This window comes from Sebastes umbrosus, chromosome 24 (assembly GCF_015220745.1).
Source record: "Sebastes umbrosus isolate fSebUmb1 chromosome 24, fSebUmb1.pri, whole genome shotgun sequence".
Lineage (NCBI taxonomy): Eukaryota > Metazoa > Chordata > Actinopteri > Perciformes > Sebastidae > Sebastes > Sebastes umbrosus.
In genome coordinates, this window is record NC_051292.1 from 12,888,793 (window position 1) to 13,032,971 (window position 144,179).

The 144,179-nt window shown below is 41.6% G+C and overlaps 4 protein-coding genes and 1 long non-coding RNA gene across 8 annotated transcripts in view; 2 read left to right on the forward strand and 3 right to left on the reverse strand.

Moving 5' to 3' along the window:
• Window positions 1–33,166: 33,166 nt before the first annotated feature.
• Window positions 33,167–36,912, reverse strand: LOC119483874. The gene is made up of 3 exons (XR_005205832.1): window positions 36,773–36,912; window positions 35,499–35,540; window positions 33,167–33,984 (listed from the first exon to the last, which is right to left on the reverse strand). It is a non-coding gene; the product is annotated as an uncharacterized LOC119483874 (long non-coding RNA).
• Window positions 35,838–67,153, forward strand: LOC119483823 (pseudouridine 5'-phosphatase). 2 transcript variants are annotated; one of them, XM_037762319.1, is made up of 5 exons: window positions 35,838–35,951; window positions 36,923–37,141; window positions 39,591–39,820; window positions 66,057–66,280; window positions 66,490–67,153. In XM_037762319.1, the coding sequence occupies exons 1-4, from the start codon at window positions 35,885–35,887 to the stop codon at window positions 66,231–66,233; spliced, it is 693 nt and encodes a 230-aa protein (XP_037618247.1). In that variant the 5' UTR covers window positions 35,838–35,884; the 3' UTR covers window positions 66,234–66,280; window positions 66,490–67,153. The 2 variants fall into 2 exon arrangements, with proteins under 2 accessions (XP_037618247.1, XP_037618246.1); XM_037762318.1 differs by having other exon boundaries at window positions 66,057–67,153.
• A 31,692-nt stretch (window positions 67,154–98,845) lies between these two features.
• Window positions 98,846–104,119, forward strand: pnpla4 (patatin-like phospholipase domain containing 4). 3 transcript variants are annotated; one of them, XM_037762320.1, is made up of 7 exons: window positions 98,846–99,000; window positions 99,844–100,033; window positions 101,286–101,380; window positions 102,134–102,269; window positions 102,396–102,461; window positions 103,055–103,207; window positions 103,884–104,119. In XM_037762320.1, the coding sequence occupies exons 2-7, from the start codon at window positions 99,854–99,856 to the stop codon at window positions 104,013–104,015; spliced, it is 762 nt and encodes a 253-aa protein (XP_037618248.1). In that variant the 5' UTR covers window positions 98,846–99,000; window positions 99,844–99,853; the 3' UTR covers window positions 104,016–104,119. The 3 variants fall into 3 exon arrangements, with proteins under 3 accessions (XP_037618248.1, XP_037618250.1, XP_037618249.1); XM_037762322.1 differs by having other exon boundaries at window positions 103,864–104,100; XM_037762321.1 differs by lacking the exon at window positions 98,846–99,000 and adding an exon at window positions 99,072–99,209.
• Window positions 104,120–108,792: 4,673 nt separating this feature from the next.
• Window positions 108,793–117,435, reverse strand: sts (steroid sulfatase (microsomal), isozyme S). The gene is made up of 11 exons (XM_037762273.1): window positions 117,345–117,435; window positions 115,876–116,048; window positions 115,341–115,462; window positions 115,083–115,205; window positions 113,853–114,264; window positions 112,619–112,755; window positions 111,317–111,454; window positions 110,530–110,689; window positions 110,295–110,416; window positions 109,207–109,570; window positions 108,793–109,176 (listed from the first exon to the last, which is right to left on the reverse strand). Exons 2-10 carry the CDS (start codon window positions 116,028–116,030, stop codon window positions 109,209–109,211), a joined length of 1,731 nt encoding a protein of 576 aa, XP_037618201.1. The 5' UTR covers window positions 116,031–116,048; window positions 117,345–117,435; the 3' UTR covers window positions 108,793–109,176; window positions 109,207–109,208.
• Window positions 117,436–136,826: 19,391 nt separating this feature from the next.
• anos1a (anosmin 1a) overlaps window positions 136,827–144,179 on the reverse strand; it is a 115,573-nt gene continuing 108,220 nt past the window's right edge. Inside the window, exons 9-14 of the mRNA XM_037762257.1 lie at window positions 143,808–143,918; window positions 142,224–142,312; window positions 141,900–142,074; window positions 139,906–140,132; window positions 138,985–139,126; window positions 136,827–138,386 (exon numbers count right to left, since the gene is read on the reverse strand). Coding sequence (XP_037618185.1) covers window positions 138,331–138,386; window positions 138,985–139,126; window positions 139,906–140,132; window positions 141,900–142,074; window positions 142,224–142,312; window positions 143,808–143,918 — 800 coding nt within the window. The 3' untranslated portion in view covers window positions 136,827–138,330. The remainder of the gene's footprint in view (window positions 138,387–138,984; window positions 139,127–139,905; window positions 140,133–141,899; window positions 142,075–142,223; window positions 142,313–143,807; window positions 143,919–144,179) is intronic.

The window sequence follows — 144,179 nt, forward strand, 5'->3', positions numbered from 1 at the left end:
CATTAACCTCATTCAATTAACTTCACACGCTGTGTGACCGGTCAGCGAGGTCACAGTCAGCAGCGTACGGTTCAACTGTGTGCTCTGTGATCACGGCTCTAATCAGCCGGGAGGGGGGGACGATCATATACGATTATGTACGAACAGATCTGGAGCTTTTAATTGCGCCGCCTAACACTCTCATTAGCTGAGAGAGCTTCACATGATCTGTATGCACACAGTCACGCTATTGAGTCGGAGGAAAAAAAGGTGACACTAGCATGCTAATTAAAGAGGGGAATGTGCTCTTTAAACTATTATTGATGTTTTAGTAATCATTACCGCGCTTTGATTTTGTCAAAAAAAAACGCTGCCGAGGAAGTTTTTCCTCCCCTCCCATTAAACACGAACAAATCCCGGTGAGCGATGATCGCTAATTTATGCAAACTGCGCGGAACGGCCTCCCTTAATTACCCCCAATGTAAACAGTCAGCGGACTCCTGTTTGCCATTTCTTGCTCATTGTTACGCTAACATGTCTGTGTACATAGAGAGACGTGTTATTCCTGTAGCAGAAGACAAGTGTGAGGGCTCATGTCCCCGGCGTATCATGCAAATAGCAAACATAAAGAAAAGAGTGACAGTGAGGAATCACAGGGCGGCGTGAACAGAGGGCCTGCGGGGCCTCCTGCGTATCGATAATGAGGGATGAGCTTCAGCTCTCACATGTTTGGGCTCCATCTCGGAGGGATTGGTTCAGGGCTTGATGCCGGTGCAAAGCCTCGGGTTTCATGTGGGATGCCAGTGCCTACAATCCATATGTTTCTCTCTCCAAACACAAACGCTGACATACTGTACACACTGATGAAATAAAAATATGTATTTATTTATATATAGGCCAAGGATTTTCTGTTGACACTGAGTACATAATAACCCTTAAAGGTACTATATGTGACTTTCAGAGAATCCCTGTTATTAATAACACCAGTGGCTATAAATATGTGAAAAGTAAACAAAAAAAAACGTGTATTTGTAAAGAGGCTAAAAGCATGAAAAAAACCTTCAGAAATATTAGTAAAAAAAAAAAATAGTAAAATGTGTGGGAAAATATCCATAAATTATTAGTAAAATATGTCAAAAAATATTGAAAGATTTCCCAAAAATGGCTGAAAGATATTATTAAAATATGTGAAAACTAAAAAAAAATAACATCTATTCGTCAAGAGCTTAAAATTATTAGTGAAAAATATTTTTTAAAAAATGATGGAAAATTATTAGTAAAATATGTGAAAAAAAGTATAAATAAATATTTGAAAAACATGTGAAAATTGGCAGAAAAACATGTGAAAAATGTCTGAAAAAATCCACAAAATTGCAGTAAAATATGTGAAAACTAAACTAAAAAAACATCTATTTGTAAAGAGGCTAAAAGCATGTAAAAACTTTCAGAAATATGTGAAAAATATCCCAAAAATGTATCTGAAAATTATTAGTAAAATGTGTGGGGAATATCCATATATTATTAGTAAAATATGCTGAGGCTGGCTCCTCCCACGGCAGCAGATGAGGCACACCTGCTTCCACTCGGCTCATCAACCTGACTATAAAAGCCTCGGTCTTCACTCCACTACTCTGCCACATAATTCTGTCTCGTTGGGTCGTGCTCGGTGTAATTTTATTTCAGTGTTTTTAAAGTTTCTTCGCAGTGTTTAGCTGCCAGTTTGCAGTTTTCTCGTGTTGCTCGTGTTTTTTTTTGTACTTAATTACAGTGTCTTCAGTTACTGAGTTTTTCCATGTGTCATCTCTGGGAATCCATTCTCTCCTCGCCGGTGATTATTCTACCTACGAGCCAGCCAGCTCCCTGCCTCCACTGCTTGCTCTTTTGTTTAATAAACTCTTTTATTTTTTACCTACCTGCGTCAGTATCTGCTTTGGGGTCCAAACAAACAAAACCTAACAATTTGCGCACTATTTGGTTTCATTGGTTATTTAAATTCCTTTGAAATGTGCTAAAACATTTCCATCAGAAGGTGAATACAGGTATATTCAGGCAGACAGTATGAAGAAAATAAAAGGATTTTTTGAACATTAAAGTGAGGGATGCACTGATACCACTTTTTTTCAGACCGAGTACAAGTACTTACATTTGGATACTCGCCTATACGAGAACTTCTCTGTGCCAAAAGACCCTTGTTAACAGCCAGCTGGAGGGTGTGAGCGACACACGGCAGGCTGGGGAGTAATTAAAGCATGTAAACATGCTCTAGTAGAAACACAAAATACAAGTATGAACCTGAAAATGAGCATGATAAGAGACCTTTAATGACCACTTAGATTAATTAATAATCATATTATAATTCATTATAAAAGGATTATAATGTATTACAACAATGGGAATTATAATACACCACGATCCTTCCACAACAAAAATAATGTAGATGGATACACAAATCATATCCATCATCTTTTATGCAGTAAATGGCTGTGGATTGGCTTTATTTTTCCCCCACCTAGAACACATCCTGTCTCCTCCTCGACGGGAACTTCTGCAACCACTGGCACTTTCCCCCCCTTTCGTTGTCATCGTATATCGACACTGAAAGCCAGACCTGACATGTGACACGCCGTGCTGAAATGGAAACACAGCGATTGTTTTGTGTAAATATGATGGCATCGGTGTCGGGAGGGGGGCCTTGGTAGACAGGAATGCCTGTTTATTTCTGCAGTAAACAAGGTGAAACAGAGTGAAGCAGTCACGGGGATCAGATGCTATACAGGGCTGGCAGCTACAGGACCCACACACATGATGAACACACTGCTGACTCCATCACTTCTGTCTCGCCAGAGCCCTATTCAAGGTCCACGGTTCAGCCGTGTTGCATTATACGATGCAGGTTTGCACGATGAAATACAGGTTGTAGCCTCCTCCACAATACACACACGGAACGTGCATAAACAATCCATGGATGGATGGATGGATGGATGACGGTCTCAAATAACAGACGGGACAAAACATGGCAGCAAATCCCCAGACAGCAGTGAGGATAATACAGACTGGCAGATACATTTAGAATACAGTAAAGTGAGCAGTATCTGCTGTTTGTTAAGGTTCACGACACAGATTCACCTCAGTCACTAGCTGTGACTAATGTTTCCTCGAGTTTAGAAAATAATACCTCCACAGAGGATATATATATGTAAAAGTGATATGCCTTCAAATGAAACCTGATAGGCTTGGCACTCAAGTGGTTAAGTGCTGAGAACATCGCTGCTAGGCAACAGCATCAGCGTCTAGAACAGTTTACAACGTATCCTCACACAACAGTTCGTGTGATATCTTACAAAAATTGAATTTGTTTTCCTACGAATGTCAGGCAAAACGTGTCAATTTCCGCTCGTTACATGCAGACAGTCTTTTCAACAATAAACGTCCGTCTTCACAGGTAACAACTTGGTTAGGTTTAGGCAACAATAGGGGCTGTCCCGAATATTTTTGGGCTTTGAAAGTTTCACTGAGAAATATTCGAAGCTTTGCGATTTCGGATTATTCCTTATTTCATGGGCTATTTTGGGATTTATATATTATTATTACATACTTATAAAAAATAAAAAAGATTAAAAAGTTGGTTGAAGCTTATGGGTCAGCCCTAGGCAACAAAACTACTTAGTTAGGTCTAGGAAAAGATAGCGGTTTGGGTTAAATTAACTTACTTAAGTCCGCAAGTTACATGACAAATAAATCAACATTGACTTCTGGTTTCACACGGGACACAAACGCCGATCTCCTGGGCGAAAGTCTGGTATTTTTCGCACCAGTTTGTGCAGCTTCTCAACCCTCAAACCTCAATTAGTTTTCATAAAAACTACCAAATTTCAAAATCCACACCGTTGATTTCCCCACTAAAATGTTCAGAAGAAGTGAATTTCTTTTTTTTTTATTTGGAAAAGGCATTATCATCAGCGTATACAAAACTTTACAGATAGTTATACTTAACTCTTTTCCCGTTTTAATATACATGTACAGTTTATGTGCATATACAGGAGTGAATTTAATGATGAAAAAACGTGCAAAATGTGTCAACAGACAGACGGACACAAACACTTCTTAAAGTACTCCGACCTCTTCTGTGGTACTTCCTGCTACAGTAGGTGTAGTCACCATGATGACGCACACGGTGAAGACAATACCAGCCACATGCTGTCGCGGCTGGTAACCAAACAGTCCAACCAGACCAGTTTTTATAACTCAAGACGTGGTCTCTCTGCTGGCACTGATCTCCAATGAAATGTCTCTGAAAGGCTTTTTAAAGGCTCTGCTGGGACACGGCACAAAAGAACACGTCAGACACAGTCAAAAGCCTCGGAACATAAGTAGATATTAAAGGGAGAAAAAAAAAATCCACCTTCAGACACTTCCTCGCTGTTACATAAAAAACAATTTATGATGTTCGGTGCATTCAAGGGTTTGCGATGATGTGAAGTCATTACCCACTGCCAACCTGCTTCCTTCTGCTGCTGTCGTCTTTCAGAACGCTTCCTGGCACCTCTAAACTCCAAACTGCACGGCGTTGCCTGTTGATTGAGGTCACTGCTTTGTGTCTAATGGATTTCTCTCCATATGATTACTAATGTTTGCTGTAAACTGGTAGCATAAGAAAGCGGACTGATTGTAGGCTTGATGCTTTACAGAGGGGCTCGTACGGTGACAGTTTAAGCACCCGCTGGTGGTTGGCATAGTAACTCCTGAACGTATGAATATCACACTGAGAGTACACTGTGCTCACATGTGCTACACGAGTTTTAATTCTACTAGATATTTCTTTCATCTAGTACCGTTCTGTGTGGAGTTTGTATGTTCTCCCCGTGATAGCGTGGGTTTACTCCAGGTGCTCAGGTTTCCTCCTTTGGTGCCCCTATATGGTCAAAGATAACACATGGTGCAGTGCCATAAAGGCTGCCTTAGATGTTAGAAAACGTTCTGTGTGCTGTTGTCCCACCACGTACAGCTGGTGCCCCTTTTTATTTGTTTCGCCCCTCAGACAGCCTCAGTCCGCCACTGAGCACACGCAACAGCAAGTGACTGCATCACCGCTCATGATGCTGTGCTGTTACAGATTCTATTAGCTATTCTATTAGTCCAGCAGTGAGTTCAGTCTGTTGCTGGTTGGAATTGTTTAATTCCGTGTAAAACTCTACAGGCCTCTACAATTCATCAGGTTAATAGCTCAGCAGATCTTTCTGTCGTTTTTTCCTTGGTCTTTTACTGGACTTTTAACCAGAAAGTAACATCATGTATGCACATGATCTGAAGACCCAATCTACTACCAGGGTCGATCGAAATCCTTAAGGAGGATCATCAAATTATCGACATCGTAGCATTGTCATTGAATTTTCAAAAGGTGTTGCAGAATTGTCCAATATTCTCAACGTATTATCCTACAACGGTTCGTATGAATATCCTACAAAAAGTCATTCTGCATTTTTTTTTTTGTGTTTTCCTACGAATGTCCAGTGTCAATTTACGCTATCAAAATAAACTTCTGTCTGCACAGGAAAAACAACTTGGTTAGGTTTAGGAAAAGGTTGTGATTTGGCTTAAAATAATACCGGAAGTGGCGTAACTTATGTACGGAAGTTATGTGACAAATTGGCGTTGGGCAATGAAAGTGTTTCCTGTTGTTGAGAATGGGTTTAAATTATAGGCTCGTTAATGGGCGTTTCATACCGGCGCTAAAGGGTGTCTTTGCGGCGTTACCAAACTCCGACAAAGCCTCGGTATTTAACGCCCTGGGAATGAGAACGGGCTGGAAAGTTTGGTGTTTTTGGACGCACCGATCTGCTCCAACCTCCTCCGTACTCAACGTTCACCGCTCTTTAGACTGATAATATTGAATTATTGCTAGTTCCATATTCACCAACTCTTTAAAGAGCAAAGACAAAACAGTCTGACAGTAGGGTACGATACATTCACTTGTTCAAACTGCAGTTTCCCTTCCCTCAAGATTTGTCCATGTTCTCTTGAATATCTCATGACCACATTTTGCAAGCAAACTTTTAGGCACATATCTGCCTTCAATAACCCGATTAGTGAAGGCAGAAGCCCCCCTGATAGATCCAGACCTAATTCAGCATGCACTTTCAATATATTCTATGTGTGTGTGTGTGTGTGTGTGGTATCCTTTGTTTCCTGGAAAGTGGAAGCAGTTGTTGAATTTATTGAGTAAATTTTTCCATGCACATGAGAATTCACAATACCAAAAAATATGTACATAAGGAGGAGTTGAGCTGCTGGAGGGAGCTGAGACTTTCACTGTAAAATCCATGTTTGGTTTGTATCCGACTGCTTTAGTTGCCACCGGTGTATATTGTTAGGATTTTATGGATTTGCAGATGCTTCTTTTTTTCCTCATAGACAGCCTCAAAATAGAGATAATCAATAATAATACTTTATAAAAAAAGTCAAATCTGACAATAGAGTGAGATAAATTAGTTCACTCCAGTGACGTTTTCTTTCTTTTGAATCTCTCATGTCTATATTTTTCAGCACAAATCACAGAAAATTGACACAGAAGGGCGTATGTGACGGAAATGGATAAAATTTTTTTCCCGATATCCGACCCAGTGATTATGTCCAGTCTCGGACCGAGCATCCCTACTGGTGATTGCAGAAAATGTCTATTTCTTGTACCAATGTGTTTCAGAAAACGCAGAGTAATTAATGCTCTAAAGGTTTTAGCTGACCTCGTCCTCCCTCCGATCACAATATTTACTACATCCTCTGACTCCTGGACGTATCACTAACCGTGTTTTGTTCCAGTCATGTGTGGAGGGAAGATGAAATCAATATCCTCTCCCAGGAGTCCTCCATGACTGACTTGACTCCTTTTTCTCTCTCCGCGGCCGTCCGGGCATTCAATCTGTCTTCCACTTTAGTGAAAGAGCCCTCATGCGCTCCTGGCCCTTGGAAGTGCTGAATGTCACGACCCTTTATTACCCCGGACCAGGGGGAGATCTCGGCTTCACCGGCTTCTCCTCCTGCTAACTTGTAAGTGGGCACGCGCAAGCGTGTGCTTGTCTGCCGAGAGAGGAGGAGGCAATTCTGCAATGTGCTGCGTCGACCTTAACTTTAAACTGGCCCACTTAAACTTGACACCGGGTTCTCGTTTCATTTGAGGGGGCCCCGGGTCTGTTTCGAAAGCGCCTCTCCCTCCACTGAACCACTTTGAATGATAAAAAGTGGTGGAATGACCTGTCTCTCTCTACCAGCAATCTCTACTGGAAATTAGCCGCTGCGGCTGTGTGATGTTTAACACTGACCAAACTATTCCAGGGCAGCTGTGAACAATGTGAACACCAGAGGTAGAGTGGTCCTTCACTGGTGGAACAGTAGGGAACATGTCGGCCCCGCAGAGCCTCACTCGATACAGAAATGTGCTCCACTGACCAAAAGCAATTGTTAGTTGTGTAGCACCGTCTAGTTTTGTTATTGTGAGTGTCACTGGAGGGCTAGGATGAACAGACTGACCGGCAGGTGTACATACATGTTTATTTTACAACCAATAATCCCTCTAATGAAATAAAGTTGCCGTATGGACCGGTACGTCTGTTTGAACAGCGAGCCTCTTTGTGTGCACAGCTCTCTCTCGTCTATCTCTGCCAGCTCGCGTGTCAGTCGTGTGTTGAAACCAGCATCATTGTGGTATTTCAGCACGTTATTAGCAGCCCGCATGGCAGATCAACAACCAGTGCCAAATACTCACAGGTGCATGGACCTTCCTGCGAGTGGCGGTACCCTCCTTCCATGCCCAACCACACCTACACTGCCAAGCTTAGACCAGGGCAACATCCACCCCTCAACCCAACCACCAACCATTGCCATTGGAGCGGTCCGCCCACTTGTTGGCTCAGCACTCTTTCTCCACCGTGCTGTACCTCTCTCTCTTTCTGCCAGCTTCCGGCTGAGGTACAACACTGGCCGGTCAACTCCCCCCACCACCTCCTGGGACCTCCCATCCCTCTATTTTGGGCATCACCCTTCTCAAGTGACGACATTGTCAAATCAAAATCCAGTTTTCTTATCTACCCTTAGCTCAGATCTCTGGCACCACACTGAAGTACCTGGCAAAGGCAGAGGATGTAGCAGGCAGCGGTTCAGGGATCATTTCCTTGATCTCTTCCAAATAGTACCAAACCTTGTCACCGGAGAATTCCATGGCAGGGGAAGTACAATCAGCTCACAGTGTTCACTTCATACTGACAATCTGGATTAATGGGCAACGAAATAAAAGAAGCTTAATGGTGAGTGATTATTTTTTAATGGTGCAGTGTGGCCATCATTATTATCCCTGGCAAATGTACCAATTTATGCGTGAAAAATATAAAATAAAACATTTTACTGGGTCCTGGAACTGGGTCCTTATAGAACCGGGTCTCGATCCCCATCCCTATGTGTCAGTGGTGCATTGGACCCAGTTTAACTTGAGTATTTCAGCACGTTGTTGCAGCCCGCACGGCAGATCAACAATCAAGCCAAATACTCACAGAGCTGCTGATGATGATGCCCGACCACACCTACACTGTCACAGTTATCTAGATGTATGCTGCCTAATGTAGCCTAAAGCAGAGATGAGGAGCAGGTAAACTCACGTCTTTCTATCTCCCACAGATTCTTTTCACTTTCAAAATTGTAGTCACTTTCTCAGACTCCACACAGCTCCCTCTGGAGACACTTCATACAACCGTTCTCACACATGCAGCAGTATTCCCAGGGGCTGGCCATCGGGATGCTCGGGAATTCCCGGTGGGCCGGTCTTTCTTTTTCTCTTTTTTTTTGTACAACCCCAGCATGGGCCAGCGCCTGTCAAACCGCACTGTTAGACTTATCCTTATTTTTGTTGAAATCTGATTGGCTCAGCACCGGTAAATATTTGTGTTTAGTCAGGGTTAATCCGTTCCTCACACAATCAAACACCAGTTACTAAAAAAAAAAAAAAAAAAAACGCCTCTATCCATCTTCTGTATTTCCACCAGTGGAAGTTGTCAACACACATTTAGTAGAAAACAAAGTCATAAGACTAGTAAGTTTCCGACTTATCGCACATTTTTATCTGTTCAAAATGTACCTTAAAGGGAGATTTGTCACGTATTTAATACTCTTATCAACATGGGAGTGGGCACATATGCTTGCTTTATGTATATATTTAAAATTAGAAATCAATTAACAACACAAAACAATGACAAATATTGTCCAGAAACCCTCACAGGTACTGCATTTAGCATAAAACAATATGCTCAAATCATAACATGGCAAACTCAACAGCCGTCAGTGTGTCAGTGTGCTGACTTGACTATGATTTGCCCAAAACTGCATGTGATTATCATAAAGTGGGCATGTCTATAAAGGGGAGACTCGTGGGTACCCATAGAACCCATTTACATTCACATATCTGGAGGTCAGAGGTCAAGGGACCCCTTTGAAAATGGACACAACATTTTTTTTCGCCAAGATTTAGCGCAAGTTTGGAGCGTTATTTAACCTTCTTCCTGACAATTTGCATTAACGCGTTATTATCAAGTTAACTTATATATATACTGTATATACCGGAGCAGCTCAGTGAGTTTGCTCAAATATTGATAGGGACATGTTCCCACCATCCATATCCAAACCTTCACCCTTTATACTACAAAAACTGTATTAGTGTTAAAATGACTGCCAGTGCCATTACGCTGCTGTGGCCGTTGACTTTGATTTTGGAGAATCTAGGACAAAGCCCTCCTCAGAAAAACACACTGCAGCTCCGCGGAGACGGCAGCGCCGGAGTAAAAGAGGCCGGAGGAAGTCATTACACACGTTGTAATTAACAGCTGGAGCTGAATTATGGATCCCATATCTCCAGAATTCTCATTTTCACGGAGCGTTTAGATACAGAAAAGCGGAAGAAAATATAGTCCACATAATCTGTGCCGGGGACCACAGGAAGTCTCTTTATTAATGTGTTATAGGAAACACAGTAAAATATGGGGCTCTTTAACGGAACGTGTCTAAATGAGTTTCGCCACCGCCACCGTTTGTTGTGGTGTTTTAAAAATAAATACTTTCGCTTACTTAAGGTCCAATTCAGCAGTTAAACAAAGGCAGTTAAAACATGGCCTACAATTTACATATATTACATAAAGGAAAGTGGATTTGTGATAAAAAAAAATAAAAAAAACACACACAGCGAGAGACGGTGGAGAAAGCAGAGCTCTCTGGAGAGCCTGCAGGAATATTCAGAGAGAGGCTGCGATAAGGACTGACTGGCTGGCAGGAAGGAGATTCTGCCCTCATTTTCCACTTTCCAACATTTAACCCTGAGCTGCCAGTCTGTCTGTCTGTCTCACGGGGGAGCGGGACAGCCGTCCTCAAAGACTCTGTCTAATAACAGTGAGTCACAGCTCTCTCGTTGCGGTGGGCTGCCATAATGTTCATCAATGTTGTTTACTGAACTCATGCATATCATTATCACACAGCCTTATGACAATAACAGATATTAGTACGTTCATGATATTAGTGCATGTGTGTTCACGTAGGTGCATGCACACCAGTGGCGGCTGGCGAATCCAAAAGTTGTTGAGGACAGGAGGAAAACCAACCCATGGCATCATGTTATTTTACACTAGTTGTCTACTTTATTTATTTATTAAACATAATTCCAATCAGTATAACAATAACAAAAGAGCCAGAGGTATATCACACTAAACAAAAATATTAAAACCTACATATGCGGAGCGTCTTAATAGCCTTTTTCTTTGTCAAATTAGAAGGCGGTTTCAAGAAAACAACAAAATACGGTATTTATTGTTAGATTTAGATTTATGAATAAAAAATTAAAGGTCCCATATCGTGCTCATTTTCAGGTTCATACTTGTATTTTGTGTTTCTACTAGAACATGTTTACATGCTGTAATGTTAAAAAAAAAACATTATTTTCCTCATACTGTCTGCCTGAATATGCCTGTATTCACCCTCTGTCTTAAACGCTCTGTTTTAGCGCATTTCGACGGAATTGCGACAAAATTGCAACAGATTTGCGTTGCTAGGCAACAGCTTGGGTCCATGTGTACTTCCTGTCAGCTGATGTCATTCACATACACTGCAACAGGAATAAACTGGGACCCATTTAGAATGTTTACTTTTAAAACTGGGTAAAGGGTCTAAATGTTGTACATTTGTGACATCACAAATGGACAGAAAATCCTGACAGCTTGTTTCAAATGCAGAGTTTCTGAATACGGGCTGTGTGTATTTCCCTGTGGATTGAGCGTTTCGATACTTTCACAGTATTTATATAGGACTTAAGCCTGCTTTATAATAAAAAAATTAAAAAAAACTTGAAAATCTCACTTTTTTATAATATGGGACCTTTAAAAGAAAACGTATCAAATTTATTATGAGAAAATATTGTTTGGGGTTTTTAATGAAGATACCAAACACCACATTTTCCAATAATAATGTCTTTAAAGATATGATCAATGATAAATCTGCAAAGGTCTTTTTTTCTCATATTGTGTCCATCACGTTTACACAGACTTTGAAACTTTTTACGAATACTTTAGTATTGTGGTATTTATTGCAAATTATCACCGTATGAATTTTGTGAGAGATGCCTGTAAGACAACTACTGAATGGAGGTTGTTCAGCTGCTCTTCCCAAGGTCAATAATGAATCTGGTTTAGATCACACCATACATAATAATGTAGTTATGATAAAAGCTCCAGGAACAGCTACTAAAATGATGAATTATGAACTGCTTTAAAGTGATAAAATGTTACCTTCAAGGGTAAATTCAAGAGAAAGAATCACTCAATTGTGCAGACAAATTATTAATTCAAGGGCAACGACTAATTTGTGAGTATGAGTTATTATTTCATGGGCACAAATTATTTTTTCAAATGAAGGACTTGATTATTACCAGAATATCTGGGGGTGTTAGCTTTAGGGAAGCTTACATTGACTACAATTAAAAACTAGCTGGTTATATCGGCTCTTTTAGGCTCAACATACACACTTGTCAACGCTCTCCCGGTTTCCCTCCTGGGGGGTCACACTTCTTCTGTTTTTCCTCCCGATTTTCACACCTTTTTTTTCTTTTTTCTCATTACATCATGACGGCAATTAATAAATTAAATGCTCTGACAAAAAAAGAAAAAGAAATCTGTTATCTGTGGCTGTCACAGGATACTGCCTCTCTACCTGCATGCATTCATTGTGCATCACCAGAATGAGCCACCAGTAAAGCAAATAAATTGTCCAGAAGTACTACAAGAGAGTGATGTTGATTAACTGTCAGTGTTGATTTTGACCAGTGAAAATAGGTTGGAGGTGTGCAAAACATCCCATAAATAGAGTCAGGGCGCGGAGCGTGTTAGGACATCTTCATCGGGAAAAACTGAAACAATCAGACATCGGTTCGCTCGTTCGCATCGCATCCAGTTAGGAAGAGGTGTTCCACTGGTGGACCTCTGCTATAGGTGCAGCTGCAGGAAGTGCAGAGAGGTTAATGAGTGCTGGTGGTCTACATCTGGATGTGATTATTTTTTATCTTTGACAGCAGATTGGTTTTAAATATTGCAATAGGGGAAGAAAGTCGCCTTCTCCACTTGTGTTAACCTTCCGACATGTCATTAAGATCGACAAAGAGAAACGCCAAGAAAGACATCCAGTGTCCGATAGGATGGGTACTATCCATCCATCCATTATCTGTATCCTATTCAGGGTCGCAGGGTGGTGGGAGGGGTGGAGGGGCTGGAGCCGATCCCAGCTGACATTAGGTCTCCAGGCTATCACAGGGCTGACACATAGAGACAGAAAACCATTCACAACTACGGGACATTTAAGAGTCAACAATGAACCTGCATGTCTTTGGACTGTGGGGGAAACCTGAGCACCCGGAGTAAACCCACGCTAACACGGGGAGAACATGCAAACTCCACACAGAAGGGTACTAGATGAAAGAAATATCTAGTCTAACAGGTGCTACTTTGTGTGCCGATCTACCTGTTTTTAATTCAATAAGTTCAGCAAAGCCTTTCCATACTTTAACGCCCCGCCAGAATCTCAGGTTACGATGCCGTTTTTTCTCGTGACATTGCTTTCAGCCTGATTTAAATGGGCCCGTTATTTACCCACAGGACTGGTCTGCAAGCACCGCTCCCCATAGAGCGCCCTGGTCTTCTGAGCGCTGATGGATCGTGTATAAGGGACCGTGCAGCTTGTTGAAAATATGATTTATCAGAAAGTAAACGCGGCACAGAAAAGCTTGTATTGTGCTGAATTATCCCTGAAGGGATACGCACTGTAATCACAGTGCGTGTGGTACTCGCTTGAGTGGCCAGCGCTCCGAGCACTTCGCGCATTCCAATTTCTCCAGAATACATTAATATTGTCCTCTAGTCGTCCCTCGGTGACAGTGGAAATTATACATTTTTATGAGGAGATCACAGGAGAAGCGGAGCATGGAACACGCAGCATTACAGTCTCACACCACTCCAGATTAAAAGTTAATGGGAAGAGCTGAAGACGGGATGTTTGCCTGCAGTCCTCTCCCTCCACTGAGGCTGTTCTGACGTTACCCCTTCAGTTCTGTGATTCACAGATTACGGCTGCTCCCTCCACAACTTCTTTGATCATCCAGCAACAGAACCAGGAGTTCCCTTAGCCCTGCCACTCCTCTCTCTCTTTTCATCCTCCTCCTCCTCACTGACAGATGTTGTACTCTGTATAGGAGGGGCCTCACCAAATGAAGTTACTGCTCTCCAATAGACAAAAAAAAAACACAATTATCTATCCCATAAATTTGATGTACCTATGGCTGACATTACAATAAGGTCAGAACCTTAACAGCCCGGACACACAGGGAAGAACAAGACAGCGTGGTGGCTGCGTGATACACGCGTTGGGCGTTCACACCAGCTGCATTTCAGCTGCGTCTCTACTGCTGCTGTCAGCCCTTTCTTTCTGCATAGAGTTTGCCTTTTAATGGCCATTTCATTTCATTATAAATATTATTAAAGGTTAAGAAACGTGTGGTAATTTGTAAATAATAGTAATAATCCTCCATTAAAACTCCGTACTATATTCATTCAAGTCACTGCATGTTCTAGAACACTCTCCGGCACATTTTCAGAATAAAAGCCTTGTGTTAGCAAATGAAGGAATTCTGTCCGCAGAAAAAAACGCTTGAGGGCTTTTATTTCGAATTGAAAGTAGGAAGTGTTGATTTAAAAATTGCTTTGAAAAGCGCGGCACGCGTCAAAAATAGGCGAGACCTCTATTCTCTAAAAGAGACGCGCATGAGACGCGGTGTGGCTGCTCTAACCTGTTAACAGGGACGCCGAAATAAAAAACAACAGGTAACGCAGCCGCCACGCGCTCCTGACGTTCCCAGTGTGGATGAGGCTTAAGGGTTCTATGGGTACCCACGAGTCTCCCCTTCAAAGACATGCCCACTTTATGATGGTCAAGGGACTCCTTTGAAAATCAGCATGACCTGGTTGGTACCGATGCATTGCCTGAAGTGGAAAAAAAACAATTGCCAGTATCGGTATCAGCGATCTCTTGCAACTTATTCCTAATTATTCATTATTTCTTTCATGGCATGGTCGGTATCTTATGCTTTCTAGGTTCATATGACACCAGTATCTTCACTCACCGGCAGGTCGTCAGAGTGTTAAAGGGTTATTAGCTGACTTGTTTTGCCTAAATCGGTCACATTTACAGATATATTAACTCTAAAGAATATCAGAATCAGCCTTCAAAAGTTTCCATGTTGGAAGTTATTTCATCAAAACAAATTCCCAGAATTGTCACAGAGGACCTCAGTGTGTTCACAATATACAGACCTGTTCAGAGTCACTTTAAAAGGTCTTATCGATAACGTTTTTATGTAGATGAATATTTCTTTAAAAGTAATAGGACATCCACAGAGCCTTTAGAAAGGTGCCAAATAAATGTATGGCTTTTCTTGAAAAAAAAATATGAATGAAAAAAAATGTTGGCGGGTACAAAATGAATGTTTTTTTTATCTCTGTGGAAGATATCAGACATTTGGTTTCCAGTTCAGCCAATGGATAAATGGCTGAGATTAACGGTCAGTGCTACAACTTGTTGTGAAGTTAATGAAATGGAACGAGGGAGGACATCTAATGGCTGAATGTTATCAGCATTATCAATCGCACCTTTAATCTTGCGATTTCAATCTCAGAGCTCCTTCTCGAGGTCCTCCTCTTCTTCCTGGCACCGTCTCGCATTTGATTCACAAACTCATAACCCTTTTTAATCACACTTTTCATCTTTAAAATGTGAGCAGGATTACTTGTAGTTCTGGCATTCACAGACTTGAGACAGTAGCGGTGGCAGAAAGCATGGAGGAAATGGAGGAATAAAGCCTTTTTTAATGGCCCCTAACAGTAACAAGGTGCGCGCAGCTTTATTTATAGCTGACCGGCTGCAATCAGCTGCCTCCTCTGGGCCTACAGTGGCTTTTACCTCAGCCACAGGCTGTTAGACAGCTCATCAACATGGCTGACAGCTGTTGAGGCTGGAGCCAGACCAACTGAGGGGGAGGAGGGGCGGGACAAACAATGCACCGCTTCAAGGCCACGAGCTGCACATTTACAGCTTCAAATGGTTCTCCTCTTAAATCCTGATGGAAAAGACCAAAGGATAACTTAACATTAACATTTGATTGATTTGTTAGTGAAAAGGAACACTTTTAATTCATAGTGAGGGCACCGTGGTTTAAAGGATCTGACAGACAATCATACAATACAATATGTACTTGTACTATATGTGATGTACTAGAGGTTTGATTGAGTACATATTAGGATCAATACTGAAAGCAGTTTGAAGGCTCTTTGGGTCCTCATAGTAAACACTCAAAGACAAGGCCAAACTCTTGTGGCCGAACATGCCCTTATTGTAGACAGAAAACTGTACACTATTAGAAATAAGGGGTTCTTCCTGAAAGGCTGGGTTCTACCCAGAACCATTTTCTTCTGAGGAACCTTTTTTCGATGAAAGGCTTCTTCAAGGGTTCTTTGTAGGACTAACGCCGGGTACACACTACACGAGTATCGAGGCGATTTTGGGCCCCGATTCCTCCAGACAATTGTCAGCAAAGCCCTGATTGTTTTCCTGTGGTGTGAGGTATGTTAAGAGTGTTTTTTACATCCTTCGATTGGCTCAGAAGTCCTGGACGCACAAATTGTAAATATTAAACATGTTCAATATTTACGATGGGATATCCTGTTGTGTGCGGGGAACCCCCGAAGACAGCCGACGATGCTGTCACGTGGGAAAGAACAATAGCCAATTGGGAACCAAGCTGACTGAAGAAGGAGGTACAACCACCGCCGTCGTGGCGGCCGCGGCTAATGCATGAGCTTATGCATTAGCCAATGAATGAGCCAATGCATGAGCCAATGCATGAGCCAATGCATGAGCCAATGCATGGGCCTATGCATGAGCCAATGCATGAACTAAAGCATGAGCCAATGCATGAGCCAATGCATGAACTAAAGCATGAGCCAATGCATGAGCTAATGCATGAGCTAATACATGAGCCAATGCATGAGCCAATGCATGAACCAATACATGAGCCCAAGCATGAGCCCATGCATGAGCTCATGCATGAGCCCATGCATGAGCTTATGCATGGGCCCATGCATGAGCCAACGCATGAGCTAATGCATGAGCCAATGCTTCAGCCAATGCACGAGCTAATGCACAAGCCAATGCACAAGCTAATGCATGAGCCAATGCATGAGCCAATGCATGGGCTATTGCATGAGCTAATGCAAAACGCGACGCAGAAAGTAGTAGTAAGATGGAGCTCAGAAATGGAGGACCAATCGCCGTCGTTCGCCATGTTTGTTTACACTAAAGTCACGTTTGATCGTGAGATATTTTGCGAGATTTCTCTTTTTTTTTTAGCGGGGACTCTTGTTGTTGATGAATGAATCTGTAAGTGTGTGGTGTTGCTGTTTTGGCCAAATTGTTGCTCTCCACACACTACAGGAACAAAACTGTTAAATTTAACATAACATGGCATTAAGAGTTGAAAAATGTTTTAGCGTGGGCCAACATTAAGAGTTCCAATAAGTACCGTTTTCATCCAAAGAACCTTTTTGGAAAGAAAGACCTTCAATCACTTTCAGTATTTTTCAATACTTTCCAACACTTGGATTTCTTAGGACTTTTGATATATTATAAATGACATTTATGAGACTAGAACAGTTGAGTTTCTTGCCCGTACTTACGTAGGCTATGCTTCATGGTTGAATCGTGTAGTAAGGTCACTCCCCCCACCATTTGGAATAAAGGATGCTGCGTCTGAAAACGACTCGCTTCTTTTCATTCTTAGCACGGATACCTCTGTCATTCCGTATGAACCACCTGCAGAGCTGCTAGCATGGCTGTGGACTCTTACGCCTCTAATTTAAGCGATCCAGCCGTCTACACAGGGATTTTGATGGGATTTTGGCTACCTTTGTTAGTTGGTCCTTGTTTGCAATCTTTACTGTTGACTTATGGTGGTTTAATCAAACACACAGTAATACCAAAAGTAATTCTTAGTTATAATATATATAAATTATGTTCAAACAGAAAACATGATGAGGTTGGCAGCTGCACTAATAATCTATTATTATATCTCCGTGTTAATCCTTTGTGCTCTGACAACTCATCAACACATCCACCACAGAGCACTTTGTACCTGCTGTACAGTCAACAGTGTATAATTAAGGCAGCACTAATGCTTTACATTTAATGACCTAATATTATACCTGGCCGCCCAGGGTCACATTTAGAGCAAAGCATTAAGGGTCTATTATACAATCATTTTATATTGTATACATGAGGGTGTTGCAAAGGAACAAAGAGCTACTTTAAGTCCGTACAGTTTATATGCTTTTACAGCATATTATCTCCATGCCCTGTAGAAAAGAAGAAAAGCTTCAAGAGTTGGAAAACTTAAATTATTCAAGTGTGGTTTTATGCTAAATTGTGTTAAATTAAAAACATTTACTCTCAGTAACATGCAGGACTACACACTGGAGCACCGTGTAGCCTAGCTGCCCATTGTCCTACAAACAGTTGTGATATGTCCAGACTCCAGAGTGTATGTACAATGGTGACGCAAAAGAAGAAAGATCCGTGCAATGATGCGGCATGGAACAAGACATACATAAAATAATACTTACATTTGAATTTCACTCACCGATAAATCTGGAGCACAGACTTCTTCAACCAATCAATCAGTTTATTGGCCAAATCGTACAAGGTCAATCCCATGAATGTTAACACTATTCACAACTCTGTTCTGTCAGATCGGTAGATAAAAAAAAAAAGTGAATGGCGCTGTCTGGTATTCCAGGATTTAGCCATTTTCACGGACATTATAGTTCCCGTTATCCTGTTGGAAACTGATGCGGGCACGGAGGTCCTCCTTCATCCAACACCTGCTCAATTGGCCGTTTGATGAAGTGCAGTTTTTGGCACCTCCGAATTGGCTTCAGTACTCATCCCCGGTTGTTGCCGCTTGGTTAGAGTCCGTGGAAGTGATAAAAGTTTGGGGTGCCCAAAGCTAACACGGACACCTGTGTGCAGGAGTTCTTCTTCTTCTTCTGGTGTTTTTGTCAGTTACCAGACCACCTGGTATCAACATGTGATGTATATTTGCATCTTTTATCTGGGGAATGACTTCTAGGCCTTTGCATTTACAGCTGGTTTTAACACACACTCTCCATTCTGATTTTGATATGCAAGTCAACAAACGTGCCACGTCCTCCGGTCAAGAGCAACAATGCCATGGACAGGTGGCATTAGTTTTTTTTATGAAGCATGCAAGGTTGTTTTCAGTATCCAGATACAGGTTGCATGTTAATGCCAGTGTAAATGGGGTCATAGTGTATGCAAAAGAGTACAGTTAAATATATAAATGTATTCTTGTGGCTATGACTTATGTGCCCCGTTTCAAAATGATCATTTTGATTTTGAATGATGGAAATTCTCCGCAAGTCAAATGACTACAACGGTGTAATTGAAATGCTATTTTTTTTTTACCGCTTGTATTTCCCATCCTCACGGCCCCTACCCATTTAGCCAATAATATTATGCGCTTGTGACAAGACAATTAATCTCACTGATAAAAGATGCAGTGATGAGGATCTCACTTTGTAATTTCTAATTACTGGAGTGTAAATATGTGAAGTAATGTTACAAGACTGATCCATTTCTCCCTGGGAAGCCTAATGAGGCAGATGTACATCAGGCTGACTTTGACTGTTAATCACTCTACAGTCGCGGTAAGCTGTGGGAATCAAAGACAATGACATCAGCCCCTCATCAACATGCCCGCAGATAAACACTATCCCTTTTATGATCGGGAAACTGGCAGCCAGAGAATAGTCAGCCCAAAATGTTCTTCTTTGTCTGGCAACGTGTGAATAGATTGCTTTACATAACACTCTGTTATCATTAAAATGGAATTCAGGAAAATGTAATTTGCGGATATCAACAAGTCTCCTCTAAGGCAAAAAAAATAAATAAGAGAGCCAAGACTGAGCTCTGCCACCAAGCAACACTTTCTGGAGCTGTTCCACTGCCAATGAATGAGCTGGCACTCACAGTATCCAAGGTGATTTCGTGGGATATGTGCACATTTTCTGCTTCACAACTACCAACGACAATGAAATGAAGCTCATTTTGGATGTGATCACTCAGACTTCACACACTCTGAGTTTACAGAAGAAGTCGCCCATTGGCTTCAGTGGAGCCGCTCCAGACAGGAAGTCTTGGTAGCGACATGGATTAAAGGAATAGCTCGTTCGCTTTATGTCCCAGAGTGAAATGTTAGATGGATATCAATATCATTGTCTGTGTGTTAAGTTTGGAGTCAGGACATGGTTAGCCTAGCTCAGCATTGAGACTGGAAGCAGAGGAAAATAGCTTGTGGTACTCTGTCCAAACCTCTAAAGCTCACAACCTGCTCTCCACGCCAGATACAGTAGATAGAGCCAAAGGAACTCGACCTCCTCTCCACGCCAGATAGATAGAGCCAGAGCAACACGACCTCCTCTCCACGCCAGATAGATAGAGCCAGAGCAACACGACCTCCTCTCCACGCCAGATAGATATAGCCAGAGCAACACGACCTCCTCTCCACGCCAGATAGATAGAGCCAGAGCAACACGACCTCCTCTCCACGCCAGATAGATATAGCCAGAGAAACGCGACCTCCTTTCCATGCCAGATAGATAGAGCCAGAGGAACACGACCTCCTCTCCACGCCAGACAGATAGAGCCAGAGCAACAGGACCTCCTCTCCACGTCAGATAGATAGAGCCAGAGCAACATGACCGCCTTTCCACACCAGATAGATAGAGCCAGAGCATCACAACCGCCTCTCCACGCCAGATTGATAGAGCCAGAGCAACACGACCTCCTCTCCACGCCAGATAGACAGAGCCAGAGCAACACAACCTCCTCTCCACGCCAGATATATAGAGCCAGAGCAACACAACCTCCTCTCCACGCCAGATCGACAGAGCCAGAGCAACACAACCTCCTCTCCACGCCAGATAGACATAGCCAGAGCAACACAACCTCCTCTCCACGCCAGATGGATAGAGCCAGAGCAACAAAACTTCCTTTCCATGCCAGATAGATAGAGCCAGAGCAACACGACCTCCTCTCCACACCAGATATATAGAGGGAACGTTACAGAAGCACTTGCCTTTTTTTCCACAGGGTCTTTTCAATATACTTCTGGGGAGTTCTGTCAGCTCTGCCATTCATGCAGGGTGCTCAAGTCTAGTCTGACATGCCGATGAGTCTCTCCCACATCACCAGAAGGCCAACCAAAAACCCAGCAAGCTTTCGAGTGGGTTTTGGGTGCAATATATTGTACACGTGCAGCTGTGTGCACCCTCTACCCAAGCTCTCACTAATGGGAATCAAAAGTCCACCCCATTATCATCCAGGTAACCAGTGGAGCAAATTGCCTGGTGACACGTGTAGGCAAATTATCCAGGGTCTACCCGTGAGTCTTTCATCCTGGCCAACTCAACTGTCATACTGTCAACTGTCTATCGGGGATGGAGAGCGGGCCGGTCAGGTGGAACAGTGCAGTACAGCCCCTCAGAAAGTTACATTATTTATAGCACGCTGTGTGTTACACAACATGGATGTGGCGTTGACAGACGGAGGCAACATTACAGACGGAGACAGGTCTTGTGAGACGGATGCTGGTGAAGGGTGGCAGCTATTTATCAAATAATGATGTAACAATATAAAAATGTCTGAAACGCAAAAATAAACAAAACAAAAAAGGAAGAAATGACCGTCCACCTCATCTGCCTTTTTCTTCTGCTATGATAATTTCATGTGACATCTGCTCTGTTTTGGGGTGGTGCAGGTGAGGCTGGCATCTGGACACCGCTGCTGTTGGTCCGCTCTACTGCGTCTGCCAGTTTCTTACATTTTCCAGTGATGGTGACCAGCCCTGAGTGCATCACTCGTTCCATCCTAACGAGGCGGATATTTAACACGTGTCTAATGGAGGTAAATCCCTCTTCTGTCATATTAAACCCGCCTCGCTGGAGGCTGAGGAAGCACTGGTTACCGTCATCACTCCTCTGTCTCATTTTTCAATAAAATGTTATCTGTGTTATTTTTTCTTTATAGTTTCAAAACTCTATTTACAAGCGTTTATAATTTGGTTTTGTTGATGCAGTTTTAAATACACAGTGTGCAGTTCTTTACTAGAAATGCCAACCAACTGTCCCTCCAATGAGATGCCTCCATCCACTGCTTCAAGGGCTTGCTGATTGGACCACGGTTCTAGTTGGTCCAGAAGACTTATTAACCAAATTAGTAATCTCCTCCCAAGCCAATTTGACCACATCTGGCCATGTAGTCGGTCTTGGCGATTCTCCACTTTCTGCACTGGGACACCACTTTCTTCTGGGGAGAATTTCTTTAGATTTGTGCCAGCTAGGGGCGTGGCTTGGATGAGTGTGACGACACAGAGAGGCGACCGTTGATTCTGTCAGATACTATGTTATATACGGTAGTTGAATTCGCTTGCGCATGTACTGTTGGGGTTTGCGGAAGCAACTGAAACGATCCACTTGTAACTCAACGGCTGTCTGACGGTGTTCATTAAAAGTCAGGAAAGTTAAATAAAGCCTACATCGCAATTATTTATACGGTGTCCGAAGTGAACAGCGAGAGGAGTCGTGGCTAAATTCAATCCCGAAACAACAATGGCGGCTCCTGAAGAGGTTAGATCAGGGGTCAGCAACCTTTACTAAAAGAGCCATTTTAGGCAAAGAAAAGAAAAACAATCCATCTGGAGCTGCAAAACATTTGAGCAATGTGATGAAGGTAACACAGTTTAAAGTCTAAGTATATAGTATATAAGTGCAAATGTACTACGGAGTATTAGGGCCACATTAAGGGGGGGGGAAATTAGGAGATTTCCAGTACAAAGTCATAATATTACGAGAAAAACATAGTAACATTACGAAAATAAAGTCATAACTTTATGAGAAAAAAAGCCGTAATATTAAGAGGAATAAGGTCATAACTTTGCGAGAAAAAAAGTTGCAATATTACAAGAATAAAGTCATAACTTTGCGAGAATAAAAGTTGTAATATTACGAGAATAATGCTGACCCCTGGGTTACATGCTGCAGTAGCATCAGTTCTATCCGAACGGGAGAAGATTTCTTCATCAAAAGAAGAGCAAAGAATGACACGGAAAGATTTTCTTGGTGGAGAACATGTTTTCGTTCTTCTCCCGACTGGCTGCGGCAAGAGTTTGATTGACAGACGGTTCATCCAATCACCTGCCAAGTAATTTTTTTTTAAAGTGCCTGCCATTTCCCAAACAGTTTCCAATGATAACTACTCAGATCACCCATCCCAGGTTAATCTCTTTAGATTTAGGCAACAGAACTACTTGGTTACCTATCCCAGGTCACCTTAGAACCAACAGAAAGCATCCTTAATAATGGAAGAAGGAGCATGAACACACCTACTTCCTCTAGTTCCTTGATGGACCTCCTTGACTCATGAAAAGGTTCCTCGAAGGTTCTTGCTGTAAACACAATGCACAGGCCTGGTTAGTCACACCCAATTAGGCATGCATTATTTCGTGCTTTACACAAATGAGTATCCTAAACCCTGAGGCGCTTTACAGAACAGCGCTTATATTTACTTATGGAGAACGCCGGTGTTTTCTGTAAATAGCAGGGAGGATGTGGAGGGCTGCGGCTTTGTCCCGCTCTGATATGAATATTTTATTGGACTGCTCAGGGGTCAGTGCACGTCAGCCACGACAGCCACATAAATCAAGGGGCCGTATCAAACAGGAAGATGTTGCCGAGGCGCAGCAGACTGTTAATGCGGGGCAACTGTAACCCAAACACACAACAGGAATACAGATAATGAGCCTCATTTATCAACACATTAGTGTGGTTATATCTGCACAAAACAAATGAACTAAAACACCCGACACATCTCCGTCTGGGAGCCACCACGCGAGACTTGAACCATGTAGAGACGTTGAATTGTTAAACAGCATTGACAACCATTAAATACATTTTCTTTGAAAGCAAAATTAGTTTGTTCATAAGCTTTCATAATTGTGAACACAATTCCTTTCAGTCCTGGTTGTCCTCAGCAGGTTAAAGGTAGAGGACGCAGGGACACTGCTTGTCATAAATTCACATCAAGACCCAGTAGGGCGACCATAAGACCGTTTAGACATATTATTAATACATCAACCACTCATTTAAAAGTGTGGTTGATATATGTTCCTGCTTCCACTTAGAACTAAAGTATTTATTTTATTTTGTTTTATTTTATTTTATTTATTTTATTTATTTTATTTATTTTATTTATTTTATTTATTTTATTTATTATAAATCCTATCGCCCATATAATCTGTTGTAAAACTGTGTCCCCAGATGACAGATTAGTATATCAGGTCAGTATTGGTATAATATAGGTCTAAGTGTTATAACCCTAGTTCTATAGGCACAGGCGGAGCCCTCTATAGGGGGCCTGTCGCTCCCGTGCTGCTTGTTGAAGAGGGTGTGTGATGACAGACAGCGCTGTGTGCTGCCTTTTTTATACGTATGTATTCGGTAGGCACGTCCCGATATTACCCATAAAGGGCTCCGCCTGTGCTTATAGAACTAGGGTTACAATCTTGTAACCTTTTGTTAGTGGACAAGTTTCATCACCGTCTTCTATAAATCTGATTCGATGAGAACGGTTGTTGCCCTCCGGCTGACTGCTCCCTCCGGCTGGCACACTCTGAACTACCATTTTATTCCATTCATATATTTTATTAATTCCTCCATCTTTCAAATGGGTGCCGCAAAATTGTGCCTCCGTGTATGACAGAATGTACAACCAACTGAACAGCTAAGGACTAAAATATGAAAAAAGTAAATCTGAGTTCATTCATACTTTATGTAATAAGTATACTAATATCAATGTACTAGTAGTATACTTGTAAGTGTACTACTTCAATAATTCTTGGGACCAAATTGGCCCACTTTTTAGTTTATAAAAGTATACTTTAAATGTAAAAGAAGTAAACTTTGAGTACACGACTAGTTTACATCCAAGTTGTATTTTGAACTGCAACTATAATATGAACTATTCTACAAGTGAATTGATGCTGTTAGTTTACTAGTTATATACTTGTAGCCCATTTTTTTGTTTATGAAGGTACACTTTAACGTATACTTTCAGTAAACCACAGTTTAATAGTTTTTACTGCAAGTATACTTGTAAGTTTTCTTAAGTAACTTATATGATAATATACTTTTCTGTATACTTTTCAGTATAAGCCAAGTATACTTGGACTTCTTTGTATACTTGCCAAGTACATTAGAATTTTATGTATACTTGTTGGTATAAGCAAAGACTATTTAGACGTTTCTGTATACTGTTGGTATAAGCTAAGTATACTTAGATTTTTCTGTATACTTGCCAAGTACAATTAAACTTTTCTGTATACTTGTTGGTATAAGCCAGGTATACTTGGACTTCTTTGTATACTTGCCAAGTATACTTAGACCTTTCTGTATACTTGTTGGTGTAAGCCAAGTATACTTGGACTTTTCTGTATGCTTGCCAAGTACAGTTAGACTTTTCTGTATACTTGTTGGTAAAAGCCAAGTATACTTGGACTTTTCTGTATACTTGTTGGTATAAGCCAAGTATACTTGGACTTTTCTGTATACTTGTCGGTATAAGCCAAGTATACTTAAGTATAATTTTGTTAGGTTTATCTCTGATAAATACACAAAAAGCAATCTGAAAGCCTACTCTCGTATTTTAAGTTTCAAAAAAGTATACTAATAGCATACTTGCATAAACTTCTTTTTTTGAGTGTGCATAGTATTGTGGAAGCACCTTTAGCATGGACAGCTAAAATCAATTGATTTTTGAGTGTGCTGTTGATGGACACTGTTGTCCTACAATGCAATACAAACACACTTGTGGCTTCCAACACCATGACACTGTGACAATCAGCATTGATAACTACGAACATGTGACACCCTCACTGCAAATGATATGATACAAACAAAACATCCCAATAACTTTGAAAATGAGGGTTTAAGTATGAACAGAGTCGCAGAGAGAGAGAGAGAGAGAGAGACTTGGTAATGCAGAATGAACTGTGTGTTTATTGGTATTTTATGCAGAATTTAAAGCATGAATATTGCAGCTTTAAAGCAGGGCAGCAACAATAAAAAAGACACAAGTCATGTTGTAGGGAGATGAAGTGAGGCAACAGCACTGATATATTTCTCCTTTTAACTGCTCAACGGTGGAACAACAGACGTGTTCAGGCTCAGCTTCAAAGCGCCCTCAGTAAACACACCGAGCCTTTGTGCATATTGTATGTCTCTAAATGGATCTCTGCATCCAAACTTGAGGCTGCTCGAAACTGGGTCATCTCAGGTTACATTTGTTTAGCACTTGAGCAGAATCACAATATAATTTCATTCAACTTAAGAGACAATTTCACTACAGCAGGTGAGGAGAAGCCGCTGCTGCTGCCGATGCTCATACGAAGTTGAGAGCAACACGGATAATGAAGATGGAGCGCTAAAAATGATCTAGATACTGAGGATCCACTGCAGTAATTGATATGTCTGTGCAGTTTAGTGTCTGGATTTCACAGCGTCTTTCACGGCATACTTGGCATTCTCGAGGCAGAAATGAATCAATGTTTCAATTAAAGAGCCAACAATGAAAGAATGAAACGAAAGAAAGCCACTGCAACGGCTAATTGTGCAACAGAAAGCATACCCTTATCTCTTTGCATGAGTTTATAGAAAATGTGAAGATTGTGATAAATACTTGTTTACTAGTGTTACATACATACAATTGGAATTTACATAGTTATATCCTTCATTTCCATTTCTCATATCTTCTATTTGAAATGCCACCACCCTTAGTGGTTTATCCCTTTCGACGCATGGACCACACGCCCTTTGCTCTAGCACCGCCCTCAGAACAAACTTAAAGGTCCCATATTGTAAAAAGTTGGATGTTTTTTATATTATAAAGCAGGTTTAAGTGATATATAAATACTTTGAAAGTATCAAAACACTCAATCAATAGAGAAATACACATAGCCCGTATTCAGAAAACTGTGCGTTTGAAACAAGCCGTTAGGATTTCTGTCCATTTGTGATGTCACAAATCTACAATATTTAGACCATTTCGCAGTTTTAAACGTAAACATACTAAATGTGTCCCAGTTTATTTCCTGGTTGCAGTGTATGTGAATGACATCAGCTGACAGGAAGTAAACATGGACCCAAACTGTTGCCTAGCAACGCAATTCCGTTGCCAATCCGTTGAAATGTACTAAAACGGAGCGTTTCAGACAGAGCGTGAATACAGGTATATTCAGGCAGACAGTATGAGAAAAAGAATGTGTATTTTGAACATTTAAGCATGTAAACATGTTCTAGTAGAAACCCAAAATACAAACATGAACCTGAAAATGAGCACGATATGTCCCCTTTAAGGTTTTAGCATGCAACCTATGTGGTAGTCTCATACTCTCGTCATTGTGGTGCGTTCAAGTGCAACTTTTTGGCCAAAACAAAAGCGTCGTGAGGCGACTCAAACGTCAGCCTTTGTTGGCGCTACTTCTTTTGATGTCGGGTTGGTGCGTCTTGATCTTTAGGAGTGCTCGATGTCGGCTTTCAGCACGTTCTGTAGGGCTCAGGGGGTTCAGCTAAGTTTTGAATGAACTGGGCACACCGAGCTGGGCTCAGAGTCAATGAGAGACGAAAAAAGAAGAAGGCAAAAGAAAGATCTTTAGGGCTGTCCTGTTCTTAAAGTCTCTGTTAATGAGGTGGTGTCTGCTGCCAATGGTGCAAAACTTTACACCTCCCACCACTGAATCTCTGTTGTCTCTTTCTTTTTCATTTCTACATTTTCTTTCTAAAGGAATAATCATGTTAACCACACACGTCTAATTATCTCATGTTGGCACCCGCCGGTGACCTTCTCAGCCAACAAGACCATACTTGTGCACATCTCACAGTGCACAGAGCTGTCCCCAACAAGTCCTGAACTAGAAGGAGCTAAATATGTATTTAACAACTGTGAGAATATGTCTTCCGCTTATTACTCTGTGGCGGCTGAGACTCAAGAGGAGAATCAGGGTGCTGTAAGAGTTCACATCAACAGTGAGAATAATACAGTGGACTCTGGAGTCAATGAGATGGGATCTGTCCTCACGTCCTGTCCTCTCTGATCCCATTCACATGGGGCTCGTACTGTGATCAGGATGACTCAACTAATCATGATGGTTAATGTGGTTAAATCACCATTTACTGCTGGCAGGAAACAACAAACAACGGTCTCCATTGTTGAAGGCTTCCTCCACCTTTCGCTTCTGGGACTCATTATTCACAAGGTCACCAGAGGTCGCGTGTCACAGAAATGTTGTTGAACAAAGAGATGATCCTTTTTTCTGGTCAGGACACTGTGATTTGGAATAAAAACAAATATATGAAAAAGACAAATATAGACTCACAGTCTCACAGTTTTCATCTTACCGTGACCCGGCTAGACTTTACCCCGGTGATCTCCCAGTAGCAGAACTCTGCTGTAGATTTTAATGGATAGCCATAGCATGGAAAATAAAGTGAAATACTCATATATGTTACCAGTAACCTGAGGATGACTGAGAACAATAAGTCAAGAGACAAGAAGTTGCACAGCAACGTGTTACCTGTTCTGTTCAACTAACATTTCAATGTTCTAGTAGGTTCAGTTTTAGGGCTAGAGTGAAGACACAAATATCATATGAAACTAGAAATCCTAAAGAAACTAGGGAGGCACCGATACCACTTTTTTTCAGACCGAGTACAAGAACAAGTACTTAAATTTGGGTACTTGCCGATACCGAGTACCGATACGAGTAAAGATGGTGACGAGAGGTTAACGTCGCGCTGCCGTAAAGTGGTATCGGTGCCATTGTATCGGAGCCGTATTGCGAGTACGAGTACATGAGCAAAGTATTGGACCCAATACCCAATACTGGTATCGGTATCGGTGCATCCCTAAAGGAATCCATTGATACCAACCCTAACCCATGTTGTCGGGAAGATCACTAAATAATGCTCCAAAGTTGGGCTAAATTTTGTCGAGGAAAAACTGTAATGTCTATTTTCAAAGGGGTCCCTTGACTTCTGACCTCAAGATATGTGAATGAAAATGGGTTCTATGGGTACCCACGAGTCTCCCCTTCACAGACATGCCCACTTCATGATAATCACATGTTTAGTTTTCAAGCTTTTTTAGCCGTTTTCTACCGTAATAATGGTCCAAAATGATATAAAATTGCATGAAATTTCATGAAAGTTCTGTACCTGTGATGTCTGCAGGTTTTGAATTGAAAAGACTGATCTCTTCATGTTGCACACAGGCCTACGTGGCTCAATAACCTGGCTTTGTCTTGACATATAGTTGACACGTTGTCTTATATTGATGACTTTCATATTCTGTTTACGGATCAGGGGGGGCTGTCCGTCGACGGTTGGGGTTCTGAATTAAAGTTGCCATGGTATATTGTGAAGGGAGTGAAGCGCCTTCAAAACGTCCGTAGCCCCGGGGCGTCAAGTAATAATAAGGCACCCTGGGCCGGGGGTGACTAAAAGGTTAATGAGAAAAAAGAGACTGCTATGAGACGGGATAATTCAGTGCATTTGGTGCACATGGAATTGGCAAAATAAACTAAAACATAAATGTGTCTTTTTAAAATATTTATAAAAATCTGATACAATTTTCTAGTCGTGTGATACTGCTTCACATAAACTCCCTCTTCCTGTAATCAACCTTCTAATTGAAAATGGAGATGCCTCCAAATAAGCGCCATAATTACCATTATCATTAGTGAGGGGAAGCCACTTCACAAACACTTCAAGCCTCAAGTGCTTACAGCCTCTCTCTCGGAGTAATTTGGTCCAACGCAGTAAAATAAGGGTGGTGGTGGTGGTGGTGGTAAATATCACTTTATTCAGGCTTACTTAGTAGGCGGTCTCTGGTCTTTAGTTAGCATGGGTTTTCTCCGGTTGCTCAGGTTTCCTCCCATAGTCCAAAGACATGCAGGTTTGGTTAATAGGTGACTCTGAATGTCCCATTGGTGTGAATGTGAGCGTGAATGATTGTCCGTCTCTACATGTCAGCCCTGTGATTGACCTGTCCAGGGTGTACCCCGCCTCTCGAACCAACGTCAGCTGGGATCAGCTCCGGTTCATTAGCCACCCCTAATAGCTAAAAAAACGAAGTTGTTCATTCCCCGTTGCACGTTTCTTTCCTGAGTATGAGGGTGAGCGACCCTTAGAGGACCGTTCACACTAAACTGGGACACGTTTAGAATGTTTACGTTTAAATCTTCGTAAAGGGTCTAAATGATGTTATGAGTAACCGCATAGAGATCTACATCCGACTGGTTTTCTTTTCCCCGTGGCAGCTCTTTCTCCAAGATCCGGGTGGCTCACAGACATCCTGACATCCTGTATTCCCATAGCACCCTCCACACACCCCGAGAGACACGATCTGAGCCTTCTTCAAGTCACAAAACAACATGTAGACTGGACTCCTAACCCCCAGTCCACTGGGGGCCTGACTGCATCCATTAAAGGTCCCATATTATGCTCATTTTCAGGTTCATACTTGTATTTTGTGTTTCTACTAGAACATGTTTCCCTCTCCTAATGTTAAAAAAAAACCTTTATTTTCCTCATACTGTCTGTCTGAATATACCTGTATTCACCCTCTGTCGGAAACGCTCCGTTTTAGCGCATTTTGACGGAATTGCAACAGGATTGCGTTTCTAGGCAACAGCTTGGGTCCATTTGTACTTCCTGTCAGCTGATGACATTCACATACACTGCAACCAGGAATAAACTGGGACACATTTAGAATGTTTAAAACTGCGTAAAGGGTCTAAATATTGTATATTTGTGACATCACAAATGGACAGAAATCCTGACGGCTTGTTTCAAATGCAGAGTTTCTGAATATGGGCTGTGTGTATTTCCCTGTGGATTGAGCGTTTTGATACTTTCACAGTATTTATATAGGACTTAAAACTGCTTTATAATATAAAAGACATGAAAATGTTACTTTTTATAATATGGGACCTTTAAGGCCACATTGAGGAGTTAATTTCCTCCATCAGGTCCGTGTGGTTCTTTCTTCAGAATAAACTCAGTTTCTTTCACAATCTTCTCAAGGTCCTGATACTGATGATAACGTGCTGCTGATGAGCCAAAAGATGAAGTATTTGGTTATTTGTGAAACATAAACTAAAGTAGAATATCACAAGATGCTCCACATTCCTCACTTTCACACCATTTCACCCTCTAAAATAACACGTGCAATTATAATATTATGACTTTATTCTCATAATACTACAACTTTTTTTCTCAGTCAATACAGAGAAATGGGAGAAAAATGTATTATTGCTACGACTACTTACGGCTTAATGTACTTTCACATACTTCCACGCTGATTTACTGAATCAGTGTTTAAGGTCTCTGAGATGCAGCTTTAAAGGAAGCTGCCACACATAATGGTAGTTTGTCTGTTTTGTTGAGAAATGTCACGTCTTTCACCGAGAGCTCAAGGACACCACCGCCAGGTACTCTGCTTGACTTTATTCCCCTGGGTGAACAGTATTGATCCTAGCTGCCGAATTAGCATTTTCATATCACCTTTCCTCATTTAAAATGGTGATTGCCGATATCTCACCCAGGACAAATGGTCGTCTGGGGGAATCGCAGCTGAGGGGTGATAGCGATCAGCCGCACAGAGTTAACGAGCTTATCATCACAATGTAAATAGCAGTGTGTGTGTGTGTGTGTTGATTGCTTTAGGGCCCGTCCCTCCTGTGGAAGTGTCACGGTTAGTAATCAAAGGGATGAACTGGAGGAGAATTACAAATGACTGTATCATCTGTGGATGTCACGGTGTCGACGGTAAAGGATGAGCAGCCTTGGCTGTTTGTCACACTGTAAGAAGACGGGATTTATCAGCTGCTGGTGTAGTAATAACTCAGAATGCAGTTATTGATCCCGGTCTACCGAAATCAAAGTGAATTCATTTACCGAGCAGGTCGATGAGTCCATCTCCATTCTAACTGAGGACCTTCCTAAATGGATATAATTAGTAATATTTGAGCAATAAACGTTTTTGAGGGGTTGAAACCAATACCGTTGATAGCTAATATTCTGTGCTGACACAGAGGGCAGGACAGAACCATACCAGTCCAACTGTATAGGGGATATATTATATTAAAGTGAGATTTTCATGTTTTTTATATTATAAAGCAGGCTCAAGTCCTATATAAATACTGTGAAAGTATCGAAACGCTCAATCCACAGGGAAATACACACAGCCCGTATTCAGAAACTCTGCATTTGAAACAAGCCGTCAGGATTTCTGTCCATTTGTGATGTCACAAATCTACAATATTTAGACCCTTTACGCCGTTTTAAACAATCTAAATGTGTCCCAGTTTATTCCTGGTTGCAGTGTATGTGAATGTCATCAGCTCACAGGAAGTACACATAGACCCAAGCTGTTGCCTAGCAACGCAATCCTGTCGAAATTCCGTCGCAATTCCGTCAAAATGCGCTAAAAACGGAGCGTTTCCGACAGAGGGTGAATACAGGCCTATTCAGGCCGACAGTATGAGGAAAATAAAGTTTTTTTTAACATTACAGCATGTAAACATGTTCTATTAGAAACACAAAATACAAGTATGAACCTGAAAATGAGCATGATATGGGACCTTTAATGGATGCAGTCAGGCCCCCAGTGGACTGGGAGTTAGGAGTCCAGTCTACATGTTGTTTTGTCACTTGAGGAAGGCTCAGATCGTGTCCCTCGGGGTGTGTGGAGGGTGCTATGGGAATACAGGATGTCAGGATGTATCTGAGCCACCCGGACCTTGAAGAAAGAGCTGCCACGGTGAAAAGAAAACCAGTCGGATGTAGATCTCTACGCAGTTACTCATAATGGCCACTTTGAGTCAGACTCGGAGACGAGTTTTTGACATGACTAAACGTTGTTTTACGTGAGTCCTCGTTTCCCTGAATCCCTACAGCAGCGCTGGAGACAATGGCTCCTTAATGCACGGGACCCTGAGTACCAGGAGGGCTTCACGAGACACCAGCTTTAAAGGTCCCATATTGCAAAAAGTGAGATTTTCTATGTCTTTATATTATAAAGCAGCTTTAAGTGCTATAAAAAATACTGTTAAACTATCAAAACGATCAATATTTGGAGAAATACACACAGCCCGTATTCAGAAATTGTGCGTTTGAAACAAGCCATTTGTGATGTCACAAATATACAATTACATTTAGACCATTACATGGTTTTAAATATAAAGATTCTAAATGTGTCCCAGTTTATTTCCTGTTGCAGTGTATGTGAATAACAGCAGACAGGAAGTAAACATGGACCCAAGCTGTTCCCAGGCCACGCAATTCCGTTGTATTTCTGTTGCAATTCCGTTGAAATGTGCTAAAATGGAGCATTTCAGAGGGTAAATACAGGTATATTCAAGCAGACAGTAAGAGGAAAATAAAGTTTTTTGAACATTACAGCATGTAAACATGTTCTAGAAGAAACACATAAAAAAAAAGTATGCACCTGAAAATGAGCATGATATGGGACCTTTAAACCAGAATCATCCCTCATGGGTTCTGCTTTATTATACGATATTGTATCCCCATCTTGACGAGGGGCTTTGTGTTAAAAATATCACCTTCATTATTTCAACTGATCTAGGTACAGGTAGTATTTTAACACAGACAAAAACTGTCACAGAGTGGAGGAACAAAGGGTTAGCAGACAATCATTTTTGCAGAACTTTGTACAAAATGCATATAGCATGGATGATATTGTGGACAAAGCGAGGGAAATATAAAAAGGGGGATTTATGGCTGAGTTGAGCCAATCAGTGTCTTGATCATTTCTACATTAAAATGTGTGTTATCATCACATCAAAGACGGGCTACACTGGTTGGCGTCTGAACTGTAATGAAAAAGCCGGCGCGGTGTTTATATATGGATCTCGGTGTAATAATTAGGCAGGCAGACATAAAGCTGTGACTAGCAGCATCTCCCAGTCTAATTGTAACAGTGTCTCTCCGCAGCACTCCAGAGGGAGATGTGAAAACTAACTAACTGTGTTTCCTGGCTGTGATTTTTACCACTCCACTATTTATATCTACAGACACACGGGTGTTTCAGCGAGACAGCAAAGAGTCGCTCCGGGCTAGCTTCATAGCAATCTCCTGCTACTTCTCCCAGACTGTCATCTTTTTGTAGTTGTGTTGATTTGTGGGATTGGAGGCATCATCAGGCTCTACTGCTGTTTCCTCTGCAACCACCATCCTGCTGGAACAAAAATACTTTTTGTCAGAGTTTTTTACACCAAACAATAGTACTTTTCCTTAGTAAGACACATGGTTCCTGCACCTACTTAGTGTTCCAAGCTGAGTCTGAGCAATTCCCTAAACTACGCAATTTGGCACAAAGCACACTCGACGGAACCGGAGCCTCCATCTCACTCTCACCGTCCCCCAATTAGACCTGAAATCCATAAACTCATTAGATTGTCCAGGTTACAGGGTTCTCTCATTCCCCTGACATTTTCACACTAACAAGACAAACTCTGTTAACACGGAGCTTCCAATTATTCAGAAAAAATGTGACAGCGCCGCTAACAATGCAGTGAACAGCCTTTTTGTCAGTAATTTGCCGCGGCCCGTCTCGGTGACACACTCTGGAGGACGGAGATGTAGATGTACGCGGAATTTTAACTTCATAAAAAACATTTGTTATTCAGCGTGTAGGAGAGGGGCGTCTGAGAAGTTGTGTGTCTTATTTAAAAGTTGTGGATATTCACATAAAAGTCAGTTTACTTAGTGTAACTCAGCCTGCGAAAACACTTCTGTGGCCGTGGAGGACCTTTGTCAAGTCTGGGAAAAGAACCCTGATGATGTCATAGTGATGTCATCATAGCTGGGGCTTGTAGACTACGAATGTATTATAGAAAGGTATGGAGTTTGAAAAGATATGGGCTTTTACAAGGAGGGGAGTCTAATGACAATATGCAATTGAGTTGCATCATGGGAAATGTAGGATCCAATGTTTTTGCAACTTCTAAAAGTCAGAATATCGGGATCTCTATTGTTTAATTTCATACCAGTCTTTATGGTCATGTGGCTAATAAATGTCTATTAAAGGATTTCATATTTTTATGAGCCATTAGAGTCGACAAAAAGGGTAGAAAGAGATGACTGATGGCATGCAGCAAAGTTCCCATTCAGCCCTGAATCAGTCGCAGCGCCTTTATATATATATATATAAATATATATATTCAGTTTTGCATTTATTTTTTATTTATTTAGTATTTTTGCATTTATTTTATATTTATTTTTAATGTATGTATTTATTTCTGTATTTTTGCATTTATCTATTTATTTCTGTATTCTTTTCTTTATACATTTCTGCCTTATTATCCAAATGTGGGGGCTGTCACTCAACATTTATCATGAATAAATGCATCAATAAATGAATAATTACACACCTTTAAAAATGAATTAAAAATAAATGAATGCAAAAATAAATAAATGAATACACAATAAAAGCCACAATAAGTACATTTCAAAATTAATAAAGATATATACATAAATAAAAGGGATAATTAAACAGAAGAGTAAATAAATAAGAGAATTAATAAAAAAATAAATATAAAAGAAGCAAATTAAAATAGAAATATCACTTTATGACACATTTTATCAAGTAATTAATGGCTACATTTATTTTTAACATTATTTTTGCTGCATTTAATGACATATTTATTTATCTTAACTGTGTTGTGAATAAACTGAGTAGTGAGTACTTACGAAGTGGAAATTGCACATTAAGGTGACGACTTCAGGATGTTTCTGGACACAAACAAACAAACAAACAAACAAACAAACAAAGACAAAACAACACAAAAAGTTTCAAAATAGAAATGAAGCAGGAATTCAGTGTGGACTTACTTTGGGGGGACGACTAAAAAGCATCCCTGAGCAGGCTGAAGCTCGATTTCACACTAAAATATGTCATTCGTGGTTATTTTTTGGACCAGTTCAGTTAAGAACGTGTATAAACCATCTTTGAGTCTGTTGTAGAACTATTACAAGCATTAGCAGCCTTTTTTATGATAGAACATATACACCGGGTTACTTTTTTGTCTGCCCCTCTCCCTTCATTATTCCACCCGGAAGTAAGTCCACAGTCAAGCATGTCTGCGCCGAGTACCTACCAACCCGTGAGCCATGTCATTTTCGACATGGATGGATTATTATTAGGTCCTGAAACGTCCTTATTTGTGTCATATCTTGTAGTTGTGTGTAGGTTGCACCTACGTTAAAGCTGCGTTGATAGAGAAACTCATTCATTCACTTTTGAGCTCGTAATCGTGAGTGGTGCAGAGTTGTCACGCCGAACTCCATAGAGAAAAGTTGAAATTCATGATTTCTTTGCACAGGGTCAAAATAACGTGTCACACCGAGCAATATGACTTAATGGGTGTTTTATTAATAACCTACGGGTGAATTCGGCATACATTTAAAATACCTATATGTACTGCAAACCTTAGATATTTACTGTTGTTTAACCTGGTTACCATGTTACCCTCATAAGAGGCTACAGGAAACCAACATGTGAAAGTTGATGTTTTACAGACTTTAGGTTTAAAGTTCATTAATCAGACATGTGCCGAATTAAATATGTGTATCTACTGACCAGTTTAAACATGGATCAAGTCAAAAATGACCTCATATTTTAAATGATGTGAAGCTTTTAACCTTGATCATGTATTTGTTTTGCTATTGTCTGGTCAGAAATAGCCTAATCAGAATCAGAATGGTGTTTATTGCCAGGTGTAAGAGGTAGATGACTAGGAATTTGCTTTGGTTTTCTTGGTCCAAGATAACAGTATAATAACAAAAGAATAGATAAAAACGTTAGAATAAAATAAGAATAAAAAAAATGAATTTCTAACAATATACAATATACAAAGTAAGCTATAAACATGATATAAACAAATAGTGCAAATATTGCCTAATGTTGAATTCTGCACTTTTTTATTAGTGCATAATAACGTTTTTAGTAGTATATAATAACTTACATTTTCTTTTGACTGAAGCTACAGTTTCACATCCAGCTGTTATTGTCATTTTCTGAAATAAGCTAAAATAGATTTGTGCCCCAAAGGTTCCATTCATATGCAATCTTAAAGGTCTGAAAGGTATTAATTTTGTATTTTCTCATTTTTTAGACACAGAGCGGCTGTACACTGTGTCCTTCCAGGAAGTGTGCGACCGCTTTGGGAAGCGGTACACTTGGGACGTGAAGGCGTCGGTGATGGGTAAAAACGCTCTGACTGCTGCCCAGACGATCCGGGACGCTCTGGAGCTTCCGATGACGGCCGAGGAGCTCCTCGCTGAAACCAGACAAATACAAGAACGGATCTTTGCCTCTGCCGAACTCATGCCAGGTATGCTTGAGTTACCTCGCCATATTTGACACCTGAGAACAGAACTGTTAATGGCATTTCCCTTTAAACGCATGATGGACAACTGGCAACCAGTTCATAACAATATACCTTTCTACAATGGCCCATTATTACCAGTATATACACAGTGAGGCTGTAAAGGAGGACGAGTTGGCGTGATGACGTCAACAGTCTTGCTCACAGGACCTGTAGTTAAGCAGCAAGTATGAGTGCTCTTCCCAGGACAAACAGTGGAGTTATTGCCAGGCTTCCATTATTTACACCTTTGTATTGGTCTAGTTTAATAAAACATTTACCTGCCGTGGACTTTATATGATTCAGAATTAGGATGCAGCTGTGATATGTGGTGAAGCATGGAGCGGCAGCGTTTACAGGGTATGTAAGTGTTCAGTGTCCATGTTCTCTTCACCTAACCGGAACGTGTTCCTTGAGGGAGTTTTTATTACATCTTTATAGACCGTCATCCTTGAAGCTGTAGATTAAAATCCTCCCACAACTCCGCTCGGCTCTCGGCTCACCATTGAACCATTGATAAGAAAAACATATTCAGTAGCTGTGGGGCCATTCCATACCGACTCACCGTGAGCTCCCAGATCATGTCGTGGATTTTCATGTGAAAAGAATCATGTCTTAAATTCATGGGACCTTGTAAAATCCTATAGCTCTACTCCAGATACTTTTTAAGATTTGGAAGTTGAAATTTGTACGGAACATCCCGGAAAAAAATGTTTTTTACTCAAATGAAGAATCTTTAATCTCCACTAGTTTTCACTTTCTTTTTCATTTGTTCCTGCATTAAAAAAATGGTGCCACATATCTTGCTAAATATTTATTTTTTAAAGGTCCCATATCATGCTCATTGTCAGGTTCATACTTATACTTATACGTATTTAGTGTTTCTACTAGAACATGTTTACATGCTGTAAGGTTAAAAAAAAAACTTTATTTTCCTCATACTATCTGCCTGAATACGCCTGTATTTATCCTCTGTCCGAAACGCTCCGTTTTAGCTCATTTCAACGGAATTGCAACGGAATTGCGTTGCTAGGCAACAGCTTGGGTCCATGTTTACTTCCTGTCAGCTGATGTCATTCACATACACTGCAACCAGAATTAAACTGGGGCACATTTAGAATGTTTACATTTAAAACTGTGAAATGGTCTAAATATTGTAGATTTGTGACATCACAAATGTACAGAAATCCTGACGGTTTGTTTCAAACGCACAGTTTCTGAGTACGGGCTGTGTGTGTTTCTCCGTATATTGAGCGTTTTGATACTTTCACAGTATTTATATAGCACTTAGACCTGTTTTATAATATAACAGACATGACAATCTCACTTTTTACAATATGGGACCTTTAAGATATTTTGACTGTATACTTCCCAAGAAGGATTATCTTAATTTCCTTGAAACTTTTTGAAGGGAACATGTTAATATTTATGGCAGATATATACAAAAAAATATAAAATATGTTGTATTACTCCAACATTTAATCTTTTTTTTTATTTTGTTGTACTTTTCACATGGCTGTAATATTACATTCAGTTGTTTTATTTCAAATGTACATATTTGCACTACTGAGGACCCTGTTTTTCATTGGTTCAGGAAATGTGCAAGTTCCAGCTTGTAATGGCATGGTGTGTTGCATACTATGATCACTACTATGATCAAAATATTCGGTTCCTTAGCTCAGTGCACATACTATTTTGCAATTTCCCACTTTTCTGAGCTAATTTCAGACCTCGTCAACTCGTAACATCTGGCTAATCCCACCTGAAACGGGTTTTGGGAGGATTATTCCAAAATGCATTGCAACACACCCAGAAGTATATAAAAGAGTTCAATCATAATTATCTTCACCATTAAGCAGTTTGATGTGATAGTGAGATTTAATATTTAATAGTTCATGTTTCTATGGCTTTTACAAGTGTAAGAAATGCTTGTTTATTTCTTATTTTATTGTTGGTCATTGGTGCTTTTTATATATATTTGTATAATATTTATTCATCCACCTTTTGTCTATTCCTCACCTTTATTTGCCCAGCTTTGTTGTCCTTGTCCCTATAGCTGTTATTTCTATTTCTGTGTAAGTAGAGAGATGCATAAAAGCTGCAGTCAAATCCCTTGTGTGTGTGTACTTGGCAAATAAAACCGATTCTGGTTTGCAGAAACTTAAATTACTCCCATAAAAGTAAAGCTTTCAAAATATCTCTATCTCTATCTCTATCTATCTATATATCTATAGTAAAGTATTTGGAGTTTTTCAAATGAATGTTTTCAAGAAAAATCCATGACCTGAACCGGGAGCTCGTGGTGAGTTGGTATGGAATTGCCCTGTGGAGCTCCGTATAAACAGGGATTTCTAGCCTTCTACAGTCATATATTAGTCTAACCCTGAGTCTCATTTCGCAACATGTGTCCCTCTAGGTGTGGAGAAACTGGTGCAGCATCTACAGAAGCACAACATCCCCATCGCCGTGGCCACCAGCTCAGCCGGCGTGACGTTCAAGCTGAAGACGAGCCGACACGGAGACTTCTTCGGTCGGTTCGACCACATCGTTCTGGGCGACGATCCCGACGTGAAGAACAGCAAACCTCAACCGGACTCCTTCCTGGTCTGCGCCGGCAGATTCAACCCTCCAGCTTCTCCAGAGAAGGTAAGGACAACCGGTTACACATGTACCAGTACCTGCTTGTTCATCTAAATGTAGGCTCTGCTAGTTCAAGTGTTGTTTGAAGCGTAGTGATATTTAAATGCTGTAAAATGCATTTAGAGTCAGTGGAAAAGCTGTGTGTGGAGGGAGCTAGATGCACTTTAGGAAAACACAATTGCGTTTTTCACCTTTGATTAATCTTAGTGTATGTGAACGTAAGCCCAGGAGCCTCACGCTCTCTCCAGCAGAGCTACAAATGATCGGTGTACATAATAAAATGTGACTGCAGAATATAAGAACGGAGTTCTGGACCAACTTTGCCACCCACACAGTATTGACTGTAAGAGTGAAGTACAAGTTTGCTTCCCACAGAGCAGTGAGGGAGTGTTGGACTTTCACTTCATAGTCGCGACAGGGAGGAATGTATTGAAATCTGATCGATCCAGCGGTTCCTTTTGCTCACAGACTGTATTCTCAAATAAAACATGGTATTCAAATAATGGCATCGTCCCAAAGAATAGCCAAATGAAAGTTGGTTGCCACTACAACATTTATTACTTTCCAACTGCTTTTCTTTCCTTTTTTTGTCATTGCTGTCGAGCTCTAGTCAATGAAACTCAACATTTCACATCACAGAACAGTATTTATTAAAATACTGCAACATTTAAGAATACAACAAAACTGAAAACACACATTTCACATAATACAGTATTTCACGTAATGCAACATTTCACGTAATGCAACATTTCACATGTCACGACATTTCACGTAACACACATTTAAAAAACACAACATTTCATGTAACACGTAACGCAACATTTCACATAACACACAGTTCAAGTATCACGTAACACAACATTTCACGTAACACAACATTTCATGTAACACGTTACACAACATTTCACGTAACACAACATTTCACATAACACATTACGCAACATTTCACTTAACACATTTCACGTAACACAACATCACATAACACGTTACACAACATTTCCCTTAACACAACATTTCACGTGACGCAATATTTCACGTAACACGTAACACAACATTTCACGTAACACGCTACACAACATTTCACGTAACACAACATTTCACGTAACATAACATCACGTAACACGTTACACAACATTTCACGTAACACAACATCACGTAACATGTTACACAACATTTCCCGTAACACAACATTTCACGTAACGCAATTTTTCACATTTCACCTAACACGTAACAACATTTCACGTAACGCAACATTTCACATTTCACGTAACGCAACATGTCACGTAACGGTGTCACACTAACGTTAACAACACTAACGTAATGTTAGTGGAATGGCAATAATAGTGGAATATTTATTTTTTTATTAGTCATTTAAACAGCTTAGTAGGAATATTGTCTTTTTCGGAATAAGGGCAAAAAAACGATTTTTTTGTGTATGTCAGCGTCGCCAATGATAGCTGAACATAATTATTAAAGGCAGAATTTATGTCTGAGCTGCTGTATTGGATTGCATTATATTTCACAGATGTACCTGATAAAGTGGCCACTCAGTATCTGCATTGTTTTTAATTGACTTCTGTAATTTATGTGTTTCCTCTATGTGGCTCTGATAACACGGGTATGTAGCACACTGGATACACATCCTGGATTGATGATCTGATGCAGCAGTACATAGAGGAGACGTAGAACTACATGTCAACAGCATGTTGAACATTACGTCCTATATCTAGTTGCATTTAGCTGCCTGCACGTCAGCCGACGGCTTCTTACTCGCAGGTAATGTGTTCCATTTGCAGTAATGCAGGCAGGGCGTGATGTCAGCCGCTCTCCGCGCTGACAGACGCACACTTCGACTGTGGCACTTTGATCAAAAGTGGTGAGCTCTCAGGGTTCACGGGCTGTTTAAGATATATTTTCAGACACTCTGGAAGCCTTTCGCAGTGTTGAGTAAGTCTAAAATAGCTGCCAAACATCTCACTAAGAGACACCAAATAACAGTGTGAGACCTGACCTACTTTCATGAAAAGTAGATCACATGTAAAAAAAAAAAAAAAAGGGAATGCTAATTTGAACAAATCTACTGTTGATCATTGTTCAGCGCACGACTTGCTAATGAATATGTAATTGAATGATATGCTCGGCTTCGTTAATACGATTCCATTGTGTTTGAAGCTCTTAATTGTTACTGTTCAGAACTTGAGTTTGGATTTGAAAGTTAGTTTCAGACGAGTTCTGTGGCCCCCTATCTAAACCTCGACATGCCTCTAAGGTATATTTTGCTGGTTGACCCCCCCACATGCCTCTCATATAGAGCGGCTGGTAAAGTTAGGAAGCCTTCAAGTGATTTATTCCTCTTCTGTGGCAGTAAACACAACAAATGGGCCAGCTACACTCTGCTATATGTAGAGCTTAACGTTATATTCAGGGCAGTGAGGAGCTGACTTTCTTTAAACCCAGCTTGGGGGCCCTTCTGTGTGGAGTTTTGCATGTTCTTCCCTGTATTAGCGTGGGTTTTCTCCGGGTGCTCAGGTTTCCTCCCACAGTCCAAAGACATGCAGGTTCATCGTTGACTCTAAATGTCCCATATCCCGTCCCCTATAGAGCGTGAGCGCGTGCGATAGTACCCGAAAGATGGTGACGAGAGGTTAACGTCACGCTGCCGTAAAGTGGTATCGGAGCCGTTTTTGCAAGTACGAGTACATGAGCACAGTATCGGACCCGATACTGGTATCGGTGCACCCCTACTATGTACTGTCATTACTACTCAAAGACACACATGTACCCACAAAGTGACTCTCTCAAAGGGCCATAACTGGGCTTCTGGTGACCTTAAATGCACCGCTGTCAGTAGCTGCTCATAATCGGTGAGCTCCGACAGAAATGCAGGCCGATATCCATACTACACTGTGCAGTGCCACATAATGGGACATGTTCAGTGAGAATGTTTCTTCTGTGAAAGAAGAAAAGAACATTCACACCCCCACAGAGCTGCCCACCACAGATCCTCACACTATCTCTTCTTCTTTTTATCCAGTGGCTATCATGCTGTACCTGAGAACGACCAGTATTTAAACCAGGCTGCATAAAGATGTATTTTTTATGCTGACGAACATATTTCCTATATTTGTAAATGGGCTGATCAGTTGGTGCTGTGAGGATTCAGAGGAGGTCTTTTTTCTTTTGAAAGGGTATATTCAGATTTTATTTTGTCAGTCAGTGTGGGGTGCGGGGGGGCCAGACCGTGGACTTTTTCTTGTTCTTTTCTAAGCGTTGCCTTCGACTAGCACATCTCCTGTATTCACTTTTGTTCGGGACTGCCTTGCACACAAAGATTGAGCTGGCAACATGCCCTTGGAACATGAATCCTGTAAAAACTAGATTTTTTCAAAAAATTAAAGTAACTTTTTTATATGAAGTGTTTCTTATTAACAGCAGCCCACTCGCATTACTCATTGCATTCAACTGTAGTTTCAAGAAGCAGTCGTTGGCAGTGAAATCCTTGCATCTCAGGTTCCCTTCAACAATGCTCATTAAATATGTATCAAAGCAAATCATACAAGTAAAAAAAGCAAAATGAGAATCTAAGACAAAATAGCGCAGAAGGGAAATATATATTATATATGAATCAAGTTAATGTAAACAGTAAGTGATAGAATTCAGTATAAGGGTGAAGCATCGGGACTGGATGCTGCAGGACTGGATGCTGCAGGACTGTCTGCTGCAGGACTGTCTGCCGGACAGCAGCAGCCAGAACAGTTTGTGACTGAGGTGGTTGGGGTCTTCCTCCACCTCTGGGTGTAGAGGTCCTCCATGGATGACAGCTCCATCCTGGTGATGTGCTGAGCAGTTTTCACCACCCTCTGTAGAAGTTTCAGAGAATCCTGGCGAGGGATGGACCGATACCGATACCAGGTCCGATACTGTGCTCATGTACTCGTACTCGCAAAACGGCTCTGATACAACGGCACCGATACCACTTTATGGCAGCGTGACGTTAACCTCTCGTCACCATCTTTCAGGTCCGACCCCGCGGGGCCGGGATCCCACCTCAGGCGGCGCGTGCCGGCCCCCTCTTTCATTGCGCCACAGGGTTTTGCTCGCACCCTCTGACTCGCGCGTGCGTTAGACTCCTTGGTCCGTGTTTCAAGACGGGTCGGGTGGGTTGCCGACATCGCCGCAGACCCCTGGCGCCTTTTTACGTGGGCCAAGCACGACGCGGTTGGGACGCACTGAGGACAGTCGGCAAACGGTCGTGGTTAACGATGTAACACGAGGTTAACGTGAAACGGTGCCGGTTAGGTTTAGGCAACAAAACTACGCTTGTAACGTAACACAAGCTATAAACCTAATGGCATGTTTCTCAGTGGCGTAAGTGACATAACATGACGTCGTCAGTAAAAATCACACAACGTTTGGTTTCACACAGGACCCGAACGCCGATCCCGAGTAAAAGTCTTGTGTTGTTTGACCCATCCAATATTAAATGGAGAGCCCTCCTAAACAGAACATGAAACTTATCAATGCAAGACATTGAGGCCGTTGAGTCAACTATCATTTCATTTGGGCCAAATGTTTGGACGGGCTTATTACAGTCCTGCGACAGCCACAGATAACAGATTCATTTCCTTTTTTTTGTCAGAGCATTTGCCCGAGCGTCGGTATTTGAAGCCCTGGGAGTGATTCCAGGCTGAGCCTTTAGTAAGAGCATAGTTTTATGAGGTTGTAAACCTTTTTTTTTCCCCCAACATACAGTAAATCAGATGTTCATCATTGAGCAAGTCTGCCATCACTAATGCTTTAACCCCTTAACCTCAATGAAAAGTGATAGGCACCATATATCACACTTTAACTATAAAAACCAAGGTGCGTCCAAAAAGAAATCACTCAAAAAGTGAGCAATCGTGGCATTTTCCTCTTACTGCCTTTTTGATATTTACAACCTAATTTAACAGGGACATTTGAGGCATCCAATTGATATATCCTCGCTAACTCCTCTCCTCTCATCTGAAAGGCTTTTTTTTTTGCCGCAAATAGGTCCGCCTGTGGCACGGCACACCTGATTTTTTAATCTGGAGCCAGCCACGGTTAGGGCTGGCATTTTTCTTGATGAGATATGAAACCGAGGCTCAGAGGGGGGAATCGACAGAGTGTTCAGCGGAATAACGAATGATGATGCGTCACTCCCTCCCTGGCTCCCACTCCGTGACAGGGGAGAGGAGGAGGAGGAGGAGGAGGAGGAGGAGGAGGGGTGAGCGGCAGGAACATGAGACAGAGGGGGAGAGAAGGAGAGCAGACAGAGAGGGAGAGAAGAGGGAGGAGGTAAACAGAAGAAGCAGCCGTATGGTAATCACACACATCCAATTGTCAGCTCTTCCTGCCCTAATCTCAACTCGGAGGAAAAAAACACCAGCTTGTTTTTAGTCACTAGGAGACGTGAGAAACAGGCAGAAAGGCATGTCACAGCGTTAAGTCCTCACAGACAGACCTAGACGGGGTAATAAAAGGATTTTCTGTCAAATTCAGACGATTCCTTTTTTTGCAAAATGCAGGAAGACGAAAACGCTACTAAAATATTAGATTGATAGTTATGCAAGAAGAACAAAAAGACCTGGAGAACTGTCATCATTATGCACTTTCAAAAGAATAGGGTTACATACTGGATATGGTAGGGATGCACCGATACCAGTATCGGGTACTCGTACTCGCAAAACGTCTCCGAAACAACGGCACCGATACCACTTTACGGCAGCGTGATGTTAATCTCTCTTCACAATCTTTCTGGTTCTATCGCTCACGCTCCACCTCCCCGACGGTGCGGACGAGACGTGCTTGCACCCTCTGACTCGCGCGTGCGTTATGTAATTACTTGTACTTGTACTCGTTCTGAAAAAAGTGCTATCGGTGCATCCCTAGTATATGGGTTATATCCCATACAGATACGGACTGTCAGTACCAGAGACATCCACTTTCATCAGAAAGATCTGCACACTAATTCATCTGTTTCTGCTGTTTGTGTTTCTTGACATCCGGGCTGGTATCCACAGACCGCTGGCTATAGCTAGCATTGGCTACCTGACTGAACAAGTGCTGTCGGCTTCACCTCTCGCTGCCAGATAATACCTCGTTAACAAACACAAACCGAGTGCGCGGATCAGTCTACGGAGTCCTTTTCTCTCGTAGACAGATATCCAGAGACGGCTAGCCATCTGCAATGGGGAGACACCTGGAGTGACAACTTCTGCCAATTGCGGCAGGAGCGCATACACCGATCAGCCATAACATTATGACCATCTGCCTAATATTGAGTAGGTCCCCCTTTTGCCGCCAAAACAGCCCTAACCCGTCGAGGCATGGACTCGTGTGTGTTAAATATTTGACAAATCTCCCTTTAAGGTACATTTTGAACGCACATGGTAAATATTCTTTTAACACATGACTGTTGAAGTGATGCAACGTATGAAGAGTTACCGTAGTGTGTTCTATTCACAATGATTTCATGAAAACGTCCCCCCTGCAGCGGAGCAAATGTATTAATATATGTGATTTGATGTGATATTCCGAACGCCAGCGGCGGTCCCTCACTGTGAACACCGCTCATGCGGCCTCACGGGTGAGTAATGTGGTGTCGATGCTGCAGTCTGAGCTGACCAAAAGTGAAAGAAAAAGCACTGCTCTCCTTTTCCATGGAGAGAAAAGACATTTTTCACAACTCCAATGTAACAGTGTTGATGAGACAGGAGATTTTACCAAAGGTGTGCTCAGCAGCCTGAATAAGATTAATGAAACATGAAAGTGAGCTAGTTCATGCCCACACTGATAGGGAGGGAGAGAGCCAGAGATAACTAGTTCTTCCCCTTGCCATTAATCATACAAGGCGTTACACCTGGGGCAGGCTTTATAATCCAGATATTCAAATCAGGTACAATTAGGACATGAACTTTTCTATCTGAACATTAAATTGGCCCATTACAGCTCTGACAAAGCTCGCCGTATTCACCCCTTATACCTTCATCAAACACACACCAGCCCACAGATTTCCAAATGCATATCGCTGAATAGAGGTTTTTATGTGAGAATGTTAAATGTAAGTAAATGTTAAGTGGTTGAAGTCACTTTAGATGCTAAGTGCTCATTGATCGTTTCGCAACTGCACTTCCCAGAGATCACACTATACCTTTTGCTGCTGTGTATAGAATATGTTCCACGTTCTGCTGAGTCTACTCAGACCATGATGTCCCTGAGAGTCCTCTCAGTTCACTCCTCCACGGCTGTGGTGGCACTGGTCTGGTAGACAGCTGTCCTTGTGTGACGGACGACTGAAAAACGTGGCTGAAGCGCCTCCGGTGGCTGAAGCGCCTCCGGTGTAGACGCGCCGTGTGAAAGCGAAGTGTCCTCCACTGCAAGTTTTGGTGCCACTGGTGTGGATAGTGCCTTTCAACAACTGTGGGTCCTAGCTAGACACAGTGAAGCCTCTTTAACCAGATTCCATGGATGTATAAAAAGAACTGGAGAGTGTCTCAGTGGCGCAAGAAGCCAAAATGGCTCGACTGCCGAGTCATAAAGTACCCGGATCATCCGTCGATCTTCCGCATAAAGTACCCGAATCATCTGCCGATCTGCCGCATAAAGTACCTGAATCATCCGGCAATCTTCTGCATAAAGTACCCGAAATACCTGCCGATCTTCCGCATAAAGTACCCGAATCATCCTCTGATCATCCGCATAAAGTACCCCAATCATCTGCCGATCTTCCGCATAAAGTACCCCAATCATCCGGCGATCTTCCGCATAAAGTACCCCAATCATCCGGCGATCTTCCATATAAAGTACCCCAATCATCCGGCGATCGTCCGCATAAAGTACCCCAATCATCCGGCGATCTTCCGCATAAAGTACCCGGATCATCCGCCGATCTTCCGTATAAAGTACTCGAATCATCTGCCGATCTTCCGCTTAAAGTACCCGAATCAACCGCCGATCTTCCGTATAAAGTACTCGAATCAACCGCCGATCTTCCGTATAAAGTACTCGAATCAACCGCCGATCTTCCTCATCCATTGGGCCCATAGAGCAGGTGCAGTAGGGTTTTCGTTTAACCCCGCCTCCCAGCCCTCGCTCCAGCCTCGGTCTGGGTCTCATTCACATGAACGGAGGAAGAGAAATAACTCTGGATTCAGCTATTAGTGCATTTTAGAGCTTTTAAGACCTAACGATTTAAATGAGGACTATTAGAGTGTTCGATTTACAGACGTCTCTTTTTTTGCTTCCAAGCCTGGCGCTCTTACCAGATACCCACGGGCTGCCAATGCATCCTCCACGTTTGTCCCTCCAAGGTGGTGATTGGGTCAGAATACCAGTGCCATCAATGATGATTCCCATGATTTCCATGGCAGAGAGAAAGTTGGGCAAATTAACCTGTCATCCATATTTGCCCCTCTAAAGCGTTGTTCATCGGTGACACTGGTCTGGATATGGGTGCCTCTCAGTGTTTGGGGACATGTCTTGACACACCAGAGCCTTGGCAGCGCTCCTACCCATCTCTCAGGGGTCCGGTCTACAAGGTAGAATCTGGAAAATTTTCGGTGGCCTGGATCTGCATCACTCTTGTCAAATAAGTCTGCCTACGTTTCCAATCATTTTCTCCTTACCCAGTTTTTTCTGAGAGGAAAATTCTTTGCGTTTTGACCTGACGTGTCAGTCGTTCTCTCCCTTCAAAGCAGCGGACATCTGTGCCCCATTGACGGGAAGCTCTGGTCCTGCACACCCTGCTGCTAAATGTCTTGGACAGCCTTGGATATTTAATAGGTTCCATCCTGGTTCTCACACAGTACACATTTAGTACTATTCCTCAGTATGCTTCAGAAGAAGTGCCTGTTGGATTGTAACAGTCTTAAACCCACTCCAGGCCCACTTTACGCAGCGATCGATCAACAACGTTCACTCATTTTGTTGGAAGTCCGTATTATTGAAGCTGAAAGCATCACGCCAGTATTACATGCAGTAATTTTGATCAGCATATAAAGGAACCATATATGTGGCTCTTTATTTTTCTACCTTAGATATATATCTTACGTTTGTTTTGGAGTCAGTCCTTCCCTCTGTTGTCTCGTCCCAGCTGGACTAATGTCACAAGCCTAAATAAATCATCAGCAGCTGAATAAAGACTGTTATGTAAAACAACAGAGCTCGGTTCTCCTCTGGCTCGGCATCACTTGATTTGCTTCTTTGTTTTTTTTATTCACCTCTCCTTTCAACTACCCAGATCTTCTTCTCTTTGTATCAAACAAACCAGAAACTTCAAATAGATCATGCTCTGTACATCAGAGGATTTTTTTTCCAGGGAAACACCTACCAGTCTTGTTGGTCAGGCTCACCCTACACAGACCTTCTTTTTTCAGCTCCTAATTTAGGCCTCCCTTATTCCCGCCCCGACATGAGATAGAGTACAACCTCTGAAGTGCCTTATAAACCAATAAGAACCTTTCTCTGTAGAGAATCAGAGGTTTAAACCTGCGACCCTGCTATGGTACGTGTCCACAGGATCCGTCCTTTCCACGCTTCCCATTCATTGTCTATGTAAGCAGTCGTGCAATGCATTCTGGTAGCGTGGCGGCGCGATTCGAGAGACAGAGCGTCACAACGGCCATTCTCCATTTGCATAAAGTTGAGGGCTAGTCTACTTAATGCAAATCACGGGCTTTTTTTAAAAATCTTTTTTCCTGACATTTTTTCAGACTTTTTTCAGACATTTTTTTGACTTGTTTCAGACTTTTTTCGGACATTTTCAGACTTTTTTTCAGAATTTTTTTGGACAATTTTCATAAATTTTTTGGACATTTTCAAACTTTTTCGGACATTTACGATTTTTGGACAAAAACCCCTCACACATTCCCATATCTGGAGTTCAGAGGTCAAGGGACCCCTTTTGAAAATGGCCATGCCAGTTTTTCCTCGCCGAAATTTAGTGTAAGTTTGGAGCGTTATTTAACCTCCTTTGCGTCAAGCTAGTATGACATGATTGGTACCAATGGATTAATTGGGTTTTTTAGTTTAATATGATACCAGTATCTTCACTCTAGCTTTAAAACTAAGCCCGCTACAATCGTAAAATTGCGTTAAAAAAATCAGTGGCGTTAAAACAAATTTGCATCAACGCATTAACTTTGATAGGCAATATCAACCTTTATCCCATACCCATATCTAATATAACACTTTTATTACAAACTGTTTTTAAACCATACAGTTTGGTGGAGGAGCGGTGGATTAAGATTAAAACTTTCACTGAGAAATGAGGGAGAGAAACAAAAGGTTCTCACACAGGGCGGATAGAGCCGGTGAATTCCCTTTCGGCCGCGGGAGCTTTGGATGTGCGGATAATGATGCTGCAACAACACGGCAACTATGATCCAGGACCTGCCCCACCCCCGTACCTTTATTGGCTTTCATCCCTCAGAAACTATCAGGGGTTTACAAGGATTCACATAATAATGAATCTCTCCGATATGAAGGAAATAAACTCACTATTTCCAAGCTGCAGTTTGCGGGCCTTCAGCCAATCACTCATCACTTTGTCTATTTAATTTCTCTCCACTATGAGGCTTGATCGTGCCACATGGCCAAGGCCACTCGTAGATCAGATGCATCTGTTGTGAGAGAGAGAGAGAAGCTGTGAAAGGTTTCCGTAGAGAGGTTTGAAACGGTGCTCAGGCTGAGAGGCTGCTCTCTAAAATATTCAAGATGGTAAGCTTTTGGAATAAACAGTGACAAAATATTATGGGTCAGTGAGTGGTTTAAAGTGCAGTGATGGCCAAGTAGAATTAAAACCACTTAGTCCATTCCTCCTATCTAGTGTAGCTCCATCCCTCTTCCCTGTTTGTATTTTCCTAGCTGGATGCTTTATCATCACACACTTCAAATGTGTGAGTTAAGCCTGCTGCAGGGTCCTCCTCTGATCACTAGCGAAGCGGAGGGAGGGCAGGGTGGCTCTGAGATTTGCAGACACTCATTTTGGCTCAATGGTGATTTTTTTGATTAAGTCCTTGGGCTGTCCACGGGCTTTTCTTTGAGCCAATTGCAATCTCTTGACACTCGGCACAGCGGTAAGTTATCTCCTAATGAAAACACGCCGCGGTAATAGCCGCCTCTGTTGCGAATGCATTGTGTCAGTCAGCAAACATGTCAAGCTGCGCTTCACAAAAGAGCCTTTTTGAAACTGAAAGTCATACCAGTCGACTCCAAACAGCATACAAATTCAACTTTAGATAGCTCCTTTGATTGACTCCTTTTGATTGCAACAAAAGAAAAGAACTATCATCTTAACAAACATTTCCATTCTGCTGCACTAATATCATTTGAACTTGAAGTAATGGCATCCAGGCTCAAATACATTAGACCATAACACCAACATAGACCTGTTCCAGAACTGGTCTGCACCAACAGGGGCAATGCACGGACGTACTGAGTGAATGGAAACTGATGAGGAAATAAGGGGCCGTTCACATGCTGCATTTAAAACTCATGGAAAACGCCAGCTGTGCCGCTTTCATCCTTTTACCCAATGTGCTTGGGAGGTTGCTGTAATGTTGCGCCTGCCGTTACTAAGCAACCAAAACCTGCGCGCTGCAAGGACGATGATGTTGAAGTTGCGATAATTTAGCAGTAAGATAGATAGATAGTAACTTTATTGATCCCGAGGGAAATTCAAGTTTCCAGCATCACAGTTCCATAGTGCAAACGTATTAGTAAAAAAGGAACATATATAAAAATGATGATGAAAACTGTTAGAAATGAATATAGTGCAGAGTAACAACTGAGATACGTGACTATTAAAAATGTGAATGTAGTGCAAAAAGTGATGTAGTGCTGGATTATAAAATATAGGAGATATAGAGACCAGGGGATTAAGAAATGTCAAATATGGAATATAATGCAGGATAAGAACTGAGGTAGAGAGTTTTTTTTTTTTTTTTTAAAGACTAAAGTGCAGAATAATATCGTCACCAGGGAGTCGAGCTCCATGCCGACCACAGAGCCAGCTTGTTCTAGACTTCCTGAAGTGTTTGACCATCTAGTAAGCCTCACTGACTAAGCTAAACAAAGTCAAAACAAAGATCCATGGAGTTCACTTCACTGTTATTCAGTTCTTACACGCTCTTACCGTAATGCCCTAGTAGATACACGTACCGCAACACAACGTGAGGGTTAGTTTGACCATCTTTTTGGAAAGCGGAGGCGTCCGTCTTCCATCACCTTTTCCGACCTCAACACGTATAAACCGCGCTTTGGCGCTTCTCTCCTCCGCTCTCTCCAGGCTCCTCTGTTCCCTGCTTCCCTCCAGATATACAAAAACACACACCCCATATCAACGTACGCCACACACACCCAGGAGAGAGTGTGTCTGCGAGAGGAAGAGAGCAAAAACGCCAGAGCGAGTCTCATGCCGGTGGCTTAAAAAAAAAACGACTTGATAATTAATATTTGTACTCGATGTCAGCGATGTAGAGATTTACTGCATCCCACGTAGAATAAGCCGCAATACATGGAGTATATTTATCGCCCACACCTAGTTTAATAGCATTTTCCTCCCGACATCTATCTGACATCAGTGTGTTGTTTACCCAGCCATTCGGGACTTGGCCTTGGGGAGGGAAAGGCCTCAGAAACAACCTTGAACCAATCAGGCTGTATGTGTGACCTTTTGGCACACTATGCTAACACACTCGCACACATGCACACTTCTACTTAGGGTCTGTCCATCAGCTTTATTTCCACTCTCCACAACAGAGATGAGGAAATGTTCCACATCCCTGGCTTCGGCTGCCCCGCAGGCTCCGGGATCATTTAGAAGATGCAGTGGCCGATCTGTCACTGTCGCTTACTCACCGGCCGCTGCGCGCCGGACACAAACACACACATGCAATTCCCCTTAATCTCACATGTCATATGTGTGTTTGACACATACGTAGAACGCGCCGGCGCATCTCGCCCGTAATAACAGCCGTGTTTTATTGCTGCTGTTGTCTTATATGTCTTCCTTTCATGGCTCTCCTGGGAACAGGAGAAGCAGCATCCCTGAGTAAAGCACATGATCCTCGTACACACCGCAATCATACGAGACCGGGAAGGGGATGTATTCTGTGTTTCATGAGGCATGTAATATCCCCTCTTTATTCCTGTAGATTACGCAAATATCCCAGCCTGTTTGAGAAATGCATTGTACAGCAGTAACACGAGAGAACTGCCACTTGGACGACACATATATTATGTTGGAAAGGTTTATCTTCACATCTTCTAGAAGCATGCAGCAATCGGGTGCTTCTCAGTTTCGAGGACGGCAAACTGACAAACAAATATATAGTCGACCTAAAAAGAGGGGTGCATTAGTAGAGCAGGATTTCAAATCTGTTGGATAATAGATCCAAGGATGGAAGTTGGCATATCCAATGCAGTATAATCACATCAGAAGCAAAGGGACACAGATATATCTAACAAAGAGAAAGTACAAAAAGTATAAATATTAAATTGTATTTAAGCACAAAAAAAGTTATATGCAGGGTCTGAAATTAGCAGCTGCCACCCGCCAAATGCGGGTAAATTGTCAGCAGTGGCGGATAAAATTGTCAGGTCATCCGCCGCTTTGGTAGGCAGGGAAAACGCTGGGGATGGGAATAGAGAAACGACATCTCATGCCTCCGTGTCTATCGATTCCTCTGTATTGATGCTTTCCGGCAGTTACGCGTTCACAACGACGTAACGACATACGCACGCTGTGTCATGTTTCAGTTTGTTTGGGACCGGAGACACGGCGGAGAGAAGGAGAGTTAGTACCGATACCTATCAGCAGTCGGTGAGCAGCTCAGTGCTGCTGGGTTAAATAACGGAGCTACTAACGTTAACGGAGGTGCCATTGAGTTATTATTATGAGGCGTTGCTCAGTAAAAATGACCATCGAGCGAAGATAAATCACAACGTTATCATGATGTGTTCTTCCATAAGCTACAGTGTAATTCAAACATTGGACATGCATACAGTATGTTTTTTTATGTAAAATATATCAAACATTGAATGACAGCGCCAATCTCAGAAAGACGACAACAAAACGAAACAGGCTGATGGCGAGGAAGAGCCAGACGAGCCAGAGATTTTCAAGGTCCATCGTGTGGAAACATTTAGGCTTTTGCAAAAAGGGGAGATGTCCTTATATGCAAAGGCCAGATAAAATAGAACAGCAGCACGAGCAATCTTTCCTTTTACTGTATTGATTTCAAGACATTGAATTGTATCGTATCGCTCTAGATGAGCCAAATATGGTCCTTGAATCATATGGGAACTATGGAAAGTGATATGTATCGTATTGTTATAAAAAGGTATCGTTACACCCCTAATTAAGTGTAATCAATCAGAGGAGTGTTAACTGTGTTCAGCTGTCTAACATTAACAGTGAGCTGGAAGGAGATTGGGGTAGTTGGGGTCACTGTTGTGCATTATAATAAAACCAGTGACTATATCTTTTAAGAATTCAATTCAGCAACTGAAATGTTCAATACTTTCCCCCCCGAATGTTATCTGCAAGCTGCAACTCCAAAGGCATCTCCACTGGGTGTTTATGTGCAGATGTCAAAGAGATGAAAAACATGGCAGCTGCATCAAACAGTCCACCACGTCTTGAACTGAATCCCAGTCCGCCCAAACTGGTTAAGAGACTCTGGAGCCAGGAGCCAAATGTGGAACTACAAAACTGGCTGACGGAGGAAAACGCAGCAAACTCTGCCAATAGCCAAAAGTTACTCTAAAGGTATCCACCTAACACGGATAGCTGCTAGAATAGCTTCTTTCTCTCCATCGCATCATTGGTACAAGGGGTCAAAATGCCATTAAGCATGAATTAGTGTTCATTAAGACACTATTAAATGGTTTCTGTGTTGAACAGATTCCTTCCTCGGCCATGTCGAGGTTGTTAGACAGACCGACATGTCAGGCATGCAGCTGACATGTTGCCTTCACCTCAGGGTCACATGCTGGCAAAGTCTCCAAGTTGAACAAAGTCATCCAGGGCGGATCGTTCTGTTGATGGTAGAATCCATTGGAAATGCTTCTGCTCTCGACATTGTGTTTTAAATTCTAAGCACAAGGACAGACTTTTGTCTGTGAAGCTCCTTTAGTTTGTATTTGTTTAGGGGAGGTGGAGTGATTTTAACGTTCATTTAGATTTCACATCTGCAGGTTTAGGGTTAGGGTTAACCCTGACATCCTTGTATTTTAAAGTGGATCTCTGGAGGGAGGAACTGCTTGTCTTACTTTGTTTCTTTTCTTTTTATTTAATGTGGCAAATTTAACTTTTTCTGTAAAAATGGATTAAGTCAAAAACACGCTAACACCAACATACAGATCAGGCCTATTTGGGAACAAACGGGCTGTTTTAATGTCAGCTAATATTGGTGTTGTCTTTTAAGCCCCATTTTTAGCCTTTATTTGACATTTTTCTTCAAATTGGCACCATTAAAAGTTCGCCGAACGAGCGACTAGCATTTTCAGTATACCACACAGATGTACGGGCAACTATCATCGGGTTACTTTGACACTGAAGAAAACTTAAAATGAGATGATTCTCAAGCTAGTTCTGAAGTGCAAGCAGATTAATGGACGTTTATCCGGAAATAATGATATTTCTGAGAGGTGTAAGTCACACTGGATGATATCGATATGTTGTTTCTTGTCAGTTTAAGTCTTGAATGAGTTATGGCTCAGTAGGATTTTTGACTCAAATTCACCTCACGCAGTATCTTTGCCTCACGTTCCTCCCTCTGCGCCTGCCCTTCAACTCTCCGGCGCCAACCTCTGGAGGCTTTTGTCTTTCTATTTTGACTTTGTCCTGCTGAACGTCCACGTCTATTACAGACCATATACTGTAATTTCCCTTGTAGAGAAGTCACGATACCAAAAATGTAATAGTCGATACCGATACCAATTCGATACCACGGTAAAAAAACAACAATAAATCCCATTGACTTCAACATACACCCCTCTGTTACCGTTTGGTTTTTGCTATGAAGTCATAATTCTCTCTCCATTATCTATTTTATATTGCTATGAAAACACCTCCTTCAAACAACTGGATTTATTCAAGTTTCTCACCAAAAACTTAATTCTACAAGACTACATTTGAACGCATCATGATAACGTTAGAATTTTACCTTCGACATCCAAACAACCTCTCCTCAGGCCTACACTCATTTTGACTGAATAGAGTACTGGATGGCAGCTCCCGTCAACTGGCGCTCGTCCTGCCGATTTCAAGACATATTTGTTGTTCACAATGTAGCATGATCAGGGATAAAAATAGTGAGTTTACTTCATCCCAAACATCGTTCTTGGGACAACGGAATGCCGTTCGTCTCGGTACCTGTGGTACTGTAGAAAAATGAGAACCGTTTTTAGAATTTTGGCATCGACTTGGTACCAAAGTATCCGTTCTCTTGACACCCCTATTCCCTCTTGCCGTTGTATCGGAGCCGTTTTGCGAGTACCGCGGTGCATCCCTATCCTGAATGATGAGTTCAACTACAGAGGAGCACAGTGAATATTTCAAAAACGGTGCTCACAAAAAGCAGCGCCGGCCAGTATGCTTCATGTCTTTCATCTCCTGATTGGCTGGTTTGCAGTCGTGGGTCGTAACAGCAGTCACACTGTGAGAATTTGCTCCTAAATTTCCAACTCTAGATTTCGCTGCAGGCTTGTCATCGTCATCAAAGCTCTACGTCGGCTGTCGGTGTCTCACGGTGAGATCTGAGACCAGTCAGTTTTCCCCGACTGATGACCAAAGATTTCACCACGTTTTCTCTCACGATTGTCAACTTTAATCTCAGACGGCCCCGAAAAATCGCACAGCATAAAGGGGGCCTGTAGTCAGAAGCTGTTAGCGAGAGCCTTCTAACGTTCCTCAGTGCTCAGACAGCTGGGAGCAGTTTTCAACTTAATTTTGACGAAGTACTTCTGTCTGCTCAGTTTTTTTCCCCATTAATTTCATTTCCTCATGTTTGTTCTTTTCATGTCAACCGTGCGTTTGTCGAGAAGCTTTTTTTGTAAAGTCTGTTTTTGATGTGACTGCTATTAACTACATCTTGAATAATTTACATGAGGTGTATTAATGATAATACAGGTGCTATAAATAGTTGTGCGTCACGTCGGCTGCTCTGGATTTGTTAGAGAATCCTCAACGCTACACTCTCTGTGGGAATTCTTCTTTGCTTATTGGCAGGTTTAAAGACCGGTGGAACATAGTGAAGTCTTTATATGCAAACAGCTGAATAAGGGTGTGTCTACACACACTTATGATTAACTAAATCAGGCTTGTGTAAATGTGTGCACAATGAGTGAGATTTGTAACGAAATGCTGACAGAAGAACTCTGTTTTTTGCCTGATTTAACTTTTTAAAACAGTATAACACACTGAATGAATTGATTCAAAGTGGGACATTTCAACTTCGGCAACATCTTCACCTCGTCTTATCGACATAAATGTGATTTCACGACAGATCACTGACGCTTACAGTACATTAAATGCTGCACCCAAGTGACAACAGTATTGCAAGTATTGCAAACCTTTAATTGAATTTATGTGAGGGTTTCCCCGGGACTGCTAGCAGCGGTTCAACTATAACTATAAAGCTGTGATTGTCTGCTCTCATTAGAACGTTGACTCATCTCTATACATCAAACATCGGGGGAGTAAATGCACATGGCACGGCACCATGTGACCCCCCTCAGGGTGAAACCCCTGCTTGTCTGAAGAGATGATCTATGCGATTACGAGCGCCTGTGAAGCCAGCTGATGCGTAAGCGTCATCGAAGAGGTGTTTCTCATTGAAGTGCTTGTCCACAGCCGGCAGCGCTGTCTGCAGGCTAACAAGGCCTGTGTCGTCTCCAAATCACAGCACGCAGGCTGCTATCGTCCTCCCACGACACGCTCCCTCTGAAAGGGTTGCCTCTGTGTTGTGTTAGTGGCCAATTGTGTTTGAGACAATGGGATGGTGTTTGTATGTGTCCGTGCACACCAAACGGTCACAGTTTACAGCTCTGGCCTCGCCGCACGTCCCCTTTTCTTTGTCTCGTCCCATTCAGCGAGCGCCGACTCGGGTACACGGCGGCTCCAGGTTCAGTTGGCTCTGATGAATCTTGCATGTGTTTGGGTGTAGGCCTGAGGACAGGTTGTAAATCTTCCATGGCACCTTTTGAGGAGGGGAGGGGCACTGCGTCTCTTCACAGTTCCACCCAGAGGGAAAGGGAAAAGTCAAGAGACCAGCCGGCACCGCTGGGAACCAACTTTAAAAGATCGCTTCATCTGAAACTTTGTTCAGCGACGCTGACAGACTGACGGCTGGTAGATCCCTTCCTCCTTTGTTTAAAACAAGGCTCTGTATCCCTTCAATCCCAGCAAAGACGTACTATATTAAAGAGTGGTGTTTAAAGCTCAACTGTCTTTTTACTGCTACTCTCTTAGAAATAAGGGTTCTTTCTGAAAGGCTGAACCATTTGCTTCTCAAGAACCATTTTTTGAAGAAGGATTGTTGACAGCATGGGTCCTCCCAGCCCACACCCCCAAAAACTGTGATTGTGACGTGGTTGTAACTAACCCTAACCCTAAAATGAGTTCAAGATTTCTCTGTGGATCGTTGGCTGAGACAGCAGGGATTCATCTTAACTCTCCTGACATGGTGATTGGGGAATGAGACACACGGGTGTGCAGGAGGATGTGGAAGTCAGGTGACCAGGATGAGAAGGGTCTAGAGCAGTGGTCTCAAACTCAATTTACCTGGGGGCCACTGGAGGCAGAGTCTGGGTGAGGCTGGGCCGCATCAGGTATTCCACAAAAAAAGCTTTGTTAAAAAAAAAACAATCTTCTCAAACGTCATTATTAACAGTTCTTTAACTTGAATAGGTTCTTCTGAACATGAACGGTTCTTCTGAACATGAACTGTCCTGAACATGAATGGAACATTGAAGAACATGAACGGTTCTTCTGAACATGGCCTCTATTGCGTCTCCCACTTTTCCTGAAATTGTCTGTGCTCGTCACCAACCTTTCTCTTCACTGCAGGCTTTGAAAAAGACATGATATATATTCATTCCACTTGGTGTCACTCCGCAATAAAGTTGTGCCTGCTGTGTTTGTGTTGCTCTGCAATTACACCACCAAACCGCTAGTTGGCGGCGGCGTCTCTATGAGTTTCCTTCTTCTTGTACTACAAACAGAAACTGAGCGGAGTTGGAGCTAATAACTGTTGAACCACAGAACCTTTACTGACATTACTGCAACGCCGAAAAGAGAAAATATATCTGAGTCGATTTGTGTGAACAAACATTGAAAAGATGGAGGCAGAGAGAAGTAGAACTTTCTGTGGTTGTCCGGGGTCCTGGCCGCTCAGCACCGCTGAGACTGGACCAATCACAGCTGTTTTGGTCTGCGTCGCCGCGACGTGTAGTTACATTTCTGGAGAGGTGCACGTCAGGCTACGGCGTCGATTCAACGCAGAAGTATAAATCAAGCTTTAATCAAGCTTATGCGATGTTACACGGGCGCCGCCACAGTTGTTGTGAAATGTTTCTCTGCTTGCATCAAGCCCGGCCGATTGCCCGTCCCCGGGAGCCATATACCCCGCTGTGATTGGTAGGTTCGTTCAGCTCGGGCTCGCGCAACAAAGGGACCTTCCACGGCAAACTGCCATTCACATAAAACTCGCGGGCCGAGGGCGCCTGGTTAGCTCAGTTGGTAGAGCGGGCGCCCATGTAACAAGACTTGGTCCTGACCGCGGCGGCCCGGGTTCGAATCCGGCCTGTGGCCCTTTCCGCGTCCACTCTCTCTCTCCCCCCTTTCCAAGACTCTATCCACTGTCCTGTCAATAAAAATGAAAAAATGCCCCCCAAAAAAAAAACTTTATAAAAAAAAAAAAAAAAAAATTTGCGGGCCGCACTAACATTAAACTTTCATATCAAGGTGGGGGCCACAAAATATCGTTTTGCGGGCCGCAATTGGCCCGCGGGCCGCGAGTTTGAGACCCCTGGTCTAGAGACACCTGGTGGACAGGTGAAGAATCACAATTAAAGCTTAATAGAGATGCAGGGAATGTGGCAAAAGTAAATACAACTGACAATTTATTCCAATTATTATAACAATTAATTTTTGATTGATATATTCATTGTTTCCTCTAGCGATGCACCAATACCACTTTTTTTCAGACCGAGTACAAGTACTTACATTTGAGTACTCGCCGATACCGAGTACCGATACGAGTACTTCTCTGTGCCAAAAGAGAATAGAAAAAGAGATATATGTGTGTGAAATAAACAGTAAATACTCTAAACCCTCAGCGCTGCTAATGTTTGACCTTCAGTCGACAGCCGTAGTGATTCCCCTCCCCACCACTTCCCCCCCCTCCCTGACGTCAGCGAGTGTTCCTGCTCGGCTCTGAATCCAGGTTATTTATGTTGGCATGAAAAGCTGGTTAAACTCTTTCGTCTCTCTAAAAGGTTGGTAAAGTGAGTTTCAGTGGATTTATCTTGTTACATTTTTATGAGGCTTTGTGTTGCTGTGTGTGTGGGGGGAGGGGGGTGTTTAACAAGCAGAACACCTCCTCTTTGTGTGACAGCTACTGTAGTCAGCAGTACTACTGATGCTGCTGTGGTTTTCCTTCTGCCGCCACTTGAAACATGTACTTTTAACTGTACTATCTGACAACAACAGTTGGATGCATGTTTATCAAATGGACTGGTATGTTTTTACAAATATTTATACCGTTTACACAATTCAGATGTGATGTAGACCCATGAAAGACTCTTTAAAACCCACCTTTTTCCTTGCTATGGATGCAAATCAGGGTGAGCCCTCGTTGCTTTAATGTGAGAGAGAAACAAGCAGCTAATGTAATATAATGAGTATCCACTGTCCCTCTGTACTGCTTTTGTTTCCACTATTCTCTGCCAACTTTGGGGACGAATTCTTGGAAAGATATTTGCTCTAGAGGTGGTACTAAATGTACGTTTCTTTCAGGTGTTGCTGGCAGGGCTGTTGACTGGTTAAGCAGATGTGATATCAACAAGCACAATGTCTGGCTTCTGGTAGAAATTGGGGATTCAACTCACAGCTAAACAATACTGGGGGAACATTAAAAAGATTAAATGGGATGGGGGGGGGTGTGGGGGCACCAACTGGATGGCTCCAGCTCCATGCAGCAGCAGCAAGACGGAGTATTAGGGCCATATTGAGGGAAAGAAAAAAATCGGAGATTTCGAAAATAAAGTCATAATATTACGAGAATAAAGTCATAATATTATAAAGTAGTAATTTTACGTGTTATTTTCTTTTTTCTCGTAAAGCTATGACTTTGTTCTCGTAATATTACGACTTTTTTTCTTGTAAACTTATAACTTTATTCTCGGAAACTTCTGACTTTTTTCTCGTAATATTACGACTTTTTTTCTCGTAAAGTTTTGACTTTATTCTTGTAATATTACGACTTTTTTTCTCGTAAACTTCTGACTTTATTCTTGTAATATTACGACTTTTTTTCTCGTAAACTTCTGACTTTATTCTTGTAATATTACGAATTTATTCTTGTAAACTTCTGACTTTTTTCTCGTAAGATTCCGACTTTTTTTCCCATAAAGCTATGACTTTGTTCTCGTAATATTACGACTTTTTTTCTTGTAAACTTATGACTTTAATCTCATATGGCTTTTTTTCTCGTAAACTTATAACTTTATTCTCGTAAACTTCTGACTTTATTCTCGTAAACTTCTGGCTTTTTTCTCGTAAAGTTACGACTTTATTCTCGTAATATTACGGCTTTTTTTCTCGGAACGGCCGTCGTGACGCTCTGTCTCTCGAATCGCGCCGCCACGCTACCAGAATGCATTGCACGGCCACTTACATAGGCAATGAATGGGAAGCGTGGAAAGGACGGAGCCTGTGATCACCAAGTCACAAGTGTAAGCTATGTCGACACTTGTTGCCGTTCGGCTCGGACATCTATGCGTTCAGAGCCGTGTGCAGGCAGGCAATTCCGTCTGTATGGGCTGCGGTAGTGGGCCAATCACACGTCGCAATAAATCGAAGAAAGCTCGCAAGCAAAACAGTCATCTTGTTCTAGAACTGGGCACAAAAAGGATCGATTGCAGGCATCGTTTGACTGGAGAAGTTTGGATACCACTTAGTTCTGGGTTGTGGGTTGTGGTGCAGGCACATAGTACTATCCATTCAGCTTTTTCTTATTTTCGTAACTTCCATCTGTAATCCACCCCAGCCATCAGTCCAGTGAGCTGCAATGCATCTGTGTCTGTTTCCATCCGTTTCAATGCAGCACATTGGAAGCAGATTAAAGGGTCATTTCACCAGCTCACTGGGTAATTACCAGTTTTAATTGCTCCAAATCAAGGGAATTAGCGAAGGGCCCCTCCGTCGTGCACTCTGTGTTTCCTCCGTCATTGTTCCACGTCCTCCAGTTTCGGGCTTAGTGACATCACAGAAGTCAATTAGGGTTTAAAGAGACTCGCGGAGGCCTCTTTGTTCTACCTGAGTATTAGAGTCGAGACGAACAAAGGTCCTTAAGGCTTTCGCTGAGACTCAGCTTTTTGTGTCTCCTTGTTCAGCTATTGACTCATTGTACGTCTGTTTCCTTTATTCACACTCGAGTGCTGCCTCCAACCACGGCGTTAAAGCTGTGTTTTAACCCAATAATGATTCTTAATAAAAAAAAAAAGGGAAACAAAGAGGCTTTTCAAATTCAGGTTAAAGGGCAGGTGTGTGGCATATATTAATGCTCATTTGCAAATATAGGCTCAATATTTAATTAAACAGATTTGGTATCGGCATCTCGAGATGAATGGAATATCCACAACCTTTGATTCCCTGATTTATTGTGCTATGTATATATATAAATGCCTTTTAGCGGTGGCAGTAAATGGACAGATAACCACAGTATTGTTTGTTGGAACATGGTTAAAATGGATTTATAATAATACAAATGTGACTATTTTGTGTCTTATTTCTCTCTGCTAGTATTCATGAGAGATTCCAAGAGAGGCCAAAAAAGCCTTTTGGATAAAACAAATGCACTCACTCCTCCTCTTCAGTGTGATTCAGAGCCAAGAACACTTCACTTACCTACTTACCAACAAAACAGTGTTTTTTTTTTTTGTCCAGGAAATGCTCTTCCTGCTCTCTCAGCCTCGTTGAATGGGGAAATAAGATATTCAGCTCTGACAACCGGAGGAAATACAGGCTGCTTAAGTCCATATCTTCTAAGACTTGTGCATTGAAGTTGTCCTTGTGTAACCTATACTGTGTAGCTATGCAATAAATACAAGCAAGGAAACCGATTGTCAGCAAATGTTACTTTATAGATGAATAGACTTCTACACATTCAGTGCATTTTAGGGTAGATGCTTGGCTTAAATACTTGGCTACCAAAACCGTCCAATGAAAGAGTTTTACCTGTTAGACCTCTTAGTTTGTTCGTAACAAGTCAGCGAGAACATGAACTAAAAGACTACAGGTGTGAAAGCACCCTGAGAAATCCCATATGTTCTATAGGTAAGACCTTAGAGGAATATTAAAGGTCCCATATCGTGCTCATTTTCAAGTTCATACTTGTATTTTATGTTTCTACTAGAACATGTTTACGTGTTTTAATGTTCAAAGAACACATTATTTTCCTCATACTGTCTCCTTGAATAAATCTGTATTCACCCTCTGTCTGAAACACTCCGTTTTAGTACATTTCAACGGAATTGCAACAGCTTGGGTCCATGTTTACTTCCTGTCAGCTGATGTCATTCACATACACTGCAACAGGAAACAAACTGGGACACGTTTAGAATGTTTAATTTAAAACCGTGAAATGGTCTATTATATTATTGTATGTTTGTGACATCACAAATGGACAGAAATCCTGACGGCTTGTTTCAAACGCACAATTTCTGAGTACGGGCTGTGTGTATTTCTCTGTGGATTCGATACTTTCACAGTATTTATATAGAACTTAAACCTGCTTTATAATATAAAAGACATGAAAATGTCACTTTTTTACAATATGGGACCTTTAAGGCCTGAAATGATCAAGTTCAGTGAAACTGTTTCAGCACTTGTAGCATGTGATATACTGCTTACATTCTTCATGCATTTTATTCTGACACATCTTCTGTCTTCATTGAAGATATTAGACATTAATAATGCTTTATTTGTCTCTGGACGGCAGTTTTTTTTTGCATCACGACATATGTAAGACAGTAAGATACAAAAAGCCATCAATTTTCGGGACATTATCATATAAATAGATAAATCACTGGTACAAATACAACGATAAGTAAGTGCAAAAAACAACCAACACCACCGACATCATCATAGTCACCATCCTCATCAGCAACACAACACCAACAACAACACTCACCCACTACCTCCCCCCCGGCCTGGCCTGAGTTCAGGAGGGAATGAATGAGTGTCTGTATTTATTACTCATTACAGGGGGAACCTCAACTGGGAGCCAGGAGGTGGTCTTAACTCAGAGGAAAAGGGGGTCGGGTTCTTACTGAGAGTATGGATTTAGCTTTCCGCGCTACCTGTCTGTAGTCGCCTCGGATTTTACTGCTCATCTTCACTATTTGAAAGAGCAGTTTTGTCTTTGACACTGAGATCGCCATTCCAGCGGATTACAGAGGAATGTTAATAGAGACTCAATGTAGGATTTGTAAAAGAGGGTCATATTCACATGTATTTGGAGCAAGCATTACATCGGTAGCTAGATCAGTTTGTCACTGAGTCTGATGGATCTGAAATTTTACATTTCTGTTAAACTGTGATGAGCTTCATGATACATAAACAACAAAATAGTTCATCAGTAGTATAGTTCTCAGGCCTACATGTTTTTTTGTAGCTCTTTCTATGCGTCCAAATCCAAACGGTGTTTTAGGTCTCTGCAGACATTTGTAAAACTGCGGCCAGGGTGAAGATTTTCATTTTATTTTTCTAAAATAAATATGAAATATTGGGATGCACGATGATCCAAGAGGGTCGCAGGTTCGAATCCGGCTTGGGGCCCTTCTGTGTGGAGTTTGCATGTTCTCCCCGTGTCAGCGTGGGTTCTCTCCGGGTACTCCGGCTTCTGGTACGTGTCCACAGGGGCGTTTTTTTATCGCGAAGGGACGCGCCGCTTCCCAGCATTGGACGCTTGGGTGGGTTGCCACTAGAAACAAGGCACTAGGCTCTGGATTGGACGAACGTTTTCCCTCCGTGGGCTGCTGCTCCCAGCTTACAAACCGCAAACAGTACGGAGGCTCGTTTGGAAACTTTCTCCTCTTATTTCACGAAAACAGTTCACCGAAATGTGTTTCTGAGAACGAATCCACGCAGTTGCTGAATCTGTCTTTATTTTGGATCGTTTATTTTAAAAGATTCTCGGGATTTTCGAGAGGCGGCGAGTCGCGTCGGACGCCCCGTGATTTACATAAAGTACACTAGCCCCCAACTTTATGCAAATGAGGAGCGGGCATCATTAGGCTCCGTTTCTCGAATCGCGCCGCCAACGCTACCAGAATGCATTGCACGGCTGCTTACATAGACAATGAATGGGAAGCATGGACACGTACCATCACTCCCACAGTCCAAAGACATGCAGGTTAGGTTAATTGCTGATTCTAAATTGCCCATAGGTGTGAATGTGAGAGTGAATGGTTGTCTGTGTTTACGTGTCAGATGATGATGATGATGATGGAAATAGGAAATAAAGCAATATATGGGGGGATTGTTTATTTTCAATGAATAAATAAATCCAAAATACAAGTTTTTCCAAAATCACTGGTAGGCATATTCTATACACAAACCATAGGTCAGTGAAAGTTTTCATGATGCATTCATCTCTGACACCAAAACAGGTTCGGCTTTTATTTTTGTCCAGCCTCTTGATATGCACGACTCATCTTCAATGCTGTGGCTGACAATATAGACAAAGCCACTGACGCGTTGGCTGCAGGGAGCAGCGTAGCTCTAATTGTAGATGAAATGGATATTCCACCTGGCAGGTAAACAGCACTCCTCTGAGGAATATCATCACACTGGAAATGGAAATGCTCCATTTCCCTGTTTGTTTTTCGGTCTCAGCTCCGCTTGCGTCTGCGAGGGGTGAAATCCTGTAGACCTAACAGGCTTAGAGGATAATATCATTTAGCTCTCCTCTCCTTTGTCCTTGCACAGTGCTTGGTGTTCGAAGACGCTCCCAACGGCGTGAAGGCGGGGCTGGCCGCGGGGATGCAGGTGGTGATGATTCCCGACGACAACCTGGACCCGAGCTTTACCCAGGAGGCCACGCTGCGACTCCGGAGCATGGAGAAGTTTGAGCCGCAGCTCTTCGGCCTGCCGGCGTACGACTGAGCCAGAAAACCACCACGACGATAGAGTAAGAGAGCCAGGCTTTCCTGCACACCTCGACATGTTATGGGTGAACATTGATGATTTTTGTTGGTGTTGATTACTTTTCATTGTTTCCTGTCAGACGTCACAACGGGGGTCAAAACCTCGTTACTGCTTTTTGAAAGCTTTCATTATTCAACCCTCGGTGTGTCCAGACATGTAGATGGTTGAGGTTTCTAGATATCAGCCTCCTTGATAATGAAATGATATTTTTCACCGGTTGTCCTTGCAACCCCCGCTCTATACGTACGTCATTTGGACGTGAATCAAAAGACGGTTTCTGTTGGAAGCTGTTGAACGAACACACAGTGGATCAGCGTCCTCGTCTTACGTTGTGTTTTTAAGAGGCCTTATTGAAATGACGGAGACTGTACTCGTCTCCTCGGTGTAATCCGGTCCTCACCCTTTCATCTCTGCCTCAACACTTAACCGCGACTCACATGTGTCCTCTCTCTGAGCGGGTTTTAACAGAGGCCCGCCGGAGTCAACCCGGCACCGCCGCTGCTCCCTCAAATAGGATTTCACCGCACTCCCATCCACGTCCCCTCCACGCCTTCCCTGGCCTTTCATCCTCCAGGAGGGGGGGGCTCAGCTTTATTTCCCTTCTCCTGCTCACATTTCACTCTGTAGTCCTACGTGTCGTTTACCCTCTCCTGGCCTAAAAACGTGCTTCATTTTGTTCCTTTAAGTCTCACCAAAGAGTGGCTGTACCGTTAACAAACGGATGTCTGTATTTTCATTTAGATTCAAATCAAAGGCTGCATGAAAAATACCACCGGCTCCGACTCTAATAGAACTCCATCCACGCTGTGTAACAGTTTGTTCTGATGTGCAAAATGTGTTGAAGTTTCATTATCAAATAAAGAAATCTATAACACAAACCCGGAGCGTGATACTTCTGCAATTTCCTTTCATTTAAAGTTCATCTTCATGTTGACTTTGACTTCAGATTGAAGTGGGCTATGGGTTATTTTCAGACATATTCATATTTTCAGAGAACCTAACTGATGCATGCATTTAATTTATTGAAGTTATAGCTTTTAGTCATGTTGTCACACTCGGTTCACCGGCTGTATTGTTAGATGTAAGTGGCCACTTCCTGTTTATGGCTTCATATCAGATACCCAGATAAAAGAAAAATTACCGGCATTTGGGTAATAGGAAGTAGTCTGTGTCACAGAGGATTTATGGTATAATGAGCTATTAACATTTTTATGATGAGATCCAAAAAGCATCCACTGTTGTCGTAATCGTCTGTTGTTCTTCTTCTTGGGAGGACTGTCTTGTCTTGTGTTCCACGCGCATCAAATGAAACTCATCGTGCACGTTAATATCCAGCCAAAGCTCGTATGATGCTTCAGCAGTCAATGTGGATATCTTCCAAAGTTACACTCGTTTTAGTCTACAGTTTCCTCTTTTCTTTTTTTCTCGCAAACTTATTACTTTATTCTCGTAATATTACGACTTTTTTTCTCGTTAAGTTATGACTTTTTTTCTCGTTAAGTTATGACTTTATTCTCGTAATATTATGACTTTTTTTCTCGTTAAGTTATGACTTTATTCTCGTAATATTGCGACTTTTTTTCTCGTTAAGTTATGACTATTCTCGTAATATTATGACTCTTTTTCTCGTTAAGTTATGACTTTATTCTCGTAATATTGCGACTTTTTTTCTCGTTAAGTTATGACTTTATTCTCGTAATATTACGACTTTTTTTCTCGTTAAGTTATGACTTTATTCTCGTAATATTGCGACTTTTTTTCTCGTTAAGTTATGACTTTATTCTCGTAATATTGCGACTTTTTTTCTCGTTAAGTTATGACTTTATTCTCGTAATATTGCGACTTTTTTTCTCGTTAAGTTATGACTTTATTCTCGTAATATAATGACTTTTTTCCCGTTTTGTAATGACTTTATTCTCACAATATTATGACTTTATTCTTTAAATCTCAGATGTTTTTTCCCTCAATGTGGCCCTAATACTCCGTAGTACATTTGCTCTTTGGCCCTCACTGCATTAGACTTATATACTATATACTTAGACTATAAACTGTGTTACCTTCATCACAATGCTCAAACGAGTTGCGGCTCCAGACAGATTCATTATTTATTTATTTTGCCTAAAATGGCTCTTTTGATAGTAAAGGTTGCCGACCCCTGCCCTTATGGTATCACCTTATTTACAACAAGCCTCTCTCTTTCACTTTATGCTTTACTAGTTTTTCATATAGCAGGAGAAGAGTCCTGTTAAGCGTCCTGATAGCCATTCATACATAATGCACCTTTTAATCTTGTGTTGCTATAATTGAAGAATTGAAAGCTTTAAAGTGATTTTGATGCTCAGCTGCGTTGCCATCCAACATGTTTCCACCGATTGGGAGCACGTGGAAGTGTGCGTACTCTACAACAGTGTTCACTAATGTCTTTCTACATGTCTTTGAAATTGAAATCCGGCTTGCGAAGGAGCGTTAGCTTGGCATCTTTCCTCTTGTTTGTGCATAGCGCTGACCCATTTCAAGATAATGGCTTCCAGCTGGGGGGCGAAAATCATTTCTCAGCCTGGCCTCAGCCTTTTTGTCATTCTCGAAACGGCTATCTTTAGGCTTCTTGGCTTGGCGGCCGTAATCGTGGGTCAGCCATCCAAATGTCCCTCTGTGAACATACGTGTTATAAAATCCACCCTACTGCCCTTCTTATTCTTCTTTTTCTTCTATCCCATGTCTGCCAATCACCCTTCTCTTTTATCCTCGCCGCAAACCTTTCCCACTTTAATTCTCCCTGTGACTGAAGAGGGCAGGAGAGAGGAGAGGAGATAGCTCCCTGACATGTTTCCCAGGCTCCTCTCCTCGTCTGTGCTCGCGACTGATAGGGCGAGAGTGGCTGTGGGACACATTCATCTTCAACGTCAGGTTTTTATATCCGGATTTTTATCTGCAGCTACTCAGACAAGCAGTTCCTCTACAGGCAAAGTCGAAAAAACACCGGACGCCAGAGAGAGAGACATTGTATAGATGACCTCATTTTGAACATTAAAGCTTTTTGTATTTTGGGGCTGCCAAACTGTCCCTCTGACAGAATGTGGAGAGAGCAGGATGGGGAGGCTCATCAGATAATGCAGGCAGGCCTCTTTCTCTACATTTCCTTCAATCTTGTCTCAGACGAGCGGTCTCAAAAGATACCGACTGGATGTCATATCTTTGAGTAGGCGGTTAGAAGCAGCTTTTGTATTTTTCTTTGGGGGGATTTGGAAAGAAAAGTCATCACCTTACTGAAGGAAATGAGGGATTAAATATGCAGGAGCTTCTGTATTATAGTCAGGGAATCCACTGAAGCAACAGTGATTTAAGTATTTTAATTGATTTGTCTGACAGAAACAGTCATAATCCAAAAAGTTTGCATCAAAATACTCGGCAGTAGTTATATGCACGCCAACTTCTTTGTGTTTATAGTCTTAAGAAAATCCTCCTTTTCTTTAAAAGCCAAAACAAATAACTCTTCTATGTGCAAGGTGGCAGAACTTAGATAGATTCCTCTATTCTTGACACCAAGCGAAAAAAGCATATCTCGAGTCTGCATATCTCTAAAGCGCAGGCGATGGCTGAATTGCCAAGAAGGGGCAGAGTGCAGAAGAATGCCAAGATCCAATGGGAGTAGTTCTGCTGGATGCCATTTTTGTATTCCGCTGCCAAAGTGTGCAACCTCGACTCGAACCAGAAGGGATTTTATGGAGATGAAGATATCGAAGGACTCTGACCGCGAGAAGCACTTTGTCTGTTACGAGATAGGATGCGGACGCTCTGCTATCTGCACTTGCTATGAGACTCCATGCTTCCTCAGTGATGCAAATGGAACCTCATGTTTTATTCAGCTTCCAGTGATGAGAGTATAAATTTGATTAGAGGAGCAGGTGATAGAAGAGGACGATGTTGGGGAGCAGATTTGTAAACGCAAAGAGGAGTTTAATGCACGATTAAGGCCAGACAATATCACATTAACATGTTAATAACTTTATTTGTTGTCTTTTCGGTGTCTTGGGAGTTTGATGTCATGGAGGATTTATCAATATTTTTTAGATGAGTGGGAAGAAAAAGAAACAGGGAAGTCGTAGTTATGCACACTAGACAACACGCCACAGGGGGGATCTTTTTTCTGCTACTACAGTATAGTTCTTATTATTAAGGCTCGTTCATGATGAGCCAGGCTGGCGCAGAATCGATCGCCACACAACACATGTCCATTAGATTTGTGTCTGACTTGCTCTGACATCATGCACACTAATCAATAACGATAACGATAATCAGGGCAGCCGCAATCTTTATATCTCTGCGCCACTCTTTTCAGTTGTACAAACTAGGGATGCAGCGATACCAGTGTCGGGTCCGATACTGTGCTCTTGTACTCGTACTCGCAAAACGGCTCCGATACAACGGCACCGATGCCACTTTAAGGCAGCATGACGTTAAACATCTTTCAATTTCGGGTCCATTAAAGTGGTATCGGTGCATCCCTATTTTGAAGTAAACAAAAACACTTACTTAGTTTAAGGCAATAAAACCACTATAATTAGGTTTAGGAAAAAACAACATGGTTGGGCTTAAAACTAGTACGTTTGTACAGCGAAAATGACGCCGTGAACACGGGACATGAACAACAATTTCCTGGATGTAAGCCTAAGTTTGTTGGACCCATCCACCTTCAAACCCGCCCGGAGTGTGTCTTTTTGCTCTAAAAGCTACGTCACCACACTATCAGCGGACTTTCCCTGATCGTTTGATATTAACGCGAATGGGTTTACTTACTGGAAAGCTTGGTGCGTCTCACGCCTTAAGCGTTGGTATCTAACGCCGACGGCCGTGACAAGGCGTTGAGCTGGGTGACCTCCTGTCTGAGGTGAAGAAAAGTAGCCTACAGATTGGGATTTACCGTTACCGATCGATCCCGTCTCTACGTTGGGGATGATTTATCAAACGTAATAATAATGAAATGACTGCTGTTGTGCCACGTGTGTAAACGTGAGTACAACTCTATCGCTTTGGAGACAACATCTGCATAATGGATGGGCACAAATTGATGTCCAGACGTTCATGGTTCCAAGATGATGTCTTTTTTTCTCCTTATTAGTTCCTGAATTTTCATCCAATGCTGCCGTGAAGGTCACATATGAAAATACCAACAACTAATTGGATGGATTGTCATCAAACGTGGTGCAGACGTTCATGTTCCCCTCGGGATGAATAGCAAATATGAATAATATTGTCCGTCCATCCAACCACTTTCTGCAACTCATCCAGACATCCCTCTCCTCAGCAAGGTTTTCCAGCTCCTCCAAGTGTCTTTCCCAACCCAGATGAGATATGTAACCTCTCCAGCTTGTTCTGGTTTACCAAGGAGTCTCATAGGCGTGCCTGGAAAACCTCAAAAGGAAGGCACTCAGGAAGCATCTAAATCAGATGCCCAAACCACCTGAACTGGCTCCTCTCGACGTGAAGGAGCAGCGTCTCTACTCGGAGCCCCCTCCGTAGATGCTCTACGACGAAAAACTAATTTTACCCGCTTGTATCCGCAATCTCATTCTTTCTTTAATAATGCTGTATGCTTTTAATTTGAGCCTGCGCTGGTCTGTTGAATTATTTATGCCAGGAACTGATTCCTGACTTAATTTTTAATCACATCTATATCTATTCCACCTTGCTTTTCCACTTGTAAGACACAGCCGGTGTTAAACTGGCGAGGGAATAGTCGTTTCGGTATGCCCCAGCAGACATTCTGCCTCAGCTGCGACATCACACTGGCGCGTCGCCGCTGTTCTCTCAAAGATTTCTTTGCCGTGGAGGTCTCAGCGAGAGTCAATAGTGATCTAATGCAGAGAGGAGAATGTAAAGTAAAAGGGAGCCCATGAATACTTTACAGGGGCTTTCCTGCGAAGGAGAACAGTGACAAATGAGCTAACAGAGCATCAGCATCTCATTTTCCATGGTCTGCACGCTCTCTCAGAGCCTTCTCTCTGAATCTTTTTATCTCTCGCTGTTAATCTTCTCCTCTTTTGAGGCGTACACTACGTGGCTTAAAGCTTCCATTGAAGCCGGCAGTATGTGTGTGAACAAGTGTCCCACAAAGCGCCTCTTCCTTCCCCCGTACATCAGAGCCGTGAGGACGACTGGTACGGCCCTCCACTTTACGGAGACGTCTCCCTGTTACAGCTGCAATAAATGGAATATAAATGTGTACAGTCGAGAGAGTACGGCCATTTAAAGGAAAACGGTGCAGTAAAGAGTTGTCTTGGTTCGATAAAAAGGGCCTCGGGCTTCACCGTGAACACGTCAGGAGAGCTGGTTGCCCTTGATTCCCTGAATTATGTATGTGGGCATCAAGTCTGCTTGGAGCAACATTTCCATCTTACAGTAGAATCTGCAACACACCACACGTCTCACAGTACCTCGGCCCAGTTGTGCTGTTATGGGTGTGCAACACAGTTCTTTAGCTGCTTTGGGTTTACTCACAATTTTACAAAATAACTTCTGTAGCCACATACCTTAGTATGCATGAAGTAGCATTATTATTTATCTGTATTTGAACCATAGACTGTAGATAAGAAGAAGACGTAGCCACCTTGACGTCACCCACGTGTACTGCCGTTTTCAAGCCTTGAGTTCGGCATTTTGGCCATCGCCTTCTTGGTTTTTGTTTGTCGCCATCTTAGTTTTTGGCCATGGCCATCTTGGTTTTTGGCCGTGGCCATCTTGGTTTTTGGCTGTGGCCATCTTGGTTTTTGGCCGTGGCCATCTTGGTTTTCGCTTGTCACCATCTTGGTTTCTGGCCGTCTGTATCTTTGTCTTCAGCCTTTGCCATCTTGGTCTTCAGCCATTGCCATCTTGGTATTTGTCCGTCACCATCTTTGTTTTTTTCCGTCACCATCTTTGTTTTTGGCCATCGCCATCATGGTTCTTGGAAGCTAAGTACAACTGAATGCTGAATGAGGCAATTTTTAGGCAACCAAAAAATTTTACAATTACCTTTGATGAAGTGAAAACACACTGTGAAAGGGTTAACGTTGTAATATGAAAACACGGACAACTCTCAGACCAGCCAACGCCGTGGTAGCGACCTGCCACAAGCAGAAAAACAACGGCATACATGAACAAGATTCTTCCTCTCTTTCAGTAAACACAACACATGGGCCCACCGATAACTGTGCTGAATTCAGAGCTTAACGTATTTAACAGTAATGTTAACCGTGATAAACGGCAGGGATACGGTTATGTACCGACACCGGAAAGCTTCCCGTAGTGGAGCTGCTGGTCAAGCTACGACACACGTACCCATCCCATAGTTGTTGAAATATTTCAGTCTGGACCTACAAACATTGCCATTCATAGAGCCATGCCACTAGCATGATTAATATTACCATATAAAGTCTGTTCAGAACACATTTTCTGTTCACACCAAAATCATGCATCATTTTTTTTTGAGTTATGTCCCTAAACCATTAACCATCATTATTCTCCAACTTGTTGAAGTACGTCGCTGTACGGGGCAGAGGGACAACATTGCTTCCATCAGGTCTGTCAGAAGTGATTAAGAATAAATTCATACCCCACCATGCTAATGGATTAAAAACGCCCTCATATTTACAGCAGGATTAATACCAAATCATTTGACACATGACTAATTCTCCTCCTACAGTACCTAACCATCAGGAGACCTTCCATTTACAAGCCCTTGTTGTAAAGCAGCCTTTAATGACCCACGCTCCAGGCCCGTCGGGATGGTAATGGACAGTGAGGGATGCCCCCTTGTCCCTCCATTTAAATGGGCGTATCAGCACCGCGCTGAGTGGCCAGGAAAGGCTCCTCTGAGCTCCGTCAATCGGTCTCAGAGCTCAGCTCTGATCAGGCACCGAGCGGCACGTCGGCGCTCCGGGGGCCAGCCGGGTCGATGGAAGTGTTTCTCTTCCAGGCCGTCATCAGCCAAGATGTCAATATCACTCAAACCATGACAACACGCCGCATTAAACAACTCCAGCTGTTTGTCCATGAGCTCCCTTTGTTGTTGCTTTAAAACGGTAGAGGCAGTTTAATTTTATCCATATTTCTTATAGACTTTTTTATTGGACAGTTGGGCAGAAGAAGAGAGGCGAGCGAAAGATGACAAGACTATAGAATTAGAGTTGTGTCTCCAGTGGAAGTCAGCTCTTCAATTTACAGTGGCCTCCAGCTGTCCACACACTGTACAGTACATGAAGGAAGTGTTTAAGTGTTGCTGCTGGACGGAGAGGAAGAACTCTGGTTCTCTGTATGGCTACAGAAACACTCTTGTATCTAAATGATAAAATAGGGTTGAATAAACTTGTTGTTATCTGCATTTTAATGGCATGCTTCAGAACAAGAAATTTGGGGATGGCAAAGTCGGGCTTCAAGGTTAATTCTTGACCGTTAAAACAGCAGTTTAACAACAAAATTCTCAATTATATGAGCAACTCCATCCACTCAGGAAGGCCACGACATGTAGTGACAAGTTGGACCTCGTGTTGATCATTATTTTGTTAACTGATGATGAACTTGTTGATGATAAAGCTCGTATTTTGGAGGTACTAGTACAACACATATTGAGGTTTATATAAACTCATACATGACCTTGTCTGAAGGCACCGATGAATCACCAAAAGCTCTGACAACCTACAGTACTCGCTTTTCAGAGATTTCAAATCCTTGGACCTTGAGGAGCACCAAGTACCCACTTGTCATTGCCCTCTAGAATGACTCATACCACATCAGCCGGACGACATCATCGGTCTGTCCAAAACCATGACATCACTTTTGAAAGATAGTTGTATCTGACCTTGCTGTGGTTCAGGTTTGGTTACGGTTAGGCACAAAAATGTCTTGGTTCAGAACAAATGTAGTGATGGTTAAAAGATCCAACGTTGACTGTCGGGACGGGAAACAAAGCAGTCTCCCGTCCTATCCATGCACCCCGGTCTCTACCCCCTCTGGAGTTTGTGGTTCTCTAACAACATCACCACACTTCCTCCTTTACCCCCGATGGCCAAGAGTCATCATTTCTCCAGCAGCTCCAGGACTTTGTAGCTTGAACGTAATCATATGTTGTCTTTGGGCATTTGCTGAAATGACTGATGCTGTCGTTTTTCTTGGGAGGACAGTCTCTTGAGTGGACATTATTGTTTCACTCACACAAAGTTTTAGTTTTATTCCCTAAACCTAAATAAGTGGTGGCTTGGTTGCCTAAACCTAAAGAAGTTGTATTTTTATTGCCTAAACCTAAAGAAGTTTTAGTTTTATTGCCTAAACCTAAAGAAGCTGTAGTTTTGTTGCCTAAACCTAAAGAAGTTGTAGTTTTATTGCCTAAACCTAAAAGAGTTGTAGTTTTGTTACCTAAACCTAAAGAAGTTGTAGTTTTGTTGTCTAAACCTAAAGAAGTTATAGTTGTATTCCCTAAACCTAAAAGAGTTGTGGTTTTCATACCTAAACCTAAAGAAGTTGTAGTTTTGTTGCCTAAATCTATAGAAGGTGTAGTTTTATTGCTTAAACCTAAAGAAGTTGTAGTTGTATTGCCTAAACCTAGAGAAGTTGTCATTTTATTTTATGACCCCAATGAACTTCAATGTTCAGATTGACAATCCTGTCACCTAGAAAATGTTTTGTACAGTATAATACCCGTTTCCTTTTGGAAATGTGTTTTGTGGGAAACCTTTTTCTACAGAAATAACATGTGCTTTGTATTGCTTGTTGTCTGCTGGTGTTTGAGCTATCTGGTTGTTCTTTCGGGGTCATGTACCTAAAACATGTGTCCTTTGTAGGGTTGACTGGTACCTACCTAAACAACCTGATCTCTGTCCCTGAATCGGCTCCTAGCCAAACCGCTACAAACTGAATGAACAGTTTGCCATTATGGCAGGAATTTTCCATGCAACATTAAAATCAAATCCAGCAGAGAGCAGGATACAGCTGCAATGCTAAATTTAGAGCGCTGTGTTAAATTAGTTTTCATGAGGAGGTGGAAGGAAGGCTTTTTTCTCCTTTTTGAGATGGAGACGTGTCGTCCATGTCAGAATGAAAATCACAGCCAGGTTGAGCTCATCGTCGCTGACTCAAGCTGACGGGAGCCTGGAACCGTTTCCTGTGGGCTCTCTGGCTGCAGGGACACTATAATATTAACATGTGTGGCTGTCTTGTGCTGCAGGAAGCTCTACAAACAGTTTGATTCAGAGTCTGAAGAGGGTTTTTAACATGCCAAACTTAAGAATTACCAACTCATGCAGCACTATAGCATGTATATCCATGTCCTGAGGTGGCACATTACTGTTTTGAGACACATAATATTGACATATTATTGTTTCTTCTGTTCTTACTACTACCTGGCACCCGATACTGTTCAAGATTTGGAGACGTGCTCGCTGCTATATAATATTGATACCATGCATCACGGACCGTGGATTATTTATAACATGCTTCAAGAAACAGATGGGCTCCGTTGGATCATACGTGATCCAACCGAAGAGGAGGAGGAGTATCAACAGGCTTCTGTTTGTGAAACAAGCACTGTATTGGGGGGGAAGGTGGCTGTGGTCCACTTCTAGGAAGGGAGGGTCAGATGTGAGCAGGAGGGGGGTCCCAGCGAAACTCAGTATGTGGTGGTGTGTAGCAAGGTAGTGATGGAGCTTTGCTCGAGAGATGGACGGAGCAGGGCAGCCTGGTTTCAATACAACGAAACAGCATCGTCAATTATGTTTCACGAGAAATGTATTTTCATTTGTTTTTGGCGTTTCACAAATTTGTTTTTAATCAAAGTCCACATATCTCCATATAGGGAGGAGGTTGGGGTGGATCGATGGGTTAAACACAGGACTTTCACCCAGGAGACTGGTGTTCATGTGAAACCAAAAGAGTTGTACTTATTTTAAACAAACATGATCTTGTACTAAACCTAACCAAGTAGTTTTGTTGCCTAAACCTAAACGTCATTGAGAATGCATTTTCGGTTACAACACCGTAACGTTCATAAACACGTATGTAGAAGATGTTGATATGAAACGTATTTCTGGTTCAGAAACGTCAAGATTCAACGTATCCGAGGCTTGCAGGAACGTACAAAGGCAACATTTTATTTTGGCGACTGGGTTGAGCAGGGAGAAGTCCACAGAGACAGCATAGACTTGTTTATAAGAAGTGGACGTAGTCACCGTGGACTGCTGTTTTGAAGCCTTCAGTTCGGCATTTTGGCCGTCGCCATCTTGGTTTTTGCTTGTCGCCATCTTGGTTTCTAGCCGTCTCTATCTTGGTTTTTCAGCCATCGCCATCTTGGCTTTCAGCCATCGCCATCTTGGTTTTTGGCCGTGTCCATCTTGGTTTTTGTCCGTCGCCATCTTGGTTTTTGTCAGACGCCATCTTTGCTTTTTTCCATCACCATCTTTGTTTTTGGACGTCGCCATCTTGGTTTTTGGCTGTCGCCAACTTTGTTTTTGGCCATCGCAATCTTGGTTTTTGTCCGTCACCATCTTGGTTTTTGATCACCATCTTGGTTTTTGGCCGTTGCCATCTTGGTTTTTGGTCACCATCTTGTTTTTTTGTGTCACCATCTTGGCTTTTGGTCACCATCTTGGTTTTTTGCAACCAGAAGTGACACGAGTGGGTGAAGCTAAGTACTACTGAATGTTGAATAAGACGTTTACAGACGACCAAAATGGTTATAATTAACGTTGATGAAGTGAAAACACACTGTGAAAGGGTTAAAGTTCTAAGATGAAAACACGGACAACTCCCAGACCAGTCAACGCCATGGTAGCGACCTGTCAATCACGAGGTATCCCCGCCCTAAAGCATCCCCTGCTTTATGATCTATTTGACTCTAAATGGGACTATAATTTACTAAATGAACATCATGCTGTGTTGAAGAAGACTTGAAACTAGCACAATCAGACTTTGTTTTGCAACCAGAGGAGTCGCCCCCTGCTGGCTATTAGATAGAATGCAAGTTTAAGGCACTTCAGCATTGGCTTCACTTCTCAGACCCCGGAGGTTGCACCTGCTGCTTGTTCACCTGTGGATGTATACAGTATGTATGTATGTCAGCAGGTGCAGAACAAGCCGAGTCACAGTGTGAAAGCCTCAGACGGCAGGCTGCTGGCAGCAGGAGGTTATGGCCTAAAAACACTCTTTGTTCATTTATAGACTGATTGGATGATCCCCGGAGGAGGAGGACAGACTTTCAGCACACACTTTGAATTATACAAGGTCTGCTTTGCTTCGTGACAAATAAAACAAAGACAGAAATGGAATCAAATCTCCAGAGTCTCTGCTACAATAAAAGCCTGAATAATGTTAAGGCTTTATGTTGGACGGCCAAACTTTTAGATAGCCATTTTCCAGCTGGCTGGGTGGCAGAGAAGAATCAAAATCCTTTCTTCTGTCACACAGCGATCGCTCTCCTCTATTCTATTTGAGCTCTACTCAGTCTGTGGGGAAATCCATGATATGCAAATAAGTGATCTTTCCATGAAGTAAATGCTTGTTTAAGTCACTATGTGGAGAAGTAGAACATTTCTGGCTTCGGCGCTCCCAGTAGGATTGTCTGAGCTTTCTAAAACCCCAAAAAAACATTTATGTCCGAATAGTTTGAAAGATGATACAATCACATCATTTATGATTCATACAGTGGCTTTAGTTGACTGAGTTTCAAATGTGGAAAACTGCATTCATATTTCCAATCCCATAAGTGCATAATAATACAATAAGACTACATCTTTTTCATTAAGTTCTATAATAATTGCGTTCAGTTATTTGAGGTAAATGTATATTGTATATTATTGTTCAATATGCTCAAATAATAATTATAATAACCATAATTTATAAATGGTAAATTGATAGTTAATTAAACTTAGGTAATAGTTATTTTACTGTTACAATCTGTACAGGATACGACACCCTCTGTCCTTGAAAGTACGACCCTCTCATCGAATAAGGAAAAACTGATAGAAGATAGAGCAACACGACCTCCTCTCCACGCCAAAACGGTAGAGCCAGGGCAACACGACCTCCTCTCCACGCCAACCAGATAGAGCCTTAGCAACACAACCTCCTCTTCACGCCATACAGGTAGAGCCAGAGCAACACAACCTCCTCTCCACGTCAGATCGATAGAGCCAGAGCAACACGACCTCCTCTCCACGCCAAACCGGTAGAGCCAGGGCAACACAACCTCCTCTCCACGCCAACCAGATAGAGCCTTAGCAACACAACCTCCTCTTCATAGGTAGGACCAGAGCAACACAACCTCCTCTCCACATCGAGATAGATAGAGCCCGAGCAACACAACCTCCTCTCCACCATGAACCTAGAGAGGACCATACGACAGTAGCTGTTGTGGTGTTATTTTTCCCCTCCTGCTTGATCAGCACACAGATATTCATCGATGTCGCAGAGTAAATCACAACGTGCGCTCCACAGAGGTAAACTTGATAAGCAGGTGATGCTTTCATGGGATGCTACGCCGGTAAACAAACTACCAGAGATGGAGGAGAGTCGCTCGGCCTCTGTGCGCTTTTTGAATTTAACATTTGAAAACATCTAAGAGCTGCTCTCTCCCTGTTGATCCCCCCCCCCCCCCCTCATCCCCCCCTGGTGTGTGTTGAAGTACTCACTTACCTGGAGTGGTGTGAACAGTCAGTGTGTGTTTACAGGCGGTCAGCAGAAGGCATGACTCAGCACACATACACTCGTGACAAATTCACCGAATGCTGAGGACAGAGTGTCGGGGTGTTTTGTGAGAGCTGCTTTGGCATCAGTGCTGCTGCAGCATCGTCTGAATTATGAATTACTGAAATGATGACATGTCTCCTGGTGCTTTGGAGTTAATGCATTGATTACAGGCTGAAAACCGAGACAAGAGATGTCACATTAAAGCCCGGTTAGTGCTCAACAAATAGGTGTAGCAGCGGTGAGTTTGAGAACGCTCACCACTCCAGCTCAACGGCCGGACTTCACATGGCGTATTATGGTTCATAACTCATAATGGAGACCTCTGGGAATATAAACACCCTAAAAAAAAAAAAAGGAGTTGGTTGCTTTGCCCTGGGAGGAAGTGTTATTACTTTTGCTGAGTCATGAATAATGGATAAAGTTGCTGTATAATCCCCGGGTGATAACTACCCCCGATCAGTGTGGTGGAGGAAAAGGCTGAAACTAGAAGCGGAAAACAAAAAAGAAAGATGACCTCCTTTTTACGGGATGATAAGGACGATGCAGCGGCAGCCGTCGCCTCCTGATGACCCCAAACCTTCCCTCCAACAAGCTCTGACATAACCACCTCTTTACACGGCCATTTTTTTTTTTTTTTGGTCTGGAAATCCATCCACCTTGACAAAGTGTGTGGCAGCATGCAGGGGTCCGGCTAGAGATGTGGAGGATTGCTATAGCAACAGCAACAATGGGATGTTTTATGTCGGCTGCAAAATCAGCCCACTGCATAGATGGATATCGGTAACATCTCCGAGGTAAGTGATTGTATTACAGCGGCTGACGGGACTAAAGCACATCTATTTCAGAGGAAGGTTCTTCGGAATGTGTTAGAGAGCTGAATAAAAAAGCAGATCCAGGAGCATTAGCAGCTACAGAGCAACTGCTCCCCCACATGACAGCAGGCGGTACTACACGTCTGCTGTCTCCAAGCTCGCCCCCCCCTGAAGAGCTGCTCGCGGTCTCAGAGGACACACCTACGCATCAGATGTAATTCAGCGTGCTCACACACTCTACACCGCAAGCCCCCTCAGACACACTCAGAGGAGCCGCTAACCTGCACAAACACTCCCCCGCACAGACAAATGTATGCATGTTACTCATGTCCACAGCAGCACTAAAAAAAAAAAGAAAAAAGAAAAGACAAAAGCAGCCTATTGTCTGGCCATCCTTGAAGGATGAAGCAGCAGCAGCCATTCTCAGCTCTGTGGCTGGCTGAATGGATGTTGATACCGCGGCCTGCAGCTGTGTTCGAAAAAGCTTTTCAAGCTAAAATGAATGTTGAGACAATATCCATATACACTGAAAAACATGTCCAAGTAAAGGAGTCAGGTTGACTTATATTGTGTCCTGCAATTAGATTGACTTAGAATCAGCCAGTCTGGAGAGAATTTATAGATTTAAGTGTCAAACTAGGCAGCGCTGATCAAATATGAATCAATATTCTGTTACTGTAATGCCTATTTCTCTCCTTCTCAGAATCATCTTTTACGGTTTAGCTGTAAAATGAGAACGTTTGTGGCCCGGCAGCCGTGTTGAGATCAGTTGAGGAAATACCACCGCTGCTTTGACAACTGACCTCGCCCCAAACATGAGCGCACGCTTGTGCGCACACAGCCGTTCCAGACAATTGCGAAGCAGACAATTGCCGTCCCACCATGGAAAGGCTCACCATGCAACTCCCATCCTGCAAACCAGCCTCAGATCACCACATTTAAACTAGCTTCAGATCACCAAATTTAAACCAGCCTCAGATCACCACATTTAAACCAGCCTCAGATCACCACATTTAAACCAGCCTCAGATCAGCACCACGGACAGCAGCCAGAGCGCCAAATTTAAACCAGCCTCAGATCACCAAATTTAAACCAGCCTCAGATCACCACATTTAAACCAGCCTCAGATCAGCACCACGGACAGCAGCCAGAGCGCCAAATTTAAACCAGCCTCAGATCACCAAATTTAAACCAGCCTCAGATCACCAAATTTAAACCAGCCTCAGATCACCACATTTAAACCAGCTTCAGATCAGCACCACGGACAGCAGCCAGAGCGCCAAATTTAAACCAGCCTCAGATCACCAAATTTAAACCAGCCTCAGATCACCAAATTTAAACCAGCCTCAGATCACCACATTTAAACCAGCCTCAGATCACCACATTTAAACCAGCCTCAGATCACCACATTTAAACCAGCCTCAGATCACCAAATTTAAACCAGCCTCAGATCACCACATTTAAACCAGCTTCAGATCAGCACCACGGACAGCAGCCAGAGCGCCAAATTTAAACCAGCCTCAGATCACCAAATTTAAACCAGCCTCAGATCACCAAATTTAAACCAGCCTCAGATCACCACATTTAAACCAGCCTCAGATCAGCACCACGGACAGCAGCCAGAGCGCCAAATTTAAACCAGCCTCAGATCAGCACCATGGACAGCAGCCAGAGCGCCAAATTTAAACCAGCCTCAGATCACCAAATTTAAACCAGCCTCGGATCAACACCTCGGACAGCAGCCAGAGCGTCAAATTTAAACCAGCCTCAGATCACCAAATTTGAACCAGCCTCAGATCAGCACCACGGACAGCAGCCGGTGCGTCAAATTTAAACCAGCCTCAGATCACCAAATTTGAACCAGCCTCAGATCAGCACCACGGACAGCAGCCAGAGCGTTAATTTAACCGCGTGCCCTGAACTCAGCAGCCAAATGTTCTTAAAGACACAGATTGCAGTAGGTGCACATTTACCAACATATGAGACGTAAGTATTACAGTGCTATAGATTTAAATCCCTGATCCCACTCCATAACAACAAAAAGAAACCAGTACTCACCCAGTAGAAGTTATCCTACAGGTCTTGCAGCGCAATGTTGCGCGTCGTTTTGAGCTGAACTTTTGTCAGACGCTCAGCTGTTTCTATTTATTCATGGCGCTCGCGTTGAAATCACATAAATAGACGAGGAGCGGCTGATTGGTGAAGCTGAAATGAGGAGTTATCCATATGATACCTCCTCATTGTTGTCTATATTGTGTGTCATTTCCAGTAAATAGCACAATATTAAACGTGTTTTCTGTTTAAAAAGTACAAGCGTATGAAGATAAGTGGTTACGTCTCCAGTCTGATGTCGAGCTCACAGCTGATAGGTCGATAAGACAAAATGTTATTTCCGTCAGTCAACCCATGTGAATGTTTTCTGATCAGTCACCTTGAACTTTTCTTGCAAAAGCACATCTTCGATATCTTTTCCCCTCCGTGTCCCTTCTGGGGCTCCGTAAGAAATTGTTTTGCATTGAATCTGAATCTTTTTTTTACCACTATAACAACTTGATGCTTCTTCCACCTGTGTCTCTGAAAGAGGACATTCATTATTCAAGCCCAGCTGCAGAGTATTTCTATTCTTTCGTATAATGTTTCTCAGGTCTACGGAGCTGTTATAGTCAAAAGTTTTCTCAGAGAGTACTTTATGACATAGTCCCACTGGGTTCTGCAGTCCTGGCTGAGGTCTGGAGTACAAATAAACTACTCCAGCTCTGCTTGGTGTGCAGCAAGATGTAACTTCCGTTGCAGTATTTCTACCTCTAGTGAATAGACAATAGTAAAATCAATTATTCCTGATTTCGTGGTCTCTTTTTTTGGCCTCGTCTCAGCTCTTACAAATCCATACAGTCCTTATTACACCGAGGAGTTTTGCTCGCTGACACCTCTCCGAGCTGTGAAGCTAAGCAACACCGTGTTGACATTTTTATTACGAAGTTTAAACACAACGAGGTGACAGCTAATTACGGAGCAAATTGCCCTCCGCAGACTCAGAATCTATCTGTGGTGATAACAAACAAGGATCTAAGGTCAGAGTGGAGGAAAAACTCTGCTATACATTGTTATGAACGCCGCTGACACACGCCCACACTGCTTTCTGCTGTGTAGAAATGGTAGTATATGAACCGCCAGAGTAAAAAAAAAAAAAAATCATGTCAAGCCAAATGTCATTTTTTTAAAGAAAACTACAATGCTGAGCGGCGGCTTGACTTTTACGGAATAGTGGCCTAACCTTTTCAGGTCAGATCCACGGGGGAATAGAAATAAGTGAGAGAAAGGGCATCTGCATTCTGCTCGGTGTGCCAGAGAGAGGCTTGCTCTGCTCTGACGGAGCAATGTCAAAACTCAGCGATGACTCTTCCTGACTCCTCGTCCAGAAATACACTCATTAAATAAGACTTAAAAACAAGAGAGCTCTACGCTAGCACTTGACTTCTGGTACAAAATATTTAGTCACACTGATTGCTGAGGGTGCAGCGGCACCATGCAAGCTGCCTGTTGAAAGGAAATTAAGAGGCAACACATTTGTATAAAACAGGACTATTAGGGCCACGTTGAGGAAAAAAAAAAGTCTGAAATTTCGAGAATAAAGGCATAATATTACGAGAATAAAGTCATAAGTTTAAGAGAAAAAAGTCATAGTATTATGAGAATAAAGTCATAATATTATAAAGTAGTAATTTTACGTGTTATTTTCTTTTTTTTGTCGTAAAGTTATGACTTTATTCTCGTTATATTACCACTTTTTCACATAAAGTTATGACTTTATTCTAATAATATTACAACTTTTTTCTCATAAAGTTATGACTTTATTCTAATAATATTACAACTTTTTTCTCATAAAGTTATGACTTTATTCTCGTTATATATTACAACTTTATTCTCGTAATATTACGACTTTTTTCTCGTAAAGTTATGACTTTATTCTTGTAATATTACGACTTTTTTCACTTCAATTTATGAATTTATTCTCATAATATTCCAACTTTTTTTCACGTAAAGTTATGGCTTTATTCTCGTAGTATTACCGCTTTTTCACGTAAAGTGATGACTTTATGACTCTTTCTTCCTGTTTCTTCTCTTCTCTTTCTGTCTCCTCTCTTTTGATTTCTGATCTTTCTTCCCGTCTTGTCTCTTCTCTTCTCTTCTTGTTTCTTCCCATCTTTAATGCAACTGCCTCCATTACTAATGCAATAACTACTAGTTAGTATAGAGTGCTGCAGGAATGAGTCCTAAAACCCGTAAATTAGTTAGCATTTTAGCACTTTGGTTCCCTCGTCTGGAAGTCAATGGGTTTTTATTTAGATGCCTGAAATATGGTTAAGAGATTTTAACGTTTTGTTCTACGACATAAAACACATTTTATGCACATACACAATTTTGAAGCCTTTACGTTTCTTAAAAAAAGGCGGTTTCCAATAATCCAAAACCCAATGGAATAATCCCATTGGCTTTTTGTCGAGGGCGATGCTAAAATCCATATACAACATAACATAACTAAAATATATCCTCTGTATTTTACCAGCAAATGTTCAGAAGAACAAATGTAACGTGGGAGCACTGTAAACTGAGAATAACAAACATTACATTTATATTTCAAGTGAATACGCATCACCATGTATACTGAGAATTGTAAGCAGTACCGGTATGACTGAATATTTATATTTCTGGAAAATTAAACTTTTATGTCAACAAATCCTTTAAGATGACACATAGTCAGTGTTTCCCCTACAGAGGAGAAAACTGCATTCCTCTGTAAACCAGTTAATGAGAATCTTTGAAGCTGTTGCCTCAGGGGGTCCCTCACCCATGGGTTGGTGGAAAGCATTAATTGGTTAATATCCTATTTTCTATTAAAGGCCAATATGATCTGATCTCTATAGTCTAGAGCCACTATTTATTTCCCAGTAGAGACAACGATGCAACATCATCCTGTAGGCCAAAGCTACTGCAGGTCACTTTGGGAATCCACCAAAAGGCAGATATAGTGTGATGATAATATTATTTATCTTTATGTTAGTCAGCCACTGTACACCTTTGGAAGTAATTAGTTTCAGGTGTCACAAACCAAAAACTGAGCAGCGCTGCCTCTGAAACTCATCCCGCAGTGTAAATGAAATATATACAAGTTTGAGCAACTCAGTGTGAACTTTTGTAAGTTCCTAAATAATAAGAGGCAGAGACTGAGGCGGTGCCAGGGGAGGCTGCCAGGGGTCGTCGTACATCACAGACTCTGAATCAGTTTTGGAGGCAGCAGTATTAGTGCAGTTTAAAAAGAGAAAACACGGTGAGTTCACGCTAAATTCAATCATTTGTTATTATGAAGTACTAAGTGAAGGACAGGTTTATACCTGCACAGCCCTTTTAAAACATGAAACAATGTCCCGTCCCTGGCTCCATCTCTCTGTTTAACTGTCCTTGTCTGCTACATAAATGTCCTATAATGGTGTGAAGTTGACACTCTCCTCTCGTTTGTAGCCAACATGAATAAGAACACATAAAAGTGCTCCGACTCAATGTGCAGTTCCATGAAAACTAAGCACATTCACATTTTTTTTTCGTAATGGTCAGCATGAAATCAATTTGTATGTGTAGGGAGGAGGTTGCCTAAGCCTAACCAAGTCGATGTATTCCTAAACCTAACTGAGTAGTTTTGTTGCCTAAACCTAACCAAGTCGATCTATTCCTAAACCTAACTAAGAGGTTTTGTTACCCAAGCCTAACCAAGTCGATGTATTCCTAAACCTAACTGAGTAGTTTTGTTGCCTAAGCCTAACCAAGTCGATCTATTCCTAAACCTAACTAAGAGGTTTTGTTACCCAAGCCTAACCAAGTCGATGTATTCCTAAACCTAACTGAGTAGTTTTGTTGCCTAAACCTAACCAAGTCAATCTATTCCTAAACCTAACTAAGAGGTTTTGTTGCCCAAGCCTAACCAAGTCGATCTATTCCTAAACCTAATTGAGTAGTTTTGTTGCCTAAACCTAACAAAGTCAATCTATTCCTAAACCTAACTAAGTAGTTTTGTTGTAAGTTACATTAGTGACGTTGGTGACGTTGGTGACGTTGGTGACGTTGGTGACGTTGGTGACGTTGGTGACGTTGGTGACATTGGTGACGTGTTTTCTGTAGTTGTGTTACAATGTTTCCGTACGTGTTTTACTTAGTTTACTTATTCTAAGCCCAACCATGACGTTTCCCCTTACCCTAACTAAGTGGTTTTCTTGCCCTAACTGCGGACGTTTGCGTGACGTACAAATGACGCGAAAAGGCTAAAATGTGTACTCGTGACACGCGGCGTGTCCGTGTGATGTCGTGGTAAATACGCCTTCCCGTGAGACCGGGGTTGACTGAAATAGATGAGTATTCATGTCTTCATTTTGAATACATAATGACACTTTATTCCACATGGCAGTGCACTTAAATGGACTGTTTGTAGGAATCAGAAATGTCTTGCTGACAGCGACACCTGCGGCCGTTAAGTCAACGAAGGTCAGCGTCGGGCTCGCGCTTGTGCTCGCTCTACATAGACATGAACAAGCATCGCTCAAAACAGTGAGGCGACACCCGTCAGCTAAAAGCACAATATCACTCTATATTTCAGCTGCTTGGCAGTAATGTTAGCTGACCAGACGAAGGTCTCTCCATGAATCAATGCTGACCCTAGTGTTGGCCTTTCCTTTTAATACGTAGACTAGACATCTTAAAGGATTTTGTTTATGCCGAGGCTCAATGACAAAAAAAAAGATAAGATAAAACATGATCTCCAGAGGGGAGATTCATGTAGGTAGGAAACAGGTAAAGAGCTTCTTAAAACGCTGTTGATCATAATAAGAAAGCTTCTCCTTCCTTTTGGCTCACCAAAATCTATGAGGTAACATTATATTGACCTTTACTTTTGTTGAACATTATAAGACCAGCTAGACCTTTTATCCAGTGTGGGTGTTTCTTATGAGGCTTCTTTAAAAACTACAGGTGCAATATGAGGAAATATTTTCAAAGAATGTATTTAAAGCATCCATTCCAAGGTTAATGGGTGTGTTATTACACTCAGCAAGCGTTTCAAGGTATTTACAGTGGAGCAAAGATCTCAGACTCCCTAAAACTGTTATAAGAAGACATAAAACAGGCATGTGCTGAGCAGTTCTCACCTCCTTCTGTAGAGCGCTACGGTTGAGGGCGGTGCAACCTCCATACCAACTGGTATGCACCACCTGTAGAGGTTTCAGAGTTATCCTGGAGTCCATGTTTGAACCTCCTCAGCCTGCAGAGGAAGAAGAGCTGCTGCAACCCTTTCTTTGTAGCATCTGTTCAACTCACTGTGGATTCCATACCGCAGCTCCGTTGTCTCATCAGTGACTCACACCGACACCGAGGGTGTTGCAGAAGACTGAATGTAACTGTGTTTTTACTCAGTTCCTCAGCAGGACTGACACATAAAACATATAGTGTAACACAGAGGGGAGAGTAGAGGAGAATTATTGGTCGCTGACACGGACTCCTGATCCTCAGTTGCTGTGGTACATGCCCCCATCCCAGCTGTCTCAAAGCTTTATAATCCTTCAGTCCTACAGTACAGTACATGATCTCTATGCTCTACGTGACTCCTTTTCTCTTTTCCAAATGCACACGCATTCTTGAATCGATCTTTCGGAGGTTGTAGCGTTGTGGTTGTGCCTCTGTTTTAAAGCTAGAGTGAAGATCCTGGTATGATATCAAAAAATGTCTGAAAATGTCCTAAAAAATTCTAGAAAATGTCCAAAAAATGTATGAAAAAAAGTCTAAAAAATGTCTGAAAATGTCAAAAAAAAATATCTGAAAAAAAGTCTAAAAAATGTTTGAAAATGTCAGAAAAATGTCTGAAAAAAAGTTTAGAAAATGTCAAAAAAAAGTCTGAAAAAAGTCTTGAAAATGTCAGAAAAATCTCAGAAAAAAGTCTGAAAAATGTCCGAAAAAAGGTTTTAAAAAAAGTCCAGAAAATATCCAAAAGACAAGCAGAAGAAAATTCAGATACTGATACTCATATGAAACTAAAAAAAACAAATGAATCCATCGGTACCAACAATGTCATACTAGCTTGTCGCGAAGGAGGTTAAATAACGCTCCAAATTTACGCTAAATTTTGGCGAGGAAAAACTGGCATGGCCATTTTCAAAAGGGGTCTTTTGACCTCTGACCTCAAGATATGTGACTGAAAATGGGTTCTATGGGTACCCACGAGTCTCCCCTTTACAGACATGCCCACTTTATGATAATCACATGCAGTTTGGGGGCAAGTCATAGTCAAGTCAGCACACTGACTTGTATGCCATGTTATGATTTGAGCATATTTTTTATGCTAAATGCATTCCCTTTGAGGGTTTTGGGTAATATTAGTCAATGTCTTGTGTTGTTAATTGATTTCCAATAATAAATATATACATACATTTACATAAAGCAGCATATTTGCCCACTCCTATGTTGATAAGAGTATTAAATACATGACAAATCTCCCTTTTAAGGTACATTTTGAACAGATAAAAAGATATTTCCATGCATATAGACTGATGATACATACTTAAGAATGAATTACATTATTAAAATGAATGCATGCATTCCAATAGGCTCTACAAGCTCTCTAATGTAATGAAATGTAATGAAATGTAATGTACTCTTTGTGTTTAAGTCCTCTTCCTGCAGCTAATTATGCAGGCTTCCCCTGCTCAGCATTTCCAGGCCGGCTGCGATCAATGAAATTATCCGAACGCCCCACTTTGACCAGGAGGCCTAAACACAACAGAGCTAATGTCAGTCTGCTGCTGCTGCGTCTCTGGGTATTGATCATTCTATACGCACGGCGCTCTGAGGGGACCCGCTACTTGCTCTCATGCAGGGATCCAGCATTGGAATTGAAAACAGAGAATGCCTCGCGGCCTCCTTGTTTATAATCAGTTTGTATGTTGTTCAAATTAGTCAGGACATGGCATCTGTCTCCTTAGAGACCCGCCTGCCCCGCAGCATACAACCATGAAATGTTGTTATGTGTGCTGTAATGCAGGGAGGGGGAAGGATTCCCAGTCCAACAGGAGCTGTGTGTTTGGAGACAACACGTGTCTTGACTCTTATTTTAAATAAGATTCAAACGACAGCAGCATGCTGACAGAAAACACAGCCGTTGTTAACAATCTCACCTGTAAGCGAGGCAATCTTCAAGATGACAGGGCTGGGAGATTTTTTTTGGAGATAAACCTCTCATCCCTGAAATGACTATTGGATTTCAGGGATCAACATGTTTGTGAGAATATTTGTGAGGCAAATCCTACATCATGTAAACATAATGTATGAATACAAAAACAATATTGGTCCCAATGAAAGATTGTTTGTGGTTAAAGGTTCCCTTAAAGGTCCCATATCATGCTCATTGTCAGGTTCATACTTGTATTTTGTGTTATACTAGAACATGTTTACATGCTGTAATGTGAAAAAAAAAACTTTATTCTCCTCATACTGTCTGCCTGAATATACCTGTATTCACCCTCTGTCTGAAACGCTCCGTTTTAGTGCATTTCAACGGAATTGCAACGGAATTGCGTTGCTAGGCAACAGTTTTGGTCCATGTTTACTTCCTGTCAGCTGATGTCATTCACATACACCGCAACCGGAAATAAACTGGGACACATTTAGAATGTTTACGTTTAAAACCGTGTAATGGTCTAAATATTGTATATTTGTGACATCACAAATGGACAGAAATCCTGACGGTTTGTTTCAAACGCACAATTTCTGAATATGGGCTGTGCGTACTACTACGTATATTGAACATTTCAATACTTTCACAGTATATATAGTCACCAGACAGTGACAATGCAAAGATGTGATTAGTTGCATTATAGGAAATGTAGGATTCTGTGTTTTTGGAGCTTGAGTCGTTGATAATCTCATTACTGGGTGGTGTGGTAAGAAAGTAAGATCTGGGATTGGTATATTGATCAATATTGGTGGATTTTACACGGATCCAAGGTCAGCCTTTATGCTCTCTCTCTCTGCCAGTGTTGCACTCGTGCTTTCCAAGATGCCAAAACAGAAGGGCAGGAGTGAAGTGAAAAACAGAAATAGCTTGTACATCTAGCTTGAGTTTAGTCATTGATTAGATTTGTAAGAGGAGCCCGGAGGCTGCGCTGTAGTGGAATGTATAACGTCGTGGAACAAAGAGCAAGATGAGAATATGTTTCTGGGCTAATAATGATACAAAAAGCCCTGGTGTCTTTGCCTTCCAATTCAGAGAGATGGATTTTCAGCTTTATTTTTGGATCAAAAATGATAAATATTTAATCAGTCTGAAAAAAAAAAAAAACACAGTATGAGGACACAGCCTTGTAACTAGCTTCAAGGCAAGTAGCAATAATTCATGACCATTTCTATTTGATGTTTATAATTTTATCAGCGACGTTCTGTGACTGTTCCGCGGGACTATCACAGCATGAATACAAGTTCTCATCCCTGATGAGAAGTGAGCTGACAAACCTGGACTCTCAGAGAAACAATGTTTCCTGTCCTCGGTGGTTTAATTTGACCTTCCAGAAGAGACAGTTCACCCAATGTTCAGCTTTCCCATTCTGGTACTAACATGTGACCTGTATCCCAACCTGATCTCATAGAAAGGTATATGAATAGCACAAGTCTTTAAGGACATTCCACCTATCATGATAACGCATTTTAGACTTTTTGCGTGTCATTTAACGCCACGTTGTTACTGTGAAACGGTTGCAGTTATGTTTAGGCAATAAAACCACTTAGTTAAGTTAAAGGTCCCATATTGTAAAAAGTGACATTTTCATGTCTTTTATATTATAAAGCAGGTTTAAGTTCTATATAAATACCGTGAAAGTATCGAAACGCTTAATCCACAGAGAAATACACACAGTATTCAGAAACTGAGCGTTTGAAACAAGCCGTCAGGATTTCTGTCCATTTGTGATGTCACAAATCTACAATATTTAGGCCATTTTACAGTTTTAAACGTAAACATTCTAAATGGGTCCCAGTTTGTTTCCTGTTGCAGTGGATGTAAATAACATCAGATAACAGGAAGTAAACATGGACCCAAGCTGTTGCCTAGCAACGCAATTCTGTTGCAATTCCATTAAAATGTACTAAAATGGAGCGTTTCAGACAGAGGGTGAATACAGGTATATTCAGACAGACAGTATGAGGAAAATAAAGTTTTTTTTAAACATTAAAGAATGTATACATGTTCTAGTAGAAACATAAAATAAAAATATGAACCTGAAAATTAGCATGATATGGGACCTTTAAGGAAAAGTGTCAGGGTTTGGCTTATAAGAAGTATGTAAATTAAATACAATACATAAGACAATTATGGAAAACACATCACAAACGTCAGTTCAAAATAACTCAACAAAACTTTGGTACACACCGGTTTTCTGGTTGAAAGTCCTGTGTATGTTGGACCCATCCACCTAACTTCTTATTCTACGTCACTAGCTCCGAGCTTAGCATATTCACGTGGATACGTTTGCATTGAAGTCAGTACAGACTATATGGCATGAAATGACACGCCAAAAGCAAGAACGGCGTTGTTATTGCACGTAAATTGCCTTACGAATTCATACAGATACAGGTCAAAGCATCTCTAGATAAGTATAACCATAGATGTTGGTGATCAGAGAGGTAGTGTAGCTCACATTGAGGCGTATAAACCAGCCACAGGCTGTATATTGGTCATTTACTGAAGGTCCAAATGGAAGCTGAGATGTGGGACGCTGCAGTCTTGTTCTGTTGTTGGATGTGAAGTTGTCCAATTACAGCAAGGTCCCAAAACTTTTAGCCTTTTTCTTTCAAGTACACTTGTCCCATTGCAGGGAAGCGATTGAGTTTCGACTGGTCCCTAAATGTGATACAGAACACAGTTTTTTCTTTTCCTCCCCCTTGCCCGAGCATCCGTTCTAAGAATCACAATTACATTTTTTTCCCTCCTTCCTCCTCCTGAAGGATATCCAATTCTCCCTTTCCTTAAATAGTTTGTCCTCCATTTTCCTCAGGAGACACAGTAAGATTTCAAAAAATTGCCCGAGACGACGGGCTGCTGCTCGTTCCCTGTGATCGATGCAATTGTGCCTTTTTTTTTTTTGCACATCTGCTGCCTCTGAATGTCCTCACACAGGCCCGTCACTTTAGCCTCAACTCGGATGTAATTCAATCAAGGCTGCTTGTTGTGTATTTGTGGAAGGAAAAGCAACTCTCTTTGTTGTCTGTCAGTAGCTGGTCTTTAATTAGTCTCACAGGATCTGCTGGCTCTGATACCGGGCCCCACATTATGATGATTCATGTTCCAATGAGGTGAGTAATCCTCGTCTCCTCGCTCTCTGTATGCAGATCTGCAGTGATATGACAGGTACATGTTGACACTGCGGTGATGTGATTGTCCTAATGGCCTCTCAGCGAGTCGTCACCTCTCCCCTCTCATCTGTCACATCCAGTCTGTTTCGTGTTTTCTGTCCTCTGCCGCCTCTCTGCTCAGCTTTCAATTTCACTCTGATTTCTCTCCTGCCTTGGCTCCCCGCATTTCGCTTTTTTCGATCTACAGGAACTATTTGATCTTTTAACAGATTTACTTTATCTGTATGACCTTGCGATGTCTTTCCAAGTTGTGTGGATGGAGGAGGCGGAGAGGAGAGAGGGGAGGGGGGGATTGCTTTCTCCTCGATCGGCCCGTAAAAATAGCCTTTAGGACTTTTATCAGCTGGCCTGAGCCCTGAGAAGTATAATTACCCCCCCACCCCTGTTTCCAGGCAAACACAGAAACACACTCCTCGCACTGGATGGGACTCAGATAATGTTCCCTTCAGCATTTTTTCCGAAAGTGCCTCTTAATTATAACTTTGCTCTGGATAATGAGTCTGATATCTGAAATTGGACTTTTTCATTTCTTTTATCCGTGAATTTCATGGACTCTGGGCTGAGAGTGTGTCCCACACTTTGTGCTCTCTCTCTCTCTCTCTCACAGCTAAGCTTCATCGCCGCAGGCTTCCCGCTGAATAACTAGCAGATCCTTTATCTGGGGGAATAATTAAATCACAGCTCAATGCTAAAGCATCATGACTTTGACCTCTGCTGGTACTTGAACAATGTTTGGAAGGAGCCGGTTGCTCTGGTACATGTGTCTCTATCCTTGGGCGTTTGTTTTGGGTCTATTGAAAACCTCTTGTATTTCTTCCATTGAGTCTATAAAATGCTCCACTTAAAGGGGTCTGATATCACACTATAAGTGTGTTGAGGTTGTCTGGAGCTCCTTCATTAAAGGAATAAAAACGTTAGTATAACAATGACTTGACCTCAGCTCGTCTCCAACTGCCGCTGTGAGTAATACCGTCGTCTTTATGAGGCCATTTTCAGATCTAGTCTCGGAGCTACGGAGGGCGCTGACTGTCCTGACATCTTCCTTCATCACCACGAACACACACACTGGAGGTTATTTTGACTCAATCCTACACACACCGTCCTGCTGCCACAAATACTCAGCTCTACTGTCTCCACTCGGACGACAATACATCTACACCTAATGTTGTTTGCTGGTGGAAGAGAGCTGCTCGCGATCATAGATATATAGACGCTTGCGACCGACACAACACGGTTTAAGCTTTGCTAGATGCAACGAAAATCCGCCATTGGAAATAATGTGTTTCAGAGCGCAGTGGTGCCGTTGTGTCTTAAAAGGACCTTCAATGAGTGAGAGAAGGAGAGAGAAATGGAGAGAACTAAGAGAAAGAAATACTCCATCAGGGCCAAAAAAATGAATGACTGAATAGAAACTGATGAATATTAGTTTATACCAGAGATTCACACAAGTTCACACCAGAGGGGCGAATTTATTCATTTTTCTTTCCTTAGAATAAAAGTAAAATTAAAAGTTGGCCTATTTAACATAAAACTACTGTTGCAGTGTAGTTATTATTTTGCTAATTTCATTCTTTAAAAGTCCCCAGATCCTCCCTATTTTTGAGGTTTCAAGGTTGGCAAATATGACAATAGTCGTGTTCGTTGTTTGTGTTCATAATGATCATTTTGGGGGAGTGTATTTGGAGAGAGGCCTGAAGGGACGGACTGTCAGTGTTGATGACTTGGTGACTTTCTCTCTAGATTTAGGGACTTTTGGAGCTGCTGGCTGCTTTCACTGGGTTTTTGGAAAGGGTTTTTAGGTTGGATAAGTTTTAAAACCTGCCTTACTGTCACTTTTTTCTCCAGTGTTACCCACCTAACCTTTTTAACAGTATAGAAAGTGGTTGAAATGAGCTTCACCTTGCCCAGCTGCAACATTAAAACACTGCTTACACAATAATGCATCAATAACCGGTACCGGGTTCGGCTGATGTTAAAATGCCTTTAAAAATTTCATAAAATGCCGTGGTGGTCTTTTTTTTCCGAATTGTTTCTACAAGACGAGGCCTTAACGCGACTCAAACAACACTCCAATATTGTTTGCATACCGGCGATATTTGCACGATCTGTTTATATTGTGTTTATATCTTGATTGCAATACTTACAAGGGATTGTTTATATTTGTATATTGGGAAAATTTCAATTATTTAATTCTTATTTAATTCTTATTTTCGTCTAATGTTTCCATTATTCTATTGTTATTTTTTACTGCTTATTTGCACCAACGAACCAAAGCAAATTCCCAGTGCATACCTGATACACCTGGCAATAAATAAAGAGTCTGATTCTGATTCTTCTGATATGTCCAAACAATGTTTGTTTGGCAATGATTTCAATATTTTTACTTTATAATATTTTTGACCATGTTTATATTAAATGTACACACTTGACTTTAGATTATTTTTTGTTATCTTATTTACATAGTTATTGATCTTATTTGTTATTATCTACTTGATCATATTTCATTATTATAACAAATCTACTCCATTTTGGAGTTAAAATTATACAATTTAGTTGTTTTTTTATTGATTTTCTACTGTGCAAAATGGTAGAATGTGATGATGCACAGGGTAAATGTCATGGCCATAGGCTCCATTGTGTGCACATAGCCTCCTGTTGTGGATATCAGTAGTATTTTAGAGCCAGATTCCCTTTCAAGAGGTAGAAAACACATTTGGCACACTTTGGGTATCCAAGTGTGCCAAATGGAGAGTCCTCCTGGTCCTATCCTGACTAAAACCTTTGTAGAATCTATGTGCTTTGTGTTATTTATATCTGCTTTGGCACAGTTGTAGTCAAGGAGTTGCTGAATGAATTCAGTGGCATCTCTGTTGTGGCATCACTGCTATAATGGTGTTATCCACTGTCTAATGTAGAAAACACTTTAGGCGAGGATAAAAATGTATTTTTTTCCTTTGGTTCATCACAATTTACTCAGACATAGTAACAGTCACAATGTTCCTGACACTGTGGATGAATTCTCTGAGGTCTTACCTATCCTTAGAGACCAAGATCATGCATATAGACCTGGTAGTTGTGGAGCTATTCTGGATTTATTTTGGGTACGTCTGTCTAGGCGAAGCACACCTTCCAGCACCCTATAGGGCTTAAGAGGTTAATAGTTTTAGAGCATCATTATGAATGCAGTTCCTTTTTAGTACTTCAGTTCATAAACTCAACATCAAGGAGTTAATCACGTCCTGACTCATTCCTTCCAGACACTGAGACATTTCCTGCCGCCTCAAAATTATCAACCACATCTCTGTTAATCCTTCACCAAACAAAATGCATTATCCTCCCTCCATTATTCCAGCAGCCCACTGACACCATCGCCTCCTCTGACGGGAGTTCAGCTCTGCTTCTTCTCCACAGTGTGGAACCCACCTAATCCACTTTAGTCTATACATGATCACAAGCAACACTAAAGGAGCGAGACATTTTTTTTTGCTGATGTTGCCAGGAAAAGCAGGGCGAGAGCAGAGAGAGAAATTCCAGTGGTGGAGGGTCCATGGGAAATAAATGCTGACTGAAGTGGTTGCAGAGGAAGAATCGCACTCCGGGGACACTGCTTTAGGCGGGAAAACGACAAAGTAGAGCTAATAATAAAAGTGCACTCTGGTTTATTATTTGTGTTATTATATGACCGACTATCTGGGGGTTGCTGCTTTGTATTTAGGATGTTCGGGATCTTCATCATCGCACATACAGAGATGCTTATTCTCTGTTTTAGCAGCAGCTGTGGATGCGAGCTGTGTGTTTTGTTTCAACAGACCTTGAGTCTTACCTTGTACTGAAGCTGCCGGCATCACACAGTTAATTGGACTCCTGTTGTTTCTGTGTAGTTGTCAGGCAGCTGGAGCTTCTCAACAAGTTGTAATGTAACGATATAACAATTAAACCTCACGGATCTGATCCGTCAGACTGAGTCATTCCTCACATGTACAAAATGACACGTCAACGTGTCTCTGCTGTGGCTTAATAAGCCAGTAAAATCAGTTTGGTACTATATTACAGAATTACAATGCAATACATGTCAACAGCATGAGGAGATGTTATTTATCTGTAAACTACAACAACAACAAAAATGCTTGCATGGCATTTCCTTACATGCTCCAGAGAGAAGCAACATTATGGAATATAAAACTACATCTCAGAGATAAATATTGTTCTTTTTTACTGCTCTGTGTTTATTTAATCACTTTTAAGCAGCAGTAGGCAGATTATTCTATCTTCAACGAGATCATTTCTGATGTATTATTATAGATTAAACCACCCTGTGGCAGCTGCCAATTCTCTGGTGCTTGCTGTTGTTTCCCTTTTCCCTGGTGTTTTTTTGGTTGAGTTGCTGAGTGATTAGAGGGTTATTCAGTTCACCTGTTGCGCAGGGTGTGGGGACTGGCTCTTAAATGATAGTTGAGAGCAGCTTGGTGCATTCTCCTCTTGGCCAATCAGGGTGTAACGACGCCCTTTCTGTAGAGCTTAAAAGAGGAGGGAAACTGCACACCCAGTGTCATTCTGATCTCTCCTTCACTCAATGCAACATGTGTTATCAGCTTTACCAGAAACTCTGGTCTGTTTTGGGCCCTTTTGGGATTCTGTGATCTTTGTGTTTTGTTTGTTGAGAGTGTTGACTCTCCTAGTTGGGGAAATAAGTTAAGTGCCAACCAATTGGGTTACCTACACTGGGACGTTTAGGTACTATTTGTGCAACGATCTGGCTTGCCTTACAATAGCCTAACGCCTGCAGGCTGTATTTTTGTATTCTATTCATTTGTTGATTTTCAATGAAACCCTTTATACCCATTTCTTTTAGTGTATTTTATTTGGGAAAACTTTAAAGGAGGATAAAAGGAAAAACACAAACCAATATTTCAGTTTCCTTAATTGTTTGTTAATATAGAGGCATTTGTTCAATATTGAAGAGGCATTTGTTCATTATTATTATTAAGAAGGCATTTTATTTTATATTATTATGTGGATGGGAACTGTTTTTCAGTCTTCTGACTGAACAACTAAAGTCTGGGGAACTCAGTACCGCCACAACCCTGTAGTATATAAAGTAATTAGAATACGCTCCACCTTTACCAGCTGCAACATTAAAGTGATGAACACATTAATGCATCAATAATTATAATCCAATAATATAATATAGTAGGCTATATATTATTCTGAAATGGGCCATTACGCTTAAACAGTACTTTTAGTACTTTAAGTCTATCTTCATGCTAATACTTTAGTACTTCAGTAAGATTTTAAATACAGGACTTTTAGCCTACTTGGAACAGAATATTTATTTATGTAGCTTTTTTATATTGTGTATGTTCCCTGTTCATTTTATTTGTTGTAGAATTTATAATATATTTTATATTATTTTTATACTGTTAAATATTTTTTGCAGAATTGTATGCGAATATATTGTATAGAACTCTTGAAATAAAGTATTAAAAAAATATATGTATATATATGAATATATATATATACATATTAAAAAAAGTACAGTTATTCCTTAAAGATGCGGATGTTTTATTTTGAAAATCATGAGCGGAAACAGACCGTGTTGTTACTGTATCCGGTTCCGTCTTAACTCCGGTGCAGCAGCCAGTAGTGTCGTAATGTTGTTTAGCCGCTGTGGTTCACATGGAGCTTCTGTGGCTAACTGTTAGCAGTGAATGAAAACGAGTGAGAAGGAGTACACGCTAAAGGGTCCGACTGTAAACACGGTAGGTCCTCTTCTTCTTTTCTTCAACTATTCGTACTATTAGTAGCAGTGTGTTATCTGAATGAGCAGCAGAAGAAGAGACACATGGTGACTTTACAAGCCAGCCTTCAGTTCTACTATTGGGCAGCAAATATCACATGTATTTCCTATTGGATGGATGAACTGAAGTAACAGCTGTTCCTGACTGGCTGACACTAGAGAGAGACTCTTGTAAGAACACCTTATTACTCTCCTTATTATGATCTAGCCTGCCATAATCACAGCCTATTACTAAATACACTTCTTTTTTTTATTATTAATTAATAATTAATATTTTTTATTGTGTTATAAAGTGATTACAAAACAAGTGAAGACATGTGCAGGGACATATATAAAAAAATACCAAAATATATTATACAGAGGAAGACAAAGAACAAAGTAGAAAAACAACAAAAGGGGATAAAAGCAGGTTGAAGAATGTGTGTGTGATGTGGATAATGGGTGTGTGTTGGGCATTGATATACTAAATATACTTCTAACCCAGTTGTTATTCATTCTTTAAAAAAATGGAAACAATTCAGACAATCCTTCGAGATCTGTAAATGTTCAATACTTACTCCCATTGTAAAAATAACCATGCATTCCTACCATCTTTGACGGATGCCGCAGCGTCATGTCTTCAAGTATACTCAATCAATGACATCACATCATCCAGAAAAGGGAAAGATAGGTGACATATATTCCTTATTAATGAGAGAAAATATGACAAGTCTTCTTGCCTATATCTTTATTGAATTTAAAAAGAAAATTAAAGTGTAATGGATTCTATGTGACTGATGATTGGGTGCCATCGTGTCTTGTTCAGGTTGCTGAGGATGACGGTGCTGAACTTGTCCTTCGCTGCATGTGGTTTCATGGGGATCTACCAGCTGGGTGCTGTGGGGGCCTTCCTCCGCCACGGGGACAAGCTGCTGGGCTCCCTCAGGGCCTGTGCGGGGGCCTCGGCCGGGGCCCTGGTGGCCGCCGTACTCATCACGGCACCTCACAAGTTAGAGGTAGTGTTGACCTCCTCACATAGTCCTGTTCATTACAGTTTACAGACAGTATGTCTACACTCATCACACCTTTTACAGATGTTGTTTGCTTCAACAATATGTCAATTTTAAGCTCTCTTTAAGATCTCTTTTTGCACGACATAAAAGTGTGAAAACATAATAAAAAAGATGTGTAAAATAAGCCTCCTCATATATGAAACATATGCCAACTATTTAGAAAATGTATGAATCATGAGCATATTCAAATAATAAGGATACTATATTATATATTAGATACTATTGTCACTGCTTGCATCACTTATGGTCTATATCACCAAGAAGTTAAAAAAAACAACATTATTTTTACTTTTATCTGTTCTAAATGAACCTTAAAGGGAGATTTGTCAAGTATTTAATTCTCTTATCAACGTGGGAGTGGACAAATGTGCTGCTTTATGCAAATGTATGTATATATTTATCATTGGAAATCAATAAACAACACAAAACAATGACAGATATTGTCCAGAAACCCTCACAGGTACTGCATTTAGCATAAAACAATATGCTCCAATCATTACATGGCAAACTGCAGCCCAACAGGCAACAACAGCTGTCAGAGTGTCAGTGTGCTGACTTGACTATGACTTGCCCCAAACTGCATGTGATTATCATAAAGTGGGCATGTCTGTAAAGGGGAGACTCGTGGGTACCCATAGAACCCATTTACATTCACATATCTGGAGGTCAGAGGTCAAGGGACCCTCAGGGGTCTTTGAGGGGTTTCCAGAGGTCCCAGATTAAAATAGGAGTAGAAATTTGAATATCATTTAGAAGAATACAGTGAAATCAGAACAGTTTCTAGCGTAACTTGTACGTTTCACTGTCGCCATCATATTCCCTCCTCTGTAGAAGCTGACAGGTTTGCGAGTGTTGAATTAAAGACGTTGTCAGGATGAAGTGCTGTTCTCAGATACACCGCCATCAAAGATTTGACATCCCAGCAGAGAGAACTGTCAATCCTCTTAATATTTAACGCTCACCCGCTCTTAAAAAATGTCTAAAGTAACATCCAAAGATCATAATGTTTGGAGAATACACGGGTAACTTCATCTGGATTTTAAATAGAGATATCTGTGGGCTGAGTCAAGGGCCACTGGACTTTCTTTAGATAAGTAAATTGACAGAACTGATTTCGAGGAGTGATGTGTGATTGTGGATCTAGTGATGGATTATAACAGGATGAGGTATGATGTCATCACCGTGTTTGTTCCAGGACTGTAAGGAGTTCACGTACAGGTTCGCCGACAGCGTGAGACAACAGCGGTTCGGAGCCGTCACGCCGGGATACGACTTCATGCTCGAACTGCGGTAACTACACATCACGGCTGACGTCCGTGTTACATCACAACTGTTGCAAAGTGATCTGATTCGTATGAGGGGGTGTCGTGAAAAATCACGGCACAATATTGCCTGACGTTAAAACACTGTGTCCCATCAAATTGAAAACACGATGCTACACATCAAGCCTTGTAGAAGGACTAAAAAGTTTGGAAACAACTATTCTAACATATCCAGAAAAAACTACGGTTGTATTGTTTGTTTGTACGTTAGTAGTGGGAGAAGGAGAAAGACAATGGAGAGGAAAAAAAGGAGACAAAGAGATAGTTTTCCTGCTGTTAATGCAGGAAATGCAAGCTGTAGTGGTAATATGGTCATAAAAACGGGAGTAAAGTAGAGCCACAAAGCAGATGGGAGGACATTTAACTGAGCTTTAGGGTTACATAGAAAACAACTCCAGTCATATACCGGTCGGTGTGTGTGTGTCGCCCTTCAGTCTAACCATCTTTATCTTCATGAGCACGTTTTGAAGTAGACATCTGTATAAGTCAGGTTAGTTTTTTGAGGATTTTTGCACTAAAAAACTGAACAAAAAGAAGGAATTAAAGTCCATGTTGTGAGCTGACTCTATTGTTCCAGCCTTCATTAGTACGCGTCAGTGCTTCTGTATATGTTCGACAGTGATGATTACATGTTGCTGTAGGAAGCTGTGTGTTTATGACGCCCTGTGGGGGTATTATCATTAAAAGCTTCTGTGTGTCTGTGTGTGTGGATCCTCTCCAGGGAGGGGATAGAGGAGATTCTGCCCAGCGAGGCTCACAGCCTGGCCGCCGACCGCCTCCACGTCTCAATCACACACTCCAGAAGTGGCAAGAACCACCTGGTATCCAGGTTCAGCTCCAGGGAGGAGCTCATAAAGGTACACACTCTCTAAAACACCTTTACAGTACATAAATGTTTATGATTATCATAGTTTCACGTGACTGCGTGGTCAAAGAGTGTAAACTTCCTGATGAAAATCACCCTCATTTGGAACTCTTCCCAGGCTCTACTGGCCAGCAGCTTCGTGCCCGTCTATGCTGGACTCAGACCGGTGGAGTTAAGAGGACAGGTAATGGTCTCTTTCACAATTATCCATCAATCCTGACGACAACTAATAAACCTGGTGCAGACACAATATCAGGCGTTCTACCGTGTCAATTTGAAGAAATTCCAAAGTAAAAGTCCTATGTTTGGACATTTAAAAATGCTTTTATAAAATTTGAGATTCTGTAAAAACTGTCAGCGATTGAAATATTGTAATCGCATATAAATATATCCATCCAAACGAGTTTTTATGATGTTTTCGGGTCGTCCATTCTCATGATATCTCAGAAAACACCTGGAGGGAATTTCTTCAAATTTGGCACAAACATCAAGAAAGAACTGATTCGATTTTGGTGCTCAAAGGTCACCAACTCATGAATTCATATGACAATTTCACACAAATGTCAAATAAGATAAAAACGATGAGCTCCCCTTCTTCTATCTGCTATCTGTTTAACGAGAGCACTGTCGCTGCATCCTGTGCTCATTGGCGCCAAACCAAGATGAATGGGATTGGTTTAAAGCGGGGCTGTCAATCGATTACACTATTTCATCACGATTAATCGCCGACTGCATGTGATTATCATAAAGTGACCGACTCTGGTTTTGTTTTCTCAGAAATGGATTGACGGAGGGTTCACCGACAGCCTGCCGATCCTGCCCGTGGGACGAACCATCACCGTGTCTCCCTTTGCCGGACTGCAGGATGTGTGTCCTGTCCACAGGGGACGCTTCAACACTCGACTCCGACTGGCCAACATGGACGTAATGGTGAGCACTGGATCATTATTTTGGCTTCACTTTTGGGACAGCGGGAGGAAGTGGAGACGTGTCGTCCATCTTTCTATACAGTCTAAGACCCAAACCAACAATGTCCATCTCTCAATACTTTCTAACTGCCCCGTCTGTGGCTCCAGAGTTTCTTAAAGCAGCTGTAGTTTTGAATCAAACGGGACTCAAACAGGAGGAAATGAGGCATTTGTCGGGGACTATTTTCATCGGCGGAGCGATCCACATTTGTGCTCTAGTAGTGTCTGGCAGCAAGACTGTGTACGACGTGTAAAGGATAAATCTGGTCTGTATTTTCTCCTCTCAAGAAACCCTGTGTTTCAGATCCAAACTGACAACGACTGCGGTATTGTGCGTGTGTGCATCCAGTATCTTATTAAATACTGTCAATCCAGAACACACTGTGGCAGTAAGTAGCTCCAACACAGACAGTTGACAGTTCTGTGGGTTATCCATAGTAACGGGGAAAACAAGGGCTTCTTCGGAAATCTCATAACTATTCACTACATTCTCAATATGTGTACTATTGTTCAACAGACTTTTGTATGAATATCGGACGCACAGAGTAGTAATTTATCACTGAGAGCCCTAAATACTGTATGCCACTTTTTAGTGAGAACAACGTCTCGCATTTACAGTTTCCTTTTTATTCCCTCAGTTCTCCGTGGAGAACATCAAACGTCTGAACCGGGCTCTGTTCCCTCCATCCAACAGCAGCATGCAGTCTCTATGTGAAGACGGCTTCAGTGATGCCGTGAGCTTCCTGAAGAGAGAGGCCTGGATGAGCTGATGGAAAAGAACTGACTCTTAACAATCATGAAGCCAAATAGCATTTCTGTATTTATTCCCTGTGGGATTTCAGTTGTTCTTCAATACATTTTTTTTTAAACTCAAGACTGTTTCCTGTGTAGGTTTGTGAAATCATTAAGATTTCTCCATCATCAAGGCCTCAGAGTGTGTGTGTGTGTCATTGTGAGCTTCACACACACACACTCTGGGCCTTTTCTTCTGCTCTATGTGACAGCAGCTGAACATGATGAAAAGCTCTCATGTGAACACGGGACTCTTCATCAATTTTCCAAGGAGGCGTTTAATTTCCCCCTCGCTTGAAGCAGTGAGGGTAGGAAGAAAAAAAGAAAATATTGGATATCGCAGCACTTCACAGGAAGTCCAACGCCGGCGTCATGGATGTCGAAGAGCTCCCCCTCGGGACGCCGGGATGGGAGCGTCGGCTTTGAAGTGCCGGACGTCTCCCGCCGGGTTTTTTCTCTCCGCGTGAGCAGGTTCTCCATCAGCTTTTTCAGCCTGTTGAACTGGTGATAGAGAAGCTTGCTGCTCCTCCCTCAGGACACAGTCACATGACGTACGGAGGCCGCTGCTTCACCGAGGAGGGCTTTATGAGGAATCAGGCAAATTGATTATGTTGTACAAATCTACACAGTTCTGCCCAAAAGGCACCAATTGGAACACTAAATAAGACCTTTTCTTTAATTCACTGCAACATATCAGGATGATTTAGGTCTAAATACCCAGTTTAGACAGTCCTGTGGCGTGTACTGTGCTTCCAAAACAGACTAAAAGAATATGATGGCAAAGATGATGATAATAAAGTCTAGTGAAGCTGACGGCGCTTAGATTCTACGGAGAGGTTTGTAAGCGAGATAAATCCTCCCCTGTAAGTAATAAACCGACTATGGATCAGCATCACCTCGTACAACCCCACTTTAAAAAAGGTTCAGATCAGAACTATCCCTTTTAACAGATTCATCTCCATGGCAACTGAACAAAACTCCACGTTCTTGTACGGTTGCCAGTGTCTGAAACTCACATTTCAGATGATATTTGACTGATGCCGCGAAGCATCACGAACATACGTAATTAACATATGAAAGGAAACGTCTAAAATAGCTTTCGTATGTAAACCGAGAAGACGACGCACGCAGATGCACCCGGCGGTGTTTCCCCCACCGGTCTTATGTAAGCCCACCTGCTGGTTCTGGTAATGAGGCTCAATTAAGGCTTCCCTTAAATAACAGTTTCCAGCCGGGCTGAGAGAGATTCCCCAGCTCATGCTTTTTTCTTTATACGTTTCAGCTCGTCTTGTTGGAAAATTCCCCCTCAGTAATGAAGCTCTGAAGGGGCCTGCTGTCTGGAAACAGGCCAGCTTAAAGTAGCCCGTCTTCTTCCTGTAATGACTTCACCGTGCGGCAACATGCACACACACCTGCCATATGGTTCTACTCTGATACGCATGTTGAAATGCACTGTCAAACACTGTCTTCATAGTGTAAATGAATGAAGTCCACAGAGGCTCTCTCTCTCTCTCTCAGGTCTGGTCTGTATGCAAGTCACAAGCATTGTTGTGCTTCTGCCCACGTCTAAACTCATTTTGGGGAATGTGATTGCGGCCTGTAAACCACATTACCGCAGAAGAGGTTCCTGCTGAGCCGCGGAGCTGCTGGGAGATCCATCCTTTACTGGAGCTAATAAACAAATAGACCAACAAGCTCCCGTGCTGCAGGAACAATCCTTTGTTTCCTGAGGGCCCCGTTGACAAAATGAGGTTTACTCCGAAAGCAAAAAAAACAATTATATAATAGCTACTTAATGATTAGGTATGTACAGTATATGCAGGGCTTACTGGTCTGACCTCAACCCATCACATTTCACCTCAATCTCTCATCACGCTGCTGTTGAGACTTTAAACCACCGATGACTCACACTCCACATGTTCATCAGAAGCAGCTGTCTAATGAGGTCATGGGGAATCCGGATCACATCCATCCACATCTCCATCACCTCCACCAGTATTCCAGCTCATGCTGTGACTTCCCATTATGAAGTTAAAGGGATAGTTCAGGTGTTTCTCAGTAGGGTTGTATGAGGTACTTAACCATAGTAGGTGTATTACTTCCGGTAGATGAAGGTCGGCGCGCCCCAACCCTCCAGATTTTCCCGGCGTTTTTCATCGCCCTCTCCAGGTTTTCTCCCGGGGTCACAATTCTCCTCAAAAAAAGATTTCCTTTTTGTTATCTCAACCTGTTTCTGCGTCTTTAAACTTTACTGTTTCCACCCGGACGACATAAGAACGACACCAAATGTCTTTCCTCGGTACTTATTTTTCTAAACTGAGCGACTGCATCGCCGTTCAAATGCACACCGTACGGTATGTACGACAGTAAGTGAATGCATCACCAGCAAAACCTAAAGATATTCACTATACAGTGATATAAAACGGCAGAAAATGAAACGTGGACAAAGGTTGGTGTCCAAGTTTGTTCACAAGACTCTTCCCCTTTAATTCATCACTTATTTAATTTGTACATTTTAAGGGGATATACAGCAGCTTCCCAAACCGAGAGGACTGGACACTCTGTAGCTTAATAGAGCAAAAGCATTTTCACCATTAAAGGAAAAAACCTGCAGTACAGAATGTCTGGTGCAGATGCATGTGTGCTGTGGCTGCTTTTCCTCACAGCCTCAGATGGGGTTTGTTGTTGGAGGTCAGCGGTGTACACTGAGGTCACAGTCTGAAACACTGAGGTCAGACAGCTACATACTGCCCAGTGCAGTCAGCTGACTAAACTGTGTCCATCACTGCAAACTCAGGGAAAAAAATCTATTACAGATTTATTTTGGGTATGTCTGTCTAGAAGAAGCACACCTTCCAGCACCCTATAGGGCTGTAGAGGTTAAAGAGACAAAAGCCAGAGTGTTCCCCCCCCCACACCTCCCTACACCACAATGATGATGTGTGGAGCCAGACCTTTCTAAAGAAAAGAGCTGACACAGCACTGTGGAGGATGGTCTAGCTCTGAGAGACTAGAGCACATGCCCACATAACTGCACTGTACCTGTTCCATTGTTTCCTGTCTGCCTCTTCATCATCCGCCTAAAAAAAAAGGCATAAAATAAAACGGTCACAGTTGTTTTCACAGTCTGACTCCTCGTGATGTTCATGTGTAAAATCAGTGGAGGATTGCTTTAACTTCTTTTACTAAACTTTATTACATTCCTCATATACATACATACATACAGTAGGTACATATAACCCATCCTTAGAAGCAGTGGCCTGCTTTAAAGTGCCCACTTGTTTACATTTTCATCTTTATTTATCATTGGTGTAGGTCTATGGTACGACAGAGTATTAGGATCACACGGAGGAAAAAGAAATGAATCTGAGATTTAGAGAATAAAGTCGCAATATTAAGAGAATAAAGTCATAGGTTTACGAGAAAAAAAGTATTAAGTTAATTATTAAGTAGTTATTTTACGTAAACTTCTGACTTTATTCTCGTAATATTACAACTTTTTTCTCATAAAGTTATGACTTTATTCTCGTAATATTACGACTTTTTTCTCGTAAAGTTTTGACTTTATTCTCGTAATATTACGACTTTTTTTCTTGTAAAGTTATGACTTTATTCTTGTAATATTACAACCTTTTTTTCTCGTTAAGTTATGACTTTATTCTCGTAATATTACGACTTTTTTCTCGTAAATTTTTTACTTTATTCTCGTAATATTACGACTTTTTTTCTCGTTAAGTTATGACTTTATTCTTGTAATATTACAACCTTTTTTTCTCATTAAGTTATGACTTTATTCTCGTAATATTACGACTTTTTTTCTTGTAAAGTTATGACTTTATTCTTGTAATATTACAACCTTTTTTTCTCATTAAGTTATGACTTTATTCTCGTAATATTACGACTTTTTTCTCGTAAAGTTTTGACTTTATTCTCGTAATATTACGACTTTTTTTCTCGTTAAGTTATGACTTTATTCTCGTAATATTACGACTTTTTTTCTTGTAAAGTTATGACTTTATTCTTGTAATATTACAACCTTTTTTTCTCGTTAAGTTATGACTTTATTCTCGCAATATTACGACTTTTTTTCTTGTAAAGTTATGGCTTTATTCTCGTAATATTACGACTTTTTTTTCTTGTAAAGTTATGACTTTATTCTCGTAATATTACGACTTTTTTCTCGTTAAGTTATGACTTTATTCTCGTAATATTACGACTTTTTTCTCGTTAAGTTATGACTTTATTTTGGAAATCTCAGATGTTTTTTCCCTCAATGTGGCCCTAATACTCCGTGGTACATTTGCTCTTTGGCCCTCACTGCATTAGACTTATATACTATATACTTAGACTATAAACTGTGTTACCTTCATCACAATGATCAAATGTTTTGCGGCTCTAAACTGATTTTTTTTTTGTTCCCTAAAATGGCTCTTTTGATAGTAAAGATTGCCAACCCCTGATCTAGTTGGTTTCCTCCATCTACTCCGTCTCTTTGGCTGCTAAATGCTCCACTATGTTCACCAGTATAGTCTCTACCTGTACAGTTTATTAGTTATATAGTCCGAGGACTGTAAAACCAAACCACTGAGCTATAAAAGAGCTCATCACACATTGTCATTTCTCCCACTGTTAATATAAAAACTATTGATCAGTGCAGCTTCAAATAAAAAAGAAAGTTTTTTCTTATAATTAAAAGAACATCATTGTAGCAGCCTGCCGCACTTTTTTTAGTCCAATATAAGGATGAATCGATGCTCCGACTTGAAACTGCCTCTTTATTGAATTAGAGGCTGTTCACTGCAGCCTCCTGCTACACACATCCAACAGTACAATAGAGACTCTAACAGCTAAAGACCAGTAAAAGTGAGAAACATGTAGGCCAGTGGACGGGGATTTCAAGCCAATACATGAAACAAACATAATTGTCATATTTCCATCACATTTTCTACATTGTTTTGCACAAGTTTGCCTTCAGTTCTTTCTGCCAGAAATATTCTTAGACCAGTCAAACCTGAACGGTTGAAAACAAAACCTAAAAAAACAAAAATGGAATGCAAATTAGGTGCATTTCCATCAGCTGGGTGAGGCCAACACGTTCTCATCCCAACTCCTCACTCGTTGGGCTTAAAACTACCACGTTTGTTCTAGGGATGCACTGTTCTAATGCATTGTTAACTGCTCTCTTCATCCTCCCGGCACTGACAGAGCTGTGTGAACGTGGAGCAGCAGGGCTGCAGCCACGGCTTCCATATCATGTTCCACCCGGACAACTGGATCTCCACGGGCTCCACCGACCTCTGATGCTTCTCCACGGCCTCCTTCATCACGGCGAGGATGGAGTGAAAGGCCGGCTCGGTGTCGGGAGTCAGCGGCGTGCTCTCTGATGGGTCCCTGGTGAGATCGTAGAGCAGCGGAGGATCGTGGTAGGTCACGTAGTCCGACGTGCAGAAGCACATGTGTGTGTGGAAGCAGGCCGTCTCGTTCTCTGGGTAGAAGTTGGGGGTGAAGTAAAAGGCTTTCCACACCGAGCTACCTGAAGGAAGAGAAATTAAACTGCTAAATGAAAGTTCTAACACATAGTGAATAAGCTGCAGTTAAAAGATTATCTTAGAGTTCAAATGTTCTGCAGATAGATAATCCACTGAAGAAACCTTTTTAATGCAAAAAAAACAAATACATTTACAATTCAATGATGTCAGCTATGGAGGACAAAATAAATAAATAAATACATTAAAAGTAAAAATAATATTAAAAATAAATTGATAAAATGTGACATTAATTGATATTTCTGTTTTAATTTGCTTTTTTTATTATTGATTTACCTTTGTATTAATTCCTGTATTTATTTACTCTTCTGTTTGATTTTCACTTTTATTTAGTTATGTATTTATTTTTATGAATTTTAAAATGTATTTATTTCTGTATATATTTTTGCTTTTTTATTTATTTATTTATTATTTATTTTATATTTATTTTTAAATGTATGTATTTATTTCTGTATATATTTTGGCTTATTTTCTTTATTTTCTTTATTTCCCTTCGCATTTTTCCCCTGATTTATTTCCCCAGACTTATTTATCTCTGTATACTTTTCTTTATACATATATTCATACATTTGTTTTTAAAAACAATATTTATGGTGACTATTTATTAAACTGATGGTATAATTCTTTACCAGCTGTGTGCACATGAAGTTCATACACACAATCTTGTGGACAACTCTTTGAGCATCTGATTGGGCGATAGTTTGGACTTACTGTCTCGGGGATGCCATCGGACTGCGTTCATGTAGGCGTTGCAATAATGGAACAGGAACTCGTGATTCGACCTTTCAACTGTCCCCTGAAGCAAATCCATGAGGTCATGACCGTCTATGTCCCTGCAGACCAGAGGACAGGAAGTCAACAGTGAGTCCCCCCCCCCTCTCTCTTCTTTAAATGTGACCCAGATTTCTCTTGTTTTGACTGACATGTGGAGGTGCTGCCGTCTCACCTGTCCTCTGGGACCGCGGCTCCGCTCAGCTGCACCACCGTAGGAAACAGGTCCATGTTGCTGGTGGGCACGTCCACCTGTCTGCCGCTGGGGATGTTCCCGGGCCAACGCAGGATTCCCGGGACCCGGATCCCTCCCTCCCAGTTGGTGGCCTTCCCTGCTGCTCAGAGGAAAGAAAAAGAACAGACCAGAACTCAGCATGGCCGGTCTCCAATCAGCTCTGGGTTGATAACAACCTGCTTCTGAAGACCACTGAACGAACATTTTTAGGGACAAATTGACGCAGCGGTTGCTGCGTCTTCAGTTAAGGAGTTGCTGGGGCAACCAAGGTCACAGAGAGACCGTCTCTCATAAGTCAAAACAGTTAGCGAATTATTTTTTTTTTTGTTTTGTTCTAATCCTGTTTCTTTTGGCCAATTAATTTCTAAATGTCTATTTCTTTGTGTCTGTTTTAATCATTGAGGAAGGCCAAGAAGTCATTTCAGTCACATGTTCCATACACCCTCCAATCCATACACCCTCCAATCACGACCTATCTCTCACAATAGGTGGCGCTAATTCAGTCTGCATACAACATTTGACTCCCTCCACCTCCCCATGCAGCCTCCTCCTGCATTTAGTTGTATGTGTATTTTGCACGTTTTTAATATGCGTTCATGTTCATTAGATGTTGCGTATCTCAGGCTCAGGGATAGTTTGTGTCACTACCACCAAACTAAAAATGTGTATTGCCGCAACAAACGGCATTTAATATGGAATAAATGTTTCCCATCATGCCGTAATATACCTTTATATATCCCGTTCCATCCTCGGTGGACCTCCCCCGTGGCGCTGATCTCCTCCAGGTGAGCGCCCTGGTCTGAGGTCAGGTAGACAAGAGTGTTTTCTCTCAGCTTGAGTCTGTCCAGAGTCTGCATGATCTGACCTGAGAAGAGACACAATGTACAATATAGTCGGATTTTTGCGTTGTTATTATCGCATTAACCTTGGCAGCCCTAGTAAAAATATATTGACGTTAACATTAGCTTATTGGAATATTAATATTTTTTTCAATATCTCTCTCCATCCCCGAGGAAGATGAGTCGGTTACCATTTTAGTTTGTTTTGGAGCCACACCATAAAGTAAAGTAATGCCAGACTTTGGAACCAATAAGTATTCTTTCAGCTCTGTATGACGGCTCCAGATTGAAAGAAGGTAACAATTCTTCTTCTTCTTCCATTGAGGAAGCAACACACAAAGCAGTGATCGCTTTGTGCTGACACAATACTGCTCCAGCTAAAATAATTGGTGTAATTAGACATTCATTAGGAACCCCCCCCCAACATTCAGCCCATTGTGAGCTCTTGTTGTTCTGTCCTTGAGACTGAACAGTAATTAGAACAGAGAGAACCAGCTGATGGACTGGAAGAGAATATAAAATATAGATAGATAGATAGATACCTCTGACACAATATAATAAAGGTAAAATAAAAAAAATCTCAAAAGTAATTTGTCTTTCCAAAACTAAATATTGCAGCTAATCCTCACACATCCCTGTGTTTTATTGGAACAACATCCTACCATACTATAGTCCCATAAAAAGCTGTTGACTGGGAGACGAGGACAAAAAGGACACTGTTCCTGGAAAAACAAGTAGCTGTTGAGTTTTTAAATGAGCAGAAACTAAACTCATGTATATAACATTCAGAGACGGATATAAATACAACCAAGACACAAGATTCCTGGAAAACCTGGACGAATAAAAGCAGACACGACGTTGTTGTTGATGGAATAAAAAGCTCTTCTATTTCATTTCATCATCACATCGTTGGTGATATTCTAAAACCAACAATGACTTTATCTACCAACAAGTATAGTGTGTGTATCAGAGCCTGACATCTCTTCCACCGTTTTTTTTCCACAAATACTCACTAGAGCACCACATGGTGGATTCATCCGCCGCTGAAAATAGTCCCCAACAAATGCACTCTGAGCCTTTTTAAAATGAATAAAACTATATATTTGTGAGCTACGTCTTCAGTAGGATTTGTCGACAATCACAAAAATACAGAATAACACCGTTAAATAAAGCCGATCGTGCAGACCTACCTACGCTCCAGTCCACCTCGTGGACAGCGTCTCCGTAGATGCCGTGGCGGCTCGTCCCTCTGAACGCTTTCGAAGCAAACATGGCCGTGTGCACCTGGATGAACGAGAAGAACAGCAGGAAGGGTCCTGCCGAGTTCCTGCAGGAACACAAAATACTCTTTAATTACCAGCATGAATATATATATTTATTTCCATTGTCGATTTAATCTGCCGATTATTTTCTAGATTAATCGTTGGTGTATAAAATGTCAGAAAATAGTGAAAAATGTCCAGTTTGTCACTGTCCAAGGTGATTTCTTTAAATGTCTGCAAAAGATATTCAGTTTAATTTGAAATAAAACAGAAAATCTCCATATCTGAGAGGCTGAAAACAGCCTTTTCTGCCATATTTGCAAGAATTTTTTTTTTTTTTTTTTCTTTTGATCAATCGGTTCTTTTATTATGAAATAGAAATGACACAAACGAGACTGGTCCCCTTTAAACTCCATTATTATTAATAATTATACACGTGTTCAGAAGAACAAAGCTTTATACAAAAAGGACAGTGTGATAGTGATGCATCATGGGAAACATGTTTAAGGCACTAAATCTCCTTCTTCTCCTCAATCTTCTTCTAATCAATTACTGTAGTTGTCAACTATTTAATTAATCATCAACTATTTTTTTAAAGAAAAAAGAAGTCTCTGATTGCAATTTGTTAAATGTGAATATTTTCTGGTTTCTTTCCTCCTCTGTGACAGTAAATACATTTTTCACCGTTTTATAGACCAAACAAGCTAATCGATTAACGGAGAAAATAATCCACGGATTAATCGACAACGTCTGCCGTTTCTCTGAAAACGACGCCACGACAGGGTCGACAACAACGAGCTGAAACTTGTTCGCACCTTACAAGCAAAATTCATTCTAAGAATCACGTGAATTTTACCTGATAAAGGACGAAAATGTTGTTAATAAAGCGAGTAAAAGTTTGTGGGACTGTGGAAAAAAATATATACTTTTAAAGGTATTGATTATCAAAAATTATTTCTCTGACATACTCGGCGCAGCTCTGGAATAAACTATTTTATTCAAAGGGTCAAAGACTAATTCTCTGCAGCTTCATCCTATTTGAAGAAACTGCTTTCTTCTTTTTTTCTTAATTTGCGCTGCATAATAAAATATGTGATGATCATTAAACAAGTCCATGAACAGAGTTTTGTGATGCGTATGGATGAGGAAGGCTGACATGTACCTCTCTAAGAAGTCCACGGCCTCACGCGTCATCCTCTGCGTCAGGTTCTCAGATACGAACGGCTGCTCCACGACCACGTGGTCCCTCATGAGGACACAGTTGAGGTACGGCGTCATCTTAATGAATCCTACTGTCAGACCCGTGAGCACGGCCAACAGAGACAGCAGACCCAGAACCAGCCTTCTGCGCAGAGTGATGAGGCCCACATAGTGGAGTAAGACCGCACTGACCAGGATGACGCCCAGCGTCCCGTACGGTAGATATTTATAGAGCATGAACACGGTGCCGTGTCCGGGCTGGCAGTCCCGCAGGTTGGTCAGGGGGATCCCGAAGAAGTAGTTGAAGCCGTGGGCGTTGGGGTGGTGGCAGTGATCGTCGCTGCTCTCACAGTTCAGGCCCAGGTGCCATTTACCTGGGAACAAGATAGAAAATTAAAGAATTGAAAGAGAAACTTTCAGCTTTCATTGTATACATCAGGGGTCGGCAACCTGCGGCTCTTCAGCCCCTCTCCAGTGGATTTATAAAAATGGAAATGAATAACTGTTTTTTGTTTACATTTTCATTTTTATTTATCATAGTTGTAGGTCTATGGTACGACGGTACGACGGAGTATTAGGGCCACATTGAGGGAAAACAAATAAATCTGAGATTTTGACAATAAAGTCAAAAGTTTATGAGAAAAAAAAGTAATATTATGAGAATAAAGTCAGAAGTTTACGAGGAAAAAAGTCAGAATATTATGAGAATAAAGTCAGAAGTTTACGTGAAAAAAAAGTCGTAATATGAGAATAAAGTCAGAAGTTTATGAAAAAAAGTTTTAATATTATGAGAATAAAGTCAGAAGTTAATGAGAAAAAAAAGTCGGAATATTATGAGTATAAAGTCATAATATTATAAAGTTGTAATTTTACATGTTTCTTTTTTTTCTCATTTAGTTATGACTTTATTCTCGTAATATTCTGGAAATCTCAGATGTTTTTTCGCTCAATGTGGCCCTAATACTCCGTAATACAATTGCACTTTGGCCTCACTGCATTAGACTTACATACTCTACACTTAGTCTAACAATGCTCAAATGTTTTGTGGCTCCAGACAGATTTTTTGGGGTTGTTTTTTTGCCTAAAATGTCTCTTGATAGTAAAAGTTGCTGACCCCTGATATACATGCAGTTGAAACCTTTTAACAAAGACCAGAGAGCCACTTGTGAAATGAAGGATAACTGCCACGTACCGATAAGAGCTGTTTCGTAGCCCTGCTGTTTGGCTATCTTAGCAAAGGTAACCTCGTGGCTGGGAAGACCTCCAGATACTCCATTCAATATAAAGACTATAGATATTTGTTTACCAGCTATACCTGTTGGAGAGGAAACAGGTTTAAAACCATGTGACACTGCAGGATGTGTTTAATTTAACAGTTGTATATATCTGAGGCCGCAGCCTGCAGACCAACATTAAGCTCTGTGTCCATTAGTAAAGGGTCTGAACTGGCCTGAACGTATCGGGTAGCGTCCGGTGAGAAACGCCGCCCTGCTGGGGGTGCAGACGCTCGATGCAGCGATGTGGTGGGTCAGCTTCACCCCCTCCTCTGCCAGCTGGTCAATGTTGGGGGTCCTGCACATCACAATTCATCCGCAGTCACACGGCACATTAAAAAAAATAAGACTTTTTTTTAAAGTAAAAACAAATAAATCTTATAATCCAAAATTAGTGGGAAAAGGGTCCAATGGAAACATATTGTGTCCAGTTTTAAATTATCAGTTCATTCAATGAAAAATAAAAATAAAAAGTCATATTACGAGAATAAAATCTGAAGTTTAGAATAAAGTCAGGAGTTTACGAGAAAAAAAAAGTGGTGTAACACAGTGAAGTTAGTGGAGACGAGAGCCGAAGTCGATGGGATGTAGGCAAACTGGGGAAGGAAAGTGGGGTAAAAAGATGGTAGCTCTAGAAGTATCAGCCTGCAGGATTACAGGTTAGTCCAAAAACCCACAGTCAAACTCTCCTGAAGCCCAGCAGGTCTTTACCTCAGCGTTGTGTTTCCGAAGCAGCCCAGGTCTCCGATCCCCAGGTCGTCCACCATCATCAGGACGAAGTTGGGCTTGCCACCGTCTTGAAGAGACACACGGCTCAGCTCTACGAGCAGCAGCAGCAGAGAGGACGGCAGCCATGTGGACTTCATGTTGTCAGAGCGGAGACACTGGAGGAGGAATGCTGTGTAGTTATACACACCCGCTGGTTTTATTACCGCAGACAATAGCACCCGCACACTTCACCTCCCACTCACTGATGATGCTTTTAAAGTGCACAGTTGAGAGGGTGGAGTATGCTATTAAAAGATGTGATGATTAATGTTACCGCAAACTACAGCAGCAGCACTCCAGAGAGTGTAACATGTATCATTAAGGCTGTCCCGAAGCTTCAAATAGTCAAAGACATTTGAAGCTTCGCAGCGCGGCGTTCTTCTCTCTCCGTCTGACCACTTACAAACTGCACACAACAAACAGCGACATCCATATGAGAATAACTAAAACTGTTGAATATGAATAATGTTGTGGGATTATTCCTTATTTCATGGGCTATTTTGGGATATATATACTTTATGACTACATACTTATAGAAACTATAGAAATTTTGTGATGTCACAAGTATACAATATTTAGATTATTTCACAGTTTTAAACGTAAATGTGTCCCAGTTTATTAACAGTTGCAGTGTATGTAAATAGCATAGGCTGACAGGAAGTAAACACGGACCCAAGCTGTTGTCTAGCAACGCAACTCTGTTGCAATTCCGTTGAAATGCGCTAAAACGGAGCGTTTCAGACAGAGGGTAAATACAGGCACATTCAGACAGACAGTATGAGGAAAATAAAGTTTTTTTTTATCATTAAAGCATGTAAACATGTTCTAGTAGAAACACAAAATACAAGTAAGCACCTGAAAATGAGCACGATATGGGACCTTTAATACTAAATATAATAAGCTGTGGTGTATTATGAAGGAGTATCATTATTAAGCATATAGTTAAAATGAGCACCTTTACCAGCTGCAACATTAATGCATCAATAATTATAATATAATAATATACCATAATATGTTATTGTGAAATTCTGCATAAGGAGTAGGCTACTTTAAGTATATATATATATATATATATATATATATATATATATATGAATATATATATATATTTATTTATTTTTTAAATGCAGCTTATGATGATGCATCAATAATAGTAAACCATCAGCATAATGAATATAAATATTGAGAGGAAGTGCAGTGTAGTTTAGTGCGCAGCTCTCAGTCAGAACTCTCACCTAGAGACTGAAACAGCTGGACTTTGTACTTGTAGGCCAACAGGATGTTCTATTATCTGACAGTTATATATGAAGGCTGTATAATAATTTAACATGAACTCCTCTGGGTGATCTGGTTGGATGCTCTTTAAACATAATAAGTGTGTTATTATTGTGGTAAAGGTGTTCAACACTCACCTTCTCCTCCTCTGTGCTGTAATCACGGCGCAAACTATTTAAACTTTCCAGAGGAGGATGTGCGCGAGTCGCAAATCTCGCGATACGTTGGGTTCCAGCTGTCAAGGTCAAGTTAGGTCAAAATGTAGCACAGCGCTTCCTGTCTTGACTTTCAAAACAAAACTTAAGGGACATGTTGCAGAAATAAAAATTTTAAAAAAAATAGAACAAAAAAATAATTCTAGGTGAAAGGCAGTGCTTGAAGTTTATCAATCAATCAATCAAGCTTTATTTATATAGTACCTTTTCAAACAAGTCAAATGCAATTCAAAGTGCTGTACAACTTATGAGACATAACAGAGCATGGGGATGACCACCATATACTTACAGTATATCATAATGTTCTAAACCTTTATACACTTTAACAATTTATTTAAATTAATCAATGACTAGAAGAACTTGACACACAGTGCTGCATCTCAAATCTTCAGGTTCCCAGCTTTCAGATGATGTACACCACTTCTATGTGACATCTACTGTTGACCTGCTATCTCCCCCTAAAGACCCCCTGTACCCCCCCTAAAAAAGACTAGAACGGGTCTATGTGGGTCTCAGAGGGTTAATTATATTAATATTTTATTATACTAAACATTTCTTTGTTTTATGTCTTTTATAACACACATACATAATCCTTATACTGCGCTAATATATATTTGATTCATATGATAATGTTGTATTCATAACTGCTCCTGTAGTACTTCACTTTCCCTCATTGGAATCACTGAAGTGTCTTTATAATCTGTCCCCTTTTGTCTTTTAATGTGTGATATTTTCCTCCGTACTTCACGTCACACAGGCAACTTCTCAAACTAATTTGCTAAACCACGGTCACAGACTCATATACAGACCTCGACGTCGTTTTCAATCCACACAAAACGTCAGATGTCCTTGCTATTCAAATCCATTCCATGCCTTTCACGCTGCACCTGATGTGTTCTGGTGAATGTACTGTAGGAGGGAGGGAGGGAAGCAGTGGAAGAGTGGAGAAACACTGGCATCTGTTGTTGGGGTCCGACATTGCAGAATCTGCACCAGAGGAGTGAATTGCAAAGCTGGGCTCGGCTCCAGGGTCTATCAGGAGGCCGTCGAGGAGAGGAATTTAAGATCCATATTCAGTAGAGATGATTCCAACTGCTAAATGTGTGAAAGTAAGTTTAAAATGAAAGGTTTGATTATCAGAATTATCATAAATCAACTACAATATACAATATAGAAACTTAAGTACGGAAGTTACATGACAAATAAATCAACACTTACTTCTGGTTTCACACAGGATACAAATACCGGTCTCCTGGTATCCTCTTCTGAAAAATATAGAAACGAAGGTTATATAATACTCATTGCACATAGAATGAAGACAATCAAAGTCTCTAATAATGTAACAAACAACAACGTTGAATGCGGTGTTGACACATTGCAGACAAGGACACACGTCTCTCTAAGATCACAGCTCCGGGGGCTGAAAGCTCAACACGCTGTCCTTCCTGTCTTTGTGATACATGAATGTGTCTCTGCATCTGTTTGTTGAATGAGCGCGCCGCAACGAGGCCGACCGCTCGGTAGCTTGCAGCGCGACATAATAGACCGTCCGCACTCGACTGCACCTCTATCCATCTGCCACAAATCCAGCAAATTGGGCGTCGTCATGAGCAGTCGAGTCACATCCCCTCAGGTTTCTTTAAAAAAAAAAAACGCCGCTCTCTTGTCTGAACTATCTGATGCATTAAAGGATTTCTTTTCTTCTTCTTTTAAGGCCTCTTCAAAGGCCGCTTCATTGTCGGCCTCTAACACAAAGGCTGGAGAACGCAGCACGCAGACCTCCCGCAGGTTGGGTAGATCCAACACCTAAAGGACCTGAGAGAAGACTCATCAGACGCATGTCGATAAAAGCCATTTGTTGAGAAGCACTTTGAATTAAAACAGCGCTACAGGGCATGTTGGTGGACAGAAAACACAGAATATGAGGTAATGCTGGTAAACATGGTGGCATCATACAGCAAAGTCACAGTCAGATTATCCAACAGGTGTGTCCAGATTATCTAAAACACTTTATGTGGAGGTCAAACTGAAAGTAAATGCACCTGAGTGATGCCACTGTGTTCTTCTGGAATCAAACAAACCAATCCAACCCTTCAGGTCAGGAGTCGGTGCACGGTCTAGTGATATCTACGTCTCAGATTGTAGATTTAAAAGGATATCTTGCAGCAGAAATGTGTTTTGTCAGCACTAAATTGTAGAAAATAATCTGTCATCCAATCTTTATTGGATGGTTCAGGCAGTTATGTAAAGTAGACTTTTTTTAAGGGTTCTACAATAGAATGTCATCTGCGTAGAAGTGATCGCAAATGTGAGAATCCGGGCACACAAAAATACCTTTTTTCCTTTCTTGTCGTCTAATGTGTCTCCTACAAAATGTTCAGGATTCAGCCCCATTTGAAGCGTCTCTTTGGAGGTCAAAGTACCGTTTCCATGTACTTCGTGGCCTCATACCTGGTGGACGAGCACAGCTGTGTACTCAGCTGGTAGCAGGTCAAGCAGAACATCCTCAAACTCCTCCAGCGGGAGACACCACCACCCTTTGTGGCTCTGATTCCCCCTGAGGTCCTCCCCACCAAAGGTGTGTTACTCTCTGTACACCATCAAACAAGAAGCACCCTGGGGACCCCAGCAAATTCAATGCAGAGGAGCATCACTGAGCTCCACAGACAGCTTCTCCTGGTCTCCGCTCAGTGACCGTGACCAACTCACGGCCACAGGGTGAGGCTCAGAACAAAACCCAACCGGTGGTAAATGGAGAGCTTTGCCTCGTGGCTCCCAGCACAGACCATAGATATAAAAGAGGAAAAAAAAGATGTAATGTTCCAGCTCTCGATGGATGGAGATGGAGAACTCACTGAGTGTGGCTTAGGAGAAATCTCTGTCTATATGTGCTTGTAGTGGATCGCTTAAGTGAGTATAAAGTCTTTAAGTGCCAGGTTTATTCTGTCATTTCCTTCCATGGCTATCAAATCACTGAGCTGACTCACATTACATGAATAACAGTTAAACGTGCACTGGATGGGGATGGAAAGTTGAAATAAAAGATGTTAAAATCCCTGGAAATAACTAGTTTTTAACGCCGCTGGTGACACTAAACACCAGTTAGCCAACTTTCTGCGGAGGCTCCGGTGATTCAATGTCTGCAGTAACACGCTGAGGATGTCCTTTCTTCCTCTGACAAACTGTACAACTCATCAACATGTAAATTAAAGTTTTTTTTAAATGGATCATCGGATACAATAATTGACTGACACACTTGTCGCATCACTAACAGAAGTTTCAGCGGCCGGTTTCCACCTCCGACGGTTCCTTTGTGGTTCGTCCACGGATATCTAAAAGCGGCACACACTCAGCAGCTCAGCGCACACGGACACATTCAGACACGCTCGGAGACACATTTACTGTGTGAGACTTTAAACTGAGCCGGATGGAACAAAAGCACCTGGGTGATAAGATTGTCTTTAACACTTGTGGAGGTCAGTCACCTCAGCTGTTCAGCTCATTGTGCAGCTGAGTCAGTCAGAAGTTTTATGAGTCACACAGCTGCAGTTAAAAACATATAATATTTGATTCTATTTAGACTGGTAAGGCCAAAGTTGCTTTGCCACAATTGAGTTTTAAGTCTGAAATCTGACTGGTAAACAAAGCTTTATTCCAATATGACATTTTCTTATGAAAAACTAAGATATGACTTGTCAAAATGCAGTTGCAGATATCTGGAAAAGTAAAGTAGAGATGGCTTTTAGAAGAAGTTATGGATGTCCTTATGTTCTAATGCTGCCTTTAACCTAATATTTCCTGCAAAAGGCCAGAAAAAAAAAGGTGACCTTAAGTTTTGGAACTGAGTTTCTTTTAGCTTCATATCTGCTAAATCACCCAAAGGACATGAGAAGAAAAAAAATGAGTAAGCAGCATTTAAAGTGGTTAAAGGTGCTATCGGAGCAGTAAAATGAGTTATCTCCAGGAAGTGGAGAGAAAAACAGCCTCTAGCTTTCACCAGGGATTCAATACTTTAACTGAAACGTCACCTTTTGAACATCCTATACGTGAAATAAATGGCGAGGAACAGGATTTCACGGAGACCCATTCCTGTCTAAAAAAACTCCAAAATCAAATATCTGCCGTCCTGCTCTGTATTATTAAGCATCAAGTCGGATATATATCGCTGCTCTCAGAAGAAAGACTTGTGTGGTGAGGTTTTTACATCAACATTAATTACAGTTTAAATGTTCTATAAATATTGTACATTTTTGACATCACAAATGTAAACGGTAATCCTGGACGTAGTGTAGTGAGTACAACAATACCTGTCCTCCACAAACGCCATGTCTCATATACTGTGGTGATGGAAACACTCTGATTAGCTCTATATCAACCCCTTAAAGACTGATGATACGTTGACGCATACCGTGCCTGAGCCAGGCGTTGTCATTTTGCGTACAGTGTTCCATCAATTTCAGTTATCCCTCAGCAAAAAGTCTCTCATGCATAAAACTATATTAAATGTTCCGTTCTTTCATGTTCATACACCTGAATAGTCAAAAACACCTGCTGGGTAAGAAAAGCTAACCCCTGCTGACACCATTATAGCAGCAATGTTGCAGGTAACCTTTTCATACACATTATGATGCAAATTTGAGTCCCAACACCGAGAGCATGTATTATTTATGCCCTGTTTTATTGATAGAACGGCACAGCTGGATAAGGAAACCACGGTTAAAGACGGGGTATGATCTTTTTACTCTGACCCCAACAAGGGAAAGGTACTTTTTTTTTAAATGTTACTGACACTTTTATAGCAAACAAACACAGGGGAAGGTAAAGGAGACGAACATACGTAATGGCTGAAATTGAGATTCTTCTCTTCAGTTGATCCTTTAACCGTGCCACAAACGTGATGCATGGCGCTTTTTGTGTTGCTTTGTAGACGCTGCTGAACCACAGCAGATGGCTGATGGCTTTGATTTCCCTCACAGCTATATCAAACACTCTATAAAACCCAACTGGAATTATGAGACAGCATTCCAGTTGAGATTGTGGTAGGAGTCGTACGTCGCTGTGAAGTTATACTGATGTATATTTCATGAGAAGCTCTTATTTTCAGGGTGATATCCGAGGCCATACTGTGGTTTTTGCTTCATTATTGCTGAACAGAGGGCTCTCTCTCTCTCACAACACACACACTCCAGGTCAGAGCGATGAAAGGCATCTGCAGCCTGCGGCAGATTGGGAGAGCTCGCATGTACCCGTGTCTGACAGCAGAATTAGGGCAGCGAGTGCATGTGACAGCGGGGTGCAGATGTATGTGCATGTGAGTCAATACAGCACTGCAGTAACACAAAAACAAAAAAAAAAAAGAACACAGACTTGATCAAAACTCCTGGCCTCTGGGTTTTCAGTCATGCAAAGAGAAACAGTTTGAGTTCTGTCTTACAAAGAACAAACATCTAATAAGACTGAAATATCTTTTGGACTCAGAAATAAAGTAAATCTCTGATCGTGCTTATGGCGTGCTTATTTGCATTTAATTCAGTTTTGTATCTGCATATGTTTGTTGATTGCGGAGATCACAGCAGGACAGAATCTCTCTAATTAGGATGGATGCTCACTTTCTGGCGTTTTGACTGGCTCTTCATGTTGATTTGTGCCGTGGCAAGGACATCCAAAGGGTTAGCAGCGTTCAGTCAGACGGCACGGCTCTCCGTCCAACACCGATGGAGTTCAGCGTCTGCAGTCAATTTTCACAACGTAACCTCCAGCTCTACAGTTAAAGTGGTAATCCCGCAACACATCACTTCCTGTGCAGCCGGAGGCCATTTGAAACCGTTAGACACCAGCTGGCACAGGGGTGGCAAAGTGAAATTTACGAGTGGCGTCACAGATGTGTTGTATTTTGTTGAGGAAAGAAGTGATGTCATCATAGGTTTTTATTCCTTTTTTTTTTTTATGTAACAGATACAAGCTTCATGAATGTCATTCAGAGAGCCTATCACTCACCTGCAGTGTCACGGTGCAGTGAGCAGAACAGGCAGGAAGGACCTGAATGTGGACTTTTGAGACGGGCAAATTCAACAAAGATATTTTAATAGAACAAAAGGTTCAAAGGGCAGGCAGGTACAGCTGGCAGGTGCAGGCAAACCAAACTTATTACAACGAAGGTCATGTCTAGAAGGTAACCCACAATTTGCGAAACTTTCGCAAGATGGTTAAGGTTAGGCATTGACCTTGAATGGTTAAGGTTAGGCATTGACCTTGAATGGTTAAGGTTAGGCATTGACCTCAGAAGTAGTTAAGGTTAGGCATTGACCTTGAATAGTCAAGTTTGGGCATTGACCTCAAATAGTTAAGGTTAGGCATTGACCTTTCATAGTTAAGGTTAGGCATTGACCTTGAATAGTTAAGGTTAGGCATTGACATTGAATGGTTAAGGTTAGGCATTGACCTTGAATGGTTAAGGTTAGGCATTGACCTTGAATAGCTAAGGTTAGGCCATTGACCTCGAATGGTTAATGTTAGGCATTGACCTTGAATGGTTAAGGTTAGGCATTGACCTTGAATGGTTAGGGTTAGGCATTGACCTTGAATGGTTAATGCATAATTTTCATTTTACTAGTAATACATACTGCAGCTGCCCTTAAAAAGTACATACTGTTGCATGCAGTATGCATACTTCTTCATAACTTTAACCCTCTTGGGGTCAGGATACAGACTAAACAAATCCCAAGACCGTGACAGGTTACGTTCAAATAATACTTGGCAGGTGATTGGATGAAGCATCTGTCAATCAAACTCTTGCTGAAGCCAGTCGGGAGAAGAGGCAGAAACATCTTTTCCATCAAGAAAATCCTTCTGTCCTTTGCTGTTCTTTCATGAAGAAATCCTCTCCAGTTCTGATAGAACCGATGCAGCATCTACGCTAACCAACATGGGGGGGGGGGTGTGAGTATCTGTGTGATGAGTAAAGTACAGCCTGAGGAGAGGAATCAGAGCATATTAACACCTAATGGTGGAAAAAAAACACTTCATCATTTCACTTGAGCAGTGATAGGTGTGAATTGATGGATTTGCAGCTGCCACGCCGCAGCTTCAGTTCTCTCCATGTAAACTGTAAATAATTGATGTCGCCCCTAAAACATGATTATGACAGCATCGATTCTCGCACAACAGTTTTTCTTTTCTTCTTTGCTCAGCATGGGGGCCATAAGCTTCCAACACCTCAGGCAGCAGTGGCTTCCAACAGGAGGCTATGAAGGAGTTTATGATGCATCTGTGACACTTTAGAATTTAATTATATGAGGTGTCTGCCCAAGTACAGTATGAAGGAACAGTGGATGTTGAGTAAACAGTCACGCACCTCAGTCATGAAGACAATAACCTGGGACTGTTTTGTCAAGTGATGAAGTGTTCAATCAAAAGGAGGGAAAATGTCGTCAAATAGTTTCAACATGAGTAAAACCAGACATGACAAATTTCCATTTTGTTCGTGATGGTCGGTACAAAAAACAATTCTTAGGTAATTTGTGTAATCGCGAACCGAGAACAAATCATTCTCACTCCCAACTCGTCAAATACCGCCGCTTGGTCGGTGCTCCTCGCCATCCGCGACTAACCCCTCTTGCGTTACTCTTGGATGGACCGGGGAAGTTCACAGGAAGTTAGGTTTAGGCAACACAACCACTTAGGTAGGGTTAGGGAACGGTCGCGGTTGACATTAACTTCGCTGACTAGCGACTCACGGGACTGATTGATACTGACGGGTCACGTGACTGGCGTGACAAAATAAGTCAACGTTACTTGACCCATCCACTTCCCCTCCTGCCCGCCCTTAGCGGACTTCACGTTATCACATACTGCGTCACTTGCTCCGAACGTCGCAAAACGCTAATAAGTTGAGAGCCCAGTTCATCACAAACTGTCCGCTAAAGGGTACCTCCGTGCGCCTGTTTCTGATGCCGAGGGGGCACCGCCCAATCGGGCGGCACTTGACGAGTTCGGAGTGAGAACGGTTTGACCGGTAGTATGAAGCGGCGAACGGGTGGGGTCAAAAAAACACAAGACTTTTACCCAGGAGGCCGTTGTTTGTGTCCCGAACCACAAGTCAACATTGATTTACTTAAGTTACGGCACTTCCGGAGTTCTTTTAAGCCAAACCACAACCTTTTCCTAAGCCTAACTAAGTAGTTTTGTGCATGTGCATCATGTGTTGCTGGATATTTGTAGGAAAACTCGGGAAAAATCTGTCGTTGAAAGTCGTGCTGAGTGTCGTCACAAAAACATTTGTCTATGTATGTGAGACTGTGTTGCTTAAGGTGTTCTTCACCAAAGTGGTGACAGGAAAGTGCCAGGGGATTTTGGAAGGCAGAACACCAAAACCTAGCAAAAAACAGTTTAAATCCTTAGTATCCTCCACTTTGGTCCAGAATGAGATATCTTAACTACTGGATGAAAGATGAACCCTGTTGACTTTGAGGATCCCCTGACCTTTCATAGTGTCACCATGAGGTTGCAACTGTTAGATGGATTGAAATTTGGTACAGATGTTGCCAATAATGCAGCTGATCATCAGCACCAAGGACATGTCACATGTTAATAAACACTCCTTGCAACTAGAGCGGATGTATGGTGTCAGCAGTGGTGTCAGATATATCAATAACTGCTAATCATCCAGCATGTGGAGGAGCCAGAGAGCTTCACTCAGAGACAACGGTAACATGGCCATGTTTTGGCTTTTTTTTTTGATTTGATGTAAATCATATTAGTCATGATGCTGATCTGTACCGCCGCGATGTGAGCCGGCTCCAACGCTCTAATCTCACCGGTGCAGCCGGAGTAGTAGAAGGCTAAATGAAGCAGACAGTTTGTAATTCACAGACCTACAGGAGGAACGCAACGCTGACATTTTTGGGGGGAGAGAGAACCTGAAGAAATGAGGGCAGCTGTCTCTTCCCTCCAAGACAGCTCTGTATGCATTCACGAGCAACACGAGGCTGCCTGTGTTGTATCATTGAGGAGGCCTGTGTGCAAACACAAAATGCAGTATTTAGCTCCGTGTGACAGCACTGCTTTGTCTGTATGAATGAGTTTCACAGATATTATTATTATATTACATTATTATTATAGTACAGTTCTGAAGGCTACACAGAATAGGGTTATATGCAAACACAAGGTGAGATCTATCAAATATAGTCCACTGTGTGGCAGGTTTTCTTTTACTTGTATTTGAAATACTTTTGAGTAATTTTGTAATTGGTATTTATGGAATGTGCAAACAAGATACTTCAGAGTGCAGGGAATACTTTCTCTATGAATCATTAAATGTGAAAAATATACACTTCACAAAAGTACACTTAGACACCCACATTACTCACAGTATTGACATAATCAAGTTCAATCTACCCTCAAAGCAGCAAGCCAGCACGTTTCTGCCTCAACCAGTCCAGTGGACTTTCCGTCAAGGTCACAATTTATGTGAACTGCAATAAACATCTGTGTAGAAGCAGACCAGATCTGGGTAGAATAAAACCAGATCTGGGTAGGATACAACCAGATCTGGGTAGAGTAAGACCGACCAGATCTGGGTAGGATACAACAGATCTGGGTAGAGTAAGACGACCAGATCTGGGTTGAATCAGACCAGATCTGGGTAGAGTAAGACCAACCAGATCTCGGTATATTAGGACCAGATCTGGGTAGAATGAGACCAGATCTGGGTAGAAGCAGACCAGATCTGGGTAGAATAAGACCAATCAGATCTGGGTAGAGTAAGACCAACCAGATCTGGGTAGAATAAGACCAACCAGATCTGGGTAGAGTAAGACCAACCAGATCTGGGTTGAATCAGACCAGATCTGGGTAGAGTAAGACCAACCAGATCTCGGTATATTAGGACCAGATCTGGGTAGAATGAAACCATATCTGAGTATAAAAAAAACAACCAGGTCCTAGGTAGAATAGGACTATATCTGGGGTTAAAATGACCCATTATGGGTTAGAATAAGACCAAATCTGAGTAGAATAAGACCAGATCTGGGTAGAATAGGACCAGATATGTGTAGAATTAGAGCAACCAGATTGTAGGTAGGACCAGATCTAGGTAGAATAAGAACCAGATCTCTGGTAGAATAGGACCAAATCTGTGAAGAACTAGACCAGATCTGGGTAGAATAAAACGATCTGGGTAGAATAAGACCACATCTGGGTATAATATCCAATCTGTGTGGAATAAAGACCAGTTCTGGGTAGAATAAAAAGTTCTGTGTGGAATAGGCCAGATCTGTGTGTAAGTATTGTTTTTTGCTTCAAGCCTGGTCAGATCTAGTATGCACAACAGTGTAGGCTTGTCACTGAAATATGGCTAAAAAGGGTTTTTTTGGTAGGATCATATTTGAGCGATTTTCAAAACGTCCTGTTCCTACATACAGTATTCCTCAGGACTTTCTCTCATTCAGAACGTTTTTGAGGACCCAAAATCCTCCCGAGTTTGTTTTTTGTTGCAGTTTGTGTGAAGTTGACCACATTTTCTGGTAAAATGCCTGGACACTGGATGTAAAAGGTTATTTAATGAGCATCGGAGTTTTTCAAAGATGAATGTTTCATTAAAAACAGAAGTAGCGCTCTGTGAATTCAAACCGGGCCCAAAATGTGTAGAAGACGAACGTTTGCAAGGACGAAGAGGGTGGGCCAAAAAATAACAGAAGTATGTGGCGGCTTTAATCTGTCCTTTTCTATTTCCCTACTCTTCCTGGTAACACCGTCGTACTTTGAAGCGTTTTCAAAGAGCAGCGGCTGCAGTTGAGATCAGCCCGAGAAAGGATCGATCTCACTTGTGAGTCTCCTTTGTGGGGGCCTCTTTCCTGTTTCTCACTGCCGGATAGTGATTTCTGTGGATCCAAGAAGGACCTGAAGCCGTGTTGGATCAGCCACGGAACACAAATCAGCATAGGAGAACCTGCCAAGACAGCGCTTCTTCAAAAGATCCCATCGTTTTGGATCTTGGGGGGGATTACCGCACGCAAACTGTTGTGGGAGTGGGAGGGGTGCTTATGCGTGCACATTTGCACATGCTTTGATTGCACTCCCTCTTTGTATGTGCTTCCACACACACTCCCAGCTATTTTTCACAGTCCATCTGCTTAACACTTCAGCCGGTGTGGAGGAAGCAGCTGGTGAGGAGGATGGGAAATGAAGAATTGAGTGTCACCATTTATTTAAGTTAGCGTCTCTTCTGAGGGTTTTTTTTGCAACAACGGCGAGCTGGAGAAGCCAACAGGGAGCGTAAAACTTTCTCACTTTTCTAAGATAAATACTTTGAATAAAAAAAATATTTTGTGCCTTTTAGATCGTATTATTTGATCTTTTTTAACCTGGAGTGTGCTCATCCCCGTGGCACGGATGCTCACTAATGCGGTGGAATCAATAGCCATCATCCAATGAATAGACTACAACAACACTGGCCTGCATTCATGTGAGGAGAAATGCTCTGATCGATGAATCCAAGGTTGTTACCAGCGCTGTGGCTCACTCTGCTGGCCGAAGGACTCGCACAATGACCGAAGGCTGCTCGGACTGAGGCGACCCTCGTCCCACCTCTTTGTCACCTGAGGACGTGATGAGGAGAGGTCTGTCTCTCTGTGGGTTTTCCACAGCGGTGGTGTATCGATGGGAGGTGAATGCAGACTGACAGAGGTCAACGTTCATTCACAGCCCAACCACTGCGCTGCCAATGCTTCTGGTTTCTATTAAACATCAGTGTGTGCCTTATTATGAAGCCGGTGTATATGCACTGTAGGAGGATGAGTCATTCCCCGCACCCAACTTCTGATCTCAGCCTCTTCTCGCCGCCGACAGGCCGAGTTAATCATCGTCTGACAGTGTGTTTCACAACAACGGGAGGGAGCGACTGGAAGCTGTCATTACATAGTGTATTTCTGATATGTGACTGTTGATTTGCTCCCAACCGTAGTAGAACACACAGGGCGTTAAACATTCACGCACAGCTTGCGACACACTTAAAGCTGCACTAATAATGAACGATGGATCAACTCTGTGTGTTACAGTGTTCACCATCTGACTTAGCATGTTAACTAACAGCTGTCAATCGATTGAAATATTTCAAAAATGTACCTTAAGGGGAGATTTGTCTAGTATTTAATACTATTATCAACATGGGGAGTGAGTAAATATGATTGCTTATGCAAATATACCCCTAAGAAAAAGTAGTAGTCAAGTCCAATTTTATTTGTAGGGCAACACGACCTCCCTCTCCACTGCCAACCCAGATCAGTAGAGCCTTAGCAACACGACCTCCTCTCCACGCCAACCAGATAGAGCCTTAGCAACACAACCTCCTCTCCACACCATATAGGTAGAACCAGAGCAACATGACCTCCTCTCCACGCCATATAGGTAGAACCAAAACATACGACCTCCTCTCCACGCCAGATCGATAGAGCCAGAGCAACACGACCTCCTCTCCACGCCATATAGGTAGAACCAGAACATACGACCTCCTCTCCATGCCAGAATGATAGAGCCAGAGCAACACGACCTCCTCTCCACGTCAAGATAGATAGAGCCCAAGCAACACGACCTCCTCTCCACCATGAACCTAGAGAGAGGGACCATATTTTTTTTTTTATTCACAGTTTCTTAGTAATATAAACGTATATTACCCATGCCAATTAAGCCCCCTTGGACTGAGGTATAGTATACTTCAAGTTTATTTTATGAGGTTAAAGTTCAAGTATATTTCCCAAGTACACTTTATGTACTAAGTATACCACTTATAAGTGTACTACTTCAATACTTCTTGGGACTAAATCGGCCCAATTTTTAGTCTAGAAAAGTATACTTTTTGAGTGTACTTTAAGTGTAAGTATAGTAAAGTACACAACTAGTTTGTTGTATTTTGTACTGCAACTATACTAATGAACTATACTACAAGTGAACTTATAGGTATACTGTTAGTTTACTAGTTATATACTTGTAGCCCACTTTTTAGTTTATGAAAGTACACTTTAAAGTATACTCGCAGTAAAAACTACTATTATAGTAGTTTTTGCAAGTAGACTTGCAAGTTTTCTTCAACTCATATTACTTAGCCAATGATTTATGCATTACACAAAGAGGACTTTGTGCATTTGACTTGATGTTTTGTGATGAGAATTAAAAAAATGCATTCTCACATGCCTCCAGTGGTGAACGGAGAACGCAATAACGTCGAAAATTCTTTGAAGATTTAAAGTAAATTAATATCAAAACATACGTTTACAAACCTCTAATAGGCTACTCTATCAAAAAGTAAGCACAAGCCAAGAATACTCAGACTTTTCTGCATACTGGTCAGTAGCAGCCAAGTATACTTAAGTATAATTTTGATAAGGTATATCTCTGATAAGTACATAAAAAGTAAACTGAAGAATACTCTCTATTTTAAGTTTAAGAGAAGTATATTTATTATTGGAAATCAATTAACAACACAAAACAATGACAGATATTGTCCAGAAACCCTCACAGGTACTGCATTTAGCATATATATGTATATGCTCAAATTATAACATGGCAAACTCAAGCAACTGTCAGTGTGCTGACTTGACTATGACTTGCCCCAAACTACATGTGATTATCATAAAGTGGGCATGTCTGTAAAGGGGAGACTCGTGGGTACCCATAGAACCCATTTACATTCACATATCTGGAGGTCAGAGGTCAAGGGACCCCTTTGAAAATGGCCATGACAAGTTTTTCCTCGCCAAAATTCAGCGTAACTTTGGAGCGTTATTAGCTATAACTCATTTATGACATGGTTGGCCACCGATGGATTCTTTAGGTTTTCTAGTTTCATTTCAGTATCTTCACTCTCGCTTTAAAACAAATTTGCATTAACAACGTTATTGCATGAACTTTGACAGCCCTAATGCTAAGAGGAAAAGTCACCAAAGGTTATTAGGATTCATTCTCAGGGGAACAATGAACGTTAAATTGTTTAATGAATTATTGTAATGCTCAAATGTTTTTAATGTGGATTCTTGGAGATTAACCAATGAGCAAAAACAGATCCAAATAAATATCCAATCAAACCACAAGAGCAGAGCCACGGTTATTTTTCTTTGTAAATATGTCTGTGCACTAAAAAATGAGTATTGGAGACTGTTTTTTTTTCTGTGCACTGAGAAAAAGGCTACTTCTCATATCTGAATATCTGTTGTTGTTCATAGTTATTTTATTGCGCTGTGGTAAACATAATAAAGAATTGCTCCAAAACCAGAGTGGGGGAGGAAAAAAGCTGGAGAACACAACTTGGCAGCGTTTGAACATTTCAATGAGCAGAGCTGGGCACGGTCTGGAGCTGCTGGAGTGTGTGCTGGTGGTGCACACTCCATGGTTTCCACCTGTTTGATTTCTTATTTACTACTCAGATACATCATATGCTGCACCTGAAGACAATGAACTAGAGGGCTCTGTGTGGTTATCTTTTCCTCAGTGTGTTGAGGACGTGCAGAGAGACAAAGAAATAAGATAAACAGCACGGGGAAAAGACTTCTTCTTTGGGGCAGATTAAATTGTAAAAATTCCATTTCAAGGTCTTTTTGTTCATTAAGAGCCAAGGATTCATTATCAAATCTCGTTGTCCTGCTTTGTCCTTGTAAACTGTTCACACCGAATAAGTAGTCTGTAAGACGGACATTAGCATCAAGGCGTCGCCTGCTTTGTCATATAATCAATAAATTCATGATGAGTGGAGTGATAAAGTGTTCTTCCGAGCATTACACACCAAGGATATTGTTATTCAAACACTAAATGAACGCCTTAGAGAGAAAGGAGGGATGTGTGTGTCTCCGACAGATGTGCGCAGTCCTAATCAGAATAATGCATTTCTGACGTGCATATAGACATAAAACATTTCCCACGCAGTGGGGTCACCGTTTCATTCCAATTCCTTTAAATTCATGTTTCACACGGTCCATTTCAAGGGGAAATAACACATCCCCTTTGATGTTTAACACATCAAAAATCCGATTTTTTTCCCTCCTAAACGAGTCCTTTTCGACCAAGGCCAACTTCTGTGAGCATTCAGGGGAGGAGACGGGGGGGGCTCTTCTGAGTTCACACCACGCATGAGATATTGTGCAATATTTGAGAACATCCAGTGGGATCTGAAGCCTCTCTCTCTCTGGTGCACAAGAATTTAAGGATGCCGAAAAATGAAATGCACATTTTTCTTAGTAGGTTACCCGGAAAAAGTCGCCGCAAAACAATGTCAAACACCCACAAGTATCGCAGAGGCTGGTATTGTTTGTTAATTAATATCCGGTGTCCACAGACTTCCCGTTCTCTCTGACCCCAGATTCAGACTTTCCCTTGTGAGATTTCTGGGGGGAACAAAGATCAAATGGTTCCATCAAAATAGTTCCTCATCAAGGCTGCCTTTGTGTGCACCATGGGTCATAAAAGTATGCTATGCAGAGGACAACAATCTTGTGTATCAGACACAGTCACAATCAACAAGTACATAATAGGAGCAATATGTCCGTTGGAAAGAAACACAGAATCCACTGGATCATTATCGGTATTGACTAAACAAATCAACAAATAATGTTGTATGGTTAACGTTTCAACAATTTGTGTTTCAGAGACTTTGTTTCCTGCGTTCTGGTGACTTTGAAAAAGCAAAAATAATACAATTTTTATGTGAAATTTTTCATTTTACCTTGAATTCTCAGGAAAGAAAACTGAATAATTCGCCCCTCTAAACTAATATTCATCAGTTTTTATTAATTTTTTACACCTCACTGAGTATTTCTTTCAGATAGTACTCTCCATTTCTCTCTCCGTCTCTCACTCGCTGAAGGCCCTTTCAGACACAACGCGACAAACCCGTTACATCCAATGAGTTGTATCGCGTCACGACGGCGTTTCGCTACGTCGAGCAAAGCCCCGACTTTGGGCGCCGCGCGCTGTGATGTGCGCCGATCGCAGCTCAAACATGAGCTCAAACTTGCGAGCATAGACGGCTCTCTTTTGAGCCGCCTATGCTCATGTACTATTGTCACGATATAGCGACCGTTTTATAAAAATAACTTTTTAAAATCATATTTGGTCCAACCTCACCTACTTTAGCTTTAAAGCAAATTAGGCCCTTCCATCTCAAAGTACCAGACTTGCGAAACTGCGATCAAACAGTCAAACTAGGCATCAAATATGAGTCAAGATTCTGTTACTGTGAGGGTCACCTGTCACTCAGCGGGCAGGTTGGGTTCATGATCTCTGCTCTGAGACAGCTGTGGAGCCTAACTGTCCCTGATGAGGATGTGATAATGTCTATTTCTCTCCTCAAATGTTTTCAGAAACTTCTTATAGTGTACTGTTTAGCTGTAAAATGAGAAAGTTTGTGACCTGGCCGCCATGTTGAAAACAGTCGGAGCAAATCGGACCGTTCAGATCGCTTTTGTGTTCAAAGTTTATTAATATTGAAACGTGTGGCGTGTTTAAATTGCATCAATTGTGACACTGCTCTCCCTTGGATCCCCAGCTATAATCCTGCCAAGCGTGAAGCAGATCAGCTGAACGGTTCTCCAGATATGTGAGGGAACATACAGACGGAGAGATTCTTCGCTTTGCAGCAGTGACTTTTAACCATGTACAGACAGTAATAACTGTATGAAATTTATGATATTTAACAGTGCATGCTTTGGCACCAGGCAGCTAGTGAAGAGTGAAGAAAGGAAAAAGAAAATGAGCCTCACTTCTCACTTGATTTATTACCTCAGTAAACATTGTAAACATGAGTTTATGGTCTCAATCGCTAGTTTCAAGTCTTCTTCAATACAACATGATGTTCATTTAGTAAATGATGGTCCCATTTAGAGTCAGATAGACCATAAAGCAGGGGATGCTTTAGGGCAGGGCTACCTCGTGATTGACAGGTCGCTACCAATGCGTTGTCCGGAGTCTGGGAGTTGTCCCTGTTTTTCGTCTTAGAACTTTAACCCTTTCACAGTGTGTTTTCACTTTATCCTTAGCTCCACCCTCTCGTGTCACTTCTGGTTGCAAAAAGAAACCAAGATGGCGACGGCCAAAATGTCGAACTCGAGGCTTCTTGTACAGTCTGTTTGGCACACCTGCCTGGGGGAAACGGTTCCCTTTAACACTGCAACATGTCTTGTTGTTATTCAATGACTTTAGTGTTAACATTCATAAATGGCATCTTCTTTTATATACTGTAGTATAATAACAATATTTATCAAAAAAAGGCAGGTGACTATGAAGGAAATTATTGGTGAATATTGGATGAGTGCATCATAACGCCGTAATTTATGTCTTTTTTTAGGCATACTAACATTATTACGGAAAGCATGATTACCACTTTAATCATATAAATGTGTTATTCCCGACACAGAAGAGATCACTCCACATAAACCGGTCGTCTTGTGTAAAATCTGTGAATTGCTCCTTTGAGAAAAGTGCATCTTTTCCATTTCCCCTCCACTATACTCTCTCCTCAGAGTGACTTTAGTGTAATAAAGAATATCTATTGTAGTTTTCTTCCTCTCTCCGTCCCCTCCCTCCAGCGTGGTAAGCATATTTTTAGACCGGCCGGGGGGGGAAAACCCGGAAATGGTCAAAAATCGTTGGTAAAGAAGTGTTGGGTTTTTTTTTTAACGCTCCAGGCTGAGCTATTCCTTATCCAAATGGACTCCCTGCACAGTGTGTCTGTGTGCAACCTCCTCCAGCAGGACCTCCATCTTCTGATACAGATGATACTCCATCCTAGAGATGCACTACGTCTGAACTTCATTAACATACGCAGATCATTAGACTAGAGCTGGACTTCTATTACGACGATGGGAAGAACACAGAACATGTTTTGTGTCTAAAGTGTGTGAGGAGTATTAACTTATATACCTGTACTTGTAACACACACACACACACACTGAAAAACACCATCAATGTGTGGATATGCATAGGAATGAGGCATGATGCAATCATTGCTGAGCCTTGAGAGTTTCCTCGCCGTGTACACTGTATCCCCCGGGGGGGGGGTTCTTCAAACCTTTTGTTTGCGCGCCAACTCCAGACTAATGGAGGTAGAATTAGACTGCAGATCTTTGTTTGCTCACGGCTTTCGCTTTTCCCTCACAGGGAATACGGCGTCATTATAAATTCCTCTCGCCAGACAAAGGTCACTGCTGGATACTGAGAAAAAAAAACAAAAAATGCTGATGAGGGAGCAGAGAGACAAAAGATCAAATAATACGAAATTAAAAAACGGCACACGCGCCAAGTAGGCTGTATACATACATCGACGTGGGATTTATCTTTAGTTGAAAAAAACAACTTTGTACAGGGTCTCTAGAGGTTTATAGCACACATACAGTACACGGTACACAAATATACCACAACCAATAAATACAGACAAACAGTATGTACAGCATTTACAGAGTACAGGGGCTACACGTTGTTTACAGAACAACATCGGTGAATCGGCTGCAGGAAAATCATTTAAAAACATACTGAAGGTACCACTCCATGATACGGACAACACTATAAAGAGTGTTTGCATGCAATTCCATCAAAAAGGACTGTGTAATGGTGCAGCGGGGGGTTAGGGCTAGGTATCAAAACCTACTACTTCTTCAATACGGAACAATATGTGTCAGCAGAATAGAGAATTGGCACAACCAGCTTCACAGCATTGCTTAATTATTCTTTTATCAGATTGAAATGAATTTATACTGAGCTCCAGTAAAGCTATTTTAAACGCCATCATCAATCAGCTATATGTGATGTGAAGATGTCGACCCTACCTTTGCTCACCGACTACGTTTACATGCACGCTAATATTCAACTGTTATTCCGAATGTGATGATATTCTGAATTTTTGTTGCACACAATCCAACTAGCCGACAGTTTGCAGAGATGCATGCCCAGACGAAAAGAAGGAGAAACACACATTTAAACATTATGAAAGACTTGGATATCAACAGGTTTTTGGTAGGGCTGTCAAAGTTAACGCGATAATATCGGGTTAACGCAACTCGAAATTTTTAGGTTGTAGCAGGCTCAGTTTTAAAGCTAGAGTGAAGATGATGAGAGTGAAATGAATCCATCGGTACCAACCATGTCATATTAACCTGTCGCGATGGAGGCTAAATAACGCTCCAAACCTACACTAAATTTCCAATATTGATTGACAATAATAAATATATTCACGCATTTGCATAAAGCAGCAGATTTTTCCACTCCCGTGTTGATAAGAGTATTAAATACTTGATAAATCTCTCTTTAAGGTACATTTTGAACAGATTAAAAATGTGGACAATTATGCGATTAATCGAGATCAATCGACAGCTCTAGTTACCTCCGCCAAGGCCAAAGGCCTAGGAAGGAGGTTATGTTTTCACCGGCGTTGGTTTGTCCGTTAGCAGGATTACTTCAAAAGTCCACAATGGATTTGAATGAAATTTTTTGGAGGGGTGGGGCGTGGCACAATGAACAATCCATTCGATTTTAGTGGCGATCCGATTCAGGTCCGGATTCAGGAATTTTTTTAAGCTTTACGATCAGCCAGAACATTAAAACCTCAGGGTATGACACATATTGCAGTGTAACTGATGACGCATTGATGACGCATGACCCCACCTCTTTCCTTCAGAGAGAGAGACAGAGAGTTATAGAAATTACAGTTGAGTTCGACCAAAGCACACTTGGTGATTGTTGGAAAGAGTAACGATGACGGTTTAGGTGAGTTTTATTCTGTTTCTGTCCAGTTTGAATGAAGCGTTTTTAAGGGGAATAAAACTGAATATGTTGTGCATGTAAACGTAGTCATTGTCTCTGTTCTCTTTGATACACACAGCTGCATCTCTATGGGTAGTGTTCAGCCCAAATACAACTTTTGCATAATTGTCTGTATAGTGGACTTGAACTCAAATTCAAATTCAAAACCATGCGTATAGTTCTGATAAAATTGGGAAAAGTTAAGTATCGAGGCGGTAAGACAATGTGGAATATGGTCTCTAGGATCCCAGAGTTAAGGAAAACTTCTTGTTCAGCTGATTGTGTTAAAATCCAAATCACACGGTCAATGGTTGTTGCTGGACTCGTATCCAAGGGTAGAATCCAGAAGGGAATCACCAAACTGGGGAAACTCTCGCAAGATTGTTCAGGTTCAGCATTGACCTCGGATGGTTAAGGATAAGATGGGTTGTCGAGCAGCAAGTCTCGCGAGAGTTCTTCTTTTTGCAGATGTCAGATCAGATTTTAGTGTAAAATTGTCATTCTTTAGGTATTGGTACTAAACTTTGGGTAATGTATTAATGTGATTGGATCATACCTAGCCTTACGGTAATAAAACATGCTATGATGGTGTACACCCACATATCACAAACTAGAGTCAAAGGGAAGTACGACTTCTTTAACTAGATACAGCGTTCCTGCTGTTTCCGAGTAATGCAGTAAATGAACTTTACTCTAGCATTAGTCCTAAGGAATGGGGATTCATTAAAGTGGGATACCTCTGTATTGCTAGTGCAAAATCAATGAGATCATGGTGGATGATTGGCAGCCAGTCTGGTGTTTGTGAATCTGTGTTCCAGTTTGATTCTAGTATATATACAAATTCTAACTGTATTGAAAATGATACAAAAAAGAAGCTCCTGTGGTTTTGTCCTCTAAAGCAGTCCAACAGTTATGGTGAAATAAAGAGGCCAGTAAAGGCTGCCAGTCATGTCAGTGATGGTTTCCTCTCTTTTAACAGTCCACTGGGAGAGATTAAAACGGTTGCTATGGAGAATGCATCTCCATCCTGAGGCTGGTGAGGCTGTCATTACTGATCACTGTTCTGTGGATTCCTCATCATCCTGACTTTGGGAGACTCGGTTCATGCAGGCTGATTGACTGTCTGGGATCAGTGCCTCTCAATGATTGGCTGTTTGTGGTGGTGGTGCTTCCTCAGCCTGGGTCCTGAATGAGGGGAGACATGAGGCGGCATTTGTTAGTAAAAACTTCAAATTAGTCATCAGTTTAAAACATAGAAATAAGAGTTCCAAAAGGGTCCTGAAGGGCTGAGGTTCTGCCCAGAACCCTTTTTATCCAAAGAGTTCTTCAAGGATTGTTGAAAGCATGGGTCCTCCCAGCCCACAACCCCAAAAAACTGTGATTGTGAACCATGATTGTCGTTGGACGTGGCTCCAATGGCTAACGTGTTTTAAATCCACTGCACCACTGAAATAGTAAAGGCTGTAGTAGAACTAGTTTCACGAAATCTCCACCCCAAAAACTGTGATCGGGAACCTTGTTGTGGGTTGTGCTGGACCACATCAGCCTTTAAGGAGACTCTTCATTACTTGAAGCCTGACAAAATGGATTTTCGTGTGATCTCGTGATATCGCGAGAATCCGCTGCCGTGCAAGGTCAGGGAACCAGAACACCTGGCCGAAACCCACACAGACCAGCGGGTTTAAACCCAGGTTTAGGTTATGGGACGTGGAATACCTGAGTTATATAAAGACAAAGTTTGATTCATGCAATTCTGTCAATAGTATTCTCTGTCATGTCTTACTGTGCTTCAGGGTGCTCTGGTGTCCTGGAGTCTGGAAGGTTCGGCTGGTTGCAGGACCTTCCCCGTCTGCCGTGATGGCCTGGACCTCAAGCCTGTACACACTGGCAAGGTGGAGGCCTGACACCACCAGAACGTTACCATCCTGAGTGAGAGGAGAGGAAGAGGAAGCAGGAGACGACGTTTAGAATACTCAAGGGGTGTATTTTTTTTGGCATTTACGCCAATTTGAAATTCATCTGTTCAACTTAATGTTTCTGTAAATATTTCCCAACACAAAGATCTAAATGGTCTATGAACCCTTCTTTAGAAGGGAGTACCTTTGTTTCTTTATGTTGTTGGCCTAAAATAAGTTAATAATCTTAATATTAACTAAAACCAGCCAATTAAATATCCCAAATGTGTATAAAGTTTTATTTGTAGAATCTAAACTTGTAACAATGTATTATACAGGTCTGTAAAATAATAATCAATTCCTAGGAAATGTCCTGGTAAAAAATGTGGTAATATATAGGGGAATTTCTTTGACATGACCCTTTTAACTGAAATATATGTTGATTGATTATTGGAAACTTTATCCTCCGTATAGCATGCTTGCCACAGTTTTGCATGTTCAGCTGACCTGCTGTGTGCTGCCTGAAAGACTCTCTTGCTTAGCAATTATTTGGAATTAATTGATTGGATTTGTACCAAAACACATGGTAATTTCCTGCAAACGTCCTGGAAAACGATTAGGTAATTATACCCCGCAAAATAATTTGTTACTAACTCCCCTAAAACTCTCTAATTCCCAGAAGAAAACACAGAGGACATGACTTCAGTGTCCTCAATAGTAGCTACGACCCTGTCCCTAATTTAGCTCAAAGCAGTACCACTATACCCGTCTTTACTGAACACATAGGCAAACCTTCTACCAGCACTGACCGGGGGTAGGATCTGGGACTGGGAGATGAGGCTGTGAGGCAGCTTGTAGTTGTTGTGGCGGTTGGTGGGGACGACCTCCGTCCAGGTCACCTGGTAACCTGTCAGCTGCTGGTTGGACGGGGCTGTGGACAGATCCCAGCTAAAGATGGCGGTCACGTTAATGCTCCAGACCTCAAAGGACGCTGTCAGGTTGGCCGCCTTCACCAGGACCTTCGGAGGGGGCGTCGCTGGAGGGAGCACAGCCAGGGGTTAACTATGATCTTATAGAGCATTCATGGTTGGTTGTACTCATTGACAGAGACAACCATGGAGTCAATGTTGTCACTGTCGCTGCCAGCCAGAACACCGTCACTGTTTCAATGCCTGAAATCCACCCACGGCCTTTCCACCAACATTCCTACACTGTTTTCCATCTTTCTCTTGCACATGCTTCAGGGACTTGCGACTTGTTAGTACAAACTAACGTTGCACATGCATTTTATTTTGGTAGCTGGCACGAGTAAGTCAAGCTGCCATTGGTTTCAGGCCATTAGCTCCCAGATCCACGACTCAGACCTGCATAGTTTAGTTTTTGTTACTGATGCAGTCGCATTTAGCACCTTTAACATGTGAATTGTGTTGATGCTAACTAATTATTCAATGCAGATTTGAAATAATACACACAAAAAGAAGAGTTGGTAAAAGTATTAAGACACTACTGCTGTACTGTACTCCCTTTCCATTCTTACAGTTACGGTCTACTATTGAGTTTGTCAAACGTTGCCTCGGTTTTTTTTAGTTCGATCAAAGTAACAGTTTGTTGTAGTGTAAAACAGTTAATTACACGTTTTGTGTGTTTGAACCTGCATCAGAGTAATCATGGGAGTAATCAGTGGGGGCTGTACGAGGTGAGGTGTTTGGGGAAATCAAATTCTGCTCAGTGCTCAAGGCTTTATTCTGTGTTAACACCGTGTCACAAAGGGAAGAATGAGCTGACTTTGGAATAATGCATTCACATGCTGTTAATGATTTACCCCCATTTCAAGCCTTGTAGTCACATTAGATGAGTGGGAATAAAGCCTAAATTAACCATTTCTTTTTTCATCAGGTATGTATTTGTAATGGTGTGTTAAAGGGACAGTGTGTAGGATTCGGTGGCATCTAGTGGTGTGGTTGCAGATTGCAACCAGCTGAGTACCCCTCGGTTCATTCCTTCCTTTAAGGTAACGTGAGCCGCAAAACCGCTTCGCCTTCACTACTTTAGGAGCAACGTAAGTCAGACGGCGGTACCACAGTTTTGCACTCCGCGGGTTCACGTTACCGCAGTTTCACAAGCGTGTCGGAGAACTACGGTGGCCTTTAGGTAACATAAAAACGCGAAAGGCTCACTCTAGAGTTTGGTTTGTCCATGCTAGACTACTGTAGCACCCCCAAGCATGCATCCAAGAGGAAGCTGCATAAATGGTGGTAACACTTCATTTTACAGGTCTGCAAATTTCATGGTAATTAGGTGATCATTAGCAAGTAACATATTTGAAATTTCTTTGGCATTACTGTCAAATTACCCCAATATTTACCTCAAAATTTATCGAAAATGACTTTATTATAAACTTGATTCAATAATTATATTCTGCTATTTCCCAATAGCTGGTAATTTATTTAATACATTTCCAGGAAAAGAGTACAAAGATATTATTTCCATGTCTGTTGATAAATAGATAATAATTAGCAAATAATTTATTTGAAATTTCTTTAAAAAAAATTCCATTAATCATGACATTAGCTACCAGGACTAACGTGAACATTAGTCTCCTACTCTCGTTAGTCTCCTATCATATAGTACAGACTGTAATTAAGAGTGTGGATACTCTTAATTACAGTCTGTACTGTATGATATGACAGTAATTTTAAACCACCCTGGTTAAAAGAAAGTGTCCAGATGTGCAGACATCCATAAATATGATGCATCACTTTGACTTGTGTGTTTTCTAGACCTGAGGTTCAGGTCGTCTCACCTGTTTCTCCCGAGCAGGTGATGGGTTTGGGGCTCTTGGCCTGGATTGTGGCACAGGAAGGAGTGAAGAAGCTGGTGCTCTCTGACAGCAGAGGATGACTCTTCCTGCTGACGGGCTGCAGAAGGACTTTATACTTACAGGAGAAGAGCAAACCCTGCAGGCTGACAAAGCTCTCCTAGATCACACAAAGACAGGAAATGATCAGAAGATCTGCTCTTACATGAATTACCTGTAGCTCTTGAACTTTACATTTAGTCTTCTTGTGACATTAAATGTTAATTTTTAGATATGTACGTTGAACTTTGTTTTATTTGAATAAGTCACCTGTGTGCTGGTCTTCTCCGCGGGTCTCGTCCGGTTGTGTCCACAATACTCTGGTCCCCACTGGATTCTGTAGAAGTCCACTGAGGGATCTACACAAAAAAAACACACTGCCCTGTCACAGCATGTCTACAACAATGAATGATCTACTAGAAGTTCACTGAACGTTTGATATCAATTTGATTGTCCCAGACAGTGAAAGGTCTTGGAGCTCCATTAAAAGAGCAACATCCTCTCATAAATCCACAGCACAGTGGAGCTTAAAATGTCCCAGACCTATCTGTGCACTCAACACAGAGATGAAGGCTCTTTGATGCCGCACTTGAGCTAAATGCTTAGCGACTCCTCTGATTGTATAGAAGTCTATGAGAAAATGAGCCTACTTCTCACTTGATTTATTACCTCAGTAAACATTGTAAACATGAGTTTATGGTCTCAATCGCAAGTCTTCTTCAATACAGCATGATGTTCATTTAATAAATTATGGTCCCATTTAGAGTCAGATAGAGCATAAAGCAGGGTATGCTTTAGGGCGGGGCTACTTTGTGATTGACAGGTCGCTACCACGGCGTTATCCGGTCTGGGAGTTGTCCCTGTTTTCGTCTTACAACTTTAACTCTTTCACAGTGTGTTTTCAGTTCATCAAAGTTAATTGTAACATTTTGGTTGCCTAAAGAATGTCTCATTCAGCGTTGTACTTAGCTCCACCTTCTCTTTTCAGTTCTGGTTGCAAAAAAAAACCAAGATGGCGACGGCCAAAATGGCAAACTCAAGGCTTCAAAACAGCAAGTACACACACCGTGTCACCACACGGTGACTGCATCCACTTCTTATATACAGTCCTGTGTCTTTTCCTAACCACTTTTCCTTGACCTCGATGGAAAACGTCATCAGGTCACGGAAAGACATGAAGGAGAATTCATAGGAAGAGACAATCGCGGCACGAAGAGAATCCGACACTAGGCTACGTAATTATACGATGGCGGATGTTATTGATGTGGGTCTGATGCAAGGAATTGTGGGAAGGCATTATCCTATTATAGGATCCATCCTCTGTGGACCATGAATGTCTGTACAAAACTTCATTGCAATCCATCCAACAGTTATTGAGATATTTCAAAACCAAAGTGGTGGACCAAACGACACTGTAATACATAGAGCAGTGCTGCTAGTGTGGCTAAAAAACATGATTTGATTTTTTGATAATAATTCATATAGGGGTTAAAGAACAGATTCCTAGTTTGAATAAAGTTTGCATTAAAAAGGCACAAAGAGGTGAAATAAACAGCCGAGCTGGATCTTTCTGCTGTGTGTTATGACACACCGGGATTCAGTCAACAGACAAACTAACAGAATGACGGACTCCGTATAAGCAGCTCAGTTCATGTTCATACATGTGGGAGGCCGACTGAACATCTCGCGGTGTCGTCCTCAAACAAAAGTGCTTCGGTGCTGCAGCATTACAGACGATCAGCCTTCACAGTCTCTGACAGGAAGGAGTTTTACAGCGTGCGTGGCAGAGGAAGACTAACTGTTTGCCTCATTCATGTCGATGGCAGACACTCACATCCGTCAAACTGTACATACCCGTGCTGCTCTGCCAGTAAACATGAACGCGGAGCTGTCCGTCCTGGTAGAATGGAGTCCCCACATCCAGACTGGCACCTGCAGGGATCCTCGGAGCAGCAGTGGTGGTGGCTGGAAAACAGACAGAATATACTGAAACTCCATGGCCTGTTGGAGCAACACATAACTATATGCTTCAGCTAATAATAATTATTAAATACACCATTTAATACAGTTTGGTTGATCATATTAAGGATGTAACATTTACATGGAACAACATGGAGCAACCTGGTTATTTACTAAACACAAGATTCGAATGGTACATATCCATAGGGGCGCTTTGGAAGCATTGGACACTTGATTGGCCGCCACTGGACCCAAGGCACGAGGCTT

What these genes read in the sequence shown, in the direction of transcription:
- LOC119483823 (XM_037762318.1), top strand. Translation starts at nt 35,885, where the DNA reads ATGTCTGCGCCGAGTACCTACCAACCCGTGAGCCATGTCATTTTCGAC. An exon ending in CTCTGCCGAACTCATGCCAG is followed by an intron (nt 37,142 to 39,590) that starts GTATGCTTGAGT and finishes GTGTCCCTCTAG; the next exon opens with GTGTGGAGAAACTGGTGCAG. An exon ending in CTCCAGCTTCTCCAGAGAAG is followed by an intron (nt 39,821 to 66,056) that starts GTAAGGACAACC and finishes GTCCTTGCACAG; the next exon opens with TGCTTGGTGTTCGAAGACGC.
- pnpla4 (XM_037762320.1), top strand. Translation starts at nt 99,854, where the DNA reads ATGACGGTGCTGAACTTGTCCTTCGCTGCATGTGGTTTCATGGGGATC. An exon ending in CGGTGGAGTTAAGAGGACAG is followed by an intron (nt 102,462 to 103,054) that starts GTAATGGTCTCT and finishes TTGTTTTCTCAG; the next exon opens with AAATGGATTGACGGAGGGTT. An exon ending in TGGCCAACATGGACGTAATG is followed by an intron (nt 103,208 to 103,883) that starts GTGAGCACTGGA and finishes TTATTCCCTCAG; the next exon opens with TTCTCCGTGGAGAACATCAA.
- sts (XM_037762273.1), bottom strand. Translation starts at nt 116,030, where the DNA reads ATGAAGTCCACATGGCTGCCGTCCTCTCTGCTGCTGCTGCTCGTAGAG. An exon ending in CTACGAAACAGCTCTTATCG is followed by an intron (nt 114,265 to 115,082) that starts GTACGTGGCAGT and finishes TCTTGTTCCCAG; the next exon opens with GTAAATGGCACCTGGGCCTG. An exon ending in GCCGCGGTCCCAGAGGACAG is followed by an intron (nt 110,417 to 110,529) that starts GTGAGACGGCAG and finishes TCTGGTCTGCAG; the next exon opens with GGACATAGACGGTCATGACC.